Source organism: Pristiophorus japonicus, chromosome 5 (genome assembly GCF_044704955.1).
Source record: "Pristiophorus japonicus isolate sPriJap1 chromosome 5, sPriJap1.hap1, whole genome shotgun sequence".
Taxonomy (NCBI): domain Eukaryota; kingdom Metazoa; phylum Chordata; class Chondrichthyes; family Pristiophoridae; genus Pristiophorus; species Pristiophorus japonicus.
The window spans coordinates 38,366,959-38,511,137 of record NC_091981.1 but is presented as its reverse complement, the minus strand read 5'-3'; the positions used below and the strand labels follow the sequence as shown (position 1 = coordinate 38,511,137).

The 144,179-nt window shown below is 47.3% G+C and overlaps 1 long non-coding RNA gene across 2 annotated transcripts; it reads right to left on the bottom strand.

The window, feature by feature from the left end:
- Positions 1 to 44,045: 44,045 nt before the first annotated feature.
- Positions 44,046 to 140,250, bottom strand: LOC139264301 (uncharacterized). 2 transcript variants are annotated; one of them, XR_011593308.1, is made up of 4 exons: positions 140,060 to 140,250; positions 120,019 to 120,119; positions 94,049 to 94,304; positions 44,046 to 45,071 (listed from the first exon to the last, which is right to left on the bottom strand). It is a non-coding gene; the product is annotated as an uncharacterized lncRNA (long non-coding RNA). The 2 variants fall into 2 exon arrangements; XR_011593309.1 differs by having other exon boundaries at positions 94,167 to 94,304.
- Between the last annotated feature and the right edge of the window lie 3,929 nt (positions 140,251 to 144,179).

Here is a 144,179-nt window from a genome sequence, read left to right as displayed (position 1 = left end):
CAGGACTCGCCTCCTTCCCTCAGCAGCCTGCATAAGAGTCTTAAGCTCCCCATCTGAAAATTGGGTTGCCCTCCTTCCCACAGCAGCACCAGCAATGATGTTCAATGCAAGGCATTCCCTCCTCAGGGCCTCGCTGCAAACCCTGACCTCTAAGAAGGCCAGGGAGCAGCTGGCTTGTTGGTTGTAAATCACCATATGGGTGAATTTCTTCGTGTGAATAGCACCCTCATCAACACACCCACACTGCTGCAAAGTACCAATTTGGAAGAGTAATTACCACAGGATGCCATTTAAAGAGGGGATTAAAGAGTTAAACACGTATTATGTTAGTAAGACAAAAACACAATTTGCTGATGTGGCAAAATTATTAGGTGCAACTATAGAACAATGGTGTGAGTTCCTGTTATTCAGAGCTAAGGTCTTGAGCCTAGGAAGTGGGTTCCTGTTATTCAGAACTAAGGTCTTAGGCCTAAGAAATAAGTTCCTGTTCGTGGCAGGAGGCAAGATGCAGGATGCATATATTCATGCTCAAGAAGGATACTGGAACAATTAATAAAGTTAAAATTAAACGATCTGTAACAAAGCAAAAAAATTGTCACACGGTAGAAAGACTGACCAATGATAATGTAAATGATGACTTTGCAAAAATTCTGTATAAAGAAGCAGCTCCGAAGGTGTTCAAACGAGAACAGTTGGTAACGCACCCAGTTGAGGAACTGGTGTAGCCGTGTCTCCCTTGGTCAAGCAATTAAACAATTCCTTTCTCCTCAACAGGTCTGTGTTGAGTGCCTTTGTCATACTCCACATCACCATTTAAAAAACAAAAGTGAAAATTGATCCATTGGCCGCTGCTACCATAGCGGCGGTAATCGTGGGAAAAAGGCGGTAGGTGCGGCAGCTGTCTGTCGGCACTGAACTTCAGCCCCATCCACTTTGGTAGGAAAAATAGAAAAGCAGAGTATTTTTTAAATAGTGAGAGATTGGTAACTGTTGATGTTCAGAGGTACCTGGGTGTCCTTGTACACGAATTACTGAAAGTTAACACGTACAGCAAGCAATTAAGAAAGCAAATGGTATGTTGGCCTTTTTTTAATAAGAGGATTTGAGTACAAGAGTAAAGACATTTTACTGCAATTATATAGGGTCCTGGTGAGACCACACCTGGAGTATTGTGTACAGTTTTGGTCTCCTTACCTAAGGAAGGATATATTTGCCATTGAGGGAGTGCAACAAAGGTTCACCAGACTGATTCCTGGGATGGGGGGATTGTCCTATGAAGAGAGATTGAGTAGACAAGGCATATATTCTCTAGAGTTTAGAAGAATGAGAGGTGATCTCATTGAAACATACAAAATTCTTACAGGGCTTGACAGGGTAGATGCAGGGAGGATGTTTCCTCTGGCTAAGGAGTCTAGAACCAGGGACCACAGTCTCAGAATAAGGGGTTGGCCATTTAGGACTGAGATGAGGAGAAACTTCTTCACTCAGAGGGTGGTGAATCTTTGGAAATCTCTACCTCAGAGGGCTGTGGGGGCTCAGTCTTTGAATATATTCAAGACAGAGATCGATAGATTTTAGGATATTAAGGGAATCAAGGGATATGGGGATAGTGCAGGAAAGTGGAGTTGAGGTAGAAGATCAACCATGATCTCATTGAATGACAGAGCAGGCTCAAGGGGCCGAATGGCCTACTCCTGCTCCTAATTCTTTTGTTCTTATGAAATGTTCTAAACATTTTTTAGTCACCTGATGGAGGATGTGTTTGCTGTAGGATATTTATTCATGAGAAAGTCAGGTTCTCTCCATGACCACAACCCTTTCCTTTAGTGCTTTGAGATTTCCAGGGGTTGAAGGGTGGGGAGCTGGGCCTGAACCTCGAGTAGATACACATCCATCGCAACAATGCTAATGAGGCAAGAAGAACATTCCTGGCTCACTAGGTGAGCATCCCAGCACAGGGCAACCCCTTCAAAAAAGTATGCTCTGGCTTACTGGCAAACAACCTACTAAGCGGAGAGACAGAAGGTTGTGGGTTCAACTCCCACTCCAGTGACTTGAGCACATAATCTAGGCTGACACACCCAGTGCAGAACTGAAGGAGTGCTGCACTGTCAATGGTGCCATCCTTGAGACATTAAACCAAGGCGCCATCTACCTTCTCATCCTCAAGTCTCTGGAGTGGGGCTTGAATCCTCATGCTTCTGACTCACAGGCAATAGTGCTACCACTGAGCCATGACTATGGGCCCAAGTTTCGGCCTCAGTTGCTCCTGATTTTTTGGAGCAACTGGTGTAGAACGGAGTATCTTAGAAATTCAAATTCTCGACATTTAGTTTGCTCCAGTTCTAGTCAGTTAGAACAGCTTCACTTTGGAACAGAATTTTTTTTTCAAAAGGGGGCGTGTCCGGCCACTTACGCCTGTTTTCAAAGTTTCGGCAGTGAAAACTTACTCCATACTAACTTAGAATGGAGTAAGTGAAGATTTTTGTACGTTCGAAAAAACCTTGTCTACACTTTAGAAAATCAGGCGTAGGTTACAAATTAGGCGTAGGGAATGGGGGGGGGGGGGGTTTAAAGGGAAGTTTACAAACATTAAACACTTCAGTTTTACAAATAAAGAACTAGCGTCAATAATAAATGATAAATACATCAATAAATCAACCAATAAATCAATCAAAAAAAATTAATAAAAAATAATTTAAAAAAAAATCAATCAATAAAACATTTTCTACTTACCGACTGCAGCACCGGGAGTCCTTCAACAGCGTGCTGGGACGGTCCCCCCAGTGTATCTCTGTCAGTGTCTCTATCTGTCTGTGTGTGTGTGTGTCTCTCACTCTCTCTCTGTCAGTTTCTGTGTTTCTGACAGCGAGGGGAGGGGGAGAAGGGGGGGAGGGGGAGAAGGGGGGTGGGAGGGGGAGGGGGAGAAGGGAGGTGGGAGGGGGAGAAGGGAAGTGGGGGGGGAAGGGGAGAAGGGAGGTGGGGGAGGGGGAGAAAGGGGGGAAGGGGAGAAGGAGAGAGGATGTAGGGAGGGAGGGAAGAAGAGGGGAGGGAGAGAGGAGGGAGGGAAGGAGAGAGGGGGGGAGGGAGGGAAGGAGAGAGGGGGGGAAGGAGATGGGGAGGGGAGGGAGAGGGGGGGAGGGAGAGAAGGAGGCTGAACGGCCGGGCCCAAGACCTCGGGCTAGATTTACAAGTAGGTGGCGTCGGGTCTCGGGGGGGTGGGGGGAGAGAGAGTCGCGGAGGTCCGGGGGTGGGGGGTGAGAGAGAGTCGCGGAGGTCCGGGAGACGGGGCGGTGGGGGAGAGAGAGTCGCGGAGTTCGGGTCGCGGGGGGGAGGGGAAGCGGGAGTCGGGTCGGTGTCGGGGTCGGGTCGGGTCCGGGGGCGGGGGGAGGTGGTGGAAGCGGGAGTCGAGTTGGGTCCGGAGGAAGCAGGAGCTGGACGTGGGAGGAGCCTTATGTACGCAGCCCCAGTGAGGCCATTCGGCCAGGGCTAGGGGCTGCGTGCTTCGGGCCCCTCCCATACAGTTTTGGGCGCCTGGAGCTACTGCACATGTGCAGAGGTCCCGGCACTGTTTTCGGCGCAGGGACCTGGCTCCGCCCCCAACAGCTCGTGCTGCGCTGTGCCCGGCTGCAGAAGACCTGCAGGGAGCCGGAGAATAGGGACTTTTTTTTAGGCGCACTTTCTGGCGTGAAAAACGGGCATCCAGGTCCGAGCTGCGCAGTTTTAGGCGCGTCCCAAAACTTGGGCCCTATATGCTATACAATGCAAGTGGGCAGTTGCCCTGCTCTTAGATCTCCATAGTGATGACTGGGCATGTTTGTAAGTGTGTCACAGGTTGTCTGAGGTTCTAATTATCATTCCATCCTTCGAGGAAAGTATATCTTGCCTCCATTTTGTGTCAAGCCCAATGACGCAGCCAAAGAGAAGCCGATGAGGAAATGGAAGTGAGATACATGGACAGGAGAGATCAGGAAGTTGTGAGAAGAAATAGAAAGTAACCACCCAGGAGAACAAGAAATGGACAAGTAAAAGAACACACCACAGATGCTGGGAATCTGAAATTGAATCTAAAATGCTGGAAGCACTTAGCAGGTGAAGCTGCAGTGGTGGGGAGAAAAATGAAGTTAACATGCTGGAAAATTGTGCCACAGTAATGGCGTAATAACGACGCATGCCATTACTATTCCCAGGAAATTATGTCGTGAGTGACTTGAGTCATTCCTTACGCAACCCCAAAATGTCCTGATACTTTTGCACTGCTCTGCCTTTTCTCTGTTGAAAGTAGAACAGATAATTAGCATAGTTTAGCACAGCTACCCCAGCCCCTAACTACTGCTCCAACTGATAACAGTTATCCCAACCCTATTAAAACCAATGATCTGATCGAGTTTGCTGAATTAAAGCCACTCAGATCGTTGCAGAATGGCGCCTGTGGGCTGAGTATGTTTGGTATAATAACAGGAATTATTAAAAGAAACACATTAAAAGAGGCACCATCACTTTGGTGCATTATAGTATAGTTGCTACCTCCAGCCTAGCTGTTCTTGATCAGATCGATCAAAAGTAGAGATGACATTTTTGAAAACTTAATGCAATGCAAATACGAATTGAATGAGATGATCCAAAACTCGGCTGCCTGTGTCCTAACTCACACCAAGTCCTGCTCACCCATCACCCCTGTGCTCGCTGACCTACATTGGCTCCAGGTTAAGCAACGCCTCGATTTCAAATTCCCATCCTTGTTTTCAAATCCCTCCATAACTTCGTCCCTCCCTATCTGTAATCTCCTCCAGCCCCACAACCTCATAAGATATCTGCACTCCTCTAATTCTGCCCTCTTGAGCATCCCTGATTAGAATCGCTCAGTCATTGGTGGCCATGCCTTCTGTTGCCTAGGCCCTAAGCTCTGGAATTCCCTGCCTAAACCTCTCCACCTCTCTACCTCTCTTTAAGACGCTCGTTAAAACCTACCTCTTTGGCCAAGCTTTTGTTCACCTGCCCTAATTTCGCCTTGTGGCTTGGTGTAAATTTTTTGTCTCATAATCCTCCTGTGAAGCACCTTGGGACATTTTACTACATTAAGGGCACTATATAAATACAAGTTATTATTGTTGTTGAATATTCTTTATACTTGTTTCTTACGCAGGACTCAAAAAAAGTAGGGCAATCATTGAAATACTGTGAAATTGCTTCTTGGCAGTTTACTACATTGCTTTTGAAATCTCTGTTAGACATCAATCACAAATGGAGTGTAGCACTCTTCAGATCTACAACATCCAGCCATAGACTCATGATACAGTTTGAGAGTTACAGAAGAACTGATTGTTCTTGCCGCAACATTTACTACATATTTATCCTTGATTATATCTTTTAATAATTTTCTGCCAGATATAAATAAATATTGGCTGGAGGCAACACTCTAATAGAATTAGGCTCTGCAGTGTTTTCATGAATCCCTTAATGATTTGATTTAAGTTACAATCAGCAGAGATAAAGTGCAACTTTTATAAAGATTTCAATCAACTCTATTTTTAAACAATCTGCTGGGATTAGAGATTACTTTTGTTCTTACTTTTAACTATAATTACACTCCCCCGAGTGTTTAATTTCACAATCTAAAAATTGGAATTGCCACAGACCGAACAATTGAAATGAATTGTTAACTATCCATGGTCCGCACTGCTCCTTATCCTCCACTATGCTCGCTGCAGCTTATTCTATTTCTTCTGTCAGCGAATTATGACATAAATTTGACACTGGAGGATCGGGGAGCAAGACGGTTTATCTTACGGCGATCATCGCCAATATCGCCACTGCAGCAAAATGCGGGCCAACATTTTAGGTATAACCCTTCAACACAACTAGAAAATATTACAGGTTGGCAGCTTGTAAGAATGAGCAAAGCAAGGGATGGGGGAGGGCGGTAACATACATCCGGACTGTCAGCATTCGCCGCCATTCGCCCTCTGAAACTGACCGCAACTTCAGGATTTAGCACATGCGCAGCTAAAGGCGGAAATCCTGAGGTTGTGGTCAGTCATTCACTGTTCTGACATGGGCTGCGATATGGAGCCCCCCCCGCCGGTCCCCCCTAACTCGCCCCCATAGCTAGCAATTAGCGAAATCAGTGGAACTGAAGTAAACATAAGCTTTTCTGTGCTATTGCTGTTAAACACCCCATTAAATTTTAAGCCTTGTTGGAATAGGTGTAACTAAGGCTTTAACAGCGTATTGACGTTCTGGTCCTGAAAAACTAATTTTATATTTGTGGTATGTCAAATTTCTCCATTATGATAAAAATTACTAGATGTTAAAATACATTTTTAACATTTTTTTTACGATTGTTCATGATATTTCAGCTTGGACCTTAATCCCATTTGTATGTCCCAATCTTGATTTCGCTCTCTGTAAGAATTTTTAAAAGTGCAGATAATCAGTGCTTTTCATTTCCTGGTTTGCTGTCTGAGAATTCTTCAACATCATTGGCTGCTGAGATAGATTGATGACATCACTGCTGCTTTACACTAGGAATCCCTTATTGACAGTGCTACAATCAATTACACGTTGAGAAAGCTAAAGTTCTCGAGATTGCGAGATCTCTCGGGGCACTTTTCCAGGTCATTGGGGATCGCCATTGCTTTGCTGCTGACCACAGCTTATGGGCAAATATACAATAGGCATGACAAGCTATTTTACCTTGTCCAGAACAGTAGGACCAGAGGACGTGGCCTACACGCGAAGGGGGGTAAATTCAAAACTTATCTGTGGAAACAATGGGGGGAATATTAACCCCCATGATGGGTGGGACATGGTTGTGAGGGGTGTTAAAATTTCAAATTCTGCAACCCGACCTCAACCTGTTCAAGCACGCGACTTCTGATTTTAATGGATGCGGGTCAGGGGGTGCAATATGCTAATGAGGCTGCATGCTGCAAATTTTTACAGACCTTCAGATTTAAGTGCTACGGGCCGGCTTTCCCAGGACTCGAGAAACCCAGCAGCTGAAGGGAGGCGAGAAAGGTTGGATGCAGCAGGTAACTAACTTCCCAGCACTGCTTGTGGGCCAGGAGGAGCAGGAGTACTTCCCAATGCTCCCTCGAGCAAACCTGCTGCGATCAGCCTATACCCTCCCAATGAACCACCCCCCCCCCCCCCGACCTCTCCCGGCCTTCATGATTACACACTGGCCTCCACAAACCCCACCCGACTTTCCCAATCACCCCTGACTTTCACAATCTGACCCCTCCATCTCCATGATCTCCGCCCAGACCTGCATGCGAAGAACCTGAGGACATTCATTTCTCCACCACCCAGCGCGATCTCCCCCCGCCCCAATCCTACAATCTCACCCTCCCTCCTCTCCACTCTCAGCTGAAGCCTTGTGCCACAGGCCCACATGCCTGAAAACCAGCCAGCCTCCCAATTTGGCTGGCTGTTGACCTGGAAATGGGGACAAAAGTTCAGATGAGGCTCTGCCATTAAATTCGGCAGAACTTATGCTTTGCCCGCATTTCTAGGTTTCACAGGCACTTCAACCATCCCCCCGCTTACTCCCCACCTCCACATAAATATCAGGGCTAATACTTCAGTGAGTGAGTGGTACATCTATGGAATGCACTCCCAAGGGAGATGGTGGAAGCAGTTAGTGTTGATTCATTCAAAAGCAAATTTGGTAGATTTCTTTCAGTAAGTAATATTTTGAGATAAAGTATTTGCATAATTTGAGACATGACATGTGGTAAGTGCAGCATGTTTGGGAGGAACTGATGACTTTGGACATTTTTGTTCTTGAACCTCTCCACCACTGGGGTTTTTCTTGAGTCATGTCTGGATCTGTTGGAGACTAATTGGTAGAGATTGATTGCTGTGATTAGTCAACAAATCCATTATCATTGTATCAGGATGGTAGAAGGCTAACTAGATGGACCTCGATTTTTGTTCGTCTAGCAATTGCTGTGTTCCTATGTTCTTCAATCAAGGTTTAATAAATGCTTGGAATATCCTCCCAGGCAGGGTTGTGGAGACAGAAACATTAGCATTGTTCAAAATTTACTCTCGGCCTAATTTGGGGTCATCATATCGCACTGTCGCTGAATTGCAGCAGAAGTGCGCTGGAAGGGCTGTGGATATTCAGCCCCTGAGCCTCAGCGATCTCTTCAATCATCAGCCAAGCCAAGCCTGACTCTACTTTCAGCAGGCCTCCACCCAGACACACTCTCTACCAGTGGTCGGGGAGATCTGACCTTTCCTAACCCAGGAGCTTTGATGCTAACTGTAGCACTCCCACTGTTACCTCGGCTGGCTGAGCACAGGTGAAGCAGGGACCATCCTAGTCTCTATGAAACCTCCATACAGAGTTCAAGTCTCTCACAAATAGAATTAGTGCTCAGATGTTTGTAACAATGCAATTTCACTGTAAAATTGAAATGAAAAATATATTTGTTAGTTAACAGAGTCTGCTCTACAGAATCTAATGGATGAAACTCATCGCCTTGCATTTGAGCTGAAGCACTATATTTGAACTATAGGACCTTTGCACTTGCTGCAGTCGACAACTGTCTCAACTGTATTACTAATAGATTTCAATGTTGATGAATGCCTTGGACATCTTTCAAAAGATATGATGTCCCTGACCTTGAATATATGCCTGAAAGACACTGTATATTTCAGGGTTTGAGATTTTATTTCATTTTGAATTTCTATCATTGAGAGCCTAGATAACAAATACTGTGATTATGAAAGTACAGTACACCATTACTAATGATTGCCAGCTATGTGATTTAAGCAATGATTTGAAGACCATTTTCCGACTGAAAGTTTGCCAGTTCACAAATTGGCCAATCTCCTTAGCATAGAGTGCTTTCCTCCTCCATTTAAACAACATAGAGATGAGTCCAATAATTCAACTGAAGGACAGCACACTCTAGACTGATGACGATGTTTTATTCTTGGCATTTTACACCACATACTCTAGTCAAGTTCATATTCAGAACCACCAGGTGGATCCTGCTACGGTTTTGAGTGTGGGCTCACCTGTCCAATATCTTAGTAAACAATAGACCCAGGGATCAAATTAAGAACCCATAGCACGGTATACTGCATCATATCCCTTTCTGATAGCCCATTTGAATACACATTTAATTAGACTGAAATTCAGGCTAAAAAACAAAAGAGAAAGAAAGTTTGCATTTATATAGCACTGTTTACAACGTATGGGCATCCCAAAGCACTTTAAAGCCCATTAAGTACTTTTGAAGTCAGTGTTGTAATGTAGGAAATGCGGCAATTCACACAGCAGGGTCCCATAAACAGCAATGTGATAATGACCAAATAATCTGTTTTTGTGATGTTGCTTGAGGGATAAATATTGGCCAAGATACAGGGGAGAACACCCCTGGTCTTCTTTGAATACTGCTGTGGGATCTCTTAGGTTTAACATCTCACCTGAATGATGGCATTTCAGCCTCAGTGCTGCACTGTGAATGTCAGCCTAAATTTGTGCTCAAGTCCCCAGAGTGGAGCTTGACCCCACAACCTTCTGGCTCTGAGGTGTGAGTATTACCACTGAGCCAAGACTGATACCGCAACAAAGGCTCTGAAAACTGCATCTATTCCAGTGTACTCCTGCCATAACTTTAGTAAAAGTTTGTCAGAATAGCTGGAATTTAAACTGAGACCTCGATGGGCTGGACTCAACCTTGTGGGTCAAGTTCTGGGCCTAGAAATTCCACATCATTGAAAACCTGCTGATGCAACCGCAGGCTGGTGTTAATGGCTGCCGAAAGTGATAGCGCTGGCAGAATCGGTAAATCGGGGGCTGGTGGCTAATTAATATTAGCACTGCGCTAAACTTACTGTGCACACCATACTGGTGGCATTAATACTGACAGGAGGCCCCACTGTAGATTGGCCATAGTGTAATTGCAGCAAGAACAGTCTTCTCTTAAAGCAAGGCTGTCATTTCAGAAAACAGTTCGGTCCATTAAATGGAAATTGCCTTCTGGAAAGAAAAAAATTAAAATCACATAAAAGTAGGCAGTTTTTAGCCGTTACAGCACAACTGCCTTCTGAAAAAAAAATCATTAAAAAGAATTCCCAAATGGGAGTTTTCAGCTCTTAAAGCCGAATTGCCTTCCGCTTCCTAAAAAAATACTAAAAGTGCTTCAGCACTAACACAAATGGCTCAGCAAGCCAGGGAAGGGGTACCCAGGGTCTCGCACGTAGTACTCCAGCTTTGTGCAGGTGGTCAACACTGTAAGAAAGGTCCTATACCCATAAGGGCCAGAAGGCCCTCAAGAAAGAAGGATGGAGGTTGAAATCACTTTGGATGAGAAGTTATTTTAGACGCTGAGGGAGGAAAGCAGTGAAGATATCTTAGTGAGAAACTTGGTGTGGTGCTTGGGTGGGTGGTAGAGAATGAGGATTTTAAATGAGAGGTGAGAGGGGTGCAACAAGATGCTCAAAGGAGGAGGCGGTGCAAATGGAGTAGGGGGACAGACCAAGATGTGTCTTGGTCACAAGTGTGAAGTGGATGATGGGAGGATCAGGTTTGGCTGATTGGAAATGTGACTACAGTTAAATTTGCAGATGAATCAGGCTAAGAGGACCATGGACTCAAAGCTGGAAACATACAAAATGGAGCTCAACATGGTCTCCACCTGTGCTGATCAGTGGTGACTCAAGTTCAATATGGACAAATATAAGGTAATGCATAATGGAGGTAAAGATAGGAGGGACCTGCACTCCAGGTGCAGAAAATAACTTGCCAACGGGGAAGTTGCAATAGCCTTTGGGAGATAGGTGGCTCATCGTTCACCATGTGCAAACGCTGTGAGGCAATAAGCAAAGCAAGAAACGTTGTTATGATCTAGAATACACTACCTGAAAGGGTGGAAGCAGATTCAATAACTTCCAAAAGGGAATTGGATATATACTTGAAAAGGAAAAATTTGCTGGGCTATGAGGAAATAGCAGGGGAGTGGGACTAATTGGTTAACCTTTTCAACGAGCAGGCCGAGGCACAATGGGCTGAATGGCCTCCTTTACCTTATGATTCTATATACAAAAGGTGGGTGGGGGACGGGGGTGGGGGGTGGGGGGAGGTGAAGTCATTGTTCAGGGCATAGAGACATTGCACAGAAGGGCCAAAAAGCTGATTTCTGGTTCAGAAGGACGAGCTATGAGGAATAATTTGATAAGCTAGGGCTCCTCAGCCTTGAAAAGACACATCTCAGGAGGGACATTGTTCAGGCATAAAAGATGCTTATCGAGATAGAGAAAGGAAGTAATACTTTCCGCTATGTCAGGATAGCAGGCCAACAGGCTGTTGGATCAGGGCTGTGAGGGCAAATTCAGGACAGACATCAGGAATTATTGTTAACTAATTAGCAGCTGAAACAAAAGGCCAGGAAGAGAGATTGAGGCCAGCACACTGTACTCATTTCAGGAGTAGCTAGATGCTTTAATGGGAAGATGGTTGGTTGGTATTCTGGAAGGATGAGATCAAGTGTACTGAAGGGATTTCTTCATCTGAAGCTATCCTGTGACCTACCTACCTGGTATAGTAAAGGTGTATTGACATTAGAGGAACACTGCACGAAAAGTATTTGCAAACTCCACAGAAACTTCAAGTTCAGTTACAATAAACCATTGGCTCAATCTAAATTGCTTCATTGCCAACACTTCTTCAGAGAAATTTCTTTAAAGAAACCCCTGTACAATTAACATTTAGATTAAATTCTTTTTTCTTTAGACAAACTGGCCTTAAGATAATGACAAGGTTTGCAATCATGAAGGTTATTATTTACTGAAAAGGGCAATGTTACAACTTGCAATTATGAAATTTTGATCCGAGATAGAGATGAATTCACATCTCTTTTTCACAAAAAATGAACATCCATTTCTGTATTTCTGATGGGCTAAACAATGGAAGATTAGTACTTAGACTTTCATTAAAAGTGAGTAATAATTTCATTTCAATGGAATTTGAACTTATAAAATCACACTCTTGAGATTTGTTAATTGTATTGCTGTTAGTCATTCTATAGGGTCTTTCATATCTACCAAAACACAAAGGCTTGTAGGAAGAGGCTTAACAACCTATTGTAAACATTGTGGGCAATTTTAACTCTCAGAGATATTGTAAAATGGATAATATTGAATTGGCTGCGTGTCGCACGCCCCACCCAATTTTCCCGTACATGAAGTCAGTGGAAAGGTAAATTGCACGGATGTATAATGGGTAGCTGATCCATTATTGTCCGTTTTATACAATTAGAATACAGTTTATGACAGTTTGAATTACCCCAAATCATAAATAAGAAAAACATGGTATGGAAACATCAGCAAATGTGAAGTAGCATGTTTATCTATCGCTTAATAACAATGGGGGTCATTTTCAACTTGACCTCCTGGGTGGTAATGTCGGGGAGCAGGTTAGTGCCCATTGTAGAACGTTCCCAACATTCATCCATTGATTTCAATCACGGCAAACTGCCACATTACTGTCCGGGCAGTGAAGTTGAAAATGACCCTCAATTATATTTGAGCTAAAACCTTGTACAAGAGTGGAACACAATCTGTTATGGGGTACTTTCTAATGTCAGTGCAAATAACACAGTTTTATTCTGAATGATTAAATAAGGCGTCCATTGTAGGTAGTGCTTCAATCGTGCAGGCAAAGGACACTTCAACTCCATTGAACATTCTTAATGGATGTTATCAATATAGATTTCAGAAAGGCAGTTGCCACGGTCCCATATAATTCACAAGGGATAGAGGGCAAATGCACACATGCAATTGGCACCCTTGAAATGACTACATAGCTGTTGCATGTATGCTTGTAGATGCTGAGTATCAATAGAGTGATGAGCAAAACACTTGTAGTCTTCTTCAATATCTAGAGCTGAGTACTTGGGGGTTAATTCTGACTTGGGAAAATACACAATATCAGCCACCCATTAAACATTTCTCCGGATTTTCATTTCCATTAACTTGAGAGCTGTTTAATGGGTGGTTGCTCCAATATCGCACATTTTACTCTATCGCCCAGAGTCAACATTACTCCCTCAGTGACGACATTTGCAACCTGTCCCAACCTGTTCCTGTGCTCGGTACTTGCTCCACATTCAGCAAAATCCTCATGCCCCTCTGACATTGCCAACAGATGACATACCTTGGGTGATCTTGCTTTATTCAGCAGTAAGATTGTATATAAAGGTGACGAGCTCCAATTGCTCGAACTGACTTTTTATTAAGCTAAATGAGCTGGGGTGTCCCATCAGAGCCAGGCTGTCAAAACAGCTGGGCAACATCTGTAGAAAGTTTATTTGAACTGGATTAGCATCTCTGTTGAAATAAAAGACAGAGGAAGGTTGCATTATAGAATAGTACAACACAGAATGAGGCCATTTGGCACAACAAGTCTGCTCCGGCTCTTTCAAAGAGTATTTATCTAATTCCCTTTGGAAGGCTACTACTGAATCTGCATTCATTACCCTATCAGGCAGTGCATTCCAAATCCTAACCACTCATTTCATTCAAAAGTTTTTCCTCAAGTCACCTTTGGTTCTTTTGCCAATCATTTTAAATCTGTGCCCTCTCGTTATAGACCCTTCAGCCATTGGAAATAGTTTCTCTTTATTTACTTGATCTAAACCCTTCATGATTTTAAACACCTCTATCAAATCTCCTCTTAGCTTTCTCTGCTCTTAAGGCGAACAACCCCAGATTCTCTGTTCTATCCACCTAACTGTAAACCCTCATCACTGGAACCATTCTAGTAAATCTTTTCTGTAACCTCACCAAAGCCTTCACGCCCTTCTTAAAGTGTGGTGCCCAGAATTGGACACAATACTCCAGCTGGGGCCAAACTAGTGTTTAATATAGGTTTAGCATAACGTCCTTGCTTTTGTACTGTATGCCTTTATTTATAAAGCCCAGGATCCCATATCCTTTATTAACTACTTTGTTAACTTGTCCTGCCATCTTCAAAGATTTGTGTACAAATAGCCCCAAGACTCTCTGTTCTTGCACCCGCTTTAAAATTGCACCATTTAGTCTCTCCTCATTCGTTCTACCAAACTGTAACCCCTCACAGTTTTCTGCTTTGAATTTCAACTGCTATGGGTCCAGCAATTCCATCAGTCTGTCTATGTCCTCTTGAAGTCTATTAGTATTTTCCTCACTGTTTGCTACACTGCCAAGTTTTGTGCTATCTGCAAATTTCAAAATTGTGGCCTATACCGCCAAGTCCAAGTCATTAATGTAATTAATCAAAAAAGCAATGGTTCTAGTATTGAACTTTGGGGAGCACCACTGTACACTTCTCTCCAGTCTGAAAAACAGCCATTCACCACAACTCTCTGTTTTCTATCCCTTAGTGTTATATCCATGCTGCTACTTCCTCTTTTATCCCATGGGCTTCAATTTTGCTAACACGTCTATTTTGTGGTACTTTATCAAACGCCTTTTGAAAGTCAATATACACAACATCAATTACACTGCCCTTATCCATCCTCTCTGTTACCTCATTAAAAAACTCAATCAAGTTAGTCAAACACCATTTGCCCCTAACAAGTCCATGCTGTTTAATTAGTCCATGCTTATCCAAGTGGCTGTTAATTTTCTCCTGGATTATTGTTTCTAAAAGCTTCCCCACTGACTGGCCTGTAATTGCCAGGTTTATCCTTCTCGTCCTTTTTGAACAAGGGTGTAACATTTGCAATCCTCCGGTTCTTTGGCACCACCCTTGTATCTAAGGAGGATTGGAAGATTGCAGCCAGCATCTTCGCAATTTCTACCCTTACTTCCCTCAGCAGCCTCGGATGCATCCCATCCGGACTGGGTGATTTATCTGCTTTGAGTACTGCCAGACATTTTAGTGCCTCCTCTTTATCTGTTTTTATCTGATTCAGTATCCCAGAAACCTCCTCATTTACCATAACTTTGGCAACGTCCTCTTCCTTGGTAAACACTGATGTAACGTACTCGTTTCGTACCTCAGCCGTGCCTTCTGCCTCCACCAATAGATTTCCTTTTTCTTCCCTAATCAGACCCACCGCTCCTCTGACAACGCTCTAACTGTTGAGTGTTCATATATTAATAGCACAAACAGTAGTTTCTAGTGAATAGTTACTTAAACTCCCACTGGACCATAGTGTAAATCGTTGTCCTTGGCACTCTTGGCGGAGAGCTTTCATGGCCAGGAGTGGGTGGTGGGACAGTTTTCTGACGCACGCCCAGTGGGGAGCATTGCCCATCAGGTGCACGCATCGGAAATTCTGGTTGTGAATCAAGAGTCGCGTGTGCACGAATTTCCGATGTGCTCCTGGCAGATGAGGCTCTGTTAGATCTCTTAATTTCCAATGAAATACGAACACCGATTGTAGTTTTAATGTCACTTTATTTCTTGGCAGACAGCAACAAGCTCTTGGCTTTAAGCCAGGTCTTTGTCCTTTTGAGACCACATGGTCAAAATGGCTGTACTTATACCTGGATCAATTTACAGAAAAGAACTCGCCTTCTTTGACCTTATTGGCTCTATTAATAGTCTTTTAACCTTTTAATTGGCTCGCTACCCAAAGTCCTAAAATGTCAAGTTGATTGATGACTTAATGCAACATGCTGAACTGCACATAGCAGCCTTGACTTGGGGGTCTGTGAATTTTCACAGTCTGTCTAAATGCAACCTATTTGAATTCTCTATCAATCCCCCCCTTTGATTTTTTCACAAACTGAATCATAAAACATCAGGTATCACTGGTGAAACATTCTGAAAAATAATTTCATACATGTTAATAGAGTTTCCTTCTAAAATTTGTTGATGTGTTTCGCCACATGTCCGGACTAGTAGCTTCCACACAAATTTACACCAACCCGAGTTCCATCATGGCCACAATGGAAGTCTGGTTTTAGTAGGTTAATTAACCTTATTCCAATTTAATCCAAATCAATATCTTAGTTCAACGAGTAACCAACCTTTCCTTAAGCATAACATACCCCTGTGCCACATACAGATGGTCTGCTGGGACCTGCAAGATGTCTCACATGCGGGACAGCAGCTACAGCCGCCTGGTCGCAACAACATTTAATCAACATAAACAAACAATATAAAAGTAAAACAATTACAACAAATAGAATTAAACCTTCCACCGGTGAAGTTCCTATTGAACCTAGCCATTCAGTGGCTCCACTCCACAAAGTGAATGATGGGGGTTGCTTAAGTTTTTCTACCTCCTTTTGGATATGCCCCGCTAAGTGGGTAATTTCTTCAGAGCTATCTGGGATATATGTGCAACACTCAGTTCCAAGTAGGGTGCAAGTACCTCCCTTTTCAGCCAGGATGTAATCAAGGGCCAATCTATTCTGTAGAGCTACTGTGCGGATTGCTACCATTTCTGCATTGATTTTAACTAGGGCCTCTGAGGTATCATTGGCTACCCGTTCCACAACAGATGCCATGTTAATGGATTCCCTTGCCAGTCTGGCGGTCCCATACCTGGGGATCAGAATGGCAAAGAACCTCTCTGTTCCTGTGATAGCTCTCTTAGGACAGTGTAAATGTTCCGACAGTGACTTTATATGATACATATAAGGCACAATGTAGGCTAAATAGCAGGATCCCGTCCAATTCTGGGGCAGCCAAGGGTAGGCCTTGTGGCCACACACCCAATAGGTGCCATTATAGGCAATGAAGGTTAGTTGTTTCTTTGTCAGCAACACTCCGGGGCCTGTCCAGGCTTTTCCATCTGTTTTATTCAGAATCCCCGTTACGTTAAAAATTCCCACATCGGCCCAGTTTGGACGGTTCCATGGCTTGATTATATTATAATTCTGGGAGCAGTTACTATACCCCATATTTTGGCCTCCTTTGATGTTTCTAATCAGACAGACCGATTCCCCCGGTCTTCCTATTCCCGTTGTATTAGTGATAACAAAAAATGGGGGCCGTTTGGAATTATTGTAGCACAGTTGGTATCCCCCTTCAAAGGCAGTCTGATTGTAAACTGCTGACTTCCATTTACGTGCCCAGTTTTCCGTATCGTGAAACGCATTGCCTGTTTTGTTTTGATTAATTATCCACTCAGCCATTTCCGAGATATTCAAGGGAACTGGCCTTAAGGGAATCCCTCCCTTTGAGTGAATAGGAATATGCGCACACACCCAACACCTAGAAATGTTACCTTGTTTGGCATAAATGTATGACATATATAAAAAGGTATTTACATGTAATTCCCTTGCTACCCTACTATTTCCCTTTCGTGCAGAGGGTCGGCTAGTAAGAAGTAGGCATATGCCTAGAATACCTACAATCAATAATACAGTAAATTTATACATTTTCGCAAAAAGTAATTGTCCTTATTAGGTTTCAGCTTCCGTTACAGGTGCTCGTTTAACGTGTGAAGCGTGGATCCAGGCTTTCTTTCCTTGGACTTTAACAGCTGCCTGGGTGGTCAATAACACTTGGTAAGGTCCCTCCCACTTGGCACCCAAAGGTTCTTTATGCAACTTTTTCACATACACCCAGACTCCCGGGATGATGTCATGTCCTCCTTCGGGTGGATTACCCCAAGCTGCCGATACCTGCCGCGAAACAGAATTAATAGCATTGGTTAGGTTCTGACAGTCTGGTAACAAAGTGTCACTCATTAAGTGAACATCAGCTTTCCGTAAATCGATAGTTCCTGGCAGCGACATGGGTCTTCCTGTTATAATTTCAAATGGGCTTAGACCTGTAGTTCTGTTCGGGGTTGCCCTAATGCTACATAGCACTATTGGTAGTGCCTGGGGCCATGGTGTTCCTTCTTGGTGATATTTGGCAAGCCGTTGTTTCAGAGTTCGATTCATTCGTTCTACTTGTCCTGATGATTGTGGATGATAAGGACAGTGTAAATCCCACGTAATGTTCAGTAACCTGCAGACTTCTTGGCAGACAGCACCTGTGAAGTGTGTTCCCTGATCTGAGTCAATGCTACTCGGGACTCCCCATCGGGGAATGTAATCCTTACACAAGACCTTTGCAGTGTGATTGGCTGTGGCTCTTTTAGTTGGGACAGCTTCTACCCATCTAGAGAATCTGTCGACCATGACAAGAATGTTAGTGTATCCTTGGCGTGAAGGAAGAGATATATAATCAATCTGCAGATGCTGGAATGGTCCGACAGGGGCAGGGGGCCTCAGTTGGGGAATTATCGTGATGGGTCCAGAATTATTTTTCTGGCAGACCACACAGCGGTCTGTTACCAGCTGGGCATGTTTTTTAAATCTCCGACCCCACCAGCTTTTCTGGAACCGTGCCGTATCTGTTGTGAGGCCAAGTGTCCCCACGAGTGGATCTGTTGGGCTAAAAAAGGCATAAGCGCTTGTGGCGCGACTGGCTTGTCGGTAACTCTTTGTCTCCAGACACCATCTTCACAGAGCTTAATTCCTGCCTCAATCCATGTCCATTTTTCCTCTCGGGAGCACTTGTTTGAAGGTCTCGTGTCAGAGTCCTGAGTGCTTTTAATCTGCACATCTGTGTTGGGTCTTCTGGAGGAACGCCCTGTGGGGCGGCATCTTTAGCTGCCTGGTCGGCTAGGGCATTTCCCTGTGCTTCTGTGGTATTTTCCTTGGTATGGACCTTACACTTCAGGATGGACACTTCCTGAGGTAATTGTATGGCCTCTAGTAAGTCTCGGACTTCTTTTCCATTTCGGATAGGTGTACCAGCAGTAGTGAGGAATCCCCTTTTCCGCCATAACAGACCAAAGTCGTGAGCAACTCCAAAAGCATAACGCGAATCTGTGTAGACATTAGCTGTCTGTCCTTCTGCTATTCGACATGCTTCTGACAGGGCCTGTAACCCGGCCTGTTGTGCTGACATTCCTGAGGGTAAACATCCTTTTGCCACTACCTCATATAAGGTTGTAACTGCCCATCCTGCTTTTCTGGTACCATTGTCAACGAAGGAGGAACCATCTGTAAACAGGATGAGGTCTGGGTTGTGCAGAGGCTCCTCTGCTGCTAAGGCTGCTTCTTCTGTTTCTTTTAAAATCTCCACGCAGTCATGCTCTTCACATTCTCCCCACTCTTGCTCCCTCGATTCTGACATCGGGAGCATAGTTGCGGGATTAATCGGGCTGGCCCGGACGATATGGAGATTAGGAGCTTCCAAAACTGCTGTCCAGCGGGTCCATCTAGCTGCCGTCACCTGAGACATTCTAGTCATAGACAGCAAAGCATGTACGGTGTGGGGACACTTGACAATCAGCTTTTAGTCGAGGACTAGACCCGCAGTGGTCATTACCGCTCGACATGTAGCTTCCATGGCCCTTAGGCAACTTCCCCATCCGAGGGCTACCGCATCCAGTTTTGCCGAATAATAGCCAATAGGTCTTTGCCGATCCCCATGTTCTTGTGTCAGTATAGCTGTCATATATCCTTCTTTCTCATGGATAAACAGGATAAATGGCTTACCACTGTCGGGGATTCCCAGAGCCGGTGCCGAACACAAAGCCTTTTTCAAACTCTGGAAGGCCTCTTGCTGTTCCTTAGTGAGGGTGATGGCTTCTTTTGAGGCACGTTTCCCCTTTAAAATATCATTCAATGGCTGAGCAAGCTGTGTGAAGGAGTCAATCCAATTTCTGTTAAAGTTACACAATCCCAAAAAAGACCTTAGTTCCTGAATAGTGGTGGGTTTTTAACAGCCCGAATGGCTGCAGTTCTATCCTGGGTAAGTTCTCTCTTTCCTTGTGAAATCTTTTGTCCCAGGTATACAACCTCTTCTTGGGATATTTGTGCTTTGTCGATGCTGGCTTTATGTCTTTTCAGCCGAAGGTGGTCCAGCAAAGCTCGTAAATCTTGTTCATGCTGTTCCTCGGTGTTTGAAGCTAGTAAGATATCGTCTACATATTGGATGACTGTGGATGACAGGGGAGGTAATTCTCGCAAATGGCTTTGTAAAGCCATGTGGAATACCGTAGGGCTGTTGTGGAAACCCTGCGGTAACCGGGTCCAAGTATACTGTTGTCCTTGGACAGTGAAAGCAAACCACTGTCGAACCTCCGTTGCCAGAGGACCCGACCAAAATCCGTTGGCCATATCTATAACCGAGAAATATTTATGTTCTGGTTTGAGGGCATTAAAAATGGTGGAGGGATCTGCGACCAAAGGAGCTTTTTGATCAATACACTGGTTAGCTTTCCTATAATCGACAGTCAAATGCCAAGTCTCATTAGATTTCTGTACCGACCACACGGGGCTATTGGAGGAGCTATGCGTTTTAATAAGCACCCCTTGTTTCTCCAATTGCTGAATAACCGGTAAGATTCCCGCGATGGCAGTTGGACTGATGGGATACTGTTTAGTGCATGGAGGCTTGGTCCCGGTAAATGACGCAGGCTCCATCTGGAGTAGGCCACAATCATTCTTATCTTTAGCCCATATCGGGTGTTCCTTCAATTCTTCTTTCTTCAAAGTTCGAATTGACCATGTCACCCGACCATCCTTGAAATGCAACGATGAATCTATTTGGATTAGAACGTCCATTCCCAAAAAGGGTTGATCTACTGGGCCTATCCAGACTGGCGTGGTTAGTTCATGTGGACCCAACCTTATAAGTACCTGTGTTGTCCTTTTAATTTCCATTTTATGGCCCTCAACTCCATAGGCTGTACCTGCCCTACCATCCAACGGCAAAAAATCTCCATATTGTAGGGGTAAGCATGTTAATTCCACCCCTGTGTATAAAAGACAGTCCACATCCTTAATGCCCACCCTCACAGTTATATATAGCCCATCTCCCCTCTGTTGTATTAGTGCGAGGAGAGGGGCCAGGGTGGGCTCTAATCGTTTTTTGCTATCCCAAGTAACTCCTTCTGTTGTTGTATTGTCAGTCGCTTAAATGCTTCTATGAGGTCGTTATCTTGTGACAAGCCTGGTTTGTTGGCTGAATTGTATCTCTGGCTGCGTTCTCTTCCCCAGCCACGACCTTTCTGTTTTGCCCTGCACGTCTTGGCCCAGTGACCTTCTTTCCCACAATAATGACATTTTCCGGGTAATTTTCTGAATAACTGTTTATCGGAATCCTGGGATTTCCATCCCATAGCCTGTACAGCTCGGACTTTAACTCCCATATCCCGACCTAATTGGTTACATTGATCCACCAATGCTGCAAAGGTAGTTCCTCTACCTTCCCAGTCCGGTAACACTACCTTAAGCATTTTGGACAGTTCTGGCGTTAGACCTGTCATGAAAGCTGCTTTCTGGGGTACAAACACTTGTTCATCCATTTCCTCATCCGTATTATTCATACCCGAATGTTCTAGCCACGTGCATCTAAACTGCTCGCCATACTCCAGGACCTCCTCTGTTCCTTTCTGTTGGCAGGCTGCAATTTGTTCCCAGTCTGTCTTAGCTGGACTGAAGGCTTGCAGCCAGTGTTTAATCGCCTCCCATCCTGCATCAAATTCTTGCTCATCCTGCCCCAAAGCTTCTTCTACCTTGTCGTGCAATTTTCTTCCCTGTGTTTTTGACACCATTATGGTCAAAATTTGCACTCCGTCCCAGGGATGAAGTTGATATATATTTCTTAAGCGGTCCAATTGGTCCCACGTTTTCACTCCCCCTTTCTTTGGATCGGGCAATTCCTTGGACCATTTATCAATTTTCTCTAGGTCTGCCGGATCATGAACTAAGTATTTATCGTACACCCTTTTCCTCGTTTTTTTGGTTCCGCCCTCATCCGCAGTCTCTTCTGATTTGACCACAACTCGTCTTTTTTTAAACGGAGCAAAGCGCACCCCTAATTCTTCATCCTCCGACCCTGTATCGTCGGAGGATTCAGAATCCGTATCTATTCCTCGGTCGTGTCTTCGGGTTTGTGCTTTTAATTTATCCAAACATGGGTACTCTGGGAATTGACCGATACATTTTCCTTTTCCTATTACTGTCTCTTGACCTAATGATTTTTTCCATTCTTTAATTTCACCTTTAAGATCTTTAACTTCCGCTTCCAACTTTTCAAGTTCAAGTTTTTTCTGTCGCAGCTGTGCACAAACAGCTTGCAATTGATCCTTTGTACTGGTCAGTTCTCGATGATTTTGGGAACGCATTATAATTTCATTCCACTTTCGGATCTGGCCCATAACCACTAGGGACCATCTAGTCCGCTCTTTATTTTTCATACGGGTCGTTTTTCCCCAGACCCTTTTAATCTCGTCCAAGGACCATTGTCCTTTGGAGGTTCCGTACTTTTGTTCGATCTTAATACAGGTTTTAGATAAGTTGAATTCTTGCTCTATGTATTCTTTCAACTGTTCGAGAATCTCATCTAGCGAAACCTCAGGTGGTGCCCGCCCACCTTTTACAGTTGTAGGCAATTCTTTGCTCATATCTCCTGCTGCCATAATACTGATTTCTTTACTGGGGTCTCAAGTCGTAGGCTTTCTAGCCGATCAATAGGTCGGTGATTAATTAACTAACACACCACCGAAGTTTAGATGTCTATGGGACCTCGAGCCGACTACCAACCGGAGGGTTCGCAAACCGGAGGCTTTCGGAATCGCGTAGAAGGACAGGCGAATTTAGACTTTTGACCGAGGACTTTTATAAAGAGGAGTCCTTACCTCAGTTTGTAGGTCCGATGTCCAAAATTCAGTTTCTTTCCTCAGCAATCGTGTTTGTTTCGCCAAAATTGTTCGATCTCTTAATTTCCAATGAAATACGAACTCCGATTGTAGTTTTAATGTCACTTTATTTCTTGGCAGACAGCAACAAGCTCTTGGCTTTAAGCCAGTTCTTTGTTCTTCTGAGACCACATGGTCAAAATGTGTACTTATACCTGGATCAATTTACAGAAAATAACTCGCCTTCTTTGACCTTATTGGCTCAATTAATCGTCTTTTAACCTTTTAATTGGCTCGCTACCCAAAGTCCTAAAATGTCAAGTTGATTGATGACTTAATGCAACATGCTGAACTGCACGTAGCAGCCTTGACTTGGGGGTCTGTTAATTTTCACAGTCTGTCTAAATGCAGCCTGTTTGAATTCTCTATCAGGCTCCCTACTAGGAGTGTGAAGTTAGAAAATTACCCCTAGCAGGAGTTGGGCATGCAACTCCTCCCTCCCCACCCCACCCACTCTCATATTAGGCTTGAGGCACCTGGAGGCGCTAACGGGCATCGCAGAAAGGGGCACTTTTGAAACGCAGGACTGTTATGTAGGCAAAGTTGGCATTCATTTTACACATGGCAGGATCCCACAAACAGCATGCAGAGAAATAATGAGTTAATCTGTTTTTGGAGGTAATGGTTGAGGGAGTAATGTTGACCAGTAATCTGGGGAAAAAACCCTGTCCTCCTTCAAATAGTGCTAGTAGATCTTTAACAATGCTGAAAGAGGCAGATAGCTCCTTGGTTTAATGTCTCATCCAAATGGTGACTCTTCTGACAATGCAGCATTTCCTCAAAAAGTTGATGTTCACCCATAACCATCTGACTCATACAGGCCAACTTAGAAAACTAGCAAAAGCTGACTCGCAGGCTCAAAAAAGGTGATAAATCACAAATAGTTCTGAACACTGTTCGTAAGAGAAATTAAGATAAGAAGTTAGACTGAAACTTCAGTGGGTTATCATAATGTAAGGTGTGGGTATCTCCAAAATTGAATCACACTTATAAGGGATATGAACCTAAAACTTATAAATTACAGTTTATATCAGTAGTGAATTTAGGAATTACAGAAGGGAAATGTGAGTGTTGAAGGCAAGACATTTATTTTTGATAGTTACCTGGGAGCATGCAGCCCACCAGAAAGTTTGGATTTTTGACACTTTATTTGGTGTACTTACCAGCTGTTTGAGCCTGAAGGTAATTCTATCTTCCAATCTCAGTGAAAAATGTTGACGTTTCTTATGAAACGCTAACAAGCCAACACATGGAGTGACACACTGACAATAGCTCAAAAACATAACCATTGACATACTTGTGCTCTCCACAGTCTATAGTATATCCATGAGTTGGGAGATTCAGGGCGTAACATTCAGGGGCTTTACACCATCTGTTAACGGCAAAATATAGCATAAAGACGGTGGCCACCGCTATTTCACCAGTATGTCCCACGGCGTCTGCCATTTTCCAAGGTCCGCTGCGCTGCTGGTAAAAGCGATGGCCCTGCAAATTTAAATTAGGGAGAGGTGATTTCAGTCAGCATGCAATGCCGACTCGGCAAACTTGGACCGTAGTGCTGAGTTCAGTGAGTGACAGTGTTTCTTCTTCCTCTTCTTCTCCTTCTCCTCTTCTTCCTTTTCTTGGTCAACCACTGGCTGGGCAGGCTGCATTTCTTGGGTGTGTGAAATGAGGAAGGCACAAGGGTAGAGTTGTGGTGAGGGGAGGGGAGGAAAGCAAGAGATGCATGCAAGAAGGAGAATAACATATAAGGATACCAGCATCTTGTATCCTTTCAGCCCCGCCAAGAATGGGATTGAAGGCCAATAAATCCCCAGTGCCTGATAGTCTGCATCCCAGAGTACTTAGGCCACTGTCTCCTCCAAAGCGGTGAGGTGAAGGGAGGAATGGAAGGTGTGCCTCGTGATTGGTACAGATTGTTGGTGAGTGACTGGGGCAGGGTGGAGGGGGTGTTGTGCTATGTGCACATGTGACTGCAAAAGTTCTATAGATATGTGAAGAGAAAACGATGAGTGAAGACAAATGTAGGTCCTTTGCAGTCAAAATCAGGTGAATTTATAATAGGGAACAAAGAAATGGCAGACCAATTGAACAAATACTTTGGTTCTGTCTTCACGAAGGAAGTCACAAATAACCTTCCGGAAATACTAGGGGACCGAGGGTCTAGCGAGAAGGAGGAACTGAAGGAAATCTTTATTAGTCAGGAAGTTGTGTTAGGGAAATTGATGGGATCAAAGGCCGATAAATCCCCAGGGTCTGATAGTCTGCATCCCAGAGTACTTAAGGAAGTTGCCCTAGAAATAGTGGACACATTGGTGGTCATTGTCCAACAGTCTATCGACTCTGGATCAGTTCTTATGGATTGCAGGGTAGCTAATGTAAACCCCACTTTTAAAAAAGGAGGGAGCGAGAAAACAGGGAATTATAGACCAGTTAGCCTGACATCAGTAGTGGGGAAAATGTTGGAATCAATTATTAAAGATGTAATAGTAGCGCATTTGGAAAGCAGTGACAGTATCGGTCCAAGTCAGCATGGATTTATGAAAGGGAAATCATGCTTGACAAATCTTCTAGAATTTTTTGAAGATGTAACTAGTAGAGTGGACAGGGGAGAACCAATGGATGTGGTGTATTTGGACTTTCAAAAGGCTTTTGACAAGGTCCCACACAAGAGATTAGTGTGCAAAATTAAAGCACATGGTATTGGGGGTAATGTATTGATGTGGATAGAGAACTGGTTGGCAGACAGGAAACAAAGAGTAGGAATAAACAGGTCCTTTTCAGAATGGCAGGCAGTGACTAGTGGTGCACCGCAGGGTTCAGTACTGGGACCCCAGCTATTTACAATATACATTAATGATTTAGATGAAGGAATTGAATGTAATATCTCCAAGTTTGCAGATGACACTAAGCTGGGTTGCAGTGTGAGCTGTGAGGAGGATGCTGAGAGGCTGCAGGGTAACTTGAACAGGTTAGGTGAGTGGGCAAATGCATGGCAGATGCAGTATAATGTAGATAAATGTGAGGTTATCCACTTTGGTGGCAAAAACAGTGAGGCAGAATATTATCTGAATGGTGACAGATTAGGAAAAGGGGAGGTGCAGCGAGACCTGGGTGTCATGGTTCATCAGTCATTGAAAGTTGGCATGCAGGTACAGCAGACAGTGAAAAAGGCAAATGGCATGTTGGCCTTCATAGCGAGAGGTTGTGAGTATAGGAGCAGGGAGGTCTTACTGCACTTGTACAGGGTTTTAGTGAGGCCACACCTTGAATATTGTGTACAGTTTTGGTCTCCTAATCTGAGGAAGGACATTCTTGCCATTTGAGGGAGTGCATCAAAGGTTTACCAGATTGATTCCCGGGATGGCTGGACTGACATATGAGGAGAGACTGGATCGACTGGACCTGTATTCACTGGAGTTTAGAAGAATGAGAGGGGATCTCATAGAAACATATAAAATACTGACGGGACTGGACAGGTTAGATGCAGGAAGAATGTTCCTGATGTTGGGAAAATTCAGAACCAGGGGTCACAGTCTAAGGATAAGGGGTAAGCCATTTAGGACAGAGATGAGGAGAAATTTCTTCACTCAGAGAATTGTGAACCTGTGGCATTCTCTACCACAGAAAGTTGTTGAGGCCAGTTTGTTAGATATATTCAGAAAGGAGTTAGATGTGGCCCTTATGGCTAAAGGGATCAAGGGGTAATGAGAGAAAGCAGGAATGGGGTACTGAAGTTGCATGATCAGCCATGATCATATTGAATGGTGGTGCAGACTAGAGGGGCCGAATTGCCTACTCCTGCACCTATTTTCTAAGTTTCTATGTTTCTTTGCTTCTATGGCCATGTTGAGAATGGTAGCATAGTAATTATGTTGCTAGACTAGTAATACCAGAATCCCAGATTAATGATCCAGAGACATGAGTTCAAATTTCACCACGGTAGCTGGGGAATTTAAGTTCAATTAAAAATAATCTGTAATAAAATGCTAGTATGAGTAATGGTGACCATGGAAACGGATTGGCATAAAAATCTATTTGGTTCACTAATGTCCTTTAGGGATGGAAATCTGCCGTTGATGTCATGTTTGTAACCCTCACATAACTGTAACCTTTATATAACAATACTGCACACTATATACACCTGAGAAATGCACACCTTGACCACAGGGGGTGAACTTGTGGGAGACACTCGTCACCTGGTCATCCAGATATATAAAGGGAGGTCCCACACAGGGTCATCACTTCTTGGTGCTGTGAATAAAGGTACAGATTATAGAGTGACCTGGGTCTCCAGTATGTGCCTCGTGTTGATTTGCTGTAGTGTGTAAGGACACAACATTTGGCGACGAGGATGGGATCAACGACTCAAGAGAATGGCCACCGGTAGCACGGAGGAATGGTACTGTGTTGGTGAGGACTGGGACAATTTCGTTGAGAGGCTCCAGCAGACCTTTGTCACGAAGGACTGGCTGGGAGCAGCAGTGGCTGACAAGTGGAGGGTGCATCTACTGGCCAGCTGTGGACCTAAGACATACGCGCTGATGATAGATCTGCTCGCACCCGAGAAGCCGGCGGACAAGACCTTCGAGGAGCTCAGCAAACTGATCGGTGAGCACCTCAAACCGGCGAGCAGTATACACATGGCCCGACAATGATTCTATACGCACCGACGTCGGGAAGGGCAGAGCATACCAGACTTCGTTGCGGACCTTCGGCGCTTGGCCAGCCTCTGTAAGTTTACAGACGCCTGCAGGGGGGAGATGTTACGGAATTTATTCATTGAGGGCATTGGTCATGCCGGGATTTTTAGGAAGCTAATTGAGACCAAGGACTTGACCTTGGAAGCAGCGGCGTTGATGGCTCAAACCTTCATGGCGGGGGAGGAGGAAACCAAGCACATACACGCGCGCAACTCTGCTCCCAATGTGGTGATGGAGCAGGGAGTTAACATGGTAAACGCGACTCAGAACCCCGCAGGCAGGCAAGGGCAATTCGTCACCAACCAGGCAGTAACAGACTCTAGGGTGTGTCCTCAACAGAGACAATGGCAGGTTGAACGGACATTTACACCATCACAAGGGACAATACGTCCCGGGATGGGACCATTGACACCCACAAACAGAGTGCTCAAGAGTAATCAAAGAGACAATCAGAGAGGAATGCCTGGTAACAGCTCTTTTGTTCACAACAATCTCAGCTCATGCTGGAGGTGCGGGGGCAAACATGCTGCGAAGACCTGCAGGTTTCAACAATTCATCTGCAGAAATTGTAACTTGAGTGGACATTTAGCCAGGATGTGCAGGAAGCCCGCAGCGAGGCTGGTTTACGAAGTGGATGAACCACAAGATGGATCTGCAAGGCAGGGGTATGCCTGGGACACAGCAATGGACGCTGAAGTTCAGCGGGTCCAGGTGGCAAACATCCACAGCTCATACACAAGAACGCCACCTATGATGATGAGAGGACTGTTAAACGGCATCCCGGTACGCATGGAGCTGGACACAGGAGCCAGCCAGTCACTCATGAGTGTCCAACAATTCGAGAAACTGTGGCCACTCAGAGCTAGCAGACCCAAACTTGAACGCATTGACACGCAATTACGGACGTACACCAAAGAGATCATCCCAGTGCTAGGCAGTGCAATTTTGGTGGTCACACATAATGGATCAGAGAACCGGCTGCCACTCTGGATTGTCCCAGGAAATGGTCCCGTGCTTTTGGGGAGGAGCTGGCTAGCCGAGATGAACTGGAAATGGGGAGATGTGCACGCCATTTCATCTGTGGAGCGAAGTTCATGCTCACAGGTTCGACAAAAGTTCGAGTCATTATTTCAACCTGGCGTCGGGACTTTCAAAGGCACCAAAGTAGTGATACGCATCACCCCGGACGCCACACCAGTGCACCACAAAGCCAGAGCTGTGCCGTATGTGATGCGGGAGAAAATTGAGAGTGAGTTGAATAGGTTGCTAAGAGTGGGCATAATTTCGCCCATTGAATTCAGCAACTGGGCAAACCCCATCGTCTCTGTTCTAAAAACGAATGCCTCTGTCAGGATCTGCGGCGACTACAAGGCCACCATCAACCGAGTGTCCCTTCAGGACCAATACCCGCTTCCGAGAGTGGAGGATCTTTTTGCCACGCTGGCAGGCGGCAAGCTGTTCACCAAGTTGGACCTCACTTTGGCCGACATGACCCAGGAACTGGCCGAAGAATCCAAGCTACTGACCACCATCACCACGCACAAGGGGCTGTTTGTCGACAACAGGTGTCCATTTGACATTCGTTCAGCAGCCACCATCTTTCAGAGGAACATGGAAAGCTTGCTCAAATCCATCCCCGGAACAATCATATTTCAGGACGACATCCTTATCACGGGTCGAGACACTGAGGAACACCTCCACAACCTGGAGGAGGTGCTACGCCAACTGGAATGGGTAGGCCTGCGACGAAAGAAGTCCAAGTGTGTGTTTTTGGCCCCAGAGGTCGAGTTTTTGGACAGGAGGGTTGCCGCAGATGGGATCCGGCGTACCGAATCCAAAACGGAGGTGATCCGTCGCACGCCCAGGCCCGACAACACATCGGAGTTGCGTTCATTTCTGGGACTATTGAAAATTTCGGGAACTTTCTGCCGAACTTAAGTACATTGCTGGAGCTGCTACACGTGCTCTTGCATAAGGGTTGTGATTGGTTTTGGGGGGACTGTCAGGAACGGGCTTTCAATCGGGCGCGGAACCTGCTTTGTTCTAATAAGTTATTGACCCTGTACGACCCCTGTAAGAAATTGGTTTTGACATGCGATGCATCATCCTATGCGGTTGGGTGCGTGTTGCAGCAGAGTAATGATGAGGGCCAACTCCAACCTGTGGCTTATGCCTCCAGGTCGCTCTCCCAAGCAGAAAGGGGGTATGGGATGGTTGAAAAGGAGGCACTCGCATGTGTCTATGGGGTGAAAAAGATGCACCAGTACTTTTTTGGCAGAAGGTTCGAGTTAGAAACGGACCACAAGCCATTAACATCCTTGTTATCCGACAGCAAAGCGGTCAATGCCAATGCGTCAGCTCGCATACAGCGATGGGCTCTCACACTGGCTGCGTATGACTACACCATACGGCACCGGCCAGGCACTGAAAATTGCGCTGGTGTGCTCAGCAGGCTTCCACTGGCCACCACTGAGGGGGCTGTGGGGCAAAGCACGGAGATGGTCATGGCTGTCAATGCCTTTGACAGCGCAGGCTCCCCCATCACAGCCCACCAGATCAAAACCTGGACACATGGAGATCCCCTCCTTGTCTGATTAAGAAATGTGTCCTGACTGGGGATTGGGCACCTGCACACAGAGCATGCCCTGAAGAGGTCAGACCATTCCACAGACAGATGGATGAACTCTCCATCCAAGCCGACTGCCTACTATGGGACAGTCGGGTAGTCATGCCCCAGAGGGGAAGGGTAGCATTCATCAGGGAACTCCATAGCGAGCACCCAGGCATTGTGTTAATGAAGGCCACTGACCAGTCACATGTGGTGGCTGGGAATTGATGCAGACCTGGAACACTGTGTTCACAGATGCACGATGTGTGCCCAGCTGGGCAATGCCCCCAGGGAGGCCCCACTCAGCCCGTGGCCCTGGCCCACCAAGCCATGTTCACATATTCACGTAGACTACGTGGGCCCGTTCATGGGAAAAATGTTCCTCATTGTTGTTGATGCATACTCGAAATGGATCGAGTGCATCATATTGAATTCGTGCAGACATCCACCACAGTGGAGAGTCTGCGTGCGGTCTTTGCGACCCACGGCTTGCCAGACATCCTAGTTAGCGACAACGGCCCGTGTTTCACTAGCTATGAATTCTAGGAGTTCATATCGGGTAATGGCATCAAACATGTCAGGACAGCGCCGTTCAAGCCGGCTTCCAGTGGCCAGGCGAAACGTGCAGTCCAAATCATAAAGCAAGGCATGCTCCGGATTCAAGGACCCTTTCTTCAATACCGTCTATCGCACCTCCTGCTGGCCTACAGGTCCCGACCGCTCTCGCTCACGGGAGTCCCGCCAGTGGAACTACTCATGAAACGTACACTTAAAACTCAGCTGGCCCTCATTCATTCAGTCTTGTCAGACATTGTTGAGGGCAAGCTCCAGTCCCAAAATGAGTGCCATGACCGCAACTCAAAGGGGAGATGGATAGAAATCGATGATGCTGTATTTGTTCTTAATCATGCTGTGGGGCCCAAGTGGCTCGAGGGTACTGTAATTGGTAAAGAGGGGAATAGGGTCATAGTAGTCAGACTCAACAATGGGCAGATATGCCCCAAGCACCTGGACCAAGTAAAAAAAACGTTCAGCGTGGACACTGAGGAACCTGAGGAAATTCATGAGTTGCTGCCCACATCACTGCCAGAGAACGAGCAACAAGAACCATCAGCAGCATGCACAGTCCCTGCAGCCAGCCCGGATGAGCTGGAATCACCACAGGTGACAAAGACGCATGCCAAGGCTCAACAACCAGAGCCCCAACTGCAGCGCTCCACGAGAGAGCGTCGACCGCCTGAAAGACTCAATCTTTGACCCAAAGACTTTGGGGGGAGGTGATGTCATGTTTGTAACCCTCACATAACTGTAACCTTTATGTAACAACACTGCACACTGTATACACCTGAGAAATGCACACCTCGACCACAGGGGGTGAACTTGTGGGAGACACTCCTCACCTGGTCATCCAGGTGTATAAAGGGAGGTCCCACGCAGAGTCATCACTTCTTGGTCCTGTGACTAAAGGTACAGGTCACAGAGTGACCTTGTCTCCAGTATGTGCCTCATGTTGATTTGCTGTTGAGTGTAAGGACACAACAGTTCTTACCTGGTCTGGCTTTATATGTGACTTCAGACCCACAGCAAGGTGTTTGACTCTTAACTGCCCTCTGAAATGGCTTAGCAAGCCACTCAATTGTATTGAAGAAGGTGGCTCACCACCACCTCCTCGAGGGCAATAAGGCAATACATGCTGGCCTTGCTGGCGATGTTCACATCCCGTGAATTAATAAATAAAAAATGTGGTCGGGTGCTGATTCCCTCTGTCCTGTGCAGCATCAGGTGATTGCGTAGAAGGTTGGAAGTGCTGCTGGTGTGCCTGACGCTGCTGGTGTTGGGGCTGATCGTGGTGGGATTCTGAGGACCAAGGCGAGAGAGTATAAAGGGTACCCATGCCGATGGAATAGATGGCAGGTGAAGTAGAAATGACAGAAGCAATGTGTCAATGATGAGGTAATGGGATCAGACTGGATGGAGATTTGTGTAAAGACTTGCAGCCTGGTGAATCAGTTTTGGAAATGCAGTGAGGAGGAGCTTGTGGCTGAGGGAAAATATCTCTGTAAGGTGGGAGCTTTTATTATACATTTGAACCTGTCAACTCATCAGCTGATTCAATGGCCACTGAATTTGTGCCTCAGCTTGACAGACGTAGTACATGACCAGTGTGGATCCTGTGGGTGAGCTGTCAAATGCAAAAGGTCAGCTGAAATTCATTCTTAAGTGGCTCTAAACAAGCCACTAATTACCTGAATTGGCCCCCCCGCTGTACATCTGTCACTGCATGTCTGGTCTGCTCAGCGCTGACAAACCCAACATCAGGGAAAGGCGCATGGTAGTGGATTCACAGCGGAGTCTGACCCGCTGGGGAAAAACATACACTTTCCCACCCGACCCGCCACGGATCACACCTCTGCAAAATTCCGACCATGGTATCTGTCATCATGGTAGAAGACGCAAATAACATTCCAGAAATGGTGAGGAACCAAGGGTCTGGCGAGAATGAGGAACTTAAAGAAATTAGTATCAATAAAGGAATTGTGTTGGAAAAATTAATGGTACTTAAAGTTGACAAATCCCCTGGACCTGATGGCCTACATCCTAGGGTTTTAAAAGAGGTGGCTACAGAGATAGTGGTTGCATTGATTTTGATCTTCCAGAATTCTCTAAATTCTAGAATGGTCCCCGCAGATTGAAAGGTAACAAATTTCACCCTGCTGTTTAAGAAAGGAGGGAGAGAGAAAACAGGGAACTAAAGACTGGTTAGCCTGACTTTAGAAAGAGGGGAAATGATAGAATCTACTTTTAGGGACATGGTAACAGGACACTTAGACAATCATTATGTGATTGGGAAGAGTTAACATGGATTTATGAAAGGGATATCGTGTATTACAAATCTGTTAGAGATTTCTGAGATTTTAACGAACAGGGTAGATAAGGGAGAACCTGTTGATGTAGTGTATGTAGATTTTCAGAAAGCATTCGATAAGGTGCTATTTACAGTCTGTATCGATGACTTAGATGAGGGGACTCAGTGTATCCAAGTTTGCTGATACAAAGCTAGGTTCCGGGGAGTCCGACTTCAGGAGGTCGGCGATTCGGTAGGTCCTGAGGTCGGCGATTCGGTAGGTCCTGAGGTCGGCGATTAGGTAGGCCCTGAGGTCGGTGATTCGGTAGGTCCTGAGGTCGGTGAGTCGGGAGTTCGGAGGTCGGCGATTCGGACGCCGGGAGGTTGTTGAGGTGAGTTGGTAATTAGCTCTCTTTTCTCTATTTTCTCTATTTCTTTTTAAGGGGGTCGGGAGTTCGGAGGCCGAGAGGTCGGGAGGCCACAGAGGTCGGTGAGTTCGGGAGGCCACCGAGGTCGGTGAGGTGAGTTGGTGACTAGCTCTCTTTTCTCTATTTCTTTTAAGTAGATTTTAAATTAGATAAGGCTAACTAGACGGATGGCAGTGCAGCTCAGCCCTGTGGAGTGCACATTCTGTGGCATGTGGGAAGTCCTGGACACTTCATGCAGCCTCGACAACCATGTGTGCAGGAGGTGTCTCCAGCTTCAACTGCTCAAGCTCCGCGTTTCAGAGCTTGAACTGCGGGTGGAGTCAATAAGGTGCATCCGCGAGGCTGAGAACTACGTGGATAGCACGTATCAGGAGTTGGTCACCCCACAGTTTAAAGGCGTGCAGGTGGAGGGGAAGTGGGTGACCACCAGACGTAGTAAGTGTGCTAGGCAGGTAGCGCAGGAGTCCCCCCGTGAGTCCATCTCGCTTTCAAACCAATATTCACTTCTGAGTATCAGTAAGGACGATGGTGCCTCTGGGGAGTGCAGCCAAAGCCAATTCCAAGGCACCACGGGTGGCTCAGCTGCACAGGGGGGAGAGACGAAGAACAAAAAAGCCCTAGTGATCGGGGATTCTATAGTTAGGGGAACAGACAGGCGTTTCTGCAGCCGTAGACATGACTCCAGAATGGTTTTGTGCCTCCCTGGTGCCAGGGTCAAGGATGTCACAGAGCAGATGCAGGGCATCATGAGGGGGGGGGGGGGGAGGGGGAGTGTAAACAACTAGAAGTCGTGGTCCATATTGGGACCAACGACATAGGTAAAATGAGGGTTGAGGTCCTACAGGAAGAATTTAGGGAGCTAGGAAGAAAATTAAAAGGTAGGACCTCAAAGGTAGTAATCTCAGGGTTACTACCGGTGCCACGTGCTAATGAGTACAAGAATAGAAAGATAGAGAGGTTGAACACGTGGCTGGAAAATTGGTGTAGGAGGGAGGGCTTTAAATTCTTGAGGTATTGGGACCGCTTCTGGGGAGATGGGACCTGTACAAATCGGACGGGTTGCATCTCAACAGTGCCGGGACCAATTCCTTGCGGGGAGTTTTGCTAGTGCTATTGGGGAGAGGTTAAACTAGCTTGGCAGGGGGATGGGAACCTGAGAACGAATTCAAAAGGGAAGGAAGTAAGGCAGAAGTTGGATAGCAAGAATCTCGAAAGTGAATCTGTAAGACTGAGGAAACAGAGCTTAGTATGTAGTAAGCAAGGAGGTCTTCCTGTGCTGAATGGTATATATTTTAATGCAAGGAGCATAGCAAATAAGGCGGATGAGTTAAGAGCACAGGTAGACACTTGGGAGTATGACATTATAGCCATTACAGAAACATGGCTGAAAGAGGGGCAGGTTTGGCAGATCAATATTCCTGGCTACAGGATATTTAGACAAGATAGAGAGGGGGTTACAGTGGGGGGGGGGGAGGGAGGGGATTGCGGTACTAATTAAAGAAAATATTACAGCAGTGAGGAGGGATGATATGTTAGAGGAATCATTAACTGAGGCCATATGGGTCGAATTGAAAAATAAAAAAGGGGCGATCACACTGCTAGGCGTGTATTATAGACCCCCAAATAGTGGGAGGGAGATAGAGGAGCAAAATATGTAGGAAAATTGCTGTGAAGTCTAAAAACCATAGAGTAGTAATAGTAGGGGATTTTAACTATCCAAATATTAATTGGGACAAATTTAGTGCGAAGGGTATAGAGGGTGCGGAATTCTTGAAATGCATTCTAGAGAACTTTTTTGTCAGTATGTAGCAAGCCCAACACGAGAGGGGGCGGTCTTGGATTTAGTTTTGGGGAATGAAGCTGGGCAGGTTGAAGGGGTATTAGTGGGGGAGCATTTAGGTGCCAGTGACCATAATTCAGTCAGATTCATAGGCCTGGAATAAAATTTCCGAATTGGGGAAAAGCTAATTTTGCTAAGTTAAGGAGTGATTTGGCCATAGTGGACTGGAAAAAGTTACTTGTGGGAAAATCGGTGTTGGAACAGTGGGAGGCATTCAAGGAGGAGATCTGAAATGTTAAGGCCAAACATGTGCACTTAAAGAAAAAAGCTGGGAAAAATAATTCTAGAACCCCTTGGATGTCTAGGGACTTACAGGGGAGGATTAAGAAAAAAAGGGATGCTTATGTCACATATCAATGGTTGAATACTTTAGAATCTTTAGAGGAATATAGAAGGATAAGAGGTAAAATTAAAAAGGATATTAGGAATGCTAAGAAGGAGCACGAGAAATTCTTGGCCAGTAAAATTAAGGAAAACCCTAAGATGTTCTATAAATATATGAAGAATAAGAGGGTAACTAAGGAAAGGGTTGGGTCTATTAGAGACAAGGGGGCTAAGTTTCGGTCTGAGTTGCTCCTGTTTTTTTGGAGCAACTGGTTTAGAATGGAGTATCTTAGAAATTTGAATTCTTGGCATTTAGTTTGATCCAGTTCTAGTCAGTTAGAACAGTTTCACTTTGGAACAGAATTTTTTTTTCAAAAGGGGGCGTGTCCGGCCACTTACGCCTGTTATCAAAGTTTAGGCAGTGAAAACTTACTCCAAACTAACTTAGAATGGAGTAAGTGAAGATTTTTGTACATTCGAAAAAAACTTGTCTACACTTTAGAAAATCAGGCGTAGGTTACAAATTAGGCGTAGGGAAAGGCGGGGGGCGGGGGTCGGGGGGGGCGGGGTTTAAAGGGAAGTTTACAAACATTAAACATTTCAGTTTTACAAATAAAGAGCCGTCATCAATAATAAATGATAAATACATCAATAAATCAACCAATAAATCAATCAAAAAAAATTAATAAAAAATAATTTTAAAAAAAATCAATAAATAAAATATTTTCTACTTACCGACTGCAGCACCGGGAGTCCTCCAACAGCGTGCTGGGACGGTCCCCCCAGTGTGTCTCTGTCAGTGTCTCTATCTCTGTCTGTCTGTGTGTGTCTCTCACTCTCTCTCTGTCAGTGTCTGTGTTTCTGACAGCGAGGGGAGGGGGAGAAGGGAGGTGGGAGGGGGAGGGGTAGAAGGGGAGGGGGAGGGGGGGAATGGGGGTGAGAGGGGGAGGGGGAGAAGGGGGGTGGGGTGGGAGGGGGAGAAAGGGGGTGGGGGGAGGGGGAGAAGGGGGATTGGGGGGAGGGGGAGAAGGGGGAGGGGGAGAAGGGGGGTGGGAGGGGGAGGGGGAGAAGGGGGGAGGGGGAGAAGGGGGGTGAGGGGGAGAAGGGGGTGGGGGAGGGGGAGAAGGGGGATTGGGGGGAGGAGGAGAAGGGGAGGGGGAGAAGGGGGAGGGGGAGAAGGGGGAGAAGGGAGAGAGGATGTAGGGAGGGAAGGAGAAAGGATGTAGGGAGGGAAGGAGAAAGGAGGGAGGGAGGGAAGGAGAAAGGAGGGAGAGAGGAGGGAGGGAGGGAGAGAGGAGGGAGGGAGGGAGAGAGGAGGGAGGGAGGGAGGGAGGGAGGGAAGGAAGCTGAACGGCCGGGCCCAAGACCTCGGGCTGGATTTACAGGTAGGTGGCATCGGCGGGGGGGTGGGGGGGGCAGATGATGGCTGGATGGACGGGTGGATGGGGTGCTTAATTTGTCGTTCGCTCTTTCCGCTTTTTATACTTGGCTTCTGTGTGCCCCCAGCGAAGAGACTCGAAGTTTTCGGTGCCTTCTCGGATACTCTTACTCCACGTTGAGCGGTCTTGGGCCAGGGAGTCCCAAGAGTAGGTGGGGATGTTCCATTTTTTCAAGGAGGCTTTGAAGGTGTCCTTGAAGTGTTTTCTCTGCCCTCCTGGGACTCGCCTGCCATGACGTTGCTGGGAGTAGAGTGCTTGTTTCGGGAATGTAGCAACCAGCATGCGGACAATGTGGTCCGCCCACCGGAGCTTGTCGAGTGTGGTCAATGCCTCGATGCTGGCCTAATGGCCTGAGAGAGAATGCTGACGTTGGTGCGCCTATCCTGCCAATGAATTTGCAGGATTTTGCGGAGGCAGCATTGGTGGTATTTCTCCAGTGCTTTGAGGTTCCTAATGTATACATTGTCCATGTCTCTGAAGCATATAAGAGGGCGGGTATCACTGTTGCTCTGTAGACCATGAGCTTGGTGCTGGATTTGAGCACTCTTCGAACACTCTTTTCCTCAGGCGGCCGAAGGCTGCACTAGCAAACTGAAGGTGGTGTTGGACTTCATCATTGATATCTGCCTTTGCTGATAGTAGGCTCCAAAGGTATGGGAAGTGGTCCGCATTGTCCAAAGTCTCATTGTGGATCTAATAATTGGGGGACAGTACTGTGTGGTGGGGGCAAGTTGAGGACTTTTGTCTTACTGATGTTTAATGTGAGGCCCAGACTCTCATATGCTTCAGTGAAGGTGTCAACGATGGTTTGGAGTTCGGACTCCGAGTGTGCACAAACACAAGTGTCATCTGCATAATGTAATTCAATGACAGAGGTTGGAGCAACCTTGGATCTGGACTGGAGGTGTCGGAGATTGAACAATTTTTCGCTCATTCTGTAGAATAATTCCACTCCAGCAGGGAGCTTGTTAAGGGTAAGATGAAGCAATGTAGCAAGGAAGATTGAGAAGAGCGTTGATGCGATGACACAGCCTAGCTTGACCCCGGTCTGCACTTGTATTGGGTCTGTGGTGGATCCGTTGGTAAGAATCACAGCTTGCGGGAAGAGAAGGCCTCCCCACCGGAATTGCAGGCTCCTCTCGGACCACCAGATAAATTTGTAGAAATGTTTCAGGTCGGAGGCCATTGCCCACCTCTTTTAGAACCCTAGGATGTAAGCCATTGGATCCAGGGGACTTGGGGACTTTTAGTCCCATTAGTTTCTCAAGTACTTTTTCTCTACTGATATTAATTAATTTAAATTTCTCACTTTTATTCGGCTCTTGGTTCCCCATTATTCTTGGTATGCTTTTTGTGTCTTCTACTGTGAAGACAGATGTTTGTTTAAAGTTTGTTGAAAACAGCTGTAGTTTGCTTACTTCCAAACTACATCCCTTAAACAAATCAAATGTTTTTTTAAAGCCTGACATTTCTTGGTCTTGTTTAAGGGATGCAGTTTGGAAGCAAACAAACGACAACTGTTTACATGAACAGTCTGCTTTCAAAATGTTTGGTAATAATCATCATGACACTTTCCTTTGATGTAGTCAAAATATGGTGCATACAAGTTAGCATGCAGTTACAACAATTCATCAGAAAGGCAAATGGAATGTTGGCCTTTATTACGAGGGGGAATCGAATATAAAAGCAGAGAAGTCCTGCAACAACTGTACAAAGTATTGGTGAGACCACATAGAGAGTACTGCGTACAGTTTTGGTCTCTGTATTTAAGGAAAGATATACTTGCATTGGAGGCAGTTCAGAGAAGGTTCACTAGGTTGATTCTGGAGATGAGGGGTTGACTTATGAAGATAGGTTGGGCCTTTACTAATTGGAGTTCAGAAGGATGAGAGGTAATCTTATCGAAACATCTAAGATAATGATAGGGCTCGACAAGGTGGATGCAAAGAGGATATTTCCACTCAAAGGGGAAACTAGAACTAGGGGACATAGTCTCAGAATAAGGGGCCGCCCATTTAAAACTGAGATGAGAAGGAATTTCTTCTCTCAGAGGGTTGTAAATCTGTGGAATTCTCTACCCCAGAGAGCTGTGGAGGCTGGGTCATTGAATATATTTAAGGCGGAGCTAAACAAATTTTTGAGCAATAAGGGAATAAAGGGTTATGGGGAGTGGGCAGGGAAGTGGAGCTGAGCCCATGATCAGATCAGCCATGATTTTATTAAATGACAGAGCAGACTCGAGGGGCCAAATGGCCTACTACTTTTCCTATTTCTTATGATCCTATGTTCTTAGGTTCAGGATTTCAAGAGTATTTCAGGGAGCACTCGAAAGATACAGAAACCAGGAAAAAGTCACTCTCTGTATACAATTAAAGGTCGGTCACCTTTTTAACTGTGTATCAATAATGTCTGTTCCAACACAAGACTCCACTATGAAGTCTTGTGCTTCCTCGAAATGTGTTGTTGTGAACCAGAGAAGAAAGGAGGTTGACTGCTCACAACCTGATCCTTGACACTGAGGCTTTCTGGCAAGCTTGCCATTCCACCAAGAATTTCTGTGTGCATGCGCATCACCCTTCTACTGAAGGCCACTCCATTGAGGTCATTATCTGAGTCCTGTGCAGCAGAACTCACATGCAAACTCGCCCTGCGGGGAGCTGGCACCCAAGCTACCCCTTGCCCTGGCCTGGCTGCAGTCCACTCGTGCTCCATGACACACCATATGCAGATCCCGTTTCTATAGTATTCTACGGTCTGTGCAGTGTCAGTTTCTGAGCTGGTGCCTGCGAGTGCCAGTTGCAGGGACGGTGCATCTTCTTCTCCTCCTTCACAGTCCTCCTCCATCACGTCGGGGACTGGCTGGCCTGGTTGACGTTCTTAGGTATCTGAAAGGAGAAATGCACAAGGGTCGGGTTGTGGTGAGGGGAGGGAGGGAAAGCAAGATATCCATCACCAGTTCATATGTGAGAAGATATTGTGGGATGAGGGGGAAGTGGGACATGGGAAAAAGAATTAGGTATGAGCATACCATCATCAGCAGCAATGCTTTCAACTTCCCTGCTCGCCACGGACTCTGTGACTGCCCCTCCAATGATCTCCAGCACTGCTTCCTCCAGCTCCGTCAGGTTCTGCAGACCGGCTTCCTCTCCACCCGTCAGCTGTTGCTCCCGATGGTTATGTGTGACCTTTACCTGCAAGAGAAAGGGAACTAAGTCAGTGAGTGTGGTGCAATGTATTTGTGTGATGTGCCTGCCATGGTTGAATAGCTGGCAGTGTGTGCAATGTGTGAGATGTGGGTGTGAGTCTTGCAGCAGTGGTAAGTGTGTGCGGCTGAGGTGAAGCTATGATTGTAAGTTAAGAGTGGAGATTGTTGGTAGGTGAGTGAGGAGGATATGGTGCATTGAGCAGTGTGTGAGGCTCGTGGTGCAGATGGTGGGATATGGCATTTGATGATGCATACACTCACCTTGACCACTCGTGTGAGGTCATTAAACCTTTTTCAGCACTGGATCCAGGTCCTGGTGTCAACACTTATCGCACTGTCAGCTTCAGCAATCTCCTCCCACAATCTTCTGCCTTGAAGGCCTCCTACCCTCATGTGGGTAGAAGACCTGACAGCATCTTTGAACCCCCAGGACCAAAGCCTCCAGTGCCGCATCAGAAAATCTCCTCGCCCTTTCTCTTGGCTGTTGGGCCATGCCTTTCTACACAATGACAATGAGGATCTTCTGCAAGAAAACCCTCACTTTTAAGTAGAGCAGAGTGCCTAGCTGAAACTTTATTGGCCAGTAGGCTGTGCTCGATATTGCCCGCCCTCCCCTGTTCAGCGCTAAGCCAATCAGCAGTGCATTTAGCACTGAGATCAGCGCTGCAATCCTTATAATGAGCAGGCAGCATGAATTTTGTTTACTGCCTGCACCACTTTGAATGGGCGCAGGTACATAGCGCTTTGCGCTGCCCCTGCCTGTTTTCCATCCTTATCCAATTTCTAGGGCCAAAGATCACAGTGTGGTTGCGATTTGGACTTAGGATTTTTCCTTTCAAAGTTTCGGCCTTAACCCATTCAGGGTCATTTGTTATCTTCTGAGACAGAGTGCTTGAGTGGGATGGAGATATGGGAGTTACCTCTAAAAGAATTTGCAAGCACTTCTGTCTCTAATGTAAAACCACCAAGCCTGAGCATCATTTGTTTCTGAAATAAGAATCAATAAGATAAATTGAGATGAGTTGCTGTTTCAAGCACTTGAGAAGAGAGGAATTACCTTAAGTTCATGGGGATAATCAAATTTTCATGAAAAGAAAAGAAAGTAGAGCTGTCTTGGTGATCCTGTGCTGCAGGAGTTCCTCAGGGCAGTGTCTTGGGCCCAACCATCTTCAGCTGCTTCATCAATGGCCGTCCTTCCATCATAAGGTCAGAAGTGGGGATATTCACTGATGATTCCACAGTGTTCAGTTCCAATCGCAACTCCTCAGATAATGAAGCAATCCATACCTGCAAGAAGACATGGACAATATTCAGGCTTAGGCTGATAATTGGCAAATAACCTTCTCACTGCACAAGTGCTAGGCAATGACTATCTCCAACAAAAGAGAGTCTAACCACCACCCCTTAACATTCATTACCATCGCCGAATCCCCCATCATCAACATCCTGGGTGTCACCATTGACCAGAAACTTAACTGGAGCAGTCACATTTTAATTTATTCATACGTGGGATGTAGGCATCGCTGGCAAGGTCAGCATTTATTGCCCATCCCTAATTGCCCTTGAGAAGGTGGTGGTGAGCCGCCTTCTTGAACTGTTGCAGTTCTTGTGGTGAAGGTACTCCCACAGTGCTGACTTTATCATAGCGGTTTGGTACAATTGAGTGGCTTGCTAGGCCATTTCAGAGGGCAGTTAAGAGTCAACCACATTGCTGTGGGTCTGAAGTCATATAGGCCAGACCAGGTAAGGACGGCAGATTTCCTTTCCTAAAGGACATTAGTGAGCCAGGTGGGTTTTTACGACAATCCGGTAGTTTCATGGAGCCCAAGTTTCGGGCCGCGCCGCCAACCTGGATGGCCATTTTTCGCGCCACAATGCGCGCCGAAAAAAAACTTACAGATTCGCCGGCTCCCTGCTGGTCCTCTTAAGTCAAGTACGGCGCAGCATGAGCAGTTGGGGGCGGAGCTAGGTCCCTGCGCTGAAACCTGTGCCGGGACCTCTGCACATGCACGCTACAGTGGACGCGCATGTGCAGTAGCTCCAGGCGCCCAAAACTGTGTGGGAGGGGCCCGAAGCACGCAGTCCCTAACCCTGACCGAATGGCCTCACTGGGGCTGTGTGCATAACGCTGCCTCCCACGCCCAGCCCCTACTTCCTCCCAACCCGACTCCCGCTTCCCCCCCGCCCCCGGACCGGACCCGACCGCGACACCGACCCGACTCCCGCTTCCTCTCCCCCCCCCCCCACCACCCAACTTGACCTCCCTCTCCCTCCCTCCCCCCGACACGAACCGAACCGACCTCCCGCCCACCACCCCCCCGACCCGACCCGCGCTCCCGACCCCCCCCTCCACCCGGACCGACCCGACCCAAGCCGACCCGCGCTCCCCCCCCCCCCACCCAACCTGACCTCCCTCTCCCTCCCTCCCTCCGACCCGAACCGACCTCCCTCCGCCCCCCTCCCGACCCGACCCGCGCTCCCGACCCCGACCCGTGCTCCCCCCGACCCGACCCGCGCTCCCGACCCCGGACCCCGGACCCGACCCGGCCCAACACCACCTACCTGTAAATCTAGTGCTGGGGATGGGCCCTGCCCGAAGTCTTGGGCCCGGCCAGCCTCCCACCCCTCTTCTCCTTTCCCCCCCCTTCTCCTTCCCCCCCCTTCTCCTTTCCCCCCCCTTCACCTATCCCGCCAATGGATTTGCAGGATCTTGTGGAAGCTGCGTTGGTGGTACAACTCCAGTGCTTTGAGGTGCCTGCTGTACATAGTTCATGTCTCTGAAGCATATAGGAGGGCGGGTATCATTACTGTTCTGTAGACCATGAGCTTGGTGCCGTGTTTGAGGTCCTGGTCTTCAAACATCCATTTACTCAGGTGCCCGAAGGCTGCTCTGGCACACTGAAGGTGGTGTTGGACTTCATCATCGACATCTGTCTTTGTTGACAGTAGGCTCCCGAGGTATCAAAAATGGTCCATGTTGTCGAAGGCCTCGTCATGAATCTTGATAATCGAGTGTCAGTACTGTGTGACGTGGGCAGATTGGTAGAGAACCTTTGTCTTACGGATGTTTAGTGTAAGACCCATGCTCTCGTATGCTTCGGTGAAGGTTTGGAGTTTCACCTCTGAGTGTGCACAAATGCAAGCGCCATCTGTGTTCTGTAATTCAATGACAGAGCATGGGATGACCTTGGATTTGGACTGGAAGTGACGGAGGTTGAACAATTTCCGATTTGTTCTGTAGATTAGCTCCACTCCAGCAGGGAGCTTATTGAGGCTGAGATCGAGCATTGCAGCAAGGAAGATCGAGAACAGCATTGGAGTGATGACACAGCCTTGCTTGACCCCAGTCCGCACGTGTATTTGGTCTGTGGTGGATCCGCTGATCAGGATCACAGCTTGCATGTCATCGTCAAACAGGCGGAGGATCGTGATGAACTTTTGAGTGCAGCCGAATTTGAGGAGGACACTCCATAAGCCCTCCCGGTTGAGTGTCGAAGGCCTTTTTGAGGTGAAAGAAGGCTATGTACAGAGGCTGATGCTGCTCCCTGCGTCTTTCTTGGAATTTGATGCGTGGTGAAGATCATGTCCATTGTGCCCCTTAGTGGGCGGAATCCGCTTTGCGAATCTGGGAGGAGCGCTTCAGCCATTGGGAGAAGGCGATTGAGAAGGATTCTTGTGATGATTTTCCCTGTGGCAGACAGCAGGGAAACTCCTCTGTAATTATCGCAATCGGTACTGTTGCTGCAACAAAGGCAGACTTCGATGACGAAGTCCAACACCACCTTCAGCATGCCAGTGCAGCCTTCGGTCGGCTGAGGAAGAGATTGTTCGAAGACTAGGACCTTAAACACGGCACCAAGCTCATGGTCTACAGAGGCTGGGTATTCTGTGGCGAGTGACTCACCTCCTGACTCCTCACAGCCTTTCCACCATCCACAAGGCACAAGTTATGAAGTGGAGTATTTAAAATAAACACTCTACACCAGGTCTGGATTCGAAGATTCAAGTAGTCTTTATTTTGCACCGGTGGGGAGGTGACCTGCTCTGGGTCTAACCAGGTCACTGTCCAACGATACGTAAGTTTCAACAGTTTTTAATACACTTAATGGTCCATGCTAACCTCACAATTCTGTGGTATCATTTGATTCGTTCAAAGCCCGCGTGCACAGTGACTGGTTGGTTACCTATATTTATGCCGAGCTCACGTAACATTCAAAGTTTGCCTGAAGTTTGTGGTTTGTACATTTGAAGCCGTTACTGCTTCTTAGACTAGCTGTTTACCAACCACATCCCGTGCTTGCGCTTCGGAAGTTAATTTAGAGGATTCTTTTTAGCTTAAGCCTGTCTGCAGTTTATGTGTACGCGCTATCTCAGCCATTGCAGCTAGTTTGCAGGTTGCATTGTTAACCCCTTAATTCCTGAAGGACGCAATGTCCCACTTCAGTCCCCTCTTTTGGTACTTGGCTACCCAGCCCAAGAATACGAACCTAATTCTGCTCTGTCCTATGTCCCCTGCCCCATTCTGTGGTGATCAGCCACGCGGTTTGGGGAACCCGGAACGTAACCCACGTCTCAGAATATTTCAGGGTGCTCAGCTAGTAATTTCCAATGTTCCATAATCAACGTCTTTGCTTTCCTTTTCTTGCATGCCAGAAATAACCCAATTCTCCATCCCACTGCTAATCCTAACTGTAAACCACCAGTACATAAGAAGCTACACGAATCCATGGATGGATATCCACATTCATTCCCCAATTACATACATCTTTCCACTACTGAATGTCCTTTAGGGTTTCTTCGATGTCCTTCGAATGCTTTATGGTATCTTCCAAAATCTTCTGACAATGTCCTTTACCTTTCTCAGTGTCCTTTTTCAATTGCATCAAATGCTGTTCAAGACGGGGAATGCTCTGCCAACTGGGTATCTCGAAGTGTTTCATTTTATCATTCCATTCTGGGATGTTCAAAGTCCTCCTTTTGTGGGAATAGGTATCGATGGCCTATCTGGACCACAGCTTTGGGCGTAAAACAGAAATTAGGTTCTGGGATTGCACATATGATATTACCATGCTTGTACTCATTTTCCTTGGGAGATATGCAGTACGTCCCATCATCCCAGGCTGCCACCTCAGTCCCTCCCTGAATAATGGGTTTGATTTCCAACATGCAATTAACCGTCTGAGTGAACCCGCACACTATACGCTGCCCTCCTTCTATGGGGTGTGCGCACACTATCACATCATCCAAATATTGCATGCAGCCGTCGATGTGCACTCCTTGGAATGGGCCACTTAGTTTCACCGCATAGGGGGGAATATCGTGGAATAAAACCTGGGATTGACCTTGTATCTTGCCAATGTTCCGCACCGTCCACAGAGGTCCACCCTCTGCGCCCTCTATCTGTGGGAAAGTTAGGACCATATCTATCAACTTCACCTCGTTGGTGATACAATTACTTATGGACAAAAACACTTGTGTTTCCTTGCAAACATCACAGAGGGTAATACCGTCCTGAGTCCAGTTGGTCAACTGCTCATTACTTGTCCAATTGGTATTTTTTCCTGTTTCATCTGGTTTACATTGTATCGGATGTTCCCTAGTAATCATGTGCCATACATTGCACATACAAGTTCTTTCTATGTTTCTTGGGTTAGATCAGTTGCACTTATCTTATGGATATTTTGGGCATGAGGCTCGCGGATTTCCTTGACTTGCAGCATTTGTCTGGTGACCTTGTTCCCTGTTTCTGACAACTGTGAAGGTTTAGCAAAAAGGTTCTCAAACGTTGGGCTGAGTCTTGAACTTCTTGGTCTATACTGGCTATGTCAAATGTGTTAACAGTTGCCATCCCCGCCGCATACCGATAGTGTGTGTCAATTGTTGTTGGACAATAGATAACATGAAAACCACACATAATCTCGTGGTTCATTGTTGGACTATCTCGATCATATGTACCATAAGTATCACCTCAGTGTCTAGCCGTTGTGACCCTCTATTCCCCATTTCACTTAATGCCATTTGTACTTGATCTTCAATTGACCCAATTAACTATCCAAATTCATTATATCTTCCCTTTGGCATTTACGTTTTTAACTCCTTTATTACAGTGATATTTACTTGCCTATGCAAATAAATACTTAATGACACCCGCGCTCCAAGTCTCACAGTTTGGACTGGGGTAAAACAAATATTCCTGTCGCGATGGGACAAGTCAGGTTGGTACCGTACTGGTATTCCCGGTGTATGGTGCTGACACAATATTCACCCTTCCCTCTTTATACAGATTGTACAGGAAAATGCTGTCCCACAATTACCTTCATGGTGCAGTTCCATGTTATCCCATCTCAATTAAACCCGCATGCAGAGGCAAATAAACATGTCCTGAGCTTGAGCACACCCAATTCAGCCTGGGGCTACACATGCACCCAGGTTACATCTCCGATGTTCATTGTATTCTACTAAATTTTCTCACGCATGATTGGGTAATACCATACTATCTCTAACAGGGTGATGTCATTCTGTTCCTGTAAATGGCACTCATGCCACCAGGTACACCTGTACTAACCTTCTGACTTGGCACAGAGTCTTAGTAAGTTGATAAATGGACATTGCACACAGATCTCGATCAGTTACCCAGAAAGAGAGCTTTCACTCTGCAATATGCTGCAAGATCCATACTGTCATGTATCTCACACTACTGTACATAACTGTATCTTACCATGCATTTAGGGTTACTAGAGATGACCTGTAACCACAAGCTTACCTTACCACCAGGGGTGCACTTGCAGGAGACACTGGATACCTGTCCCAGACAGGTATATAAGGACAGGTCTCAGGCAAGTGTGGCATTCGAGAGCTGGGTAATAAAGGTGCAGGTCCTGAGTGACCTTGACTTCAGCATGTGCCTCATGTGAGTCTGTACTGCAGGGACAGGACTTTACAGTGGCGATGAGTTACGGGATTACAGAATCCACTGAATGGTGACCAACGACTCAGAAGAAAAATAAAATGCTGGGGATAATTGGGAGGACTTTATAGAAAGGCTCTAGCAAAGCTTCGTAACCAAAGACTGGTTAGACGATGATAAGGCAGACAAGAGAAGAGCCCATCTCTTCACCAGCTGTGGCTCGAAAACATACGCCTTAATGAAGGACCTGCTGGCACCCGAGAAACCAGCAAGCAAGTCATTTGAAGAGTTGAGCACACTGGTAAGAAACTGCCTGAAGCCAGCGAGCAGCCTACACATGGCCAGACACAGGTTCTACAACTACAGACACTGTGTGGGCCAGAGCATACCCGACTTCGTGGCGGAACTTCGGAGGTTGGCTAGCTTATGTGAGTTCTCCGATGAACTAAGGAGAGAAGTACTGAGAGACTTTTTTATTGAAGGAATAGGCCACGCAAGCATATTCCGAAAGTTCATAGAGACCAAGAACTTGACCCTAGAGGCAGCAGCACTGGTTGCACAGACACTCTTGGCAGGAGAAGAAGAAACGAGGTCGATCTACACTGCAGGTACGACAACTAACAAAACATCGGAACAAGGAGTTCACAGCGTGAAACAAGCCGCTACCCCCACACACAGACAAAGGCAGGAGAGCTGGGCCCTCAACAGCAGGCAGTGGCGCCAGAAGCTATCAAGGGCCACATGAACGGCCATTCACACCTCATCAACCCACAATGCGAGCAATCAACTACAAACTGAGAGAAGCTCAAGCCAGTCGCAGCTCATCCTTTGGAAATAATGGAAGCGGTCTGTGCTGGAGATGTGGGGGAAGGCACTCATCAAGGGGGTGTCAATTTCAGCTTGCTGTTTGCAGAAACTGCGACTATACAGGGCATCTGGCCCGCATGTGCAGAAAAACGGCAGCTCGGCTGGTATACGAATCGGAAGGGTCGGAAAGCGGACCAGAAGACAATGGGGACAGTACCCAGGACACCGAGGTACAGCGGGTCAACACGATCAATGGCCACTGCTCTTACAACAAGACGACTCTAATAATGATGAGGGTCCTACTCAATGGGATACCCGTCAACATGGAGCTGGATACAGGAACGAGTCAATCTCTCATGAGCGTTCAACAATTTGAACAGCTGTGGCCGCACAAAAGAGACAGACCAAAACTCACCAAACTAAGGACCTATACCAAAGAAATCGTCCCAGTCCTTGGCAGTGCCATGCTCTCAGTCACACACAAAGGGACAGTGAACCGACTTCCCCTGTGGATTGTCCCCGGAGATCTCCAAGCACTGCTGGGGAGAAGCTGGCTGGCAAAACTAAACTGGAAATGGGATGATGTTCACGCCATGTCGTCAGAGGAACGGACCTCCTGCTCAACAGTTCTGAGTCGATTTGAACATCTCTTTCAGCTAGGTGTGGGCACCTTCAAAGGGGCTAAAGTCAAAATCCACATCACACAGGATGCTAGACCAGTCCGTCACAAGGCCAGAGCTGTGCCCTATGTGATGAGGGAAAAGATTGAACATGAACTGGACAGGCTTCTGCGGAAAGGCATTATCTCACCCGTGGAATTTAGTGGTTGGACAAGTCCCATAGTCCCAGTCATGAAGCCTGATGGATCCGTACGAATCTGTGGGGACTACAAATCTACCATAAACAGAGTCTCCCTACAGGACCAATACCCGCTGCCCAGAGCGGAGGACTTATTTGCCACATTGGCTGGAGGAAAACTTTTCTCAAAATTAGATCTCACATCTGCGTATATGACGCAAGAATTGATCGACGAGTCTAAGCTACTCACCACCATCAACACACATCGAGGCCTTTTCATGTACAATCGATACCCATTCGGCATCAGGTCGGCAGCTGCTATATTCCAGCGCAACATGGAGAGTCTGCTCAAGTCCATTCCGGGGACGGTTGATTTTCAAGATGACATACTTATCACGGATAGGGACACCGACTCCCAGCTCCGCAATTTGGAGGAAGTACGAAAGCGGTTGGATTGGGTAGGCCTAACAGTTAAAAAATCCAAGTGCCTGTTTCACGTGCCTTTTGGATTTGGGCAGAAGGATTGCTGCTGATGGAATCCGCCCAACAGAGTCCAAAACCGCAACAATTCGCCTGGCACCCAGGCCCCAGAATGTCTCAGAACTGCGCGCCTTTCTCGGGCTACTCAATTACTTTGGGAACTTTATGCAGAACTTAAGCATGCTGCTGGAGCCTCTCCACGTGCTACTCAGAAAGGGGTGCATTTGGTTTTGGGGGGGACGCCCAGGAACGCACCTTCAATAAGGCACGCAACCTTCTGTGTTCCAACAGTGTTTTGGCTTTTTTTGATCCAGGTAAAAAGCTAGTTCTTACATGTGATGCGTCAGCGTACGGGGTCGGGTGCGTTTTACAACATGTCAATAGTGTGGGTAAATTACAACCCATAGCTTATACCTCCAGGTCACTTTCGCGGGCGGAATGGTGGAGAAGCAGGCGCTCACGTGCGTGTACGGTGTCAAAAAGATGCACCAATACCTTTTCGGGGCCAAATTCGCGTTAGAAACTGACTACAAGCCCCTCACATCCCTACTATCCGAGAGCAAGGCAATAAATGCCAACGCCTCAGCGTGCATTCAACGGTGGGCACTTATGCTGGTGTCTTACGATTACACCATAAGGCACAGACCAGGCACAGACAACTGTGCCGACACGCTTAGCAGGCTACCCCTGGCGACCACGGAAGGGTCTGACGAACAGGACTGTGAGATAGTCATGGCAATCAATGCCTTTGAGTCCACAGGTGCACCCATGATGGCTCGCCAAATCAGAGACTGGACGACCAGCGACCCCACGTTATCCCTAGTAAAAAGATGTGTCTTCACTGGTGACTGGGCAGAGACTCGCGATGCTTGCCCTGAGGAGATCAAACCTTTCCACAGGCGCATGCATGAGCTGTCACTACAAGCAGACTGCATGATGTGGGGCAGCCGAATAGTTATGCCGCTGCGAGGCAGAGAGGCATTTGTCCAGGAGCTCCACCGCGAGCATCCGGGGATCGTTCTCATGAAGGCCATAGCCAGATCCCACGTCTGGTGGCCTGGCATTGACGCGTACCTGGAGCTCTGCGTCCGACGGTGCACCATTTCAGTAATGCTCCAGGGAGGCCCCCCTGAGCCCCTGGCCCTGGCCCACCAAACTATGGTCGCGGGTGCACGTAGGCCATGCGAGCCCATTCATGGGCACAATGTTCCTCATAGTTGTAGATGCATTTTCAAAGTGGATCGAATGCACCATTTTAAACTCAAGCACCACCTCCACCACTGTGGAGAGCCTTGGAACCATATTTGCAACGCACGGCATTCCTGACATATTGGTCAGTGATAATGGTCCGCACTTCACCAGCGCAGAATTCCAAGATTTTATGAGTGACCATGGCATAAATCACGTTAAGACGGCACTGTTCAAGCCGGCCTCCAATGGCCAGGTGGAGTGAGCAGTGCAGATCATTAAACAAGGCATGCTCAAAATCCAAGGTCCTACGCTGCAGGGCCGCCTGTCGTGACTGCTGCTGGCATACAGATCTCGTCCGCATTCATTGACTGGAGTTCCCCCCCGTGCAACTATTGATAAAATTAAAGACAAGGCTCTCATTAATCCTCCCAGACATGCATGAAATCGTTGAGGCAAAGCGCCGTAAGCTAACTGAGTACCATGACCGAAATTTGAGGGGGAGGTGGAATGAGATAGGGGACAAAGTGTTTGTGCTAAACTATGGCAGGGATCCCAAATGGCTTGCAGGGACAGTAACAGGCAAGGAAGGAAACAGGCTACTGGTGGTACAAATGGACAATGGTCAAACCTGCCGGAGGCATGTAGACCAAGTCAAAAGTAGATTTACCAACAACACTGCTGAACCAGAAGCAGACTACAATGTGGAACTCACACCACACCTGGTGGACAGACAGAGGGAACAACCTGAGGAAAGGGCAATCCCAACAGACAGCCGAGGCGAGACACCAACAATCATACTGAACGGAACAGACAGCCCAGGCGAGATACCAGCAATCACACCGAAAGAAAATCAGGCACCAAGGCAAACAACTGAACCACAACTAAGACGCTCCACGCGAGAGCGTAGATCACCTGAGAGAATGAACCTATAAAGAGAGTAAGACCTTGGGGGAGGGTGATGTCATGTATCTCACACTACTGTATGTAACTGTATCTTACCATGCTATACATGACTGTAACTCGAGATGACCTGTAACCACAAGCTTACCTTACCACCAAGGGTGCACTTGCAGTAGACACTGGATACCTGTCCCAAACAGGTATATAAGGACAGGTCTCAGGCAAGTGTGGCATTCGAGAGCTGTGTAATAAAGGTGCAGGTCCTGAGTGACCTTGACTTCAGCATGTGCCTCGTGTGAGTCTGTACTGCAGGGACAGGACTTTACACATACATTACTTTGAGCATTTTCCTTGAAGACGATTTGTTCCCCTTCTATAATCTGGTGTACCCCCTTTTTAGTATTAAATCAGTTGTAACATATTAATCAGGCCTCACCGCCTTCTGTTATGATTCTCCTCAATAGTCTCGGCACCATTCTTGTCAAGGTACGATTAAGCGCATCACTCTCCCTAAATTCACTGCAGGTTGTACTGGCCCTCTGCCAAAATCCCTTGATCATTCTCCCATGTAGCCACGCTGTTTTAGGCTTTCACCACCCTGGTAGTCCCACTTTGGTCAGATTCAATATTACAGGTACCACTTTGTGATACACATAATGGTACAATATCATGAGTGAGGATTTCCATTAGCCCATTTGTTGGCTCTGTGATGTGTTTATGATAAACAATTCGCTTTTCCCACAAATCTCTTTATTCATTGGAGAAGGAGCCTTTGGATGAGTTTTTTTTTAACTCTACTACTTGTACAACCATGCGCCCATCCTTACACCCCTTGATATAATGGATGGTTACAGTGGTATTATTACCATGCCACTGTAAATGTAACCTTATCCTATACCCTCGGCCATCCCTACTTCTACTATTCATGATACGTCTCTTACTACTTCGTGAGGTTGGCGGGGTTTGCGAGGCATGTCTGTGGACAGGAGGTGGTCCCAGGTCTGGGACCCGAGGAGATTCTTCCAGCTCCCATGTCCTGTCCACTTCCAATTGAATCATACTGTACTTGATTAGGTGGGGGTATCCCATTAGGCACCCCTTCTTCCTCATCTGCCTGGAGAGGACGAATCCCACTCCCCATGTTCATAATCGTTTCCTCTTGTCTAGGTACCTGCTGTTGAACTGAAAAAACTTAATCTGGTTAATATAAAACCATTTAATTCTCCTAGGTAATCAAGCTGCATATACCATGGGACTAGCTTTATCAACGATATTATACGGTCCCTTGTACCAGAGTTCAAAACTTCCACCCTGACATAGTTTTGTTCCATTTCCTGGCCCTCCCACCTCCCACTCCTGAGATTTACTCGGAGCCACATGTAGTCGGTTACAGTGGTGTGCCCTCCTGATCCCTCAGGCACAAACCACTAACCCCTTTAAACAACATCATTTTTTCCCGATGGTCACCTACTTAAACAAAAGAAATAGAGACTCTCTGGTGATTCTGCTTAAGAGCCCGAGGGGTTAATTTGTAATATGATCCTAAAATTCCTTCTACCCCAGGAACAAATATTCTTTTCAAATTAAGAAAATCTCCAATATTGGATCCAAAATTGGCTTGGAGGTAGGAAGCAAAAGGTAATGATTGATGGATGCGTTTGTGACTGGAAGGATATTTCCAGTGGGGTTCTGCAGATTTGAATATAGGGAGTATGATTAAGAAGTTTGCAGACGACACTAAAATTGGCTGTGTGGTTGATAATGAAGAGGAAAGCCATGGGCTGCTGGAGGATATCAATCTACTGGTCAGGTGGGTAGAGCTGTGGCAAATGGAATTTAATTCAGAGAAATGTGAGGTGATGCGCTTTGGGAGGGCTAATAAGGAAAGGGTACACACATTAAGCGGTAGCCCACTTAATAGTGTAGATGAACAAAGGGACCTTGGAGTGCTTGTTCACAGATCCCTGAAAGGAGCAGGCCAGGTGGATAAGGTGGTTAAGAAGGCGTACAGGATGCTTGCCTTTATTGGCCGAGGCATAGAATATAAGAGCAGGGAGGTTATGCTTAAATTGTATAATATTTTGATTAGGCCACAACTGGAGAATTGAGTGCAGTTCTGGTCACCGTATTATAGGAAGGACGTGATTGCACTAGAGAGGGTGCAGAGGAGATTTACTAGGATGCTGCCTGGAATGAAGAATCTTAGTTATGAGGACAGATTGTATAGACTGGGTTTGTTCTCATTGGAACAGGGGAGTTTGAAAGGAGATCTCATCGAGGTGTATAAAACATTGAGGGGCCTGGGCATTGTGGACAGTAAGGGTCTATTTCCATTGGTGGAGGGGTCTATTACAAGGGGGCATAGTTTTAAGGTGGAAGGTTTTAAGTGGATTTGAGGGAGGGGCTTCTTTACGCAGAAGGTTGTGGGGATCTGGAACTCGCTGCCTGGAAGAGTAGTGGACGCAGAAACCCTCACCACTTTTAAGAGATGGTTGGACGGGCACTTAAAGTGCAGTAACCTGCAAGGTTACAGACCTCGAGCTGGTAATTGGGATTAGACTGGATGACCTTTTGTTGGATGGAGCAGATATAATGGTAAGTACTGCAGGGAATAGAATACGACCAGGGTAATCTCCTGGACTAGTTTTGATCGCCTGGATTTGTCAGAGAGGAATTTTCCCAGATTTTTTCTCCCTAAATTGGCCTGGATTTTTATCTGGTTTTTGCCTCTCCCAGGAGATCACATGGCTCCAGTTGGGGTTAGTGTAGAATGTTTTAGTATAAGGAGTGTCGCAGTTGTGGTGAGGCGGACTGCCTTTCTGTCATTGTTCATAGTTTTATATGTAACCTTTAGGCTTGCTGATGAAGGGCCGTGTGGCTCTTTGTCAGGCGGCGTGGACACGATGGGCCGGAATGGGCTCGTTCTGTGTTGTAAATTTCTATGTTTCTATGTTTCTATTCAAAAGATATCGCTCACTGAATTAAAACAGAGTTCACAGCTGCCTGTGAAAGAGTTAATTTCCTTTGTTTCGAAAGCTGACAAACACAGACACCATCAATCAATGTCAACTTTCATCCCACAGCTTGCAGCCTTTCCAGTTTAACCTCTCTGTGATTTTACACTTAAAATAAATATTCAGAAAAATAACTCCGCACACAGTAGCATTTCATGTTTTTCTTCCCAGTTACACATTGGTCAGAATTTTTTAAACCATACCAATTATTGATGTGAAATGCCTTATGTTTGAAACTAAAGGCTCTACACACAATTTACACCAATCAGAATTTTATTATGGCCGTAATAAAAGTTTGATTTTTAATAGGTTAATTAACCTCAGTAATTCCAATCTTAAATTTCCCAGTGCCACTTGGAAAAAGGGGGGGAGCCACAATCACACAAAGGAATATGCCTTCCCAAAAATTTTAAACGCCAAAGAAAAATACCAGAACAGTAAAGAAAAACATAATCTTCCCTTTTCTCCTTTTTATTGAGTCATAACTATCAATTATTCCTTAAACCCGTTTCAATTTCTGATCCCCGTATACTCCAAGTGCACTTCCAATTACCTTTTAAATGTACTGAGGGTTTCTGCCTCTACCACCCTTTCAGGCAGTGAGTTCCAGACCCCCACCAGCCACTGGGTGAAGAGATCTTCTTTAAACCTCCCCCCATCTATATTATTGTCCTGCCGGGTGCTGTCACCATCACACCTACAGTCAGTTTATTTTGTCGCTTTCTCAGTCAATAGTCTAGTCCATCTACTTAATTCACAATATGCTAAAATGAGGGCTTTCTCCACATTTTGTTTCTTTTCCAACTCCCACCACCTCCTTTGTGGCTGCGGGTGGGTCATCTGGTTTCCAATTTTGTTTAATCATTATTTCAATTAGGTTTCGATTTTTATCTGCTAGGTACTGTGTTAGAGACCCCTCTGGTCCCAACTCGAGTTTCTCACTTCCTATGGCTATATGATGTCAACGGTACATCCCTTAATTACTCGCCCTGAGTGAGACTGATACTTGCAACCCTACCCTTTTAGTTGTCAGTGGTACATCCCTTACTTACTCCTCACGAGTGAGACCGATACTTGCAACCCTCGTGGTTGTCAGCGGTACGTCCCTTACTTAGTCCTCATGAGTGAGACCGATACTTGCAACATATATCAATAGCAACGTTACACAGACGCACTTCTATATAAGCGATCGCAATTGTTTTACTTGGGATCTTCCGCTGACTACTTGAAGTCTCGGCCAGACCTGCAGATTCGGCTCTCTCAGGAAGCTGACACCAGACAGATTTCTGTCCTTCTCCTAACTGTGCGTGGTAATTAAAATGGACTCACGCCTTTGACACAACTTTGATTTGCCGGTGTCCGCTGCCCACTTGAGATCCTGCTGAGTACACCAATTGAAGTGGAGTATTTAAAATAAACACTCTACACCAGGTCTGGGTTCGAAGATTCACGTAGTCTTTATTTTGAACCAGTGGGGAGGTGACCTGCTCTGACTCTAACCAGGTCACTGTCCAATGATACAACAGCTTCAACAGTTTCAACAGCTTTTTATACTGTGGTGTCCCTGCACCTTACTACAAATTCACACGAGGCATGTATTGCAGACACAGTCACTCTGTGACCTTAACCTTTATTCCCAGGACCAAGGAGTACTGACCCTGGGTGGGACCTCCCCTTTTATACCTGGAAACCCAGGTGAGGAGTGTCTCCCACAAGTTCACCCCCTGTGGTCAGGGTGTGCATTACTAGAGTATAAATACAGTGTACAGGAGTTGCATGAAGGTTACAGGTACATGAAGATTACCATTGCATGATGGTTACATACATGACATCACCTCCACCCTTACGTCTTTTTGTGTCAAAGGTTAAGTGTTTCAGGTGATCGACGCTCTCTCGTGGAGTGCCGCAGTTGTGGCTCTGGTGGCTGAGCCTCGGCATGCGTCTGTCACCTGAGGTGATTCCGGCCTGTCCGGGCTGGCTGCAGGGACTGTGCATGCTGTGGACTGTCCTTGTTGCTCGTCCACTGGCAGTGGTGTGGGTGACATCTCATGCTCTTCTTCAGGTTCCTCCGTGTCTATGCTGAACCTTTTCTTTACTTGGTCCAAGTGTTTGCGGCATATCTGCCCATTGTTTAGTCTGACCACTATGACCCTATTCCCTCCTTTGCCAATTACAGTGCCCTCAAGCCACTTGGGTCCCAAAGCATTATTAAGAACAAATACTGGGTCATCCATTTCTATATACCTCCCCCTTGAGCTTCGATCATAGAACTCGGTTTGGGACTGCCCTCAACAATGTCTGCCAGGGCTGGGTGGATGAGGGACAGTTGCGTTTTAAGCGTGGATTTCATGAGGAGTTCCACTGGCGGGACTCCCGTGAGCGAGTGTGGGCGGGACCTGTAGGCCAGCACGAGGCGCGATAGGCGGTACTGAAGGGAGCGTCTTTGGATGTGTAGCATGCCGCTTTATGACTTGGACCGCACGTTCCGCCTGGCCATTGGAAGCCGGCTTTAACGGTGCTGTCCGGACGTGTTTGATACCATTGCCCGACATGAACTCCTAGAATTCATGGCTCGTGAAACACGGGCCATTGTCACTGACCAGGATGTGCGGCAAGCCGTGGGTCGCGAAAACCATACACAGACTCTCCACGGTGATGGATGTCGTGCACGAGTTTAATATGATGCACTCGATCCATTTCGAGTATGCATCGACAACGATCAGGAACATTTTCCCCATGAACGGGCCCACATAGTCTACGTGAATACGTGACCATGGCCTGGTGGGCCAGGGCCACGGGCTGAGTGGGGCCTCCCTGGGGGCATTGCCCAGCTGAGCACATGTCGTGCACCTGCGAACCCAGTGTTCCAGGTCTGAGTCAATCCCCGGCCAGCATATGTGTGACCGGGCAATGACCTTCATTAACACGATGCCAGGGTGCTCGCTGTGGAGTTCCCTGATGAACGCTTCCCTTCCTTTCTGGGGCATGACAACGCGGCTGCCCCATAGCAGGCAGTCGGCTTGGATGGAGAGCTCATCCATCCGTCTCTGAAACGGTCTGACCTCCTTGGGAAACGCACTGTGTGCGGGCACCCAATCCCCAGTCAGGAGACACCTTTCTTTATCATGGATAGGAGGGGGTCTCTTTGGTCCAGTGTTTGATCTGGCGGGCTGTGATGGGGAAGCCTGCGGTGTCAAAAGCCTCAACGGCCATGACCATCTCAGCGGTCTGCTCCGATGCTCCCTTGGTGGTGGCCAGTGGGAGCCTGCTGAGCGCATCAGCGCAATTTTCGGTGCCTGGCCGGTGCCGTATGGTGTAGTCATACGCGGCCAGCGTGAGGGCCCATCGCTGTATGCGAGCTGACGCATTGGCATTGACAGCCTTGCTGTCGGACAACAGGGATGTTAATGGCTTGTGGTCCGCCTCTAGCTCAAACCGTCTTCCGAAAAGGTACTAGTGCATCTTTTTTACACCATAAACACAAGCGAGTGCTTCCTTTTCAACCATGCCGTATCCACGCTCTGCCTGGGAGAGTGACCTGGAAGCATAAGCCACCGGTTGGAATCGGCCGTCATCATTATCCTGCTGCAACAGACACCCAACCCCATAGGATGATGCATCGCACGTTAAAACCAGTTTTTTACAGGGGTCATACAAATTCAACAGTTTGTTGGAAAACAGCAGGTTCCTCGCCTTATTGAAAGCCCGTTCTTGACAGTCCCCCCAAACCATTCACAACCTTTACGCAGAAACGGCTCCAACAATGTGCTTAAGTTCGGCAGAAAGTTCCCAAAATCGTTCAAAAGTCCCAGGAATGATCGCAACTCCGATGTGTTGTCAGACCTGGGCGCCCGGCGGATCGCCTCCGTTTTTGATTCAGTGGGCCGGATCCCGTCTGCGGCAACCCTCCTGCCCAAAAACTCAACCTCTGGGCTAAAAACACACACTTGGGCTTTTTCAACCACAAGCCTACCCAGTCCAGTCGGCGTAGCACCTCCTCCAGGTTGTGGAGGTGTTCCTCGGTGTCTCGACCCGTTATAAGGATGTCGTCTTGGAAAACGATTGTTCCAGGAATGGATTTGAGCAAACTTTCCATGGTTCTCTGAAAGATGGCTGCCGCCGAACGAATGCCAAATGGACACCTGTTGTAGATAAATAATCCCTTGTGCGTCGTGATGGTGGCCAGAAGCTTGGATTCTTCAGCCAGTTCCTGAGTCATGTAGGCCGAAGTGAGGTCCAGCTTCGTGAACAGCTTGCCACCTGCCAGCATGGCAAAAAGGTCCTCCCCTCTCGGGAGCGGGTATTGGTCTTGTAGCGACACTCGGTTGATGGTGGCTTTGTAATCGCCACAAATCCTGACCGAGCCATCTGCTTTAAGGACGGGAACGATGGGACTTGCCCAGTCGCTGAATTCAACGGCCGAAATTATACCCTCTCTGAGCAGCCTGTCCAATTCACTTTCAACTTTCTCACGCATCACATACGGCACCGCTCTGGTTTTGTTGTGCACTGGTCTGGCGTCCGGAGTGATGCGTATCACTACTTTAGTGCCCTTGAACATTCCAACATCGGGTTGAAACAGTGACCCGAATTTTTGTAGGACCTGTGAGCATGAACTCACCCCCCACAGATGAAATGGCGTGCACATCCCCCCATTTCCAATTCATCTCAGCTCGCCAACTCCTCCCCAAGAGCGTGGGGCCATTTCCCGGGACGATCCAGAGTGGCAGCCGGTTCTGTGATCCATTATGTGTTACCACCAAATTTGCACTGCCCAGCACTGGGATGATCTCTTTGGTGTACATCCGTAGCTGCGTCTCAATGCATTTCAGTTTGGGCCTGCTTGCTCTGTGTGGCCATAGTCTCTCAAATTGTTGGGTGCTCATAAGTGACTGGCTAGCTCTCGTATCCAGCTCCATGTGCACTGGGATGCCATTCAATAAAACTTTCATCATCATGGGTGGCATTTTAGTGTATGAGCTGTGGACATCAGCCACATGAACCCACTGAACTTCAGCATCCATGGCTTTTCCCCAGGCATCATCCTGCATTGCAGACCCCTCGTCTGGTTCCTCTGCCTCACAGATTAGCCTCACTACAGCCTTTTTGCACATCCTGGCCAAGTGTCCACTGACGTTACAAATCCTACAGGTATATTGGTGAAACCTGCAGCTTTTCGCAGTATGTCTACCCCCGCACCTCCAGCAAGAGCTGAGATTGTTGTTAACAAAGGGACTGTTACCAGGCATTCCTCTCTAATTGCCCATTTGGTTGTTTCTAAGCACTCTGATGGTGGGTGTTAATGGTTCCATCGCGGGACGCATTGTTCCTCGTGATGGCATGAATTGTCGATCCCCCTTCCATTGTCCCTGTTGCGGGCCCACCCTAGAGTCTGTTGCTGCCTGGGCAGTTTCAAAATGCCCTTGCCTGCCTGTGGGGTCCCGAGCCGTGTTCACCATGTTAACTCCCTGGTTCATCGCCACGTTGGAACCAGGGCTGCGCGTGTAAATTAGCTTGGTCTCCTCTTCCTCTACCATGAAGGTCTGAGCTATCAATGCCGCCCCTTCTAAAGTCAAGTCCTTGGTCTTTATGAGCTTCCTGAAAATCCTGGCATGATTAATGCCCTCAATGAAGAAATCCCTTAACATCTCCCTGCTGCAGGCATCTGTGAACTTACAGAGACTGGCCAAGCGCCGCAGGTTCGAAACATAGTCCGAGATGTTTTGTCTCTCCCGACGACGCCGGTGTGTGTAGAATCGATGCCGGGCAATGTGTACGCTACTCGCCGGCTTGAGATGCTCACTGATCAGCTGGCTGAGCTCTTCAAAGGACTTGTCCTCTGGCTTTTGGGGTGCGAGCAGGTCTTTCATCAGCGCATACGTCTGTGGTCCGCAGCTGGTCAGTAGATGCGCCGTCCGCTTGTCAGCCGCTGTCGCTCCCAGCCAGTCCTTCATGACAAAGCTCTGCTGGAGTCTTTCCACGAAGTTGTCCCAGTCCTCACCCACACAGTAACGTTCCTCTGTGCTACCGGTGGCCATCCTCGTGGTTCGGTGATTCCCGTTTCTCGTCGCCAAATGTGGTGTCCCTGCACCTTACTACAAAGTCACACGAGACATATATTGCAGACAGAATCACTCTGTGACCTTAACCTTTATTCCCAGGACCAAGGAGTGCTGACCCTGGCTGGGACCTCCCCTTTTATACCTGGAAAGCCAGATGAGGAGTGTCTCCCACAAGTTCACCCCCTGTGGTCAGGGTGTGCATTTCTAGGGTATAAGTACAGTGTACAGGAGTTGCATGATGGTTACATACATGACATATACACTTAAAGATACATGCTCAACCTCACAATTCTATGGCATCATTTGATTTGTTCAAAGCCCGCGTGCACAGTGACTGGTTGGTTACCTATATTTATGCCGAGCTCGCGTAACATTCAAAGTTTGCCTGAAGTTTGTGGTTTGTACATTTGAAGCCATTACTGCTTCTTAGACTAGCCGTTTACCAACCACATCCCGTGCTTGTACTTCGGACGTTAATTTAGGGGATTCTTTTGAGCTTAAGCCTGTCTGCAGTTTATGTGTACGTGCCATCTCAGCCATTGCAGCTAGTTTGCAGGTTGCATTGTTAACCCCTTAATTCCTGAAGGACGCAATGTCCCACTTCAAGTTAGGAGTGTGATGACTTGTCTGGATGAGTACAGCTCCAACAACACTCAAGAAGCTGGACACCATTCAATACAAAGCAGCCTGCTTGATTAGCATCCCATCTACCACATTAAACATTTACTCTTTCCAGCACTGGTGCACCGTGTCTGCAAAGTATACCATTTACAAGATGCACTGCAGCAACTCACCAGGGATTCTTCGACAGCACGTCCCTAACCCGCGACCTCTACCACCTAGAAGGTCAAGGGCAGCAGGCACATGAGAACAACACCACCTGCAAGTTCCCCTTCAATTCACACACCCAGACCAGTTATAGTAGAGTGGAAAGATGAAAAGTGGCAATAATAATGAGTCAGAGACTGGTAGAACCCCTGTGGGAATTGAGGACTAAGGTGCCCAACCTGAATAAAATTGGTGAGGTTGAATTATTCATGCTGATATTTATGGATGATTCGGTCAGTTTATTTGGCGTAACTGAGTATGAGTGCCAAATATCTTGCATTTGTAATAATGATGTCCTGGCCAATATTTAGTCCTCATCTACATTTATGGGATCTTGCTGTGTGCAAATTGTCTGCTGTGTTTCCTATATTACAACAGTGGCTACACTTCAACATTATTTAATTGGCTGTAAAGCGCTTTGGGACATCCTTAGGTCATAAAAGGCATTATATAAATGCAAGTTCTTTCTATCATTTTTTAACAAGGTTTTGCTGGAATAGTTTTTGGAGCCGAAATTCAGAGTCCCAGGAAGGACCATTACCACGGATTTTTGGTGGCTATTTGGTAAAATCGAGTGGCCGCCGCATTCTGGTGGATTGGCCCCCGTGCGGAAGTTTTTTTGGTGGTGAGGACTTCCGCTGCAATCCGCCGACTTGTGCCGCGGTATGGGGCTTGCAGCCGTGCTGACGTCATCAGGGTGTGTGCCGTTGTTGTACAGTCATGCCACCCAAATTCAGCAGTCAAAACAGAGCGTTTTTTTCCACAATGCCGCCGCCAGCTTTTTGCGTGGGTACATTTTGCCGTGCTACTCGACACCGCTGGAGGAGGAGAACAGAGGATTAGCGTGATCGGGTATTGTTGACCACAACTTTTTCTTTTGCTTTGTGTGCATTTGGTTAACCTGCAGAGTCCTGTTCATTACTTTTGGGAGAGTTTTGAAGACTTTTAGCTCTCAATGATTAGTGGAGTAGGCCTCATTCTGTGCTGCACAGAGGCCTGCTTGTCAGGGTCCAGCCTTCATACAGAATGGGCTCAGTGTTGGCAGGGGAACGCTTGTCCACATTGTCAGATGCAGGAGAAGGCGGCACGCAGGAGAAGGCGGCACCATCAGCAATGTGTAGAGAAGCAGCGGGCAAGGGAGGTAGCAGCCATTGCTGCCCAACATCCAGAAGGGCCTGCAGATGGGCGCAGACCTCCATGTAGAGAGGGTGGTCAGGAAGGAGATGGCGTGAGGAGGAGGGTCAGGTATTCTGATCCCACCCCCCCCCCCCCGCACCACATACTGGCCCAGGAGCCTTGCCAGCAACAGCCTGCAGAGGCTCCCGACCATGAGGAGGAACAGGGAGAAGGCAATCAGCCAGCTGCCATGGGAGCTGGCCAGCACAGACCTGGGGGAAGGAGACTCTACAGTCAAAGGCTCTACCGATGTCAGTTCTCCTTCCTGGAGCTCAGTGATGAGCAATGCTTGCAAAGGCTCAGATTTAGAAAGAACATACTGAGGAAGCTGTGCAATGTCCTGCGCCAAGATCTCCAGCCTCAAACAAGGCTCAGGACCACTCTGACCATTGAAACCAAGGTGAACCTTTATACTACGGGGTCTTCCCAGTCTGCCATTGCAGACATCGCCAACATCTCCCAACTCTCTGCCCATCACTCCATTCGGCAGGTCATGGACGCTCTATATAGGAGAAGAGTGGACTATATCTCCTTCCTGATGACCAGGGAGATGCAGGTGGAGCAGCAGGCCGGATTTGTCCGGATTGCAGGGTTCCCCAGGGTGCAGGGTGCCATCGACTGCACATACGTTGGCCTGAGGGCACCACAACACCATCCTGAAGTCTTCATCAATAGGAAGGGATTTCACTCCCTCAATGTGCAGCTGGTGTGTGACCACCAGCGTAGGATCTTGGCAGTTGATGCCAGGTATCCAGGCAGCAGCCATGATTTATTCATTCTGCGCCAGACCAATGTCTCCGCCCTCTTCACCAGGTCAAATCATGATTGTGGATGGCTGCTTGGCGACAAGGGATATCACCTGTCCATCATCATCATAGGCAATCCCTCGAATGAGGATGCCTTGCTTCCACACCAAAAGGGATGAGTTCACAGATGTTTCAATGAAGGACCTGATACTCCAGTCCTGAACTCCAGGGGTGGAAGATGCCTGGGCCCTGCAACATCGTGGGCCAACCCGACCTGCGAGAGAACACTACCGCAGGTCGTGAGTGTAAAAGAGCATATCACTATAACTTCCGGTACAAGCCGTTCCAAGTGTGCGACGACTTCGAAGTGGGCGACTGGGTGACATCATCAAAACCCAGGTCGCCGTTTGGAGTGTAGGCAGGAGCGGGAAGGTCGGGGTGAATGAGTGGTGAGAGATCGTGGCGGAGGTGCAGCGAATGTTTGAGGCGGAGGAGAGGCGAGAGATCATGGCAGAAGTGCGACAAATGATCGGGGCAGAGGAGCGGTGAGGGATCGTTGCTGAGATGTGGCAAGAAATCGTGATGGAGGTGCGGCGAATGTTTGGGGCAGAGGAGCAATGAGAGATCATGGCTGAGATTCGGCGAGTGATTGTGGCGGCGGTGCGGCAAATGTTTGGTGCGGAGGTGCGGTGAGAGATCACGGCAGAGGTGCGGCGAATGTTTGGTGGCGGAGGAACGGCGAGAGATCGTGGCGGAGGAGTGGTGAGAGATCGTGGCGGAGGTGCGGCGTATGTTTATTGCGGAGGTGTGGCGAGAGATCGTGGCGGACATGTGGCAAATGAGGGGACGGGGCCCAGAAAAGCCGAGGGCTCAGGAGCAGCACGGGCCAGCCCACACTACGAAATGTGTGTGCACTAGGTCCCCTGTCCACTTGGCTGCTGACTCCACTATGGAACCCCAGGACAGCGGCCGAGCATGCCACGCAAGTTCAAGATGCCTGAATCGGTCTGGTGGTGCCTTGCAGTAGTCTACTCAACGGGTCTCCATATTCCTGATGGTGTGCTGCATGCTGCACAACCTGGCCGTCATGAGGGGCCAGCCGTTGGAGGTCGAGCCAGCAATATCACCTGATGAGGAGGAGGTGCAGGAGGAGGCACAGGAGGAGGAGGAGGATCCCTGCCGCCACACAGCCAGGAGGCGTCGTCGCTATCTCAACCCTGCAAGGGAGATGCCGAAACATCTCATTGCTGCTTGATTCACATAATCTCATTCCCACATGACCCTTCAGCTCCTATTTTCCATGGCCATCCCCAATGAGTGCCTTCACACAGAATTACCCACTCTCAAATGATACACCTGCCCAGATATAGGTGCAAAAAATAAACACTTGCAACATAATCCACAGATGTCCTTCTCGGACGCCCTCAACCACCTTTGGGCCTGGAAGGGCCAGGTGCAGACTGGTCAGCGGAGTTGCAGGTGTGGGGCCAGGAATGTTGTGGTCCTGAGAGAGCACAATATCAGAATCCTGGTCCGAGGAGCCTGAGTCACTCACCAGGGGCGGCACACTACCACCACCACCAAGCTGAGGGAGGTCAGGTCGCTGGTGTGGCGTGACACCGAAAGGCCCCCCGTGGCTCGTGTTGGACCCAGCTGCGAACGCAACACTGAGGTGTCAGGTGGCATCAAGCTGAGACTGCATGAGAGCAGCCAGAGTCTCAAATCCACCAGAGATGGCAGCAGTTTGACGCTCCATGGCAGCAGTACGATGCTCCGTGTCCTGTTGCCCAGCAGCATAAGAGCATTCTGAGCTTCCAGGGCCGCGGCCATCCTCTCCAATCCAGCAGATACGCTCGTTCCCTCGCGCCTGTGCTGAAATGGCAGCTGCCACATCACCTGCAGGTTGCGGCATCAAAGCTGGATCCACAATGACAATCTGGGAGTCCACCATCGTCTGCACACTGGCAATGATGGGCTCCATGGTGTGCACAGAACTGTCGACTATGCAGGAGGTGGATTCCTCCACACTCCTTACCACTTCCGATAGCCTCTCTGGCACCCTTGTCAGTGCCCTCAACATCTGGGAATGCATGGCCTCCACCCTTTTTTCACAAGCCGCAACATCGATGTCATCATCTGAGTTGTCCTTGCCCCCGGAGAGATGGCACCTGAGGTTGCCTCGCCTCATCACAATGGTGCAGCCCGCTAGGCCCCGGTGCAACACCCAGTGCAGACCCCTGTACTACGACAATTATATCAGTACGCGCACTCCCAGTATCTGAGCTGGTGTATGTGGGTGGAAGCAGTGATGCATTGGTGCCATCAGTGTCCCCCTCTTCCTCTTCCTCATCAGTCACATCCCCAAACTCTCGAGACTGTCACTAGTGCTTCACCCCTCAATGTCCTCACTGCTGCTACTTGAAATGTCTGCTGTGATGTGGAGAAGGGTCTGATCCAGGCGTCCAGCTGTTCTGCGAGTTCTCTCCTCAGTCTCCACTGTGCTGGGTGTGCTGCCACTCGGTCTCTCATCTGTAAGCATAAATGGGAGAAGGGCTGCCGTGAGGGGGAGGTGGGAGATTGACGCATGGAGCCTGCAACTAGCAGACTTCCAGAAGGAAAGGCACATTAGGCGCTGGCGCATTCAAAGAGAGAGAGCATTAAAGGCGGGCCACACTTATGCACATCGGTGTCAGCGGTACCCTGGCCTACAGGAAGGCACCATCACCACCCACGAGCGCCTCAACCCTTTCCTCCAACGGTACATATGTAGTTCTCTCTAACTGTGCAGTAATATTTCGTAAGACTTGTGAATCACATTTGATTTAAATAAATCTAATTTATCAGATTTCTGTCTTCTGGGGACCTGTTTTATTGCAAGACCTTGAAGTTTATTCATGGACTTAAGTCAATTGATGATAATGTCAGAAGAGTGTATACCAGAGTACTGGGATCGCACTAAAACTGTACAATGCACTAGTCAAACCACACATAAATTACAGGGGCTGATTTTCCTGACCCTTTTCCCCCTGTGAATGCTCATTTCCTGGGAGCAGAGGTCAGAATAATGGGGTGGGGCCCAGTTTTGCCAGGTCCTTAATCCCTTTATATTGCACCAAGATCTTTAGGGTTTCCCTGGGGTGCATAGCTGCATCTGCCCTCTTGCAAATGTGTAAATAAGGTGGTAAGGGACTTTCCTGGTCTGTCACCTCAATTTCATGCTGGTTGTCCCATAGGGTGTTGCAATGGAGGGACACCCTGAGAAACCTGGTGATGGGGCCTTCACGGGACGTCATTGCAGCAGAGAATCTACCAGGGTTCTGGGAGCAGTCCAAAAATATAACAAGTAGGTGGCCTTTTTTAACAGTTTCAGTCCCCTGCACCTCCCCACTGGACAATCTGTAGTCCACACTGCCTCTGGTTGCTACGGCACCAGGAATCTAGTTGCCAGTTGGAGGGACTTGCAATTCTCCAATTTCCTTTTGCTAGACCCTGCCAAAGGGGGCCTTGTGCTGGGAGTTTGCCCCTCAGGCCATGTTAATTGCACTGGGAAGAGGTGGGAGGTGGGGGGGTGGGGGGGGGCGGTGGGAGCCGGTCTAGGCAGATCAGCTTTCTGTGTGCATTCTGGTCACTGTGGCACAGACACAATGTGTTTGCATTCGGTGGCGTTGCAAAGGTGGACAATGAGAATGATTCAAAGTGTCATGGGGATGAGCTACAAGGACAAATTATAAAGGTTCAACCTCTACAGCCTGGAGCAAAGCTGATTGGGGAATGGGGGACATCACAGATATATAGTTGGATATATTACATTAAAGTAAGACAAGTTAGTAAGAATAAACTATAGAAAAGAAAATTTCAATCAGATAATCTTCATGAAAAATGGCTGAAATAATCTCTCGGGCAAGGTAGTAGAAATGAATACTTCCTGAATGTCCAAGGTCCAATTGGATGCTTAGCTAATGAATTTTGGCAGCTAGAGGGATGAACTTCACTGGCCCATCCTTGACTTTTCTTATGTTCTCCAGTCCCCACATGTGATTCTTATGCGATTTCAGAATTGCAGCCAGAACTTGACAACGTTTTGTTTTGGGAGAGAAGCGCAAGGCAAGAGAATATGATGCAGATACTTGGTGGAACCATGAAACCACCAGTGTTCAGACTGTGGACCTGCGTAGCAGGATTCCATATCTCCTCCACAGGGCATCTCTCTTCTGGTGACATCTCTGTGAAGCACTTTGGGGACATTTTATCACATTAAAAAAGCTCCGTAAATGCAAGTTGCCATTATTGTCAATCTTGTGCACCTCACGCACTCTGCTGACTTTCTGGGGTAACTTAACATAAGCCTTCTTCTACTTCTTCATGATTTATCAGGTAGTGTTTAGTTTAGTTTAGTTTTATTTTGTTTCAGTTAGTTTAGCTTAGTTTAGTTTAGTATAGTTTTGTTTTTGAAGTGAATGGGATGAGAACAATTGCCTGGACCAGGTGCTTATGTGTTGAAAAAGAATGGTGCATGAAATCTGACTTCATCTATCAGTATTTAACTGTGGAGATGTTGGGGGGAGTTTTAACAGAGAGGAATGGGTGGGTTGGGATCAGGTGGGTAGTTAAATTTGGCGAAACAATAATGCAACTGCTACCTGGCTCCAACTTGTCAAAGCCTGGGTTTCACTGAGGTGAGTTTGGCTGCGTGCAAGTGACCTGCTCACCGGAGTCAGCGCTGTCATTAGCACAGGTGGGTAGGCAATGAAAACAACATTTAAGGTGATAATTCCATGCAAATGAGGGCCTTTCCACAAGAATTTAACTTTCCTTCAGATTTATCGTCTCCAGCACGGCTTTTCCGGGGCTCGGGAAATAGACCAGTAAAAAGGTGGTGAGTTGCAGGTGCACTTCATGGCGGACTATCAACTTCAGATAGCCCAAACTTAATAAAGGCTCAGTTCTTACAACTGCTTGGTCAGTTCTCCCTGGCAAATGTTTAGCAGAAAAATCTTGTCACCATATGGTATTGGAGAACTCTGGAAGCTTTCAAACAGATACCAGCAGGGTGGGAGATGCCTTGGATGATTATGACAGCACATCAGAAAAGGAAGACCATCAACAGTGAGGGCATGATGTGGTGGGATCAATGGGCAGACAGGTGAGAGGTGCACAGGAGAGAGGTGCACAGGAGAGAAGTGCACAGGAAGGGGGCCGAGGTCACAGAAGGCACTACCCATATAACAAGGTGTACAGTGTGAGGCTCAGCTTCCTTGAACTCACGGAAGAGCAGTGCTTCCAGAGGTTGAGGTTGGCATGCCAAGTGGTCATAGACATCTGCTGCCTTCTAAAAGATCTGCTACCTGCTGGACCTGATGTCCACGCATTATCAATGGGTGTAAAAGTCATCACTGCCCTCAATTGTTTTGCATCTGGTTCCTTCCAGGGCGCTACCGGAGACATATTGAGGGTCTCACAGTCCGCTGCACATTTCGAAGCACCCGAGGGCCATGCCAAAGACTGCTCCACCTGCATCTGTGCAGGAGAAGACTTGGTCATAATCATCAGCATAACCCTCTATTCCCACCTCCCTCATATGCTTATCTAGCCTCCCCTCAAATGCATCTATGCTATTCGCTTCAACCATTCTATGTGGTTGCGAGTTCCACATTCTCACCTTTCGTTGGTTAAAGAAGTTTCTTCTGAATTCCCTATTTGATTTCTTGCTGACTATCTTCGGAACAGGAGTATGCCATTCAGCCCCTCGAGCCTGTTCCGCCATTCAATGCGATCATGATTATTGTGTTCCTAACACAGATGAGACTGCACACAGGGAGGTTAAAGTTACAGTGACCTCAGTCTTTATTAAGACACTCCAGAGTGAGGAACAGGCCTTAGGTGCCGGCTTATATACAGTGCTCCCAAGGGATGCTGGAATTCCTTGGGACTTCAGGGGATGAGCTCCCTGGTGCCGGAACATGGGAGTGCATGCTTTACAGATACACAACAATGATCTTATATTGATGGCCCCTAGTCTTGCTCTTCCCCACAAGTGGAAACACTCTCTCTGTATCTATTCTATCAAAACCTTTCATAATTTTAAAGACCTCTATTAGTTCACCTCTCAGCCTTCTCTTTTCAAGAGAAAAGAGACCCAGCCTGTCCATCCTTTCCTGATAGGAAATATAAAGTGAAGGCTGACTGCTGCTGAAAGTTGAGTGGGTGTGAGGAGTGATGTGATGGAGTATGCTTGGCAAGGCAGAGTGAAGGGGTGGGGGACTTAAATCACAGGATGTAGGTGAATCAGCAAATTTACTCATTTTTCCTGTCCTGGTTAGGTCATTAAACTGCTTCCTGTGCACAACGCTCCTGCTGCTCACCTCCTCAGCTACCTTCAACCATGCCTTCTTGGTGAGAGCCATAGGTTTCTTCCTCACATTGCTGGGGAAAGACCTCCTGCTCTTGACTGCACCCAGCAGTAATTCCAGGAATGCATCATTAAATCCGGGTGCTGCCATTTCTCCCTTTGCATCCATCCCAGCCACCTCCAAATTCCATTTCTACATTGTCCCTTTAATTAGAGTTATGATCACGTCATGCAGGTTCGCAACACGCCCACTGTGCAGCTTGGAGACACAAAATCTGAAAGGCAAAATTTATTGCCTCAATCAAGCTGAAACTGGAGAATCCAATGCTTTGACTTGATTTCTGGGATTTGCCCACGCAGTTCATAAGAACATAAAAAATAGGAGCAGGAGTAGACTATATGGCCCCTCGAGCCTGCTCCATTTAATACGATCATGGCTGATCCGATCATGGACTCAGCTCCACTTCCCTGCCCACTCCCCATAACCCATTATAGGTTAAAAAACTGTCTATCTCTGTCTTAAATTTATTCAATGTCTCAGCTTCCACAGCTCTCTGAGGCAGCGAATTCCATAGATTTACAACTCTCTGAGAGAAGAAATTTCTCCTCATCTCAGTTTTAAATGGGCGGCCCCTTATTATAAGATTATGACCCCTAGTTCTAGTCTCTCCTATCAGTGGACACATCCTCTCTGCATCCACCTTGTCAAGCCCCCTCATAATCTTATACGTTTCGATAAGATCACCTCTCATTCTTCTGAATTCGAGTGAGTAGAGGCCAACCTACTCAACTATTCTCATAAGTCAAACTCCTCATCTCTGGAATCAACTTAATGAACCTTCTCTGAACTGCTTCCAATGCAAGTATATCCTTTCTTAAATATGGAAACCAAAACTGTACACAGTATAACAGGTGTGGCCTCACGAATACCCTGTATAACTGTAGCAAGACTTCCCTTCTTTTATACTCCATCCCCTTGCAATAAAGGCCAAGATTCCATTGGCCTTCCTGATCTCTTGCTGTATCTGCCGACTAAAATTTTGTGTTTCATGCACCTGGACCCCCAGGTTCCACTGTACTGCAGCACTTTGCAATTTTTCTCCATTTAAGTAATAATTTGCTCTTTAATTTTTTTTCTGTCAAAATGCTTGATCTCACAACTTCCAAGATTATAGTCCATTTGCCAAATTTTTGCCCACTCACTTAGCCTGTCTATGTCCTTTTACATGATTTTTTGTGTTCTCCTCACAGTTTTTCCTCCCATCTTTGTATCGTCAGCAAACTTGGCTACGTTACACTTAGTCCCTTCATCCAAGTCGTTAATAGGGATTGTAAATAGTTGGGGTCCGCACACTGATCTTGTGGCACCCCACTAGTTACTGATTGCCAACCGGAGAATGAACCATTTATCTCTATTCTCTGTTTTCTGTTAGTTAGCCAATCCTCTTTCCATGCTAACGTATTACCCCCAACCCCGTGAACTTTTATCTTGTGCAGTAACCTTTTATGTGGCACCTTGTCAAATGCCTTCTGTAAGTCCAAATACACCACATCCACTGGCTCCCCTTTATCTACCCTGTTCGTTACATCCTCAAAGAATTCCAGCAAATTTGTCAAACATGACTTCCCTGACTGAATTATGATTTTCCAAATGTCCTGCTGTTGCTTCTTTACTAATGGACTGCAACATTTTCCCAACCACTGATGTTAGGCTAACTTGTCTATAGTTACATGCTTTTTGTCTGCCACTTTATTAAATAAGGACATTACATTTGCAGTTTTCCAATCTGCTAGGACCTCCCCAGAATCCAGGGAATTTGGGTAAATTAAAATGCATCCGCTATCCCTGCCGTTACTTCTCTTAAGACGTTAGGATGCAAGCCATCAGAGCCAGGGAATTTATCTGCCTTTAGTCCCATTATCTTACTGAGTACCACCTCCTTAGTGATTGTGATTGTGTTAAGTTCCTCCCCGCATAACCCCTTGACTATCCACTGTTCGGATATTTTTAGTAAAGACTGAAACAAAATATTTGTTCAGAGTTTCTGCCATCTCCATGTTCCCCATCACTAATTTTCCTGTCTCATCCTCTAAGGGACCATTATTTACTTTAGCCACCCTTTTCCTTTTTATATACCTGTAGTAACTCTTGCCTTCTGTTTTTATATTTTGTGCTAATTTACTTTCATATCTTCCCTTTCTTAATAATTTTTTTAGTCATTCTTTGCTGGCTTTTAAAAGCTTCCCAATCTTCTGTCCTCCCACTAGGTTTGGCCACTTTGTATGCCCTTGTTTTTAATTGATACCATCCGTTTTTTCTTTAGTTAGCCACGGATAGCTCTCTTTTCTTTAACACCCTTTCCTCCACACTGGAATATATTTTTCTCCAGAGTTATGAAATATCTCCTTAAATGTACGCCACTGTTCATCAACCGTCCTACACTTTAATCTATTTCCCTAGTTCACTTTAGCCAACTCTGCCCTCATATCTTTGTAGTCTCCTTTATCTAAGCTTAGTACGCTAGTTTGAGATCCAACTTTCTCGCCCTCCATCTGAATTTGAAATTCAACTATGGTCACTCATTCCAAGGGGGTCCTTTACTAGGAGATTGTTTATTAGAAACATAGAAACATAGAAAATAGGTGCAGGAGTAGGCCATTTGGCCCTTCGAGCCTGCACCACCATTCAATAATATCATGGCTGATCATTCCCTCAGTACCCCTTTCCTGCTTTCTCTCCATATTCTTTGATCCTTTTAGCCGTAAGGGCCATATCTAACTCCCCCTTGAAGATATCCAACAAACTGGCATCAACAACTCTCTGTGGCAGAGAATTCCATAGTTTAACAACTCTCTGAGTGAAGAAGTTTCTCCTCATCTCAGTCCTAAATGGTCTACCCCTTACCGTTGGACTGTGTCCCCAGGTTCTGGACTTCCCCAACATCGGGAACATTCTTCCTGCATCTAACCTGTCCAGTCCCGTCAGAATTTTATATGTTTCTATGAGATCCACTCTCATCCTTCTAAATTCCAGTGAATACAGGCCCAGTCGATCCAGCCTCTCCTCATATGTCAATCCTGTCATCCCGGGAATCCAGTCTGGTGAACCTTCACTGCACTCCCTCAATTAGGAGACCAAAACGGAACACAATACTCCAGGTGAGGCCTCAGCAAGGCCCTGTACAACTGCAATAAGACTTCCCTGCTCCTATACTCAAATCCCCTAGCTATGAAGGCCAACATACCATTTGCCTTCTTCACCGCCTGCTGTACCTGCATGGGGGATGCAACATGACATCCAGGTCTCGTTGCATCTCCCCTTTTTCCTAACCTGCCGCCACTCAGATAATATTCTGCCTTTGTGTTTTTGCCCCCAATGTGGATAACCTCACATTTATCCACATTATACGGCATCTGCCATGCATTTCTCCACTCACCTAACCTGTCCAAGTCACCCTGTAGCCTCTTAGCATCCTCCTCACAGCTCATACTGCCACCCAGCTTAGTGTCATCTGCAAACCTGGAGATATTACACTCAATTCCTTCATCTAAATCATTGATGTATATTGTAAATAGCTGGGGTCCCAGCACTGAGCCCTGCGGCACCCCACTAGTCACTGCCTGCCATTCTGAAATGGACCCATTTATCCCGACTTCCTGTCTGCCAACCAGTTCTCTATCCACGCCAGTACATTACCCCCAATACCATGTGCTTTAATTTTGCACACAAATCTCTTCTGTGGGACCTTGTCAAAAGCCTTTTGAAAATCCAAATACACCACATCCACTGGTTCTCCCTTGTCCACTCTACTAGTTACATCCTCAAAAAATTCTAGAAGATTTGTCAAGCATGATTTCCCTTTCATAAATCCATGCTGGCTTGGACCGATACTGTCACTGCTTTCCAAATGCGCTGCTATTTCATCTTTAATAATTGATTCCAACATTTTCCCCACTACTGATGTCAGACTAACCGGTTACCCGTTTTCTCTCTCCCTCCTTTTTAAAAAAGTGGTGTTACATTAGCAACCCTCCAGTTCATAGGAACTGATCCAGAGTCTATAGACTGTTGGAAAATGATCACCAATGGATCTACTATTTCCAGGGCCACTTCATTAAGTACTCTGGGATGCAGACTGTCAGGCCCTGGGGATTTATCTGCCTTCAATCCCATCAATTTCCCTAACACAATTTCCCGCCTAATAAGGATTTCCTTCAGTTCCTCCTTCTCACTACACCCTTGGTCCCCAGTATTTCCGGAAGGTTATTAGGGTCTTCCTTCGTGAAGACAGAACCAAAGTATTTGTTCAACTGGTCTGCCATTTCTCTGTTCCCCATTATAAATTCACCTGATTCTGACTGCAAGGGACCTACATTTGTCTTCACTAATCTTTTTCTCTTCACATATCTATAGAAGCTTTTGCAGTCAGTTTTTATGTTCCCAGCAAGCTTCCTCTCATACTCTATTTTCCCCCTCCTAATTAAACCCTTTGTCCTCCTCTGCTGAATTCTAAATTTCTCCCATTTCTCTGGTTTTCTGCTTACTCTGGCCAATTTATATGCCTGTTCCTTGGATTTAACACTATCCTTAATTTCCCTTGTTAGCCACGGTTGAGCCACCTTCCCCATTTTATTTTTACTCCAGACAGGGATATACAATTGTTGAAGTTCATCCATGTGATCTTTAAATGTTTGCCATTGCCTATCCACCGTCAACCTTTTAAATATAATTTGCCAGTCTATTCTAGTCAATTCACGTCTCATACCATCGAGGTTACCGTTTCTTTAGTTCATGACCCTAGTCTCTGAATTAACTGTGTCACTCTGCATCTTAATAAAGAATTCTACCATATTATGGTCACTCTTCCCCAAGGGACCTTGCACAAGAAGATTGCTAATTAGTCCTTTCTCATTACACATCACCCAGTCTAGGATGGCCTCCCTCTAGTTGGTTCCTCGACATACTGGTCTAGAAAACCATCCCTATTAATCCTGTCTCATTACACAGGACCAAATCTAATATAGCCTGCCTCCTGGTTGGTTCCATTACATACTGCTCTAGGTTCCACCCCTTTGCTTCGAAACTACCTTTTCATTAATATCTGGCCCAATATGATGCTCAAGCAGTTTGTGGTGAATTGGATGTTGTTGACGCAGAACTAGCTCCAGACTGGAAGGCTCAATATAATTAAACCCAGCAAGCTTTGGAAGGTAAGCTTTGTCTACAATAAACTGCACTGGAAACCCAAGAAATGGACCAATATTAAGTCAGGAGTTTTCACAGTATGTGAGATGATAGTTGACATCTTGAGACACGACATATATATAATAGAACTGCACAACATGACTTCTGGTACAACTGCACTGCCCATGGGTGCTTTAATATTATATATATGTCAGTAGTCAGCAGGTGGTGCTATTACATTTCTCCCTCCTTATTGAAGAAGTTAATCATAGCAAACAATCATTATACATGACTTGCATGGTATACACAACTCTTGGTATACATTTCTCAAATGGCACCAATTTTATGTTCCCCAATTCTACTATAGAATTCTGTAACACAACCAAAACATATGAACTTATTTTCCATATTTCCCAATTAAACTTAACCACCGGTTTTCTATGTCGAAGAGGTTCCTTAGGGCTACAAATTGGTCTTTTGATGATAGTGGTATTTTTTCGGAGTTTTTTGCCAAAAATACCGCTAAAAATACCGCCATTGGCAAAAAAATGTGCCCGACGGTAAAAATCGGCGTTGCACGAGGACTCGCTGTGGAAACTGCGGTCATCACCAACTTTAGTCCGAGGACGATTGTTGCTAAAAAGGACCAGGCCCTGGGAGATGGTGGGGGTTAGGGGGTCGGGGGGGGGGGGGTGCGGTGGTTGAGAACACAAAATAAATTGCAAAAAACAAAAATTAAAAAATAACTTACCTTTTTTGCAGGTCTTCATACTTACTGTTGTTTCTGGGGATGCAACGCAGGCTTTTCTCCAGTGGTTTTTTTCCCACCAGAATACAGATGCGCCAAAAGGCCAATTTAAACCGATATCACTTTTTTTTGTCTTGCACGACGGCATTCTACTTTTCAGCAGTATTTCAAAATCACCGGCGAGCAACTTTGGTCAATTTAGGTGAACACTTTTTTCCATCAAAAAAGGCGAATTATCAATATCATCGAAAAAACGGGCGCAAAGCTGGCCAATTTCTCGACCCTTCTTTCTTGAACAGAACTTTCAGATATTGTTGCAGGACTTTGACTCATTCTAGGCTAAGCCTGAAGAGAGTTCTTCTCCAAGGGCTGACCTTGATCTACATTTGGGCTCTGGACACTTTCAGACTGTTTGTCTGCCTGACTTGGACTCATTTAAATTCTGACTTTCTCTTGGACTTGTTTCTGGTACATCTGCTGTCGGATTTGCTCCTGTTATTCTACTTGTAACAAGATTATCTGACTCATCAGAATAAATTGAATCATCTAAACTTTCAACACTTTCCAAATCTGTAGGTGAGATATGATCAATGTGACCAAACCTAACCTTTCAATGATCAAACATCTTGACGAAATACATGTGAGGGCCACATATCTTCACTACTCTTCCTGGTAATCACTTTAACCATTTATGGGGATTGGTTCTTCACTCTAACTTTCTGATTCAACTTCACACTTCGCTCTCTAACTCTACCTCTAACATGACTCTCTTTCTGCCTTGATTGTTCCTCTTCATCTAAAAACACAGCATTAGTTTCCACATGTACGTTGATGACACACAGCTCTCCCTCACTATCACTTCTCTCGACCCTTCCATGGTCTCTAAATTGTCAGACTGCTTGTTCGACATCCAGTTCTGGATGAGCAGAAATTTTCTCCAATTGCATATTGAGAAGACTGAAGCCATTGTTTTTGATCCCCGCCACAAACTCCATTCCCTAGCCATTGACTCCATCCCTCTGCTCAACTTTTGTCTGAGGCTGAACCACACTGTTCGGAACCTTGCTGTCATATTTGACCCCAAAATGAGCTTTTGACCACATATCTGCAGCATAATTAAGACCGCCTATTTCTACCTCAGTAACATTGCCCATCTCCGACCTTGCCTCAGCTCATCTGGTGCTGAAGCCCTCATCCAATGCCTTTGTTACCTCTAGGCTATTCCAACGCACAGCTGGCTGACCTCCCACATTCTACCCTATGTAAACTAGAGGTGATCCAAAACTCAGCTGCCCGTGTCGCACCAAGTCCCGCTCACCCATCATGCTTGTGCTCGCTGACCTACATTGGTTTCCGGTTAAACAACAATTTCAAAATTCTCATCCTTATTTTCAAATCCTTCCATTGCCTTGCCCCTCCTTACCTCTGTAATCTCCTCCAGCCCCACAACCCCCTGAGATATCTGTAATTCTTCCCTCTTGAGCATCCCTGATGATAATCGCTCAACCATTGGTGGCCGTGTCTTCTGTTGCCTAGGCCCCAAGCTCTGGAACTCTCTGCCTAAACCACTCCGCCTCACTTTCCTCTTTCAAGACGCTCCTTAAAACATATCTTTTTGACCAAGCTTTTGGCTACCTATGCTAATTTCTACTTACCCGGCTCAGTTTCAAATTTTTTAACACATAATATTCCTGTGAAGTGCCTTGGGACGTTAAAGACACTATATAAATGCAAGTTGTTGTTGTTGTCATTGGGAAAATGTTGGAAACCATTATTAATGAAGTAGTAGCAGGAAATTTAGGAAATCATAATACAATCAAGCAGAGTCAACATGGTTTATGTAAAAGAAATCATGTTTGACAAACTTATTCAAGTTCTTTAAGCATGTAATGGTTCTGTAAGCAGGTATTTGGATTTCCAAAAGCCATTTGATAATGTGCCGCATAAGCTACTTGGATGTTAGAAGGTAGATATAAGCACAATGACAGGAAACTGAAAGGAGGAAGATGCAAGGCTGTATACTGTGGGTTGTTACCATTGTTTGGAAAAGGAAGAGCTCAACAATAGAATTCTGAAAGTAAATGGTGCTAGTTAAACAAAACTAGGACTACTTGGGAGATGTGGAGATGGGCCATAGTTGTACAGGACAGGATGAAAAATCTAAGATGTAGGCTGGAGTGTGTTACAAAACAGTAAGGGTTGAAATGCCATAAACTATTTAAGTGGTTTAGCAATATTATCTGCTGGAGCAGGAGAGCAATGGCAGTGAAGATCCAGGTCGGTGATTGGAGCAAGGGCAGACACAGCAGGAGCAGCGAGGTCGGGGCGAAGGAGTAGCGAGAGATTGTAGAGTGATGTGATCGGGGCCCAGAAGAGGCGACGGCCCTGGGGCAACATAGGCCAGCCCACACTGCGATATGTGTGCGCATGAGGTCCGTGCAACAGTCATCTTGGTTAATCCTTGCCACTGGACCAAGACCTAGCTCTGTCAAGCTCATGTGGTGGCTGGTGTGCAATGGCCACTGCACATTAAAAAAATCCACGCACAGGCATCTTCCACCCTTCAAAATTTAGTTTGGGACATGGAATTTTAGGTCCTTCATTGAAACACCTGTGAACTTTTTGACGTGGAAGCAACTCATCCTCAATTCGAGGGACTGCCTATGGTAATGATGATGATGATAACAAAAGATAAGAGCTCATGGTGTTGGGGGTAATATATTAGCATGGATAGAAGATTGGCTAACTAATGGAAAACAGAGGGTCGGGATAAATGGGTCTTTTTCAGGTTGGCAACCTTTGGCATTGTTGCCGCATTAGGTTACTTAAGGGTTAAGTCATGGCAGGAGAGCCCAGACCCATGTCATGCTCCTCCTGTGCTATGTGGGAAATCAGGGATGGTTCCAGTGTCCATGACGACTATGTGTGCAGGAAGTGTATCCAGCTGCAGCTCCTGTTAGACCGCATGATGGCACTAGAGCTGCGGATGGATTCATTCTGGAGTATGCGCGATGCTGAGGATGTCGTGGATAGCACGTTCAGTGAGTTGGTCACGCCGCAGGGAAAGATTACAAAGGCAGATAGGGGATGGGTAACCACCAGGCAGAGCAGGAGTAGGAAGGCAGTGCAGGAGTCCCCTGCGGTCATCTCCCTCCAAAACAGATATACCGCTTTGGATATTATTGGAGAGATGGCTCACCAGGGGAAAGCTGCAGCAGCAGCCAAGCTCATGACACCGTGGGTGGCTCTGCTGCACAGGAGGGCAGGAAAAAGAGTGGCAGAGCTATCGTGGTGGGGGATTCTATTATAAGGGGGATAGATAGGCGTTTCTGCGATCGCAACCGAGACTCCAGGATGGTATGTTGCCTCCCTGGTGCAAGGGTCAAGGATGCCTCAGAGTGGCTGCAGGGCATTCTGGAGCGGGAGGGTAAACAGCCAGTTGTCGTGGTGCATATAGGTACCAATGATATAGGTAAAAAGCGGGATGAGGTCCTAAAAGTTGAATTAAGGGAGCTAGGAGTTAAATTCAAAAGTAGGACCTCAAAGGTAGTAATCTCAGTGCCACGTGCTAATCAGAGTAGGACTTGCAGGATAGCTAAGATGAATATGTGGCTTGAGGAGTGGTGCAAGAGGGAGGGATTCAAATTCCTGGGACATTGGTACCAGTTTTGGGGGAGGTGGGACCAGTACAAACCGGACGATCTGCACCTGGGCAGGACCGGAACCAATGTCCGAGGGGGAGTGTTTGCTAGTGCTGTTGGGGAGGGGTTAAACTAATATGGCAGGGGGATGGGAACCTATGCAGGGAGACAGAGGGAAATAAAATGGGGGCAGAAGCAAAAGATAGAAAAGAGAACAGTAAAAGTGGAGGGCAGAGAAACCCAAGGCAAAAATCAAAAAGGGCCACATTACAGCAAAATTCTAAAGGGACAAAGAGTGCTAAAAAGACAAGCCTGAAGGCTCTGTGTCTCAATGTGAGGAGTATTTGAAATAAGGTGGATGAATTAACTGCGCAGGCAGCTATTAACGATTATATAATTGGGATTACAGAGACATGGCTCCAGGATGACCAAGGCTGGGAACTCAACATCCAGGGGTATTCAACATTCAGGAATGATAGACAGAAAGGAAAAGGAGGTGGGGTAGTGTTGTTGGTTAAAGAGGAAATTAACGCAATAGTAAGAAAGGACATTAGCTTGGATGATGTGGAATCTGTATGGGTAGAGATGCGGAATACCAAAGGGCAGAAAACACTAGTGGGAGTTGTGTACAGACCACCAAACAGTAGTAGTGAGGTTGGGGATGGCATCATGCAGGAAATTAGGGATGCGTGCAATAAAGGTACAGCAGTTATCATGGGCGACCTTAATCTACATATAGATTGGGCTAACCAAGCTGGTAGCAATGCGGTGGAGGAGGATTTCCTGGAGTGTATTAGGGATGGCTTTCTAGACCAATATGTCGAGGAACCAACTAGAGAGCTGGCCATCCTAGACTGGGTGTTATGTAATGAGAGAGGACTAATTAGCAACCTCGTTGTGTGAGGCCCCCTGGGGAAGAGTGACCATAATATGATAGAATTCTTTATTAAGATGGAGAGTGACAGTTTTAATTCAGAGACTAGGGTCCTGAAATTAAGGAAAGGTAACTTCGATGGTATGAGACGTGAATTTGCTTGGATAGACTGGCAAATGATACTTAAAGGGTTGACAATGGATAGGCAATGGCAGACATTTATAGATTACATGGAGGAACTTCAACAATTGTACATCCCTGTCTGGAGTAAAAATAAAACAGGGAAGGTAGCTCAACCGTGGCTAACAAGGGAAATTAGGGATAGTGTTAAGTTCAAGGAAGAGGCATATAAATTGGCCAGAAAAAGCAGCAAACCTGAGGACAGGGTGAAATTTAGAATTCAGCAGAGGAGGACAAAGGGTTTAATTAGGAGGGGGGAAATAGAGTATGAGATTAAGCTTGCAGAGAACATAAAAACTGACTGCAAAAACATCTATAGATATGTGAAGAGAAAAAGATTAGTGAATATCAATGTAGGTCCCTTGCAGTCAGAATCAGGGGAATTTATAATGGGGAACAAAGAAATGGCAGACCAATTGAACAAATACTTTGGATCTGTCTTCACTAAGGAAGACACAAATAACCTTCCAGAAATACTAGGGGTTCGAGGGTCTAGCGAAAAGGAGGAACTGAAGGGAATCCTTATTAGTCAGGAAATTGTGTTAGGGAAATTGATGGGATTGAAGGCCGATAAATCCCCAGGGCCTGATAGGCTGCATCCCAGAGTACTCAAGGAAGTGCCCCTGAAAATAGTGGATGCATTGGTGGTCATTTTCTAACATCTATTGACTCTGGATCAGTTCCTATGGACTGGAGGGTAGCTAATGTAACACCACTTTTTTTTAAAGTTGAGAGAGAGAAAACAGGGAAAAATAGACCAGTTAGTTTGGCATCGGTGGTGGGCAACATGTTGGAATCAATTATTAAAGATGAAATAGCAGCGCATTTGGAAAGCAATGACAGGATTGATCCAAGTCAGCATGGATTTATGAAAGGGAAATCATGCTTGACAAATCTCGTAGAATTTTTTGAGGATGTAACTAGTAGAGTGGACAAGGGAGAACCAGTGGAGGTGGTGTATTTGGACTTTCAAAAGGCTTTTGACAAGGTCCCACACAAGAGATTAGTGTGCAAAATTAAAGCACATGGTATTGGGGGTAATGTACTGACGTGGATGGAGAACTGGTTGGCAGACAGGAAGCAGAGTCGGAATAAACGGGTTCTTTTCAGAATGGCAGGCAGTGACCAGTGGGGTGCCGCAGGGTTCAGTGCTGGGAACCCAGCTATTTATAATATACATCAATGATTTAGATGAACAAATTAAATGTAATATCTTCAAGTTTGCAGATGACCCTAAGCTGATTGCGGGTGTGAGCTGTGAGGAGGATGCTGAGAGGCTGCAGGATGACTTGGACAGGTTAGGAGAGTGGGCAAATGCATGATAGATGCAGTATAATGTGGATAAATGTGAGGATATCCACTTTGGTGGAAAAAACAGGAAGACAGAATATTATCTGAATGGTGACAGATTAGAAAAAGGGGAGGTGCAACGAGAGTTGGGTGTCATGGTACATCAGTCATTGAAGTTTGGCATGCAATTACAGCATGTGGTGAAGAAGGCAAATGGCATGTTGGCCTTCATAGCTAGAGGATTTGAGTAAAGGAGCAGGGACATCTTAATGCTGTTGTACAGAGCTTTGGTGAGGCCACACCTGGAATATTTTGTTCAGTTTTGGTCTCCTAATCTGAGGAAGGACTTTTTTGCTATTGATGGAGTACAGCGAAGGTTCACCAGATTCATTCCCGGGATGGCAGGACTGACAGATGAGGAGAGACTGGATCGACTGGGATTGTTTTGCAGGTGCAGCAGGTGATCAGGAAGGCGAATGGAACGTTGGCCTTCATTGCGAGAGGGATGTTTTCAAAAGCAGGGAGGTCCTGCTGCAACTGTATAGGGTATTGGTGAGGCCGCACCTGGAGTACTGCGTGCAGTTTTGGTCACCTTACTTAAGGAAGGATATACTAGCTTTGGAGGGGGTACAGAGACGATTCACTAGGCTGATACCGGAGATGAGGGGATTACCTTATGATGATAGATTGAGTAGACTGGGTCTTTACTCGTTGGATTTCAGAAGGATGAGGGGTGATCTTATAGAATCATTTAAAATAATGAAAGGGATAGACAAGATAGAGGCAGAGAGATTGTTTCCACTGGCTAGGGAGATTAGAACTAGGGGGCACAGCCTCAAAATACGGGGGAGACAATTTAAAACTGAGTTGAGAAGGAATTTCTTCTCCCAGAGGGTTGTGAATCTGTGGAATTCTCTGCCTAAGGAAGCAGTTGGGGCTAGCTCATTGAATGTATTCAGATCACAGATAGATAGATTTTTAACCAATAAGGGAATTAAGGGTTTTGGGGAGCGGGCGGATAAGTGGAACTGAGTCCACGGCCAGATCAGCCATGATCTTGTTGAATGGCGGAGCAGGCTCGAGGGGCTAGATGGCCTACTCCTGTTCCTAATTCTTATGTTCTTATGTATCCACTGGAGCTTAGAAGAATGAGAGGGGATCTCAAAGAAACATATTAAATTCTGACGGGATTAGACAGATTAGAGGCAGGAAGAATGTTCCTGATGCTGGGGAGTTCCAGAACCAGAGGTCACAGTCTAAGGATAAGGGGTAAGCCAATTAGGACCGAGATGAGGAGAAACTTCTTCACTCAGAGAGTTGTTAACCTGTGGAATTCTCTACCGCAGAAAGTTGTTGAGGCTAGTTTGTTAGATATATTCAAAAGGGAGTGAGATATGGTCTTTACGACTAAAGGGATCAAGGGGTATGGAGAGAAAGCAGGAAAGGTTGAATGTTCAGCCATGATCTTATTGAATGGTGGTGCAGGCTCGAAGGGCCGAATGGCCTGCTCCTGCACCAAATTTCTATGTTTCTATGTTTCTAGTGGGGTACCACAGGGATCAGTGCTGGGGCCTCAACTATTTACAATCTATATTGATGACTTAAATGAAGCAAATGATTGTATTGTAGCCAAATTTGTTGATGATACAAAGATAAATAGGAAAGCAAGTTGTGAAGAGGAGACAAAGAGTCTGCATAGGGATAAATATAGGTTAAGTGAGTGGGCAAAAAGCGAGGTTATCCACTTTGGTAGGAATAATAGAAAAGCAAACTATTATTTAAATCGAGAGAGACTACAAAATGCTACAGTACAGAGGAATCTGGATGTCCTCGTACATAAAACACAAAAAGTTAGCATGCAGGTACAGCAAGTAATTAGAAAGGCAAATGGAATATTGGTCTTTATTGCAAGGGGAATGGAGTATAAAAGTAAGGAAGTCTTGCTACAACTATACAGGGCGTTAGTGAGACCACACCTGGAGTACTGTGTTACGTTTTGGTCTCCTTATTTAAGGAGGGATCATTATCATCATCATAGGCGGTCCCTCGAACGAGGATGACTTGCTTCCATGAGTTCACAGGTGTTTCGATGAAGGACCCGATGTTCCAGTCCTGAACTCCAATTGAGGGGTGGATGATGCCTATGCATGGATTTTTTTAGCGTGTGGTGACCGTTGCACACCAGCCACCACACGGGCTTGACAGAGCTAAGTCTTGGTCCAGTGGCAAAGATTAACCAAGACGACTGGAGACCTGCTCTGCTGCATGGACCTAGCGCGCACACATATCGCAGTGTGGGCTGGCCCATGCTGCCACATGGCCCTCGGCTCTTCTGGGCCCCGCACCCTCATCTGTCGCACCTCCGCCATGATCTCTTGCTGCTCCAACACCATAAACCTTCACCGCATCTCGCCACAAACACTCGCCGCTCATCCGCCCCGACCTTCCCACTCCTCTGTGCCTGGGCCCTGCAGCCCTAACAACACTGTGAGAGTACCTTCATTATATGGACTTCAGCGGTTCAAGAAGGTGGCTCACCATCCCCTTCTCAAGGGCAATTCGCGGTGGGCAATAAATGCCAGCCTTGTCAGCAACACTCATATTCCAAGAATTTCTTTTTTTTTTAAATCCAGTACTCAAATGACATCATATACATGCACTTTCCAGTCAGATCGTAATCAGGAATGGGAACTCTGGCCAATTTTAACCTTCCCTAGCCCTGGGGCAGTAAAGCCAACTACAGTGTCCCATTGCTTCCACAAATAAGTTCAGCTAACTCACCACAGACCTCGAACCTTCTGACCAGTATAAACCGAGAACCACAGCAGAGAATTGGCTGGATGTTGCTGTGAGCGGTGAACAAACAGCGCCAGCCATTCATTTGACTGGCACTTCCCCATAGATTTTCCATGGGGTTTTGCACAGTGCCTCTGGGATCTGTGACTAGGGAAAGCAACTGTGTATCTCCGTAACCAATCAGACTGAAGAATCGTTAATGAGCAGCGCAGAGCCTGAATCGGAAATGCAAGTTAGAATAGTGAATTCAGGCACAGAAATCAAAATCAAGAGAGGGAAGGAAAGATTGGATTAAAAGAGAGATAAGAGACAAAGAAAAAGTGATAAAAAAAAGTGTTGCTTTAAAAAAAAAAATTCCAACAATAATTAAAATCTGAAGGAATACACATTAGTTAATTTTCAGTGCTAGAGAGATTGTTTGGCAGTAATTAAGACTTACCATGCCCGTAAAAGGTTGGTTAGACAGGAATGACTTGACTTAACTTTGTGTGCTGAGTTTAGTCCGTATCTACGACGTCAGTACAAGAACTTCACACTGTGCAATACATTTGAATGTGGAGCCAGATAGCGACTGCCGTTTTTGCACAACTCACTGAGGAGCAGCACATCTTGGATGGCAACTTCTGGATTTTTGTATTTAACTGCACGAGCTCACCGGAAGTTGCTGTCCAATTAGCGCATAAATAACAGTGACGCTGTTAGCCTCAACATTATTTTAACAGCAGAATCTGGACCAATGCATTTATTCAATAAACCAAACATGGTACCCTGTATATGTGTCTACCCCATGAACAGAGGCAGACAAGTCTTTCAAAGAGTACTGCAAGAAACCGTGCATATTAGTAACACACCAAACTTAGGTTTCAGAATAATGAGTGAATATGGAGGTGTTCCAGGAAAAAGTTTCAACATTAAGAACTTGAGCTCATCCAAAATTCTGCTGCCAGTATCCGAACTCACACCAAGTCCTGTGCTTGCTGACCTACACTGGCTCCCAGTCAGACAACGTCTCTATTTTAAAATTCTCATCGTTGTTTTCAAATCCCTCCGTGGCTTTTCCCCTCCCTATCTCTGTACCGTCCTCTAGCACAATAACCCTCCATGATCTCTGCGCTTCTCCAATTTTGGCTGTGCCTTCAGCTGCCGAGGCCACAAGCTCTGGATTTCACTTTCTAGACCTCTCCGTCTCTCTACCCGTCTCCTCACTTTCATACCCTTCTAAAAACCAACCTCTTTGACCAAGCTTTTGGTCACTTGTCCTAATAGCTCATGTGGCTCAGTGTGAAATTTTGTTTGATAATGCTCCTGTGAAGTGCCTTGGGACGTTTCACTACTTTAAAGATGCTATATAAGTGCAAGTTGTTAATTCTAAGATGAGGTATACCAGCTGAGGTAACAACACAGACTAGTTGGACCGAATGGCCTGTTGTGCTGTACATTCTGTGTAACATAATTTAAAAAAAAGCAAAATACTACAGATGTTGGAAACATGAAAGAAAAACAGAAAATACTGGAAACACTCAGCAGGCAGCATGTGGAGAGACAAAGGTTGGGTTAACACTTCTGATCGATGACCTTATGCCAGAGGATCTGACGAAAGGTTATCAACCTGAAAAGTTAAGAACTTAAATGTCCGGAAGGTGTGTGGTACATCCTATGCTTGGAATGCACAACAATTAACTAGTACTGTAGGAATGTGTGCTTCACTTGGAAAATTCTGTGCTCGGGACAGCAAGCAGCCAAACACCTGAATATCTTATTTAGAAACATAGAAAAAGAGGGCCCAAGTTTCGGGTGGAGTTGCTCCTAGTTTTTTGGAGCAACTAGTTTAGTTTGGAGTATGTTAGAAATTGCAATTCTCAGATATTAGTTTGCTCCAGTTCTCGTGAGTTAGTTTAGGTTGGCTTTCGGTAAGGTACTTTTTTTTCAAAAGGGGGTGTGTCCAGCCACTCAGGCCTGTTTTGCAAGTTTCGGCAGTGAAAACTTACTACAAACTAACTTAGGATGGAATAAGTGTCCACTTTTGTAAGTTCTGAAAAACCTTACCTAGAGTTAAGTTTAGTGCAGGCACAGCCAGAGACGGCGGGTGGGAAGCATTAAACACAAAGGACACATCAACATCACAACAGCGGGGGGTAAGGGAAGTTAGAGGATTTTCCATAAACCCCCTCACAACAACATTAAAGAAGCAAAGTACATTTAAAGCACTAAGCACTAAACAAAGCAGTACATTTAAAGCACCAAGCACTAAAGGAAGCACAAAAAGTAATAAGCAATTAATTAATAAAAAATAGAAGGAACCCTGCACCTAAAGCACCAAGACCAAAGTAATAAGTAATCAATCAATAAAAAATAGAAGGCCTACCTTTATGTGAAGGGAAGGTGTCTCTGTCAGCATCTCTCTCTGTAGTGTCTCTCTCTCTCTGTATCTGACAGTTAGGGGTGCGGGGGGGGGGGCGGGTGTGGTGTGTGCCTGTGTGTGTGTATGTGTGGGGGTGGGGGGGGTGTGGGGGCGTTGGGAGGGGGTGTGTGTGTGTGTGGGGGGGGGGGGGGTGGGGTTGTGTTTGGGGGGGTGGGGGGGTGTGTGGGGGGGCGTGGGGGTGTGGGGGCGTTGGGGGTGCATGGGGGGCTGTGTGGGGGTGTGTGTGTGGGGGGGTGGTGTAGGGGGTGGGGGTGTGTGTGTGGGGGGTGTGGGGGAGAGGCTGGGAGGAGGCAACCCTGCTCTCTCCTCCGGCCCTTCGATCATTGTGTGCCACCCAACCCACGCTCCCTCCATCCCTTGCCACGCTCCCCCCTCCATCTGTTGCCACGCTCCCCCCTCCCGCCCCTGTTGCCATGCTCCCCCCCTCCCCACCCTGGTTGCCATGCTTCCCCCCTCCCAACCCCGGTTGCCATGTGCCGCTCCCGGTACCCACGTTCCCCCTCCACCCGGTACCCACGCTACCCCCCCGGTACCCACGCTCCCCCTCCTCCCGGTACCCACGCTACCCCCCCGGTACCCACGCTCCCCCTCCTCCCGGTACCCACGCTCCCCCTCCTCCCGGTACCCACGCTACCCCCCCCGGTACCCACGCTCCCCCTCCTCCCGGTACCCACGCTACCCCCCCGGTACCCACGCTCCCCCTCCTCCCGGTACCCACGTTCCCCTCCTCCCGGTACACACGCTATCCCCCCGGTACCCACGCTCTCCCCCCGGTACCCATGCTCTCCCGAGCCATTGCGCAGGCGCGCATGCTCCAGCGTGCCTGCGCAACGCTGCCGGCTCTGAGAAGAAGGCATGATCCCGAGCCCCGCCCCGCTGCAGGCAGTCTCCTCCCCAGGGAGACTACGCTGCGCCACGCCACTCCACGCCATGGTCCAGGAGGACCGGAGAATTGCTGCAGAATATTCCGGCGCACCTTCGAGCCCAGGCAGGTCACGTAAGTCTCGGAGGTGCGCCATTTTCACCAGATGCTGAAACTTGGGCCCATAGGAATTAGGTGCATGAGTAGGCCATTCGGCCCTTCGAGCTTGCACCACCATTCAATAAGATCATGGCTGATCATTCAACCTTTCCTGCTTTCTCTCCATACCCCTTGATCCCTTTAGCCGTAAGGGCCATATCTAACTCCCTTTTGAATATATCTAACGAACTGGCCTCAACAACTTTCTGTGGTAGAGAATTCCACAGGTTAACAATTCTCTGAGTGAAGAAGTTTCTCCTCATCTCGGTCCTAAATGGCTTAGCCCTTATCCTTAGACTGTGACCCCTGGTTCTGGAATTCCCCAGCATCAGGAACATTCTTCCCGCATCTAACCTGTCCAATCCAGTCAGAATTTGATATGTTTCTATGAGATCCCCTCTCATTCTTCTAAACTCCAGTGAATACAAGCCCAGTTGACCCAGTCTCTCCTCATATGTCAGTTCTGCCATCCTGGGAATCAGTCTGGTGAACCTTCGCTGCACTCCCTCAATAGCAAGAACGTACTTCCTTAGATTAGGAGACCAAAACTAACACAATATTCCAGGTGTGGCCTCACCAAGGCCCGTACAACTGCAGTAAGACCTCCCTGCTCCTATACTCAAATCCTCTAGCTATGAAGGTCAGCATGCCATTTGCCTTCTTCACAGCCTGCTGTACCTGCTTGCCAACTTTCAATGACTGATGTACCATGACATCCAGGTCTCGTTGCACCTCCCCTTTTAGAAACATAGAAACATAGAAAATAGGTGCAGGAGTAGGCTATTCGGCCCTTCAAGCCTGCACTACCATTCAATAAGATCATGGCTGATCATTCACCTCAGTACCCCTTTCCTGCTTTCTTTCCATACTCCTTGATCCCTTTAGCATAAGGGCCATATCTAACTCCCTCTTGAATATATCTAACGAACTGGCATCAACAACTCTCTGCGGTAGAGAATTCCACAGTTTCACAACTCTCTGAGTGAAGAAGTTTCTCCTCATCTCGGTCCTAAATGACTTATTCCTTATCCTTAGACTGTGACCTCTGGTTCTGGAATTCCCCAACATCGGGAACATTCTTCCTGCATCTAACCTGTCCAGTCCCATCAGAATTTTATACGTTTCTATGAGATCCCCTCTCATTCTTCTAAACTGCAGAGAATACAGGCCCAGTCGATCCAGTCTCTCCTCATCTGTCAGTGCCGCCATCCCGGAAATCAATCTGGTGAACCTTCGCTGCACTCCCTCAATAGCAAGAACATCCTTCCTCAGACTAGGAGACCAAAACTCAACACAATATTCCAGGTGAGGCCTCACCAAGGCCCTGTACAACTGCAGTAAGACCTCCCTGCTCCTATACTCAAATCCCCTTGCTATGAAGGCCAACATGTCATTTGCCTTCTTCACCGCCTGCTGTACCTGCATGCCAACTTTCAATGACTGGTGTACCATGACACCCAGCTCTCGTTGCAGCTCCCCTTTTCCTAATCTGCTGCCATTCAGATAATATTCTGCCTTCATGTTTTCACCACCAAAGTGAATAATCTCACATTTATCCACATTATACTGCATCTGCCATGCATTTGCCCACTCACCTAACCTGTCCAAATAACCCTGCAGCCTCTTAGCATCCTCCTCACAGCTCACACCGCCACCCAGTTTAGTGTCATCTGAAAACTTGGAGATATTACAATCAATTCCTTCATCTAAATTACTGATGTATATTGCAAATAGCTGGGGTCCCAGCACTGAGCCCAGTGGCACCCCACTAGTCACTGCCTGCCATTCTGAAAACGACCCGTTTATCCCGGCTCTCTGCTTCCTGTCTGCCAAATAGTTCTCCAGCCACATCAATACATTACCCCCAATACCATGTGCTTTAATTTTGCACACAAATCTCTTCTGTGGGACCTTGTCAAAAGCCTTTTGAAAATCCAAATACGCCACATCTACTGGTTCTCCCTTGTCCACTCTACTAGTTACATCTTCAAAAAATTCTAGGGGATTTGTCAAGCATGATTTCCCCTTCATAAATCCATGCTGACTTGGACCGATACTGTCACTGCTTTCCAAATGCGCTACTATTTCATCTTAATAATTGATTCCAACATTTTCCCCACCACCGATGTCAGTCTAACCGGTCTATAATTCCCTGTTTACTCTCTCTCTCCTTTTTTAAAAAGTGGTGTTACATTAGCTATCCTCCAGTCCATAGGAACTGATCCAGAGTCGATAGACTGTTGGAAAATGATCACCAATGTATCCACTATTTCTAGGGCCACATCCTTAAGTACACTGGGATGCAGACTATCAGGCCCCGGGGATTTATCGGCCTTCAATCCCATCAATTTCCCTAACACAATTTCCTGACTAATAAGGATTTCCTTCAGTTCCTCCTTCTCGCTAGATCCTCAGTCCTCTAGTATTTCCGGAAGATTATTTGTTTCTTCCTTCATGAAGACAGAACCAAAGTATTTGTTCAATTGGTCTGCCATTTCTCTGTTCCCCATTATAAATTCACCTGAATCTGACTGCAAGGGACTTACGTTTGTCTTCACTAACCTTTTTCTATTCACATATCTATAGATGCTTTTGCAGTCAGTTTTTGTGTTCCCAGCAAGCTTACTCTCATACTCTATTTTTCCCCTCCTAATTAAGCACTTTGTCCTCTTCTGCTGATTTCTAAATTTCTCCCTGTCCTCAGGTTTGCTGCTTTTTCTGGCCAATTTATATGCCTCTTCCTTGGATTTAACACTATCCCTAATTTCCCTTGTTAGCCACGGTTGAGCCACCTTCCCCGTTTTATTTTTACTCCAGACAGGGATGTACAATTGTTGAAGTTCATCCATGTGATCTTTAAATGGTGCCATTGCCTATCCAGCATCAACCCTTTAAGTATCATTCGCCAGTCTATTCTAGCCAATTCACATCTCATACCATCGAAGTTACCTTTCCTTAAGTTCAGGACCCTAGTCTCTGAATTAATTGTGTCACTCTGAATCTTAATAAAGAATTCTACCATATTATGGTCACTCTTCCCCAAGGGATCTCGCACAACAAGATTACTAATTAGTCCTTTCTCATTACACATCACCCAGTCTAGGATGGCCAGCCCTCTAGTTGGTTCCTTGACATATTGGTCTGGAAAACCATCGCTAATACACTCCAGGAAATCCTCCTCCACCGTATTGCTACTGTATTGACAGATTTCCTAATCTGTCACAATTCAGATAATATTCTGCCTTCCTGTTTTTGCCACTAATGTGGATAATCTCACATTTATCCACATTATACTGCATCTGCCACGCATTTGCCCACTTACCTAACCTATCCAAATCACTCTGCAGCCTCTTAGCATCCTCCTCACAGCTCACAAGCCACCCAGCTTAGTGTCCTCTGAAAACTTGGAGATATTACATTCAATTCCTTCATCTAAATCATTAATATATATTGTAAATAGCTGGGGTCCCAGTACTGAACTCTGCGGCACCCCACTAGTCACTGCCTGCCATTCTGAAAAGGACCCATTTATTTTGACTCTCTGCTTCCTGTCTGCCAACCAGTTCTCTATCCACGTCAATACGTTACCATGTACTTTAATTTTGCACACTAATCTCTTGTGTGAGACCTTGTCAAAAGCTTTTTGAAAGTCCAAATACACCACATCCACTGGTTCTCCCTTGTCCACTCTACTAGTTATATCCTCAAAAAATTCGAGAAGATTTGTCTAGCATGATTTCCCCTTCATAAATCCATGCTGACTTGGACCAATCCTGTCACTGCTTTCCAAATGCGCTGCTATTTCATCTTTTATAATTGATTCCAACATTTTCCCCACCACCGATGTCAGGCTAACCACTCTCTTATTCCCTGTTTTCTCTCTGCCTCCTTTTTGAAAAAGTGGTGTTACATTAGCTGCCCTCCAGTGCATCGGAACTGATCCAGAGTCAATAGAATGTTGGAAAATGATCACCAATGCATCCACTATTTCCAGGGCCACTTCCTTAATTACTCTGGGATGCAGCCTATCAGGCCGCAGGGATTTATCAGCCTTCAATCCCATCAATTTCCCTAACACAATTTCCTGACTAATAAGGATTCCCTTCAGTTCCTCCTTCTCGCTAGACCCTCAGACCCCAAGTATTTCCGGAAGGTTATTTGTGTCTTCCTTGGTGAAGACGGAACCAAAGTATTTTTTCAACTGGTCTGCCATTTCTTTGTTCCCCATTATAAATTCACCTGATTCTGACTGCTAGGGACCTACGTTTTTCTTCACTAACCTTTTTCTCTTCACATATCTATCGATGCTTTTGCAGTCAGTTTTTGTGTTCCCATCAAGCTTACTCTCATACTCTATTTTTCCCCTCCGAAGTAAACCCTTTGTCCTCTTCTGCTGATTTCTAAATTTCTCCCTGTCCTCAGGTTTGCTGCTTTTTCTGGCCAATTTATATGCCTCTTCCTTGGATTTAACACTATCCCTAATTTTCCTTGTTAGCCACGGTTGAGTCACCTTCCCCGTTTTATTTTTACTCCAGACAGGAATGTACAATTGTTGAATTTCATCCATGTGATCTTTAAATGGTGCCATTGCCTATCCACCATCAACCCTTTAAGTATCATTCGCCAGTCTATTCTAGCCAATTCACATCTCATACCATCGAAGTTACCTTTCCTTAAGTTCAGGACCCTAGTCTCTGAGTTAACTGTGTAACTCTCCATCTTAATAAAGAATTCTACCATATTATGGTCACTCTTCCCCAAGGGGTCTCGCACAACAAGATTGCTAATTAGTCCTTTCTCATTACCCATCACCCAGTCTAGGATGGCCAGCCCTCTAGTTAGTTCCTTGACATATTGGTCTAGAAAACCATCCCTAATATACTCCAGGAAATCCTCCTCCACCGTATTGTTACCAGTTTGGTTAGCCCAATCTATATGTAGATTAAAGTCGCCCATGATATCTGCTGTACTTTATTGCACGCATCCCTAATTTCTTGTGTGATGCCATTCCCAACCTCTCTAGTACTGTTTGGTGGTTTGTACACAACTCCCACTAGCGTTTTCTGCCCTTTGATATTCTGCAGCTCTATCCATATAGATTCCACATTAACCAAGCTAATGTGCTTCCTTACTATTGTGTTAATTTCCTCTTTAACCAGCAATGCCACCCCACCTCCTCTTCCTGTCTGCCTATCCTTCCTGAATGTTGAATACCCCTAGATGTTGAGTTCCCAGCCTTGGTCACCCTGGAGCCTTGTCTCCGTTATCCCAATTATATCATATTCGTAAATAGTTGCCTGCACAGTTAATTCGTCCACCTTATTATGAATACTCCTTGCATTGAGACACAGAGCCTTCAGGCTTGTCTTTTTAACACTCTTTTGAACACTCTTTGCCCCTTTAGAATTATGCCGTAATGTGGCTTTTTTTGATTTTTGCCTTGGATTTCTCTGCCCTCCACATTTACTTTTCTCCTTTCTATCTTTTGTTCTGCCCCCATTTTACTTCCCTCTGTCTCCCTGCATAAATTCCCATCCCCCTGCCATATTAATTTAACCCCACCCCAACAGCACTAGCAAACACTCCCCCTAGGACATCGGTTCCTGTCCTGCCCAGGTGCAGACCATCCGTTTTGTACTGGTCCCACCTCCCCCAGAATCGGTTCCAATGTCCCAGGAATTTGAATCCCTCCCTCTTGCACCATTCCTCAAGCCACGTATTCATTTTAACTATCCTGCTATTTCTATGCTGACTGGCACGTGGCACTGGTAGCAAACCTGAGATTACTACCTTTGAGGACTTACTTTTTAATTTAACTCCTAGCTCCCTAAATTCAGCTTGTAGGACCTCATCCCGTTTTTTATCTATGTTGTTGGTATCTAAATTCACCACGACAACTGGCTGTTCACCCTCCTTCTCCAGAATGCCCTACAGCCATTCCAAGACATCCTTGACCCTTGCACCAGGGAGGCAACATACCATCCTGGAATCTCGGTTGTGACCGCAGAAACGTCTACCTATTCCCCTTACAATAGAATCCACCACCACTTTAGCTCTCCCAATCTTTTTTCTGCCATCCTGTGCAGCAGAGCCACCCACGGTGCCATGAACTTGGCGGTTGCTGCCTTCCCCTGATGAGCCGTCTCCCCCAACAGTACCCAAAACAGTGTATCTGTTTTGGAAGGAGATGACCGCAGGCAACTCCTGCACTGCCTTCCTATTCCTGCTCTGCTTGATGGTCACCCATTGCCTACCTGCCTTTGTAACCTTTACCTGCAGTGTGACCCACCCACTAAACGTGCTATTCACGACATCCTCAGCATCGCGCATGCTCCAGAGTGATTCCATGCGCAGCTCCATTGCCGCAATGCAGTCTGTCAGGAGCTGCCGCTGGATACACTTCCTGCACACATAGTCGTCAGGGACACTGGAAGTGTCCCTGATTTCCCACATAGCACAGGAGGAGAATGACACTGGTCTGGGCTCTCCTGCCATGACGTAACCCTTAAATTAATTTAATTTGGCAACAATGCCAAAGGTTTCTTACTGATGTTAAAGAAAAAGAAAAACTACTCACCAATCACCAGCCAATCATTTACCCCCTTGGCTGTGACATCACACTTCAATTTCTTTTTACTTCTTTTTTGCCTTCTCTCCCTACTGCTGCTGCACTAGCTGGCTCCTCCTCGACTCACCGCTTCTCCTCGACGCTGCCGCTCCTCCGACTGCTGGGCCTTTTATGGGCCTCCCCTCGATTCACCAATCCTCTTTGACGCTGCCGCTCCTCTGACTGCTGGACCTTTTATGGGCCTCCCCTCGACTCACCGCTCCTCCTTGAGATAAGAAAGAGAAAACTGAAATGGTGCGGAAACAGAGACTGCCATGGGTTTCCAAGGACTATCTATGTAGACCAGCATAGGCACCTACTTTACATAACATAGGAAATAGGAGCAGGAGTAGGCCATTTGGCCCCTCGAGCCTGCTCTATCATTCAATAATATCATGGCTAATCTGATCTTGGCCTCAATTTCACTTCCTGCCCACTCCCCATAACCCTCGACTCCCTTATTGTTCAAAAATCTGTCTGTCTTCACTTTAAATATATTCAATGACCCAGCCTCCATAGCTTTCTGGGGTAGAGAATTCCGAAGATTCAGGACCCACAGCGAAGAAATTCCTCCTCATTTCCGCTTATTTTGAAACTATGCCCCCTAGTTCTAGATTCCCTCACGAGGAGAAACATCCTCTCTGCATCTACCCTGTCAAGCCCCTTCAATCTTATACATTTCAATAAGATCACCTCTCATTCTTCTAAACTCCAATGAGTATCGGCCCAACCTGCTCAACCTTTCTTCAAGCGGCAACCCCTTCATCTCATGAATCAACCGAGTAAACAAGTATTAATTCTACCAAGTATTAATGTAATGGGTTTGACTAGAGAGCGCTAACTTTGATCTATGCTGAACTGATGATCATGTCTTAGCAGAAGTTTTGGAATAAACTAAAATGGCTTGGGGTTAAAACTAGCGCTTGTTTGAGCACTTACACTCTAGAAACGTTTCAACACCCTCTATTATAAAACTTCATGCTACAGCTATTAAAACTTGGTTTCTTTTGCTATGTGATGGGAGACACACTAAAACCCACAAGCTCAGCTATTTACATTTTAATAAAAACTGCAGAATGGCTTTGCAGTTATGGGCACCACCTGATTTCCCTTTTTGTATTACCAGCACTGGGGATTTTCCTTCCCCCAGCTCTAAAGCATGTTAACACCCTGAACAGCATGCACTGTACCTGTGAGCACACATTGCTACAAACAGGGAAATCATTGCCACTTTAAAAAAAAAATTCATTCTTGGGATGTGAGAGTCACTGGCAAAGCCAGCATTTATGGCCCTCTTCTTGAACTGTTGTTGCTCTTTGATGCAACGGAGTGTCTTATGAGACCACTTCAGAGGGCAGTTGCTGTGGGACTGGAGTCCGATACAAGCCAGACAAGGCAAGGACGGCAGATTTCCTTCACTCAAGGAGATCAATGAACCAGCTGGGTTTGTACGACAATCCAACAGCTTCATAGTCACTTTTACTGATCCTCTACATTGGGGAATGTGGTATCCTTACACCTTACTATAGAATCACACGAGGCATGTATTGCAGACAAGGTCACTACGTGACCTGAACCTTTATTCCCAAGACCAAGAAGTGATGACCCTGCGTGGGACCTCCCTTTATAAACCTGGATGCACAGGTGAGGAGTGTCTCCCACAAGTTCACCCCCTGTGGTCAAGGTGTGCATTTCTTGGGTGTATACAGTATGCAGCGTTGTTACATGAAGGTTACAGTTACATGAAGGTTACAGTTGCATGAAGGTTACATACATGACAGGGAGACTAAACGCAGATTGGGTGACTGCTTTGCAGAACACCTCCTATCAGTCCGTAAGCATAACCGAGTTTCCGATCGCCTGTCAATTTAATTCTCTGCTCCACTCCCACAGGGACGTCTCGGTCCTCAGCCTCACACTGTTTCGATGAAGTTCAACGCAAGCTCACGGTACAGCACCGCATCTTTTGATTCGGCACTTTACAGCCTTCCGGACTCAACATAGAGTTCCACAATTTCAGACCATAACTTTGCCCTTATTTTTTCACATGGCAGCAGTTAATGATTCTGCCACTCATTCAGTTGTCCCATTACCATCTCCTTTTGCATTGTACCATCATACCTTTTGTCATTTAATCACACACCTGCCCTTTTGTTTTTTCCTCCCCTCCCCCTTCCCTGGGGAGGAGAGGAAAGAGCTGCTGGGTTTTTAACAACAATCCAACAGCTTCATAGTCACTTTTACTGACACAGGTTGAACCGCTCCCATCCGTCATCCTCGGGATCTGGCCTGTGCCGGATAAGGGATTTTGCTGGACGAGGGGTGGTCAAGTTAAATTGGATGGTACAGGTACTGAGCAAGGGGATATCGGGGCTGACTGGCTTGGGGCTGGGAGTGCAGCAGAGAGAAATCATGTGTGTGTGGCGGGGTGGTGACGGTGGATCGCGGGGTCAGGCCAGCGATTGCGGGAGTCGTCAGCGAGGAATTACTTCAACTTGTTCATGTCGGAGCAGCTGGGAATGGTGCTGGATGAGGGGTGGTGCCAGATAAGGGAGTCCCGGATAAGGGAGGTTCAACCTGTACCAGCTTTCTATTTCCAGATTTTCTGAAGCTGAATTCAAATTCTCAAATAGCCACGGTGGGATTTTAACTCCTGTTCTCCAGATTATTAGTCCAGGTCCCTGGATTTGTCATCCAGTAACATGACCACTACACGCTACTCTTTAGGCAGTTTGTTATGTATTTAACCCTGTGTAACCTGAATCTCATCTGACCATCAGAGGGTCCACCTGTTGGAGTCCTAATGGATCCCAGCATCCATTGGGAGCACAGTATATAAGCAGGTCACCCACGAGGTACCTGCACTCTGGAATCTTAATAAAGGAGCAAAGTCACACTTGCTCATTACACACAGTACTCAGTCCAACCACTTATTATGATTGTAACAATTGGCGACGAGGTAACGAACAACCACGGAGAAATGCAAAGCATAGTCGGCTTCCTGGACAAGTTCTCAGAAGGGGATGATTGGGAGGCCTTCGTGGAGATACTTGACGAATACTTTGTGGTCAACGAGCTAGAAGGGGACGAGAATGCCACCAAACGAAGGCCGATCCACCTAACTGTCTGTGGGGCAACAACCTATGGCCTCATGAAGAATCTCCTGGCCCCGGCTAAACCAACAGAGAAATCCTACGAAGAATTGTGTACGCTGGTCTGGGAGCACCTAAATCCTAAGGAAAGCGTTTTGATGGCGAGATATCGGTTCTACACGTGTCAACGATCGGAGTGCCAGGAAGTGGCGAGCTACGTCGCCGAACTAAGGCGCCTTGCAGGACATTGTGAGTTTGAAGGATTCCTAGAACAAATGCTCAGAGACTTTTTTGCACTGGGCATTCGCAAACTGTTGACTGTAGAAACTCCGAATCTGAGTAAAGCCATAACGATAGCCCAGGCATTTATGTCCAACAGCGACAACACCAAGCAGATTTCGCAGAACAAAGAAGTTTCAGCCAGTACTGTGCATAAAGTAACATTGGTTTTGAGCAGAAATATATGGCAGAGCACACACGCCAGCTGCTGTGGCCCGATCTTAATTGACCCAGAGTCCGCCATCAACTGTTAATGCGAGGCAGTTAACACCCTGTTGGAGCTGAAGGCGTGATCATCGGCCCATCAATGCCGCTTTAAGCACTATGCGTGCAATGGTTGCAGAACAATGGGACACCTCCAATGAATGTGCATGTGAGCTGCAAACCCTGCAAACCTTGCAAACTACCATGTTGCAGAGGAAGATCGATCCACAGTGGATCAGATGGAATTGGAAACTCATAGGGAAGAGGCAGAGGTGAACGGGGTACACACGTTCACGACGAAATGCCCACCAATAATGTTGAAAGTTGAACTGAACAGCATTCCAGTATCTATGGAGATGGACACGGGGACAAGTCAGTCCATAATGAGTAAAACGACCTTCGACAGGCTGTGGGGAAAGAAAGCACACAGGCCCAAGCTCAGCCCCATTCACACCAAACCAAGGACTTACACAAAGGAATTAATCCCTGTAATTGGTAATGCTAAAGTCAAAGTCTCCTATAATGGAGCAGTACACAAACTCCCACTATGGATTGTGCCAGGGGATGGCCTCACGTTGTTTGGCAGAAGCTGTCTGGGGAAAATCCACTGGAACTGGGACAACACCCAAGCGCTTTCGTCCATTGACGACACCGCATGTACCCAGGTTCTAAGCAAGTTCCCATCATTATTCGAGCCAGGCATTGGAAGCTTCTCGGGGGCGAAAGTGCAGATCCATTTGTTTCCCGGTACGCGACCCATCCACCACAAGGCTCGGGCGATACCGTACATGATGCGTGAAAAAGTGGAAATCAAGTTTGACAGGCTGGAACGTGAAGGCATCATCGCACCGGTGGAATTCAAGGAACTGGGCCAGTCCGATTGTTCCGGTACTCAAGGAGGACGGTACGGTTAGAATTCGCGAGGATTATAAAGTAACGATTAACTGTTTCTCGCTGCAGGACCAGTACCCGCTACCCAAGGCAGACAACCTATTTGCGAACCTGGGTGGATGGAAGACGTTCACCAAACTGGACCTGACCTCAGCCTACATGACGCAGGAGCTGGAGAAGTCTTCGAAAGGCCTCACCTGCATCAACACGTACAAAGTTCTTTTATCTACAACCGGTGCCCATATGGGATCCGGTCGGCCGCAGCGATCTTCCGGCGGAACATGGCGAGCCTGCTAAAGTCGGTACCTTGCACCGTGGTCTTCCAGGACGACATATTGGTTACAGGTTGGGACACCATGGAGCACTTGAAGAATCTGAAAGAGGTTCTTAGTCAGTTGGATCGCGTGGGGCTCAGGTTGAAATGCTCGAAGTATGTTTTCCTGGCACAGGACGTCGAATTCTTCGGAAGGAGGATCGCAGCAGATGGCATCAAACCCACCGAAGCCAAGACGGAGGCCATCAAGAATGCACCGTGACCACAGAACGTGCTGGAGCTGCGGTCGTTCCTGGAACTCCTTAACTATTTCGGTAATTTTCTACCTGGGTTAAGCACCTTTTTAGAATCCTACATGTGCTACTGTGCAAGGGAGACAACTGGGTATGGGGGAATTCACAAGAGGCTGCATTTAAGAAAACCAGAAATCTGTTATGTTCAAACAAACTGCTTTTTCTGAATAACCCATTTGAACAATTGGTGTTAGCTTGCAATGCGTCATCATATGGGGTCAGGTGTGTGTTACAACAGGCTAATGAATCGGGAACATTGCAACCAGTTGTGTATGCATTCAGGAGTTTGTCCAAGGCCGAAAGGGCCTACAGCATGTTTGAAAAAGAGGCTCTGGCGTGTGTTTACGGGGTAAAAAAAATGCACCAGTACTTATTTGGCCTGAAGTTCGAGCTTGAAACTGACCACAAGCTGCTCATATCGCTGTTCCCGGAGAGCAAAGGGATTAACACCAATGCCTCTGCCCGCATCCAAAGATGGGCACTCACACTGTCGGCATACAACTATGTAATCCCTTGACCAAAGGGGGTGAACTTGTGGGAGACACTCCTCACCTAGTCACTCAGGTATATAAAGGGAGGTCCCACGCAGGGTCATCACTTCTTGGTCCTGTGAATAAAGGTACAGGTCACAGAGTGACCTTGTCCATAGAATGTTCCTCGTGTGGATTTGTGGTATTGTGTAAGGACTTTACAGGGCGGGTAGACAGAGACTGAATTTCTTTGCAACCATTTCTGCTATTCCTAAACAGGCTGCTTCTAAAGTTGCAATAAAGAATGTTTCAAAAACACTAGATTACTGTGCCATATGGTGATTCGGATCAGAGGACAAAATGTGACTTTGCGATCAAGCATATCGAATTCCTTCTTACATCTCTCCAAAATTTCCCATTAGACCATACAGTGCAGTGCTATTTTTAAGACATTCTGTTTGTTTTGTACATAGAGTTCAAGTTTTTGCAAGGAAAATAAACTGCAGCGCACAGCACACCATGCAAAAAAAACTGTATTGTGAAGCAGCAAAAGACAGGGCTTGCTCCCACATTCCCTTTTCTCACTAAAGAATGCAAGGGGGGAGGGAGCAAGAGAGTAAAATAAGGGAAAAAGAGCATTGATTCTGTATCAGATGAGGTGTGTTAAGTATCGAATAACTCCACGAGGTTAAGTACGGTGAGCTAGTTCAGGCATGACCTTACTCCAGTTTATGTATTCTCAAAGTGAGGATTCAACATGGCTGCCAACATTATATACGAGGCTTGCACGTGTCTGCCAGTGACCATTAGGACTCCGACAGTCGTGCCCTTCGGTGGCAGGTAAAACCCAGTTAACATACATAACATCATTCCCCCCAAAGTCCTTGGTGCAGGTTGTATTAAAAATTGAGATGGTCCGGGGCCTTCCGCTCACTGTTTGATCTTCTCAGTTCGAACCCAAGCTTGGGTGAGTTAGTAGGACCATTGCTGCATTGCGGAGCAGTCGGTCTGGCAGGACTGTCGGGGTTGGTAGGTTCGTCTTCGTGAAAGACACAAGGGTCAACTGACGGTTGAATGTGTGTTGGTTGGTCGATGATGATGTCATCTTCAATTTGTTCTAGGTTGTCTGTGAATCGCAGTTTGGTATGATCGATGTGCCTCTTGCACGTTTGACCATTTAGCAGTTTGACTACAAACACCCTGTTCCTCACCTTGGCCAAAACCATGCCAGCAACCCACTTTGGACCATGACCATAATTCAGGACAAACACAGGGTCATGAGCAGTAATGTCACATGATACGGCCGGGCGATCATGGTACCATTGCTGCCTTTGCCTTCTGGTTTCGACATGATCATTGAGATCTGGATGTACAAGGGAGAGCCTCGTTTTGAGACCTCTTTTCATTAACAGTTCAGCAGGAGGGACCCCGGTGAGCGAGTGGGGTCTCGTCCGGTAACTGAACAGAATGCAGGACAAGCGGGTCTGTAGGGAGCCATGGGTCACGCGTTTTAGGCTCTGCTTAATGGATTGGACAGCCTGTTCCGCTTGACTGTTAGACACGGGTTTGAAAGGGGCAGACCTGACATGCTTGATGCCATTACGGGTCATAAACTCGTGGAACTCCGAACTGGTGAAAGACGGTCCATTGTCGCTGACAAGGACGTCGGGCAGGCCATGGGTGGCGAACATGGCCCGGAGGCTTTCAATAGTGGCTGTGGACGTGCTGCATGACATGATTACGCATTCAATTCATTTGGAGGAAGCGTCCACTACCACTAAAAACATTTTGCCGAGAAAGGGGCCGGCAAAGTCTATGTAGAACACGGTTTGGATGGTCATGACCATAGACTCAGCGGAGCCTCCACGGGTGCTTAACTCAGTTGCATGCAAGTGTTGCACTGATGCACGCATGACTCCAAGTCCGAGTCAATGCCGGGCCACCAAACTTGAGACCTGGCAATGGCCTTCATCATGACAATGCCTGGATGGGTACTGTGTAAATCTCACACAAATGTTTCCCTGCCTTTTTTTGGGATAACAACATGATTACCCCATAATAGACAATCAGACTGAATAGACAATTCATCTTTGCAGCATCTGTAAGGCTTAATTTCATCCTGCATTTCCCTGGGAATGACAGACCAATTTCCATTTAGGACACACCTTTTTATGCTTGACAGTATAGGATCCTGGCTGATCCAGGTCCTAATTTGGCGAGCCATGACAGGTGACCCCTCACTCTGTAGTGGGTGGTGTGTGGAGTCAGGTTCACCTCTGACCTTCTGAGCAGTTCGAATCGCTCCCACTCCCTGGGTTCCAGACCTTGGATTTATTTGGGGGATGTGACTAGTGGAGTGCCGCAGGGCTCAGTGCTGGGAGCCCAGTTCTTTACAATGTACATTAATGATTTAGATGAAGAAATAGAGTGTAATATCTCCAAGTTTGCGGATGACACTAAACTGGGTGGCAGTGTGAGCTATGAGGAGGACGCTAAGAGGCTGCAGGGTGACTTGGACATGTTAGGTGAGTGGGCAAATGCATGGCAGATGCAGTATAATGTGGATAAATGTGAGGTTATCCATTTTGGGGGAAAAAACACAAAGGCAGACTATTATCTGAATGGGGGCAGATTAGGAAAAGGGGAGGTGCAATGAGACCTGGGTGTCATGGTTCATCAGTCATTGAAAGTTGGCATGCAGGTACAGCAGGCAGTGAAGAAGGCAAATGGTATTTTGGCTTTCATAGCTAGGGGATTTGAGTATAGGAGCAGGGTGGTCTTACTGCAGTTGTACAGGGCCTTGGTGAGGCCTCACCTGGAATACTGTGTTCAGTTTTGGTCTCCTAATCTGAGGAAGGACGATCTTGCTATTGAGGGAGTGCAGCGAAGGTTCACCAGACTGATTCCAGGGATGGCTGGACTGACATATGAGGAGAGACTGGATCAACTGGGCCTTTATTCACTGGAGTTTAGAAGGATGAGAGGGGATCTCATCGAAACTTATAAGATTCTTTTGGGACTGGACAGGTTAGATGTGGGAAGAATGTTCCCGATGTTGGAGAAGTCCAGAACCAGGGGACATAGTCTTAGGATAAGGGGTAGGCCATTTAGGACTGAGATGAGGAGAAACTTCTTCACTCAGAGAGTTGTTAACCTGTGGAATTCCCTGCCGCAGAGAGTTGTTAATGCCAGTTCATTGGATATATTCAAGAGGGAGTTAGATATGGCCCTTACGGCTAAAAAGATCAAGGGGTATGGAGAGAAAGCAGGAAAGGGGTACTGAGGTGAATGATCAGCCATGATCTTATTGAATGGTGGTGCAAGCTCAAAGGGCTGAATTGCCTACTGCTGCACCTATTTTCTATGTTTCTATGTAACTTGGTAGGTGGCAAAGCCTTTAAATTAGTAAGATGGGGGGAGGGATTTACAAACAACATAATTAGCCTAAACAAAACAAGAAAAAAGAGCACAGGAAAAAATAAAGTAAGGGAGGACATTGATGGCAAGGGAATACATAGAGTTATAGAAAATGAGTCTAAAAAGGTGGTTAAACATAAAGTGAGAGGAAATCCTATTAAAAATTAGTTAAACTCTCTGTACAGTAATGCACACAGTGTCCGTAATAAAACAGGGGAGCTGGAGGCAATCATGCATTGCAAGGAACTAGACATAGTAGGGATGCAGGAAGAATGTTTCCAATGTTGGGGAGGTCGAGAACCAGAGGACACAGTCCAAGGATAAGGGATAAGCCATTTAGGACTGAGATGAGGAGAAACTTCTTCACTCAGAGAGTTCTAAACCTGTGGAATTCCCTACCGCAGAGAGTTGTTGATGCCAGTTCATTGGATGTATTCAAGAGGGAGTCAGATATGGCCCTTACGGCTAAGGAAATCAAAGGGTATGGGGAGAAAGCAGGAAAAGTGTACTGAGGTGAATGATCAGCCATGATCTTATTGAATGGTGGTGCAGGCTCGAAGGGCCGAATGGCCTACTCCTGCACCTATTTTCTATGTTTCTATGGAATACTGAGACATGGCTACAGAAAAATCAGGACTGGGAATTAAACATTGCAGGGTATAACATATCCAGAAAGATAGAAAGGGAAAAGAGGGAGGTGGAGTAGCTGTACTTACCTGGGATAAAATAATGTCAGTAAAATAAACTGATGCAGCTATCAACAAGACAAAAATAGAATCCATATGGATAGAGATAAAAGATAATAAAGGATCGATCACACTAATAGTTGTAGTGTACAGACCACCTAATAGTGGAAGGGAGGTGGAGGAAGAAATATGGAGACAAATTAGGGAAATGAGTAAAAAAACATGTAATAATAATCATGGGGGATTTCAACTACCCTGATATTAATTGGACAGAAGAGATAGGTAAAAGGGATAAGGGAATGGAATATGTACAGAATGTGTACAGAACTCCTTTCTAATCCAATATATAAAAAGCTCAACAAGTGAGGATTCACTTTTTGGTCTAGTAATGGAGAATGAACCAGAGGGGATAAGAGAAATAAAAAGTAGGGGAACATCTAGGCAATAGTGACCATAATATAATACGTTTAAAGATGATAATTGAGAAGGGCATGAGTATAATAATAACCAGGAAAATAGATTGGAGAAAAGCTGATTTTGAGGGGCTGAGAATAGAACTTGGGAAAATAAAATGGTCAACAATATTGGCAAAAAATGATGTAGAACAGCAATGGGAAACATTTAAAATAGTGTTCAACCGAGTGCAGGAACAATATATTCTGCTAAAAGGGAAGAACAAACTAAACATTAATGAGACTTCATGGATGAATAAAGCCATAAGGGAACAATTGATGGTAAGGAAAGAGGGCTACATTAAGTACATAGTCAGCAGGGGAGTGCATGATAAGGGACAATACGAGAGAAGTCAAAAAAACAATTAGGAAGGCAAAGAGCAACTATGAAATTAAATTATCAATGAACATAAAACAAAATAGGAACATATTTTACAGGCACATCAATAAAAACAGGAAGGTTGGGATGGGAATAGGGCCATTAAGGGATAGACAGAATAATGCCACAGGTAGCGATAGAGAGATGGCAGAAATATTAAATAATTATTTTGCTTCAGTATTTACCAGGGATATAGAACAATTGGACATGACATTGGATGATGAGATTGTAATGAGAAAAGTACATTTAAAATAAAGAGTGAATATATTAAATAACCGAATCAAACTCAAAGAGGATAAAACCCCTGGTTCAGATGGATTGCATGCACACATTCCACTAAAGGAGAAAAATAGAAGAACAGCTAGAAACCAAACATTTAGTAATGAATAGTTAGCGTGCATTTCAAAAGGGAAAATCTTGCTTGATCAACCTAATTGAATGTTTTGAAGAGGTAACATAGAGAGTAGATAATGATAATGTTGTAGATGTAATTTATCTAGATTTTCAAAAGCGATAAGGTACCCCATAATAGACTGAACAAGGTCAGAGAATGCGGAGTCAGGGGACAAGTAGCAGAATGGATAGTTAGCTGGTTTCAAGACAGAAAGCAGAGAGTAGAGGTAAAAGGTAGCTATTCACAGTGGCAGAAGGTGGGTAGTGGTGCGAGTGTAGGCGGGGTAGAGGAACAAAGGGATCTCAGAGTACAAATACACAAATTACTAAAAGTTGCGACACAGGTTAGCAAGGCCATAAAAGAAGCAAACTAAGCACGAGGGTTTATTTCTAGTGGTATAGAATTGTAAAGTAGGGAAGTTATGCTTATCATCATCATAGGCAGTCCTTCGAAATTGCTTCCACTCTAAAAGTGAGTTCTTAGGTGACTGAATAGTCCAATACTGGAATTACAGTCTCTGTCACAGGTGGAACAGACAGTCATTGAAGGAAAGGGTGGGTGGGACTGGTTTTCTGCATGCTCCTTCTGCTGCCTGGTTTCTGCATGCTCTCACTGATGAGACGCGAGGTGCTCCTGGATGCACTTCCTCCACTTAGGTTGGTCTTTGGCCAAGGGCTCCCAGGTATCAGTGGGAATGTTGCATTTTATCAAGGAGGCTTTGAGGGTGTCCTTGAAACGTTTCCTCTGCCCACCTTGGGCCCGCTTGCTGTGTAGGAGTTCCGAGTAGAGCGCTTGCCTTTGGGTGTCAGGCATGCGAACAATGTGGCCTGCCTAGCGGAGCTGGTCGAGTGTGGTCAGTGTTTCGATGCTCGGGATGTTGGCCTGATCGAGGACGCTAAGGTTGGTGCATCTGTCCTCCCAGGGGATGATAAACCTGTATCGTACCTTGGTTAAACCACACTTAAGAGTACTGCAGACAGTTCTGGTTGCCAAATTATGAACGGAGTACCTATTTGTACTAAGTCTCCCTTCAATGCGCAGAAGTGAGAGTTAGGACAAATAGTTTCTGACTCCGTCCCCCAGTGCAATTTACATGAACCCTTTTCTGCGCATGCGCCCATCCGCACTGCCAATCCAGCGACCACATTGCCTCCACTGTGCCGAGCCCTGAGCAGCCCCGCAATACCACATTGCCTCAACTGCAGCTCCGAGGCCTGGGCAGCCCGAGCCTCCGATCCATCTGGCCTCAAGAGGGCCCGCGGGCGGCCGAAAGGGCTGACGGGAAGAGAAGCGGCAGGTGGCCAGGAGGGGAGTAGAAGAGAGAGAGAGACTGGGGGTGGGGGTGCGAGTGAGAGAGAGACCTGGCGGGGGGAGAGATAGAGACCTTGGCGGGGGGCCGGGGGGGGGGGAGAGAGAGAGAGAGACCTGGGGGGGAGAGAGAGAGCCTGGGGATGGGGGTGAGGATGTGAGTGAGAAAGAGAGAGACCTGGGGACGAGAGATACCTTGGGGCATTGGTGGAGAGAGCGAGACCTGGTGGGAGAGAGAGAGAGACTGTGGGTGGGAGTGTGAATAAGAGAGACCTGGAGGGGGAGAGATACCTTGGGGCTGTGGGGGCGGTGGAAACAGGGAGAGACCTGGGTTGCGGGGGGGCGGTGGGTAGAGTGACGTGGAGGGGTGGGGAGTAAAAGAGACCTGGGGGGGGGGGGTGGAATGAGAGAGAAAGATGTGGGGGGTTGGGAGTGGGAGAGAGAGGGAGAGAGAAAGACCTGGGGGAGAGCGAGACCTGAGGGGGTGGGGGGGAAGAGAGAGAGAGAGAGAGACCTGGGGGGGGGGGGGTGGGGGGAGAGAGAGGAAGAGAGACTTGGCGGGGTGGGGGGGTGGCGGAGAGAGAGAGAGAGACCTGAGAGGGTGGGGGGAGAGACCTGCGGGGGGTGGGGTGGGAGGGAGAGAGAAAGAGAAACTTGGAGGGGGGGGAGGAGAGAGAGACCTGGGGTGTGGGGAGAGAGGAAGAGAGTGCTGAGGGGGGAGGAGAGAGAGATCTGAGGGGTGGGGTTGGGCGGGGGGGGAGGTGGGGAGAGACCTGGGGGAGAGGGGGGGTGAAGAAACATTTTAGAATCCCTCTATAGTATGGCCTTTTGGGTTAGCAAATACAGTCAAGCCTTGGCTGGCCAGTAACAATAAGCAAGAAAGACAGCACGTAGCTAAGCTTTGCACACAGCTAAGCGCAACCCAGATTGTCTGGGTATAAATAGGCTAACAGACCGTTGTAGCAACTGTGGTTAAGAAATGTGATGCGAGGTGTGAAATAAACAGGATAACAGCCTTTGTTTGCCTCATAGCTAAGTGGAAAGTCCCAATATCACTTGAGATGTTGTAAATATCAAAAGGATATTGTGGTCAGTTGATGGAACAAGTAATGCATGCAGATTGTGGTTTTTAACTTTAAATTCTGTGTACCAGCGAGCAAGAATTTGAGTTCTGATGGTGACAGGCTACAAAGTCTTCACACGGAACTCCGACTTGGCCAGGCCTTGGTATAATAAACTTGTCTGTTTTCCACTAATGCAGACGGGTGTTTGAGTCTCATTCCTTAATTCAGATCCTGCCCCAACATGGGGGGGAGAGAGAGAGAGAGAGAGTGACCTGGGGGGGGCGTGTGTGGAGAGAGAGACCCGAGAGGGAGACCTGGGGATGGGGGGGAGATAGAGAGCGACTGGGGAGTGGGGGGGGGGGGCAAAGAGAGAGACCTGGGGGGGGGCAGAGGAGAAAAATAGACCAAGGGACGGGGGCGGGGGGGGGGGGGGGAAGAGAGAGACCTGGCGGGGATAGAGAGAGAGAGACCTGGGGGGGGGGGGGGGGGGGAGATAGAGAGCGACTGGTGGGGGAAGGGGGGGCGGAGAGAGAGACCTTGGGGGGAATAGAGAGAGGGAGAGAGATCTGGGGACGGGGGGGAAGGGGGGGGAGACAGACCTGGGGGGGGTGGGGGGGAAGAGAGCGAGAGAGAAACCTGGGGGGGGGGGGGAAAGAGAGACCTGGGGGATGGGGGGGGTAAGGACGAGAGACCTGGGGGGGGGAGGGAGGGGGAGAGAGAGAGGGAGATCTGGGGGGGCAGGGAAGAGAGACGTGGTGTGGGAGGTAGGGGGAAAGAGCGAGACCTGGAGGATGGGGGTAGGGGGGGGGAAAGAGAGACCTGGGGGGCCGGGGGGAGGGGGAGAGAGACTGGGATGGAGAGAGAGACTGATGGGGGTGGGGCGAGAGACTGGGGTGGGGCGCGGAGAGAGAGACTGAGGGGGGAGAGAGAGACTGGGTGGTGATACGCTCATAATAAATGGTCAGACTGAGTACTGTGTGTACTGAGCAAATGTGACCTTAGCTCCTTTATTAAGGTTCCAGAGTGCAGGTACCTCGTGGGTGGCCTGCTTATATACTGTGCTCCCAAGGGATGCTGCAAATGCTTGGGACTCGAACAGGTAGGCCCTCTGGCGGTCAGGTGTGATGCAGGTTACAAGAGGTTAAATACATAACATCACTCTCGGTACAAATGCTGGTGTGGGTGAGTTGGTCAGTTCTTCAGTGGGCTGTTGGGCAGCTGGCCTTGCCGGGCTGCTGGGGATGATGAATTCGGTTTTGTGCTCAACTATGATGTGAGTTGCTACTTGTGTGTGTGTTGGAAGGTCAACGTTGGTGGTGTCCTCTTCAGGTTGTTCGTAACTGTTGGTGAACCGCAATTTGATTTGGTCCAAGTGTTTTCTGTGCATTTGTCCATTGGTCAGTTTGACCTGAAATACCCTACTCCCCTCTTTGGCTGTGACCGTGCCAGCGAGCCATTTGGGACCATGTCCATAATTGAGCATAAACACAGGATCATTGATCTCAATATTGCGTGACAAATTTGCGCGGTCATGGTACACACTTTGGTGATGCTGCTTGTCATCCATGTGATCATGTAGATCAGAGTGGACCAGAGAGATCCTTGTTTTAAGTGCACTTTTCATGAGCAGCTCAGCTGGGGGAATCGCGGTGAGTGAGTGGGGTCTGGTGCGGTAGCTGAGCAGTACTCAGGACAACCAGGTCTGCAGGGAGCCTTCCGACACGCGTTTCAAGCTTTTCTTGATGGTCTGAACTGCCTGTTCTGCCTGGCTGTTGGATGTGGGCTTGAACGGGGCAGATGTGCATGTGTGATCCAGTTGCGGGTCATGAATTCTTTGAATTCAGCACTGGTGAAGCACGGCCCATTGTCGCTGACAAGGACATCAGGCAAGCTGTGCGTGGCAAATGTAACTCGTAGACTTTCAATGGTGGCCGTGGATGTGCTTACAGATATTATTGCACATTCAATCCACTTTGAGTAAGCGTCCATGACAACCAAAATCATTTTGCCTAGGAATGGGCCCACATAGTCCACATGGATCCTCGACCACGGTTTGGATGGCCAGGACCACAAGCTTAGCAATGCCTCTCTGGGTGCATTGATCAACTGAGAGCAAGTGTTGCACTGACACACACATGACTCCAAATCTGATTCGATGCCAGGCCACCACACGTGGGATCTGGCTATGGCTTTCATCATTACGATGCCTGGGTGGGTGTTGTGCAGTTCACAAATGAATGTGTCTCTGCCTTTCTTGGGCAAGACTAAGCGAGTGCCCCACAAAAGACAATCCGCCTTCAGGGACAGTTCATCTTTGCGTCTTTGAATGGCTTAATCACTTCCTGCATCTCCACTGGGACACTGGACCAGCTCCCATGGAGGACACAGTTTTTTTTACCAGGGACAGTAAAGGATCCTGGCTGGTCCAGGTCCTGATCTGGCGGGCCGTATCGGGGTATTTCTCGTTCTCAAATGCCTCCATAACCATGAGCAAGTCCGCTGGCTGTGCCATTTCCACCCCGATGGTGAACAATGGTAGCCGACTGAGAGCATTTGCACAGTTCTCTGTGCCCAGTCTGTGACGGATTACATAAGAACATAAGAATTAGGAACAGGAGTAGGCCATCTAGCCCCTTGAGCCTGCTGCACCATTCAACAAGATCATGGCTGATCTGGCCCTGGACTCAGCTCCACTTACCCGCCCGCTCCCCATAACCCTTAATTCCCTTATTCGTTAAAAATCTATCTATCTGTGATTTGAATACATTCAATGAGCTAGCCTCAACTGCTTCCTTGGGCAGAGAATTCCACAGATTCATAACCCTCTGGGAGAAGAAATTCCTTTTCAACTCGGTTTTAAATTGTCTCCCCCGTATTTTGAGGCTGTGCCCCCTAGTTCTAGTTTCCCCGACCAGTGGAAACAACTTCTCTGCCTCTATCTTGTCTATCCCTTTCATTATTTTAAATGTTTCTATAAGATCACCCCTCATCCTTCTGAACTCCAACGAGTAAAGACCCAGTCTACTCAATCTATCATCATAAGGTAACCCCCTCATCTCCGGAATCAGCCTAGTGAATCGTCTCTGTACCCCCTCCAAAGTTAGTATATCCTTCCTTAAGAAAGGTGACCAAAACTGCATGCAGTACTCCAGGTGCGGCCTCACCAATACCCTGGACAGTTGCAGCAGGACTTTTGTACTCCATCCCTCTCGCAATGAAGGCCAACATTACATTCGCCTTCCTGATTACCTGCTGCACCTGCAAACTAACTTTTTGGGATTCATGCACAAGGACCATCAGCCGGTCCAGGCAGCGGGCGGTCGAGGGGGTCGTTCAACCTGACTGCCTGCCTCTCTTCCGCTCTTACATCCGGTCCAGGGTGTCCTTGGAGATGGAGCACGCGGTGTCCACCGGTACGCTCGCGGCCTTCCGCGAGAGGTGGGCACCGGAGGGACTGGAGTGCATCATCACGCCCGGCAACCAAATTTTAATTTGATTTTACGTTTTAAAGTTTAATTTGTTTTAATTGCCGGTGCTTTTAGTGTCCCCCTCTCCTTTTATAGGGGGCACTGGAAAAAGGAAAAATTTGATTTTAGTGCCCCAAAAAAAAAAAAAACACAAAAAAAATAAATAAAAAAGGGGCCTTGTAAATGTCTTGTGTGTGTCATCCAGGTCGGGTGGCACGGATACATGTTTTATGTTTTTGCAGTTTAACTCAAAAGAGTTTCATGCACAAGGACCATCAGCCGGTCCAGGCAGCGGGCGGTCGAGGGGGTCGTTCAACCTGACTGCCTGCCTCTCTTCCGCTCTTACATCCGGTCCAGGGTGTCCTTGGAGATGGAGCACGCGGTGTCCACCGGTACGCTCGCGGCCTTCCGCGAGAGGTGGGCACCGGAGGGACTGGAGTGCATCATCACGCCCGGCAACCAAATTTTAATTTGATTTTACGTTTTAAAGTTAATTTGTTTTAATTGCCGGTGCTTTTAGTGTCCCCTTCCCTTTTATAGGGGGCACTGGGGAAAAATTGTGATTTTAGTGCCCAAAAAAAAAAAAAAAAAAAAAGAAAAAACACAAAAAAAAAACAAAAAAGGGGGGAAAAAAAAAGGGCCTTGTAAATGTCTGGAGTGTCACCCAGGTCGGGTGGCACCGTTTAATGTTTTATGTTTTGCAGGTGAACTCCAAAAAGAGTTTCATGCACAAGGACCCCCAGGTCCCTCTGCACCGCAGCATGTTGTAATTTCTCCCCATTTAAATAATATTCCCTTTTACTGTTTTTTTTTCCAAGGTGGATGACCTCACATTTTCCAACATTGTATTCCATCTGCCAAACCTTAGCCCATTCGATTAACCTATCTAAATCTCTTTGTAGCCTCTCTGTGTCCTCTACACAACCCACTTTCCCACTAATCTTTGTGTCATCTGCAAATTTTGTTACACTACACTCTGTCCCCTCTTCCAGGTCATCTATGTATATTGTAAATAGTTGTGGTCCCAGCACCGATCCCTGTGGCACACCACTAACCACCAATTTCCAACCCGAAAAGGACCCATTTATCCTGACTCTCTGCTTTCTGTTAGCTCGCCAATTCTCTATCCATGCTAATACATTTCCTCTGACTCCACGTACCTTTATCTTCTGCAGTAACCTTTTGTGTGACACCTTATCAAATGCCTTTTGGAAATCTAAATATACCACATCCATTGGTACACCTCTATCCACCATGCTCGTTATATACTGAAAGAATTCCAGTAAATTAGTTAAACACGATTTCCCCTTCATGAATCCATGTTGTGTCTGCTTGATTGCACTCTTCCTATCTAGATGTCCCGCAATTTCTTCCTTAATGATAGCTTCAAGCATTTTCCCCACTACAGATGTTAAACTAACCGGCCGATAGCTATCTGCCTTTTGTCCGCCCCCTTTTTTAAAAAGGTGTTACATTAGCTGCTTTCCAATCCGCTGGTACCTCCCCAGAGTCCAGAGAATTTTGGTAGAGTATAACGAATGCATCTGCTATAACTTCCGCCATCTCTTTTAATACCCTGGGATGCATTTCATCAGGACCAGGGGACTTGTCTACCTTGAGTCCCATTAGCCTGTCTAGCACTACCCCCCTAGTTATAGTGATTATCTCAAGGTCCTCCCTTCCAACATTCCCATGACCAGCAATTTTTGGCATGGTTTTTGTGTCTTCCACTGTGAAGACCGAAGCAAAATAATTGTTTAAGGTCTCAGCCATTTCCACATTTCCCATTATTAAATCCTCCTTCTCATCTTCTAAGGGACCAACATTTACTTTAGTCACTCTTTTCCATTTTATATATCGGTAAAAGCTTTTACTATCTGTATGCCACAATGGTATGACGACAGAGTGAGCCCATCTTTGGATGCAGGCAGAGGAATTGGTATTAATCCCTTTGCTGTCTGAGAAAAGAGATATGAGCGGCTTGTGGTCAGTTTCAAGCTCGAACTTGAGGCCAAATATGGACTGATGCATTTTTTTTACCCCATAAACTCACACCAGAGCCTCTTTTTCAATCATGCTATAAGCCCTTTCGGCCTTGGACAAACGCCTGGATGCATACGCAACTAGTTGCAAAATTCTCGATTCATTAGCCTGTTGTAACACACACCCGACCCCATATGACAATGCATCGCAAGCTAACACCAATTGTTTACATGGGTTAAACAGAACAAGCAGTTTGTTAGAACACAATATGTTCCTTACTTTCTTAAAGGTAGCCTCTTGTGAATTCCCCCATATCCAGTCGTCTCCCTCGTGTAGGGGTTCTAGCAGTGTGCTTAACCCAGTAGGAAATTACCGAAGTAGTTAAGGAGTCCCAGGAACGACCACAGCTCCATTCTGTGGACGCGGCGCGTTCTTGATGGCCTCCGTCTTGGCGTCGGTGGGTCTGATGCCGTCTGCTGCGATTCCTCTTCCCAAGAACCCGACCTCCCATGCCAGGAAAACATAATTCGAGCATTTCAACCTGAGCCCCACGCGATCCAACCAACTAAGAACCTCTTTCAGATTCTTCAAGTGCTCCATGATGTCCCGGCCAGTAACCAATATGTCGTCCTGGGAGACCACTGTGCAAGGAACCGACTTTAGCAGGCTCCCCATGTTCCACTGGAAGATCGCTGCAGCCGACCGAATCCCGAACGGGCACCAGTTGTAGATAAACAGACCTTTGTGCGTGTTGATGCAGGTGAGGCCTTTCGCAGACTCCTCCAGCTCCTGCATCATGTCGGCCGAGGTCAGGTGCAGCTTGGTGAACGTCTTCCCTCCAGCCAGGGTCGCGAATAGGTCGTCTGTCTTGGGTAGCGGGTACTAGTCCTGCAGCGAAAAACTGTTAATCATTACTTTATAGTCCTCGCAAATTCTAATCGTACCGTTCTCCTTGAGTACCGGAGCAATCGGACTGGCCCAGTCGTTGAATTCCACCGGCGCGATGATGCCTTTGCATTGCAGCCTGTCCAGCTTGATTTCCACTTTTTCATGCATCATGTACGGTACTGCCCGAGCCTTGTGGTGGATGGGTCGCGTACCGGGAACCAAATGGATCTGCACTTCTGCCCCGAGAAGCTTCCAATGCCTGGCTCGAATAACGAAGGGAACTTGCTTAGAACCTGGATACATGCAGTGTCGTCAACGGACGAAAGCGCTCGGATGTCGTCCCAGTTCCAATGGATTTTCCCAAGCCAGCTTCTGCCAAACAACGTTGGGCCATCCCCTGGCACAATCCACAGTGGGAGTTCGTGTACTGCTCCATCATAGGAGACTTTGACTTCAGTACTGCCAATTACAGGGATTAGTTCCTTTGTATAAGTCCTTAGTTTGGTGTGAATGGGGCTGAGCTTTGGCCTGTGTGCCTTCTTTCCCCACAGCCTGTCGAAGGCCGTTTTACTCATTATGGACTGACTTGCCCCCGTGTGCAGCTCCATAGGCACTGGATTACGGTTCAGTTCGACTTTCAACATTATTGGTGGGCATTTCGTCGTGAACGTCTGTACCCCGTACACCACTGCCTCCTCCGTACGAGTTTCCAATTCCGTCTGATCCACTGTGGATTGATCTTCCTCTGCAACGTGGTGGTTTGCAGGGTTTGCAGCTCACCTGCACATTCGTTGGAGGTGTCCCATTGTTCTGCAGCCATTGCACGCATAGTGCTTAAAGCAGCATTGATGGGGCCGATGATCACCTCCGCAGCGCCAATGGAGTGTTAACTGCCTCGCATTAACAGATGATGGTGGACTCTGGGTCAATTGAGGTCATGCCACAGCAGCTGGCATGTATGTTCTGCCCTGTTCATTTCTGCTCAAAACCGACATTACTTTATGCACAGTCCTGGCCAAAACTTCTTTACTCTGCGAAATCTGTTTGGTGTTGTCGCTGGTGGACATAAATACCTGGGCTATCGTAATGCCTTTACTCAGATTCGGAGTTTCTACAGACAACAGTTTGCGAAGGATTGTCTCATGTCCAATGTCCAGTACAAAAAAATCTCTGAGCATTTGTTGTCGGAATCCCTCAAACTCACAATGTCCTGCAAGGCGCCTTAGTTCGGCGACGTAGCTCGACACTTCCTGGCTCTCTGATCGTTGACTCGTGTAGAACCGATATCTCGCTATCAAAACACTTTCCTTAGGATTTAAGTGCTCCCGGACCAGGGTCCACAGTTCTTCGTAAGATTTCTCTGTTGGTTTTGCCGGGGACAGGAGATTCTTCATGAGGCCATAGGTCATTGCCCCACAGATAGTTAGGAGGATCGCCCTTTGTTTGATTGCGTTCTCATCCCCTTCCAGCTCGTTGGCCATGAAATATTGGTCGAGTCTCTCCACAAAGGCTTCCCAATCGTCCCCCTCTGTGAACTTCTCCAGGATGCCGACTGTTCTTTGCATTGTCGCGCGATTGTTCGTTACCTCGTCGCCAATTGATATGCTCATAATAAATGGTCGGACTGAGTACTGTGTGTAATGAGCAAGTGTGACCTTAACTCCTTTATTAAGGTTCCAGAGTGCAGGTACCTCGTGGGTGGCCTGCTTATATACTGCGCTCCCAAGGGATGCTGGGATCCCTTGGGACTCCAACAGGTGGGCCCTCTGGTGGTCAGGTGTGATGCAGGTTACAAGGGGTTAAATATATAACATGGGGGGAGAGAGAGAGAGAGAGACTGGGGGGAAGAGAGAGAGAGACTGGGGGGGGAGAGAGAGACTGAGGGGGGTAGAGAGAGACTGAGGGGGGTCGGAGAGAGAGCCTGAGGGGGGGGGGGGGAAGGGAGAGAGAGAGACTGAGGGGGAAGAAAGATTCGGGGGGAGAGAGAGAGACTGGGGTGCGGAAAGAGAGATAGAGACTGGGGAGAGAGAGAGAAACTGGGGAGAGAGTAGACTGGGAGGGGAGAGAGAGAGAGAGAGACTGGGGTGGGGGGAGAGAGAGAGAGTGAGAGAGAGAGACTGGGGGAGGGGGGGAGAGAGAGAGAGACTGGAGGGGTGAGAGAGAGACCTGGAGGGAAGAGAGAAACACCTGGGGGTGGTGGCGGGGAGAGAGAGAGAGACCTGGGGGGGGGGGAAAGAGAGATAGAGAGAGAGAGACCTGGGGGAGGGAGAGAGAGAGATCGGGGAGGTGGGGGGAGGGGGGCGTGGAGAGAGACCTGGGATTGGGGAGGAGGAGGAGAGAGCGAGAGACCTGGGGGATGAAGGGGGAGAGAAACCTCCTGGGGTCGGGGTGGGGGGGTGAGGGGGAGAGAGAGAAGGAGACCTGGGAGGGGGGAGGGAAGAGAGAGAGAGACTGGGAGGCTGGGGGGGGAGAGAGAGAGAGAGAGAGACTGAGGGGTGGAGAGAGACTGGCAGGGGGGAGAGAGAGACTGACATGGAAAGAGAGAGAGACTGTGGGGGGAAGAGAGAGAGAGAAAGAGAGATTGGGGGGTTGGAGAGAGACATTGGCGGGGAGGGAGAGACTGGGGGGGGAGGGAGAGACTGGGGGAGAAAGAGAGACTGGGGGCGGGAGAGAGACTGTAGGGGGAGAGAGACTGTGGGGGGGGAAGAGAGAGAGGGAAGGACAGGGAGGGAAGAGAGAGATGGGGGGGGAGAGACTGGTGGGGTGAGAGAGAGAGATTGGGGTGGGGGGGGGAAGAGAGAGACTGGGAGGAGAGAGAGAGAGAGAGAGAGAGAGGGAGAGAGAGAGAGAGAGACTGGGGGAGGGGGGGGAGAGAGAGAGAGACTGGAGGGGTGAGAGAGAGACCTGGAGGGAAGAGAGAAACACCTGGGGGTGGTGGCGGGGAGAGAGAGAGAGACCTGGCGGTGGGGTGGGGAAGAGAGATAGAGAGAGAGAGACCTGGGGGAGGGAGAGAGAGAGATCGGGGAGGTGGGGGGAGGGGTGTGTGGAGTGAGACCTGGGATTGGGGAGGAGGAGGAGAGAGAGAGAGACCTGGGGAATGAAGGGGGAGAGAAACCTCCTGGGGTCGGGGTGGGGGGGTGAGGGGGAGAGAGAGAGGGAGACCTGGGGAGGAGGGAAGAGAGAGAGAGACTGGGAGACTGGGGGGGGGGAGAGAGAGAGAGAGAGACTGAGGGGTGGAGAGAGACTGGCAGGGGGGAGAGAGAGACTGACGGGGGAGAGAGAGAGAGAGAGAGAGAGACTGGGGGGTTGGAGAGAAACATTGGCGGGGAGGGAGAGACTGGGGGGGAGGGAGAGAGACTGGGGGAGAAAGAGAGACTGGGGGCGGGAGAGAGACTATAGGGGGAGAGAGACTGTGGGGGGGGTAGAGAGAGAGGGAAAGACAGGGAGGGAAGAGAGAGACGGTGGGGGGAGAGACTGGTGGGGTGAGAGAGAGAGACTGGGGTGGGGATGGGGGAAGAGAGAGACTGGGAGGAGAGAGAGACTGGGGGAGGGGGGAGAGAGAGAGAGACTGGAGGGGTGAGAGAGAGACCTGGAGGGAAGAGAGAAATACCTGGGGGTGGTGGCGGGGAGAGAAAGAGAGACCTGGCGGGGGGGTGGGGAAGAGAGATAGAGAGAGAGAGACCTGGAGGAGGGAGAGAGAGAGATCGGGGAGGTGGGGGGAGGGGGGTGTGGAGAGAGACCTGGGATTGGGGAGGAGGAGGAGAGAGAGAGAGAGACCTGGGGGATGAAGGGGGAGAGAAACCTTCTGGGGTCGGGGTGGGGGGGGGGTGAGGGGAAGAGAGAGAGAGGGAGACCTAGGGGGGAAGGGAAGAGAGAGAGAGACTGAGGGGTGGAGAGAGACTGGCAGGGGGGAGAGAGAGACTGATGGGGGGAGAGAGAGAGACTGTGGGGGGAAGAGAGAGAGAGAGAGAGACTGGGGGGTTGGAGAGAGACATTGGCAGGGAGGGAGAGACTGGGGGGGGAGGGAGAGAGACTGGGGGGAGAAAGAGAGGCTGTGGGGAGAAAGAGAGACTGGGGGCGGGAGAGAGACTGTAGGGGGAAGAGAGACTGTGGGGGGGGGGGGAAGAGAGAGAGGGAAAGACTGGAAGGGAAGAGAGAGATGGGGGGCGGAGAGACTGGTGGGGTGAGAGAGAGAGACTGGGGTGGGGGGGGGGGAAGAGAGAGACTGGGAGGAGAGAGAGACTGGAGAGAGAGAGAGACTGGAGTGGGGAAAGAGAGAGAGAGAGAGACTGGGGAGAGAGAGAGAGAGAGAGAGAGACTGGGGAGAGAGAGTGAGAAAGAGAGACTGGGGGTGTGGGAGAGAGAGAGAGAGAGAGAGAGAGAGAGAGACTGGTGGGGGTGGGGGGAGAGAGAGAGAGAGAGAGAGAGAGAGAGAGAGTGGGGGGGGAGAGAGAGAGACTGGGGGGGTGCAGAGAGAGAGACCTTGGGGAGGATGGGCAGGGAGAGAGAGAGACAGAGAGAGAGAGAGAGACTGCGGGGGAGAGAGAGAGACTGGCGGAGGGGAGAGAGAGAGAAAGATCTTGGGGGGGATGGGCAGGGAGAGAGAGAGAGACCTGGAGGAGGAGGGGGGGGGGGGAGGGAGAGAGAGAGAGAGAGAGAAAGAGAGAGAGAGATTGGGGAGAGAGAGAGTGAGAGAGACTGTGTGGGGAGAGAGAGAATGGGGGGGAGAGAGAGAGAGAAAGACTGGGGGGGGAGAGAGAGAGACTGGGGGGGGAGAGAGAAAGAGATTGGGGGGGGCAGAGAGAGAGAGATTGGGGGGTGCAGAGAGAGAGAGAGACCTGGGGGGGGAGAGAGACCTGGGAGTGGAGGGGAGAGAGAGAGACTCGGGGGTGGAGAGAGAGAGACCTGGGGGAGGGGGGGAGAAAGACCGGGGTGGGGGGGGGGGAGAGACCTGGGGTGGGGGGGGGGTGAGAGAGAGAGACTGGGGGGTTGGGGAGGGAGAGAGAGAGACTGCAGGGGGAGAGAGAGATTGAGGGAGGGGGGGAGAGAGACTGGGGGGGCGAAGAGAGAGACTAGGGGAGTGGTGGGAAAGAGAGAGAGAGACTGGGGAGAGAGAGAGAGAGTGAGAGAGACTGGGGGGGGGGTGGGGTGATGAGAGAGAGAGAGAGAGAGAGACTGGGGGAGGGGAGAGAGAGGAGGACTGCGGGAGAGGGAGGGAGAGAGAGAGAGCGAGCCTGGGGTTGGTGGGGGGTGGGGGGGGATCGGAGGGGAGAGAGCGAACTCAGGGAAAACGGATCATATCCTTACAACCCCCGACAACGGACATCATTGGAGTGGATGAAATCCAGAAGTCATGACACTCTCACTATTCACTTCACCCAATAAGCTGTTAATCTTCTGTATATAATGCCTCATCAATGGTGAGGGGGTGGGGAGTAATGCACTTTGGCTGGAGGAGGCAGCACTTGTGCAGAGGTAAGGCACTTTGGCTGGGGGAGGCAGCACTTGCGCTGGGGTAAGGCACTTTGGCTGGAGGAGGGATGTGTCCTTTCTGACTTCTGAAGTCAAAATGGATCATGTTACAATGTGCAAAGTTTGGCTGGGAGGTTCCATTCACACATTTCAGAGAAACTTCAGGGTGTGGCTTATCCTCCAAGGGGATCAATCAGCAACAGGTCATGTGATAATGGAGAGCCAATCAGAAAAACGGCTGCAATTCAGTTAGTACAAATAGATGCATCCTATTATAAAAAGGACATAGAGCCACTGGAGAGGGTGTAGAGAAGAATTACAAGGACGATACTAGAAAAGCGAGGGTACATATATATCAGGAAAGGATGAAGAGGCTGGGTCTCTTTTCCCTTGAAAAATGAAGGCTGAGGTCTTTAAAATTCTGAAAAGTTTTGATAGAGTGGATACAGGGGATACAGAGGGAATGTTTCCACTTGTGGGTAAGAGCATAACATCAATATAAGAGAGTCACCAAGAAATCCAATAGGGAATTCAAAAGAAACTTTGTTACCAAAGAATGGTGAGAATGTGGAACTCGCTACCACAGGGAGTGGTTGAAGCAAATAGTATCGATGCATTTAAGGGGAGGCTAGACAAGCATATGTGGGCGAAGGGAATAGAGGGTTATGCTGATAGATTTAGATGAGGAAAGACGGGAGGCAGCTCGAGTGGAGCATAAACGCCGGCATGGACTGGTTGGGACGAATGGCCTGTTTCTTTATTGTATATCTTATGTAATCCTATATTAAAAAAAAAGCCCGTTTATTTCTAAAACTGCCTGGTTAAGGTTTACAACATCAGGGACTTTGGCTATATTATTCGCAATGAAAAACATTCCTAGCTGCTCCAAAAATGCTCCGAAAGTCTCTCGGTCACGATTGAACTCACCCAAGCACTCTATTATTCCCATAGGCGTGGTCACTTGGATTTTGTCAATATCGACAGTTCAGCCATGCGTGCTCGCAATTTATCTTGGATTTTTAAGTTTTCTGCAAAACAAAGAACATCGAACTGTTGTTATCTGTAAAGCATGCACTCCCATGTTTCGCCACCAGGGAGCGCATCCTCTGAAGTCCCAAGGGATCCCAGCAACCCTTGAGGGCACTGTATATAAGCCGGCCCCTAAAACCTGTTCCTCACTCTGGAGTGTCTTAATAAAGACTGAGGTCGCTGTTACTTTAACCTCCCTGTGTGCAGTCTCATCTGTGTTAGGAACAGGAACGAGTACACGAATCCAATGCAAAGATGCAGAAAACTGTGGGCATCCTGGAGAAGTTCTCGGAGGGTGAGGACTGGGAAGCCTATGTCGAACAGTTAGACCAGTACTTTGTAGCCAACGAGCTGGATGGAGAAGGAAGTGCTGCAAAAAGGAGAGCGGTCCTCCTCACGGTCTGTGGGGCACCAACCTACAGACTCATGAAGAATCTTCTGGCTCCGGTGAAACCCACAGATAAGTCATATGAGGAGCTGTGTACACTGGTTCGGGAGCATCTTAACCCAAGGGAGAGCGTGCTGATGGCGAAGTATCAGTTCTATACGTGCCAGCGATCTGAAGGTCAGTCAGTGGCGAGCTACGTCGCCAAGCTAAGGCGACTTGCAGGACAATGTCAGTTTGATGGCTACCTGGAGCAAATGCTCAGAGACTTTTTTGTATTAGGCAATGGCCACAAGACCATCCTACGAAAACTTTTGACTGTAGAAACACCGACCCTCAGTAAGGCCATTGCGATAGCACTGCCGTTTATGTCCACCAGTGATAACACCAAACAAACCTCTCAGCACACAAGTGCTAGCAATGTTCATAAATTAACTGGAACTGTGTTTGTGAGCAGAAATGTACAGGGCAGAAACCATGAGTCTGCAACTGCCAGCAGGCCTCAGGTGACCCAGATGATTCAGAGTCCGCAACAAAGGAAGAATGCAAGGCAATTCACACCTTGTTGGTGTTGTGGAGATTTCTATTCAGCCTATTCATGCCACTTCAAAGGATATGTTTGCAAGAGCTGAGGAATAATGGGGCACCTCCAATGAGCTTGCAAATGAGCTGCAAGCTCTGCAAACCCTGCTAACCACCACGTGGCAGAGGAAGATCGGTCCATGGTGGATCAAAGCAATTTCGAGCCTCAGAGAGAGGAGGCAGATGCTGAAGTACACGGGGTGCACACATTTTCGAAGAAATGTCCACCTATAATGCTAAACGTAAAATTGAATGGCTTACCCGTAGCCATGGAACTGAACACTGGCACTAGCCAATCCATCATGAGTAAAAAGATGTTTGAGAGGTTGTGGTGCAACAAGGCACTCAGACCAGCCCTGAGCCCCATCCACACGAAACTGAGCATGTACACCAAAGAGCTTATCACTGTCCTGGGCAGCACCATGGTCAAGGTCACCTACGAGGGCACGGTGCACGAACTGCCACTCTGGATTGTTCCGGGCAATGGCCCGACACTGCTTGGAAGGAGCTGGCTGGGCAAAATCCGCTGGAACTGGGATGACATCCGAGCATTATCACATGTCGATGAGGCCTCATATACCCAGGTTCTTAACAAACTTCCTTCCCTTTTTGAGCCAGGCATTGCAAAGTTTTCTGGGGCAAAGGTGTGGATCCACTTGGTCCCAGAGGCACGATCCATTCACCACAAGGCGCGAGCGGTACCTCACATGATGAGGGAGAGAGTGGAAATCGAGCTGGACAGGCTGCAACGCATTATCTCCCCAGTGGAATTCAGCAAGTAGGCCAGCCAGATCGTTCCAGTACTCAAAAGTGATGGCACGGTCAGGATTTGCGGTGATTATAAAGTATCTATTAATCGTTTCTCTCTACAGGACCAATACCCGTTACCTAAGGCAGACAACCTATTTGCGACGCTGGCAGGAGGCAAGACGTTCAGCAAGCTCGATCTGACTTTGGCCTACACGACGCAGGAGCTGGAGGAGACTTTGTAGGGCCTCACCTGCATCAAAACGCACAAGGGACTGTTCATCTACAACAGATGCCCGCTTGGAATTCGGTCGGCTGCAGCGATCTTCTAGAGAAACATGGAGAGCCTATTCAAATCAGTACCAAGCATGGTGGTTTTTCAGGACGACATATTGGTCACAGGTCGGGACACCGTCGAGCACCTAAAAAACCTGGAGGAGGTCCTCCAGCGACTGGATCGCATTGGGCTGCAGCTGAAGAGGTCGAAATGCATCTTTATGGCAACAGAAGTGGAGTTTTTGGGGAGAAAGATCGCGGTGGACGGCATTCGGCCCACAGACGCCAAGACAGAGGCTATCAGGAACAGGCCCAGACCACAGAACGTCACGGAGCTGCGGTCATTCTTGGGACTCCTCAACTATTTTGGTAACTTCCTACCGGGGTTAAGCACCCTCTTAGAGCCCCAACATGTGTTATTGCGTAAAGATGAGAACTGGGTATGGAAGAAAAACCAAGTAATTGCTTTTGAGAAAGCCAGAAACATTTTATGCTCCAACAAGCTGCTTGTATTGTATAACCCGTGTAAAAGACTTGTGCTAGCATGTGATGCGTCGTCGTATGGAGTCGGGTGCGTATTACAACAAGCTAACGTCGCGGGGAAGTTGCAACCTGTCGCCTTTGCTTCCAACAAATTGTCGAAAGCCGAGAGGGCCTACAGCATGATTGAGAAAGAGGCATTATTAGCGTGTGTGTTCGGGATAAAGAAAATGCTTCAGTACCTGTTTGGCCTCAAATTTGAGCTGGAAACCGATCACAAGCCCCTCATATCCCTGTTCGCTGAAAACAAAGGGGATAAATACTAATGTCTCAGCCCGCATACAAAGGTGGGCACTCGCGCTATCAGCATATAACTATACCATCCGCCACAGGCCAGGCACCGAGAACTGTGCGGATGCACTCAGTCGGCTATCATTGCCCACCACGGGGGTGGAAATGGCGCAGCCTGCAAACTTGTTGATGGTGGCGCAGCCCGCAGACTTGTTGATGGTCATGGAGGCATTTAAAAATGATAAATCACCTGTCACGGCCCGCCAGATTAGGACTTGGACCAGCCAAGATCCTCTGCTGTCCCTAGTAAAAAAAACTGTGTGCTGCATGGGAGCTTGGCCAGCATCCCTGTTGAAATGCAAGAGCTAATCAAGCTGTTCCAGCGGCGAAAGGACGAGCTGTCCATTCAGGCAGACTGCCTGTTGTGGGGTAACTGCGTAGTGCTACCCAAAAAGGGCAGGGAGACGTTCATCTCGGATCTCCACAGCACACTCCCGGGTATAGTAATGATGAAAGCGATAGCAAGATTCCACGTGTGGTGGCCCGGTATCGACTCTGACTTAGAGTCCTGTGTATGGCAATGCAGCATGTGTGCTCAGTTGAGCAATGCGCCCAGGGAGGCACCACTAAGTTTGTGGTCCTAGTCCTCCAGACGATGGTCAAGGATCCATGTTGACTATGCAGGCCCGTTTCTCCGTAAAATGTTCCTGGTGGTGGTGGTGGATGCTTTTTCAAAATGGATTGAATGTGAAATAATGTCAGGAAGCACCATCACCGCCACCATTGAAAGCCTGAGGGCCATGTTTGCCACCCACGGCCTGCCTGACATACTGGTCAGTGACAACGGGCCATGTTTCACCAGTGCCGAATTTAAAGAATTCATGACCCGCAATGGGATCAAACATGTCACCTTGGCCCCGTTTAAACCAGCCTCCAATGGGCAAGCAGAGCAGGCAGTACAAACAATCAAACAGAGCCTTAAACGAGTCACAGAAGGCTCACTCCAAACCCGCCTGTCCCGAGTACTGCTCAGCTACCGCACGAGACCCCACAGGCTCACAGGGGTGCCCCCGGCTGAGCTACTCATGAAAAGGACACTTAAAACCAGACTCTCGCTGGTTCACCCCAACCTGCAGGTAGAGAGCAGGCGGCAGCAACAAAATGTAAACGATGGTCGCGCCACTGTGTCATGGGAAATTGATCTGAATGACCCTGTGCACGTGCTAAACTATGGACATGGTCTCAAGTGGATCGCGGGCATGGTGATAGGTAAAGAAGGGAGTAGGGTGTTTGTAGTCAAACTAGACAATGGACACATTTGTAGAAAGCACCTGGACCAAACGAGGCTGTGGTTCACAGACTGCCCTGAACAACCCACAGCAGACACCACCTTTTTCGAGCCCACAACACACACCCAAAGGATCTACAGCACCACGCCGGACCAGGAAATCGAACCCATCACGCCCAACAAGGCCAGGCTCACCCAGCAGCCCTGCAGGGCCAACAACACGCCAGCCCAATGAGGGCACAGCCAACACACCAGAACAGACATTTGTACCGAGGCGGTCCACCAGGGAAAGAAAGGCTCCCGACCGCGTCACCTTGTAAATAGTTCTCACTTTGACTTTGGGGGGGCAATGATGATGTGTATCTGTAAAGCATGCACTCCCATGTTCCGCCACCAGGGAGCACATCCCCTGAAGTCCCAAGGGATCCCAGCAACCCTTGGGAGCACTGTATATAAGCCGGCCCCTAAGGTCTGTTACTCACTCTGGAGTGTCTTAATAAAGACTGAGGTCACTGTTACTTTAACCTCCCTGTGTGCAGTCTCATCTGTGTTAGGAATACAACACCAACAATCCCTCCATTGGTTCATGGAATCATAATCATAGAATGGTTACAGCACGGAAGAAGGCCTTTCGGCCGTTGAGCCTGTGCCGGCTCACAGTGAGTCCCACTCCCCTGCCGTTTTCCCCTAGCCCTACAATTTTTTTCCTTCAGATTCTTAGCCAACTCCCTTTTGAAAGATAAGATTGAGTCAGCCTCCACCACTCTTTACGGCAGTGCAATCATTCACTGCGTAAAAAAGATTTTTCTTACATCGCCTTTGGATCTTTTGCCAATCACCTTAAATCTGTGCCTTCTGGTTCTCAACCCTTCTACCAATGGGAACAGTGTCTCTCTATCTACTCTGTCTAGATCCCTCATGATTTTGAACACCTCTATCAAATCTCCTCTCAATCTTCTCTGCTCCAATAAGAACAACCCCAGCTTCTCCAGTCTATCCACATAACTGAAGTCCCTCATTCCCGGAATCATTCTCGTAAATCTTTTCGGCACCCTCTCTAAGGCCTTCCCATCCTTCCGAAAGTGTGGTGCTCAGAATTGGACACAATACTCCAGTTGAGGCCAAATCAATGTTCTATAACTCTATTCATGAAGCCTAGGATCCCGTAAGTTTTTTTAACCGCTTTCTCAACCTGTCTTGCCACCTTCAACGATCTGTGCACATATACCCCTCAGTCACTCTGTTCATACACCCCCTTTAGGATTGTACCCTTCAGTTTATATTTCCTCTCCTCATTCTTTCTACCAAAATGTATCACTTCACACTTTTCTGCGTTAATTTTCATCCGCCACGATTCTACCCATTCCATCAGCCTGTCTTAGTTCTCTTGAAGTCTATCCCTATCCTCCACACTGTTCACTATACTTCCACGTTTGTGTCATCTGCAAATTTTGAAATTGTGCCCTGTACACCCACACCCAAGTCATTAATATATATGAAGAAAAGCAGTGGTCCTAGTACCGACCCCTGGGAAACACCGTTGTATACCTTCCTCCAGTCCGAAAAACAACCTTTCACCACTACTCTCTGTTTCCTGTCAATTAGCCAACTTCGAATCCATGCTGCCACTATCCCTTTTATTCAATGGGCTTGAACTTTGCTGGCTAGCCTATTATAAGAACATAAGAACATAAGAATTAGGAACAGGAGTAGGCCATCTAGCCCCTCGAGCCTGCTCCGCCATTCAATAAGATCATGGCTGATCTGGTCGTGGACTCAGCTCCACTTACCCGCCCTCTCCCCGTAACCCTTAATTCCCTTATTGCTTAAAAATCTTTGACTTGAAAACATTCAATGAGCCAGCCTCAACTGCTTCCTTGGGCAGAGAATTCCACAGATTCACAACCCTCTGGGAGAAGAAATTCTTTCTCAACTCGGTTTTAAATTGGCTCCTCCGTATTTTGAGGCTGTGCCCCCTAGTTCTAGTCTCCCCACCAATGGAAACAACCTCTCTGCCTCTATCTTGTCTATCCCTTTCATGATTTTAAATGTTTCTATAAGATCACCCCTCATCCTTCTGAACTCCAAGGAGTAAAGACCCAGTCTACTCAATCTATCATCAGAAGGTAACCCCCTCATTTCTCGAATCAGCACAGTGAATCATCTCTGTACCCCTTCCAAAGCTAGTATATCCTTCCTTAAGTAAGGTGACCAAAACTGCACGCAGTACTCCGGGTGCGGCCTTACCATTACCTTATACAGTTGCAGCAACACCTCCCTGCTTTTGTACTCCATCCCTTTCGCAATGAAGGCCAACATTCCATTTGCCTTCCTGATTACCTGCTGCACCTGCAAACTAACCTTTTGGGATTCATGCACAAGGACCCCCAGGTCTCTCTGCACCACAGCATGTTGTAATTTCTCCCCATTCAAATAATATTCCCTTTTACTGTTTTTTTTCCCAAGGTGGATGACCTCACACTTTCCGACATTGTATTCCATCTGCCAAACCTTAGCCCATTCGTTTAACCTATCCAAATCTCCTTGTAGCCTCTCTGAGTCCTCTACACAACCCGCTTTCCCACTAATCTTAGTGTCATCTGCAAATTTTGTTGCACTACACTCTGTCCCCTCCTCTAGGTCATCTATGTGTATTGTAAACAATTGTGGTCCCAGCACTGATCCCTGTGGCACACCACTAACCACTGATTTCCAACCGGAAAAGGACCCATTTATCCCGACTCTCTGCTTTCTGTGCGCCAGCCAATTCTCTATCCATGCTAATACATTTTCTCTGACTCCGCGTACCTTTATCTTCTGCAGTAACCTTTTGTGTGGCACCTTATCGAATGCCTTTTGGAAATCTAAATACACCACATCCATCGGTACACCTCTATCCACCATGCTCGTTATATCCTCAAAGAATTCCAGTAAGTTAGTTAAACATGATTTCCCTTTCATGAATCCATGCTGCGTCTGCTTGATTGCACTATTCCTATCCAGATGTCCCGCTATTTCTTCCTTAATGATAGTTTCAAGCATTTTCCCCACTACAGATGTTAAACTAACCGGCCTATAGTTACCTGCCTTTTGCCTGCCCCCTTTTTTAAACAGAGGCGTTACATTAGCTGCTCTCCAATCCGCTGGTACCTCCCCAGAGTCCAGAGAATTTTGGTAGATTATAACAAATGCATCTGCTATAACTTCCGCCATCTCTTTTAATACCCTGGGATGCAATTATAGGCACATAAGAACATAAGAACTAGAAGCAGGAGTAGGCCATACGGCTCCGCCATTCAATAAGATCATGGCTGATTATTGACCTCAAATCCACTTTCCTGCCTGATCTCCATATCCCTTGATTCTCCTAGACCCCAAAAATCTATCTATCTCAGCCTTGAATATATTCAGAGACTCAGCATGCACAGCTCTCTGAGGCAGAGGATTCCTAAGATTCACAACCCTCTGAGTGAGGAAATTCCTCCTCACCTCTGTCTTAAATGGCTGACCCCTTATCCTGAGAATGTGCCCCTTAGTTCGAGACACTCCAGCCAAGGGAAACAACCTCTCAGCCCCTACAGAATCTTGTATGTTTCAATGAGATCATCTCTCATCATAAGACAGCCATCTCATCCCAGGAATCAATCTTAGTGAACCTCCGTTGCACATCTCCAAGGCAAGAATATCCTTCCTTCGAGACCAAAAAGGTGCACAGTACTCCAGGTGTGGTCTCACCAAGGCCCTGTACCTGCATGCTAGCTTTCTGTGTTTCTTGCACAAGGACACCCAAATTTCACTGAACACCAAGGGACCAAAATTCAACACTCACTGCCCCCTGCCGCCAACTGATGCTGACATTGTTCTTCTTGATCCGCCTCATGCCACTTTCGAGGTGGCCTGGAGCGGGCGGGAGGGGAGAGCCGCCGGGAACCACCTGCTGACATCAGCGGATGGCCGAGTGGTGCAACTGAGTTCCCGCTCGCTGAACTCCCAGATTCCTGCGGATGGGAGTCAGCGGCAGAATGGGGGTGGACCGCTGCATGGAGGCTGGTTTGTCCCTGATGGTTAATAGGAACAACCTGAAAAAAAGGTAAGTGAACATTTTTTTTTAAATTTTCAACAGCGACTTACCTGTATGGGGTCCCCTGGAGGTCTTCTGATAGTTTTTTAATTTTTTATTGGTGACTTTTGTTTCCAGCTCTTTGACCCTCCGTGGGCCCGACTCCATCCTCGGCGGCACTTGGGCGTCAAGCGCCTCTGCCGCCGAGAATGAGACCTCCCGCCCGCTGCCGCCCAGATTGGCAGCGTATGTCGTCCATTTACCGCCTGTCAACATTCGAGGGACCTCGGCCATGAATATCCCGGCCAAAGTACCATCCGAACCTCGGCGGCTATCGGCGGCACTTTGGGCGACACTTGGACAGGCGGAGGCCCCCAACATTTAAGTTTCTCACCATTTAAAAAATATTCTGTTCTTTTATTCTTCCTCCCAAAGTGAATAACTTCACATTTCCCTACATTATACCCCATCTGCCACCTTACTGCCCACTCACTTAGTTTATCTATATCTCTTTGCAGATGTTTCGTATTCTCCTCACAGCTCACTGTCTCACCTAGCTTGTAGCATTATATGGCACTTTGTCGGATGCCTTTTGTAAATTCATGTACACGTCAACCGCATTGCCGCTGTTACCTTGTCAAAAAACTCGATCAAGTTGCTTGAACACAATTTGCCATTAACACATCCATGTTGGCTTTCCTTAATTAATCCACACTTGTCCAAGTGACTGATAATTTTGTGCCTGATTATTGTTTCTAAAAACTTCCCTACTATTGAGATTAAACTGACTGGTCTATAGTTGCTGGGTTTATCTTTACACCCTTTTTTGAACAAGGGTGTAACATTGTAATTCTCCAGTCCTCTCGCACCATCCCTGTGTCTAAGGCGGATTTGAGGATTATGGCCAGCACCTCCGTGATTTCTTCCTTCACTTCCCTCAGCGTCCTCGGATGCATCCTGGTGACTTAGCTACTTGAAGTACAGCCAGCCTTTCAAGTACCTCGTCTTTATCAATTCTTAACTCATCCAGTATCTCCTCTACCTCCTCCTTTACTGTGTTTATGGCAGCATTTTCTTTCTTGGTGAAGACAGATGCAAAGTACTCACTTAGTACCTCAGCCATATCCTCTGCCTCCATGCGTAGGTTTCCTTTTTGGTCCTTAATCGGCCCCACCTTTCCTCTCACTACCCGTTTACTATTTATATACCAATAGAAGAATTTTGGATTACCTGTTATGTTGGCTGTCATTCTATTCTCATAGCCTCTCTTTGCACCTTTTATTTTCTTTTACACGTGTCCTCTGAACTTCTTATATTTAGTCTGATTCTCAGATGGATTCTCAACCTGACATCTGTCATAAGCTTGCTTTTTCTGCTTCATCTTAATCTCTGGCCCAGAAATTCCGTTGCGCCACGTTTGTGAGGCGGGTCTTTTTGCGCCAGGTGTGAAAGTCCCACCCGCTCTCAAAATTGGGGTTATCGCCCCCAAGAGGAAGTGGAGTACAAAAAAACATGCTCCATTTCCTCTCTGGGGCACTAACAGGCCGGATGGGTTGGGAGTGGGGTGCAGCGCTATGCCACTTAGGAGGGGCTCTCCCCTTCATTAAAGGGAAGGGCCCAAGCTGCAAACTCTGTGGGGCCCTCCCTGGGTTTGTGTGCGGGTGGGAGACAATGATCTACTGACTTCCGCATTTAACTCCAGTGTGTTAGGCTGCATGCGCCCAACCCCCTCGGGAGTGGCGAGTTGCCTATTAACATATGTCACACGTTCAATTTGAGCGCCATTTCATCAAAATTTTGAAATTAATGTCAGACCTACAGGATTCCCAGGTTTCCTGAATCTTGAGAGTGAAAGCAAGGCAAGGTCACTTGATCTCATGGAAATATTGCAACAAATACTCAGTACTCACAGCTGCTTTCTTACCTGCTGGTGGGAAATGGTTTGTTCACAGTACTTTTGCTGAGAGTTTATTTTGTATACTTTGGAGATTTGTTTTATCACATCAGCTTTGGCTGCCTTAGATTGAAGCTCAGATGAGGATCAAGATGACCAGCAACAGCACCTGCAACAGCCTGCTGGTCACAGACTCATAGGTGCACAAGAGAGAGGGGTGTAGCAGAGAGGAGAGCAACAGAGAAGTGCAGGTTGCCGAAAGCACGACCCACAATCCATTGTCTACAGGCAGAAGACCATCTTCCTTGACATTTTTGAACAGCAGTGTCCCAGAAGGCTCAGGTTAATGCGTCAGGTAGTGGCAGACATCTGCAGCCTCCAAGAAGAAGAACATAAGAACATAAAAAATAGGAGCAGGAGTAGACCAATTGGCCCTTCGAGCCTGCTCTGCCATTCAATAAGATCATGGCTGATCTTCTACAATTCCACCTTCCCACACTATCCCATATCCCTTGATTCCCTTCATATCCAAAAATCTGTCGATATCTGTCTTGACTATATAATATGACTGAACATCCACAGCTCTCTGAGGTAGAGAATTCCAAAGATTTACAATCCTTGGAATGATACAATTTCTTCTCATCTCAGTCCTAAATGACCGACCCCTTATTCTGAGTCTGTGACTCCTGGTTCTACACTCCCCAGCCAGGGGAAACATCCTCTCAGCAACTACCCTGTCAAGCCCTGTAAGAATCTTATATATTTCAATAAGGGGACCAAAACTGTACACAGCACTCCAGGTGAACATAAACATAACATCAGAAATAGGAGCAAGAGTCGGCCATTTGACCCCTCGAGCCTGCTCCGCCATTTAATAAGATCATGGCTGATCTGATCATGGACACAGCTCTTCTTCTCTGCCCGCTCCTCATAATCCTTTATTCCCATATCGCTTAAAAATTTGTCTGTCTCGCCTTAAATATATTCAATAACACAACCTCCACGGCTCTCTGGGGCAGAGAATTCCACAGATTTACAACCCTTTGAGAGAAGAAACTCCTCCTCAACTCAGTTTTAAATGGCCAGTCCCTTTTTCTGAAACTATGTCCCCTAGTTTTAGTTTCCCAGATGTGGAAATATCCCCACTGCATCCATCTTGTCGAGCCCCCTCATTATCTTATATGTTTCGATAAGATCACCTCTTTTTCTTCTGAGCTCCAATGAATATAGGCCTAAACTACTCAACCTATCTTCATAAGTTAACTCTCTCATCTCTGGAATCAACCTAGTGAACCTTCTCTGAACTGCCTCCAATGCAAGTATATCCTTTCTTAAATACAGAGACCAAAACTGTATGCAGCACTCTAGGTGTGACCTCACCAATACCCTGTACAGTTGTACAGTCGTGGATTGAGAACTGGTTGTCAGACAGGAAGCAAAGAGTAGGAGTAAACGGGTACTTTTCAGAATGGCAGGCAGTGACTAGTGGAGTGCCGCAAGGTTCTGTGCTGGGGCCCCAGCTGTTTACATTGTACATTAATGATTTAGACGAGGGGATTAAATGCAGTATCTCCAAATTTGCGGATGATACTAAGTTGGGTGGCAGTGTGAGCTGCGAGGAGGATGCTATTAGGCTGCAGAGTGACTTGGATAGGTTAGGTGAGTGGGCAAATGCATGGCAGATGAAGTATAATGTGGATAAATGTGAGGTTATCCACTTTGGTGGTAAAAACAGAGAGACAGACTATTATCTGAATGGTGACAGATTAGGAAAAGGGAAGGTGCAACGAGACCTGGGTGTCATGGTACATCAGTCATTGAAGGTTGGCATGCAGGTACAGCAGGCGGTTAAGAAAGCAAATGGCATGTTGGCCTTCATAGCGAGGGGATTTGAATACAGGGGCAGGGAGGTGTTGCTACAGTTGTACAGGGCCTTGGTGAGGCCACACCTGGAGTATTGTGTACAGTTTTGGTCTCCTAACTTGAGGAAGGACATTCTTGCTATTGAGGGAGTGCAGCGAAGGTTCACCAGACTGATTCCCGGGATGGCGGGACTGACCTATCAAGAAAGATTGGATCAATTGGGCTTGTATTCACTGGAGTTCAGAAGAATGAGAGGGGACCTCATAGAAACGTTTAAAATTCTGACGGGTTTAGACAGGTTAGATGCAGAAAGAATGTTCCCAATGTTGGGGAAGTCCAGAACCAGGGGTCACAGTCTGAGGATAAGGGGTAAGCCATTTAGGACCGAGATGAGGAGAAACTTCTTCACCCAGAGAGTGGTGAACCTGTGGAATTCTCTACCACAGAAAGTAGTTGAGGCCAATTCACTAAATATATTCAAAAGGGAGTTAGATGAAGTCCTTACTACTCGGGGGATCAAGGGTTATGGCGAGAAAGCAGGAAGGGGGTACTGAAGTTTCATGTTCAGCCATGAACTCATTGAATGGCGGTGCAGGCTAGAAGGGCTGAATGGCCTGCTCCTGCACCTATTTTCTATGTTTCTATGACTTCTCTGCTTTTGTACTCTATCCCCCTTGCAATAAAGACCAACATTGCATTTACCTTCCTGATTACTTGCTGTACCTGCATACTAACTTTTTGTGTTTTATGCACAAGGACACCCAGGTCCTGCTGTACTGCAGCACTTTGCAATTTTTCTCCATTTAAAAAAATAATTTGCTTTTTTATTCTTTCTGCCAAAGTGGATAACCTCACATTTTCCCACATTATACTCCATCTCCCAACATTTTGCCCATTCACTTTGCCTGTCTATATCCCTTTGCAGATTTTTTGTGTCCTCACAATTTGCTTTCCCACCCATCTTTGTATCATCAGCAAACTTGGCCCCTTCATCCAAGTCATTAATATAGATTGTAAATAGTTGATGCCCCAGCACAGATCCCTGCGGCACCCCACTAGTTACTGTTTGCCAACTGGAAAATGACCCATTTATCCTGACTCTCTGTTTTCTATTAGTTAGCCAATCCTTTATCCATGCTAATATATATTACCCCGACCCCATGAACTTTTATTTTGTGCAGTAACCTTTTATGTGGCACCTTATCAAATGCCTTCTGGAATTCCAAATACACCACATCCACTGGTTCCCCTTTATCCACCTTGCTCGTTACGACCTCAAAGAGTTCCAGCAAATTTGTCAAACATGATTTCCCTTTCATAAAACCATGCTGACTCTGCTTGATTGAACTATGCTTTTCCAAATGTCCTGCTACTGCTTCCTTAATAATGGACTCCAGCATTTTCCCAACTACAGATGTTAGGCTAACTGGTCTGTGGTTTCCTGCTTTCTGTCTGCTTCCTTTTTTAAACAGGGGCATTACATTTGTTGTTTTCCAATCCTCTGGGGCCTCCCCAGAATCCAAGGAATTTTGGTAAATTTCAACCAATGTATCCATTATCTCTGCAGCCACTTCTTTTAAGACCCTAGGATGCAAACCATCATGTCCAGGGGACTTGTCCACCTTTAGTCCCAATATTTTGCCGAGTACTGCTTCTTTAGTGATCGTGATTGTATTAAGTTCCTCCCACCCTATAGCCCCTTGATTTTCCACTATTGGGATGTTTTTAGTGTCTTCTACCGTGACGACCAATACAAAATATTTGTTCAAAGTCTCTACCATTTCCCGTTCCCCATTATTAATTGCCCCGTCTCATCCTCTGAGGGACCAACATTTACTTTAACCACTCTTTTCCTTTTTATATACCTGTAGAAACTTTTACCATCTGTTTTTATATTTCGTGCTGGTTTACTTTTATAATCTATCTTCCCTCTCATTATTTTTTTGTCGTTCTTTGTTGGCTTTTAAACATTACCCAATCCTCTGGCCTCCCACTAGTTTTGGCCACTTTGTATGCCGTTGTTTTCAATTTGATACCCTCCTTTATTTCCTTAGTTAGCCACGGATGGCTATCCCCTACTCTTACAATCCTTCCTTCTTATTGGAATATATTTTTGTTATGAGTTATGAAATAGCTCCTTAAATGTCCACCACTGCTCATCAACTGTCCCACTCTTTAATCTATTTTCCCAGTCCACTTTAGCCAACTCTGCCTTCATACCTTTATTTAAGCTTATGATACTGGTTTGATATGCAACTTTCTCACCCTCCAACTGAATTTGAAATTCAACCATGCTATGGTCACTCATTCCAACAGGATCCTTTACTAAGAGATAATTTATTAATCCTTTCTCATTACACAGGACCAGATCTAAGATAGCCTGCTCCCTGATTGGTTCCGCAGCATAATGTTCAAGGAAACTATCCTGGATGCACTCTATGGGCTAGACTTTCCATCACTACCACCCTCTTACCACCCATTTAACCGCTGAGATGAAGTGTAATGCCCATTTATTGCACATTTTCCCTAAAAATGGAAACTAACACCCATTTATCGCTCGCGTAAATTAACACCAAGAATTAGTTAAACCGCCCGCCCATATTTTTTTTAAATTATGATGTCAACAATAGTGCACTGCCCAGAATACTGTTTAGAATGAAAACTAATGCCCACAAACCACCCAGAATATCGCTGAGCGTTACCTTTGGCATCTCGCCCATATATCACCCAAAAGTTCGCTCGCCCAAAAGAAATCGCCGAAAAAAAGCTGCACTCACCTGACCTTAACCCAGCATTATGGACGCCATTTTGTAAATCGGAGAACTTTTCATATAAAAGGCTTCTTCAAGTTCTGGGAGTTTTGATTTAATTTGTGAGTGATTTTAAAATCTGAACAACCAGCTAATTATATTGTGGTCAATTTGAATTTTTTATTTGAGTTTTTGGAGGACAATTTATTATTTCTGAAGAATACTTATAGTAATAGTAATGGGACCTGTAATTTCTCAGCCAGTATTGATGACTACTCACATGCTGCAGACTAGCGATGGGAGAAGGTATATTGAAGACCATTATGTGCCAAATCAAAGAGGTGGCAGACTGATGAGGAGGAGAACTTATACCCAATGCACTTACAGGGATAAGCGGTCATACCTGAACTTTTCCGAGAACACGTGCCTTGGGAGGCTGCGCTTTCAAAATGGGGTCATCAGTGAGATATGCCAGCTCATTAAGGGAGATCTGTTGCCTAACAGCACCATCAGGATCGCACTGTCCATTGAGGTCAAGGTTACTGCGGCACTTTCCTTCTATGCATCAGGCTCCTTTCAGGCCTCAGCTGGCAACATTTGCGGTATCTCTCAGCACACCACACACTGTTGCATTCGACAGATGACTGAAGCCCTTTATGCTCGAAGGATGGACTTTATAAGCTTCCCTATGACCAGGGAGACACAGACTGAGAGGACTTTGGGTTTCTCGAGAATAACAAACTTCCCCAAGGTGTAGGGAGCAATAGACTACACGCACATCGCTATGCGAGCACCTTCTCAGGATGCAGACGTGTTTTGGAACCGAAAGAGATTCCACTCCCTGAATGTGCAACTTGTTGTCGATCACAAGCAAATATTAATGGCAGTAAATGCAAAATTTCCAGGGAGCAACCATGATGCGCACATCTTGTGTGAGAGCACTGTCTCTGACCTGTTTAAGAGTCAGCCACAAGGTCACGGTTGGATGCTAGAGGATAAAGGATATGGCCTTGCCAGCTGGTTGATGACCCCCCCTGTGTAAGCCCCAGACAGAAGCCGAGAAGCCATGTAGCCACACGCAATATCGTCGAAAAGACAATTGGAGTGCTTATGCTGTGCTCCAGGTGCCTGGACCACTCAGCAGGTCACTCAATTCATTGTGGTGTGCTGCAAGTTGCATAACTTGGCCATCAGGAGGGGACAAGAATTGACAGATACGACTGCCGGTCCAGCACAGGAGGAGAGGTGGAAGAGAGGAAGAGGAGGTGGACGATGACCTTGGGGAGGACAATCAGGTTGGCGTTGAAACCATGTTCCCACCTCCTCTAGACCGCAGGAAAGAGCCCCTCCCTGGTGGTTACGCAGCTGTCAGATTGTTGTGTCTGCAGCTTATAAATGAACGTTTTGCTTGAAATAACATTGGTGGTAGTAACACAGCTGCAAGATTTTGTGTCTGCAGCTCATAAATGAACAGCTTGCATTATGTTGGTGACAGTTACAGTTACAGTTGATTTATGTTATGTTTACTTTTTGCTGTTCCTTGCTTGGCCTCGCCAATGTTTTCCAAACTTTATATATGTTTAACGTTTCTGCTATCTGAAGACAATGAACAACAATGTTAAGTTAAATAAAAATGGTTTAATGTTATTAATAAAATTATTTTTTTAAACAAACACAACACAACAGTAGCCCCCCCCACCCCAACAGTGAAACATTCATAAATAACAATATATGTTATAAACAACAACAATGATTTTTATAAACACGCATGCACCCCCACAGTGAAAACGTTTAAAATGTATTAATGACAAAATGAACAACAACAGCAACATAATTTAAACAATTCAAACACCCACCCACCCACCCTACATTCAACACATTTTTAAAAATTAACAAGAACAATAACTCTCCCTCCCTGCCTACCCACGGCCACACCCATCCTTTCCTTTCCCCCCTGGGTCTGTACTCCACCTCTTCCTCTCCCCCTACCAACTCCAAGTCGCTTTGCAGGAGGGCACCTCGAGCGTTGCTTAGGTGGGGGGGCCGGGGGGCGGCTGACGGCCATTGATCGGCCTGTAGATGGAGAGGACATTTCCGAGGAACCATCCTCCGAGCCAGAAGCAAGAGCATCCTCCTGACTTGCATGTTTCTTGAGCAATGGGGGTAGAGCACCTTGGGGTGCAGTGCCGTATTCCGGGACCACTGACTGCCCTCTGGCATCCGCGTGCCCGGCTATTCTCTCCAGTGCCACGGCTATCCGCGTCACCTTCTCAGTGACGATCACGGACAGAGTGGCAACCTGGCCAGATAACCCGCCCATTGCTTGGAGGAGCTCCCGACCTATGTCGACGCTCGTCCTGGACAAGTTCACCATGTCCACACTCAGATCAACCGCTCTTGGAGCAGTCCGGCTGCGCCGAACCAACCTCCGCGGAGTCGGCATGGAACCACTCGGGGTGCTCGGCTGCAAAGCGCTTGGTCCCGCTACCTCCTCGGTTGAAGAGGTCGTGGCCACGGGAACACTTGTCGAAAGGGCTGCAGGCTCCTCCTCCACCTCTTCACTATCCTCAGTGGAGAGGAGGACCTGCAGCAAGACGGGTGACACTCTTGCCTCCTCCCCTCCAGAGACGACAACTACAGCAGCATACTGGGGTGCCTCGGGTTCCTGGAAGGGCTGCACCTGCACTATCTGGTGAGCTAGAAAACATAAATGAGGTAATTAGAAGAGAACGGGGTGCTACGGCCACATGAGAATGCTTATGCTACACAGGCATATGCACGAGAGCAACACTACTGCTATAAATATACACAGACATCACTTATAATTAACATCACAATAGTACAGAATCTGTGTTGCATTTGAATGATATTTCATGATCCCATCATTAATTACATAACATTACATCAATCATATATTATACGGAAATGAATTATATAAATAAATGTAATACTTACTCTGCCTGGCCCATCAAGATCATTCCAGCGCTTCCGGCACCGATTGGGATCCTTCACCTCATGCGTGCTCGCAGATATAACCTCTGCTATCTCCGGCCATTTCCTTTGATAAACTCGGGGGGTGGGGGGAGGGGTTCCCATGCCAACCCCGGGTCAGTTGTGCCCACCTATTCTCGACCTCTGCCACTAAGGCAGCATTGGCCTCCTCGCTAAAGCGCTTTGCACGCCTACATTCTCCCATTTCTACCCCTTCCGCCACTCCTCCTTCCTCCTCACTCATCCTTCTTTCAATAGATGCAATTACATCCATTTAGATCTCAAATAATTTCAAATAATTCAGAAATAGCTCAAAAATAACTCCAGTCTCTTCAAAAATCCAATACTCCACAAACCACACTAACAGCTTTCTCCTTTCTCTCTCTCTTCTGCCTATGTGCCCCATACCTCTTGAAACAAGGACCGTTGCTATGGACGCCGGCCTTGCACAACTGAATAAACCGCTAACACCCATTTCACATCGCTACGGCTAATGCCCAAATCAAAAAGTGGAAAATAGCGGGTTTGAAAATGGGCGATATTTCAGCGATCACAAAAAACAATATAAACGTTAACTCTGGAAATACCACCCACTTTTGGGCGATCTGGCGACTAATGGAAAGTTTAGCTCCTAGAACTCTTCCTCAAGGCTACCCTGGCCAATTTGCTTTATCCAATCAATATGAAGGTTAAACAGCGCCCATGATTATTGCCGTTCTTTTTTTACAAGCCTCCATTATTTCTTGATTTATACTCCGTCCAACAGTGCAGCTACTTTTAGGTGGCCTATAGGCGACGCCCACCAATGACTTTTACCCCTTATTATTTCTTATCTCCACCCAAACTGATTCAACATCTTGCTCTTTTGAGCCAATATCGTTTCTCACTATCGCACTGATCTCATCCTTTACTAACAGAGCTACCCCACCTCCTTTTCCTTTCTGTCTGTCCTTCCAAATTGTCAAATACCTCTGAATATTTAGTTCACAGTCTTGATCACCTTGCAGCCATGCCTCTGTAATGGCTATCAGATCATACCCATTTGTAACTATTTGTGTCGTCAACTCATCTATATTGTTACGAATGCTGTGTGCATTCAGATAAAGAGCTTTTAAATTTGTTTTTTTTTTAAAACCATTTTTCCTGCTTTGACCCCACTTTCTGATACACCTTTATGTTTATCCATTCCGTCCCTTCCTGTCACGCTCTGGTTTTCATTTCCCCCAGTGCTCCCTGCTCTATTGCCTTCTCTTTGGTCTTTGACTTTTTAAATTTCCACTCACCTGAACCCTTCCCCCCATTATTTAGTTTAAAGCCCTATCTACAGCACTGGTTATTCAATTCACCAGGACCCTAGTCCCAGCACGGTCTAAGTGGAGCCCGTCCCAATGGAACAGCTCCCTCTTATCCCAGTACTGGGACAGTGCCCCATAAACCAAAACCCATTTCTCCCACAGCAGTCTTTGAGCCACGTGTTTAACTCTCTGATCTTATTTACCCTATGCAAATTTGCTCATGGCTCAGGTAGTAATCCAGAGATTATTACCTTTGTGGTTCTGCTTTTTAATTTGGCCCCGAGCTGCTCAAAATCCCTCAGCAGAACCTCTTTGTTTGTCCTATCTATGTCGTTGGTGCCCACGTGGACCACAGCAACTGGATCTTTCCCCTCCCACTCCCAAGTTTCTCTCCAGCCCAGAGGAGATGTGCTTAACCCTGGCACTGGGTTAAGCACACCTTCGGGACTCACGGTCTTGGCTGCAGAGAACCTTATCTATCCCCCTAATAATACTGCCCCCTACCACTACAACCTTTCTGTTCACTCCCCCCACTTGAATGGCCCCTGTACCACAGTGCTGTGGTCAGTTTGCTCAATCTCCCTGCAGTCCCTGCTCTCATCCACACAGGGTGCAAGAGCCTCGAATCTGTTGGACAAGAGCATGGGCTGAGGCTCCTCCATCACGACCTCCTGGATCCCCACACCTTTCTCACTTGTAGTCACACCCTCCTGTCCCTGACCACATTTGAATGAATTAATCGAAGGGGTGTGACAGCCTCCTGGAACACAACGTCCAGATAATTCTTCTCCTCCCTGATTTGTCATAGTGTCTGCAACTCGGAGTCCAGTTCATCAATATGTTCCTTGAGCTGCAGACACTTGCTGCAGATGTGGTCGCCGTGGACCTCAATGGGGGTCAACCAGCTCCCACATGCAACAGTGTAAACACATCTCCTGCCCTGCCATCCTAATGTATTTAATTACTTAAGTTTTCAAGTTTTGTTTTTAGTCCCAGCTCTTAATTCAAATCAATGCCCGAGAAAAGAGAGAACTCACCGACCAATCATTTCCCTTCTTTCCTGTGACGTTACACTTTAATTTTGCTTCTTTCTACTTCTCGTCTTCAGCTGGATTGTATCTGGGCCCGATCTCCCGACTCTCGCGCCCTTTTATCTGGGCCCGATCTCCCGACCCTCGCGCCCTTTTATCTGGCCCCGATCTCCCGACCCTCGCGCCCTTTTATCTGGGCCCGACTCTCGCGCCCTTTTATCTGGCCCGATCTCCCGACTCTCGCGCCCTTTTATCTGGCCCGATCTCCCGACTCTCGCGCCCTTTTATCTGGCCCCGATCTCCCGACTCTCCCGCCCTTTTATCTGGGGCCCAATGTCCCGCTGCTTGTTGTGCTTGTCTCACCAAGCCCCATATAATTGTAGTGAGACTTTATATTCTAATCCCTTTGTAATAAAGGCTAACTTACCATTTACTTTCCTAATTGCTTTCTGTACCTCCATGTTAACTTTCTGTGATTCATGTACAAGGACGCCAAGGTCCCTCTGAATACCAATATTTCCCAGTCTCTCACCATTTTAAAAATATTCTGTTTTTTTCTGACCAAAATGGATAACTTCACACTTGTCCACATTATATTCCATCTGCCACGTTCTTGTTCACTCACTTAAATTGTCTATATCGCTTTGCAGCCCTTTTCCATCCCCTTCACAGCTTACTTTCCCACCTAGAAACAGAAACATAGAAATTTACAGCGCAGAAGGAGGCCATTTCGGCCCATCTTGTCTGCGCCGGCTGACAAAGAGCCGCACAACCCTTGGTCAGCAGCTCTAAAGGTTACATACAAACTCATAGAGACAAAAACCAGATAAAAACCCAGGCCAATTTAGGGAGAAAAAAATATGGGAAAATTCGTCTCCGACCCATCCAGGCGATCTAAACTACTCCAGGAGATCACCCTGGCCGTATTCGATTCCCTGCATCACGTACCATTATATCTGCACCGTCCAACAAAAAGTCATCCAGTCTAATCCCAATTACCAGCTCTAGGTCTGTAACCCTGCAGGTTACGGCACTTTAATTACCCATCCAACCATCTCTTAAAAGTGGTGAGGGTTTCTGCATCCACCACTCTTCCAGGCAGCGAGTTCCAGATATCCACAACCCTCTGCGTAAAGAAGCCCTCCATCAAATACCCTCTAAACCTTACACCAACCACCTTAAAACTATGCCTCCTCGTCCACCAATGGAAATAGACCCTCACTATCCACTATGTCCAGGCCCCTCAATATTTTGTACACCTCGATGAGGTCTCCTCTTAACCTCCTCTGTTCCAATGAGAACAAACCCAGCCTATCCAATCTGTCCTCATAACTAAGATTCTCCATTCCAGGCAGCATCCTAGTAAATCTCCTCTGCACCTTCTCTAGTGCAATCACGTCCTTCCTATAATACGGCAACCAGAACTGCACGCAGTACTCCACCTGTGGCCTAACCAAAGTATTATACAATTTAAGCATAACCTCCCTGCTCTTATATTCTATGCCTTGGCCAATAAAGGCAAGCAGTCTGTATGCCTTCTTAACCAGCTTATCCACCTGACCTGCTACTTTCAGGGATGTGTGGGCAAGGGTGGAGCTGTTGGAGGCGTGGCCTGATCATTTGGAGCCTGGAGCAGTGAGGGAAGGAGCTCCTTGCTGTAGCTCCTGCCTGAAGGCCTTTGTGAACCCTGAGACCAGCCCAGGAAGAGGAGGAAGGGGCTTACTTCATTACAATCCATCCAGAGGGAGAGGAGGACAGCAGAAAATTCAACAACTTTATTACTTCTACAGAGAGTTGGAGAGAGGGGGAAAAGAACAACAACCTGTGTGGAAGGAGGGAGACTCTACAACATTCTACAGGTGGGTGTACTAGGTGCATTCCCCTAAAAGACATTGTTTTATTGGTGGGGGGAGAAAAGAAGATTCTTCGAGGCCCGGAACATCGCGGGGGGGGTGTGTGTGTGTGGGGGTCTTGCTTACAGCTAGGCCCCACACACCACTGAAGCACCCATCCCCCATTGCCTAGCCTGGGACAGCTGGAGCTATCTGGCTGAAGAATTATTAATCACCCTATTGAACATCGTTGGGAGTATGTGCCTGAGTGGCTCCAGCTGCCCCAGGTGAAGACATCTTCTCCCCCCCACCCGAAGATCATCCTATAAGACTGTGTCCTGTTTTTCCATCATCTGGGGAGTGCACCCCAGAAAACACCCACCCATCGCTGTGAGGGGAGACCTGCCCTCACAGCTTCCTTCTTTCCCACCCCTCTCTCTCTCAATCTCTCTCTCTCTCTCTCTCTCTCTCTCTCTCTCACTCTCTCCCCTCTCTCTGAGAGCCCCTTTCCTCCTCAATTAAAATTAAATTAAGACAACTGAGCAGAGGGAGCAAGGCCCCTCCCCAATCGTTAACTAGGGGAGAGGTGTGCCCCACTAAGAGCTCCCTCTGCTCAAACACCAACAAGGCCAATTTAAGACCATTAAGGCCTGTGACTTTGGGGTGGGGGTAGACCTAAAAGGGACCCTGTCAGGCGACCCCATCCACGCCGGTGGCAGGGCCAGCTAAGACGTACGCGCAGGCGGCGTCCACATCCACGGCGCCTCCTGCGCCTCCTGCTGCCCTGCCACCATTTAAACTAATTACAAAAAAACATGGGGTCAAGAGCGACACTCACAACACAATGAGCATTGAGGAGTGCGTGCGGGCGATGGCTGGGGTAGTCGGCCCCTCGGCCATTGTCGCAGCCTCCAAAATGTCTGGGAAGGCGGTGTTCTTCCTGGAGTCGGAGCGGGCGGTGTCCCTAGCCCTTGAAAAGGGGCTCACGGTGGGCGGGACGTTCCTGCCGGTGGACCCTCTCGAGGCCACCGCGCAGAGGGTCATCCTTTCCAACGTCCCGCCCTTTGTTCCCGCTGAGCTCCTCCTCCCTCACCTACATCAACTGGGGGAGGTAAGGTCAGGGATTAACCCGATAACCGCTCGGCCTCAGGGAGAACAGCCTGCGCCACGTATTCTATTTCCGCCACCAGCTCTTTGTCTGGCTGGCGCGGGAGGAGACGACAGAGAGCAGTTTTAATGTGGCGCACGAGGGGACTGCCTACCGCGTCTTTTGGACGTCGGACGGCGTGCGGTGCCATGCCTGTAGGGAGGTGGGGCACGTTCACAAGAACTGCCCCACCTCCAAGGCCGCCAAACCACCGAAGGCGGCCAAGGCTGGCGCCGCCGTCACCCCTCCCCCTAGTTGCGTCCGCGTACCGGGAGCTGTGGGTGCGCGGGCATCGTCGGTGGCCTTTGTTTTCACGGCCTCCGGTGGGGGGGAGGAAGAGCGTCCGGCCGGAAAGAAGGCGCGGAGGAAGGCGAAACACCTCGAGGCGGGTCCGCTCAGTGCGTCAAACAGTCTGATCACCGCGCTCAGCCCAACCCTGTCACCGGCGAGCGTGGGGTGCCCTGTGCCCGTGCCCGAGCCCTTGATCAATACCGCAGAGGGGTTTGGGTGCGGGCAAGTAAAGAAAAAGGGGGGAGTGGAGCGGGAGGCCTCGGCAGACATGGAGGTCTCCCTGCCTCCGCGCCCCCCCAGGAACAAAAGGAGGCACCGCTCCAATGAGGCGGAGGGGGAACAACATCCCTCCGCGGAGGAGTCGGTGCCCGCCGCGTGTCCCGCGTCCCCCACCAGCGCCCCCAAACTGCGGCGTAGGCGAGAGGCATCTGTCCCCGGGGAGGGTGGAGCATCGAGGCTGCCCAGCCTCTGCCTCCCGGGGATGGCGTGGAAGACCTGCCTGTCGTGGGGGGCATGGGGACAGCGGAGGAATGCGTTGCCGCCGGGTCGAGCGCCCCGGGGACTGAGGTGTGCGGGGCCGAAAAGGCCGAACCTGAGCCCGCCCAGCTATTAACCAACTTCCCCAGGGAGTCGCTCGACCAGGAAGAAATACAAAGTGTTAACAATTTTAATGATTCTGTACATGCTGGGCCGGGGGATGGCGGCGGGGAGGGGGAAGAACACTAATCCTCGCCCCCTACTTTGGAGCTGGGGGAATTGGAGGACCTGGAACATTTCTTTGACCAGGTCTCTCCATGTTCCCCGGTTCCTGGGGCGGAGGAGGAACCCCTTCCGCTGTCACTTCCTGACCCAGCAC